Source organism: Cydia amplana, chromosome 19, assembly GCF_948474715.1.
Source record: "Cydia amplana chromosome 19, ilCydAmpl1.1, whole genome shotgun sequence".
In the NCBI taxonomy this organism is placed as follows: domain Eukaryota; kingdom Metazoa; phylum Arthropoda; class Insecta; order Lepidoptera; family Tortricidae; genus Cydia; species Cydia amplana.
The window spans coordinates 12,082,976-12,227,154 of record NC_086087.1 but is presented as its reverse complement, the minus strand read 5'-3'; the positions used below and the strand labels follow the sequence as shown (position 1 = coordinate 12,227,154).

General features: G+C 40.9%; 6 protein-coding genes across 6 annotated transcripts; 3 read left to right on the top strand and 3 right to left on the bottom strand.

The window, feature by feature from the left end:
- The first annotated feature begins 30,936 nt into the window (after positions 1-30,936).
- Positions 30,937-69,709, top strand: LOC134656999 (max-binding protein MNT-like). The gene is made up of 12 exons (XM_063512565.1): positions 30,937-31,734; positions 44,273-44,498; positions 47,452-47,686; positions 50,218-50,353; positions 51,474-51,535; positions 52,253-52,366; positions 53,795-53,866; positions 54,937-55,020; positions 56,038-56,137; positions 58,953-59,027; positions 60,780-60,862; positions 69,531-69,709. The coding sequence occupies exons 1-12, from the start codon at positions 31,344-31,346 to the stop codon at positions 69,660-69,662; spliced, it is 1,710 nt and encodes a 569-aa protein (XP_063368635.1). The 5' UTR covers positions 30,937-31,343; the 3' UTR covers positions 69,663-69,709.
- Positions 69,710-80,853: 11,144 nt separating this feature from the next.
- LOC134656955 (zinc metalloproteinase nas-4-like) lies at positions 80,854-85,132 on the top strand. The gene is made up of 6 exons (XM_063512516.1): positions 80,854-81,024; positions 81,625-81,771; positions 82,288-82,443; positions 82,981-83,114; positions 83,466-83,551; positions 84,987-85,132. The coding sequence occupies exons 1-6, from the start codon at positions 80,892-80,894 to the stop codon at positions 85,036-85,038; spliced, it is 708 nt and encodes a 235-aa protein (XP_063368586.1). The 5' UTR covers positions 80,854-80,891; the 3' UTR covers positions 85,039-85,132.
- Positions 85,133-86,668: 1,536 nt separating this feature from the next.
- On the bottom strand, positions 86,669-88,406 carry LOC134656768 (uncharacterized). The gene is made up of 4 exons (XM_063512293.1): positions 88,184-88,406; positions 87,915-87,976; positions 87,418-87,568; positions 86,669-86,776 (listed from the first exon to the last, which is right to left on the bottom strand). The coding sequence occupies exons 1-4, from the start codon at positions 88,374-88,376 to the stop codon at positions 86,694-86,696; spliced, it is 489 nt and encodes a 162-aa protein (XP_063368363.1). The 5' UTR covers positions 88,377-88,406; the 3' UTR covers positions 86,669-86,693.
- Positions 88,407-93,145: 4,739 nt separating this feature from the next.
- On the bottom strand, positions 93,146-110,451 carry LOC134656837 (aldo-keto reductase AKR2E4-like). The gene is made up of 6 exons (XM_063512363.1): positions 110,346-110,451; positions 109,119-109,292; positions 108,583-108,699; positions 96,440-96,607; positions 94,613-94,816; positions 93,146-93,360 (listed from the first exon to the last, which is right to left on the bottom strand). The coding sequence occupies exons 1-6, from the start codon at positions 110,418-110,420 to the stop codon at positions 93,181-93,183; spliced, it is 918 nt and encodes a 305-aa protein (XP_063368433.1). The 5' UTR covers positions 110,421-110,451; the 3' UTR covers positions 93,146-93,180.
- A 14,646-nt stretch (positions 110,452-125,097) lies between these two features.
- Positions 125,098-137,122, bottom strand: LOC134657311 (gustatory receptor for sugar taste 43a-like). Its single transcript, XM_063512885.1, has 9 exons — positions 137,013-137,122; positions 135,190-135,272; positions 134,500-134,610; positions 130,713-130,860; positions 128,778-128,933; positions 127,673-127,819; positions 126,423-126,608; positions 125,777-125,886; positions 125,098-125,271 (listed from the first exon to the last, which is right to left on the bottom strand). Exons 1-9 carry the CDS (start codon positions 137,047-137,049, stop codon positions 125,098-125,100), a joined length of 1,152 nt encoding a protein of 383 aa, XP_063368955.1. The 5' UTR covers positions 137,050-137,122.
- A 3,129-nt stretch (positions 137,123-140,251) lies between these two features.
- LOC134656820 (cytochrome P450 6B2-like) lies at positions 140,252-143,331 on the top strand. The gene is made up of 2 exons (XM_063512345.1): positions 140,252-141,672; positions 143,136-143,331. Exons 1-2 carry the CDS (start codon positions 140,289-140,291, stop codon positions 143,321-143,323), a joined length of 1,572 nt encoding a protein of 523 aa, XP_063368415.1. The 5' UTR covers positions 140,252-140,288; the 3' UTR covers positions 143,324-143,331.
- Positions 143,332-144,179: the final 848 nt, after the last annotated feature.

Here is a 144,179-nt window from a genome sequence, read left to right as displayed (position 1 = left end):
GCCATCTGACCTTCCAACCCAGAGGGTAAACTAGGCCCGTATTGGGATTAGTCCGGTTTCCTCGCGATGTTTTCCTTCACCGAAAAGCGACTGGTAAATATCAAATTATATTTCGTACATAAGTTCCGAAAAACTCATTGGTACGAGCCGGGGTTCGAACCCGCGACCAGCGCTTTTACCATAAAAATAAGAATGCCTTACAATATATTTGGCCACTTTGACCGTCACTATCTATTGGATGCTGAAAATTGTTATTGATAACGTATGACAATCCAAAGCCATCTATTTCAGCTGTCAAAAATGCAACTACATTTTGCACTACGCGTAGTCACCTGCAATAATATGTTACTCTTCGAAGGCCGCAAAAATATGTGACACACTCTTATGACTCTACAAATATAATCTTGTCAGATATTTTTGCGGTCTTCGTTGTGTAACATATTGCAGGTGACTGTACTAATATTCCTGCGTCTAAGCTAGGGCTTCCAAATACCGGACTTCTCACAATACCGGTATTAATACCGAAACTGTCTTCATCAATACCGGGATCCCGGGATCCCGGTATTGGATATGAATCGCTTAAAAATATATAGTTTTATTAAAAAGGGGAATTAGAAACGCTAACTGGAATACCAGATATGTCCTAAAAGCTATTACAACAATAAACAATCAATGCCGCCATCTGCAATAATTTTATTTCACACTCCAGGTTGTCAATAATTTTATCCAATTTGTTGACTTTACCTCAACAGTCACATTTGTAGTCCAACTTAACCAACCAGATAACATTTTTTCAAATTTCCGTCAAAATTGGTTTGCCATTATTACAGTTATCCTTGCTCTTTCGTTTTATTTTTTGATAAAATTATAAGAACTAATTATGTTAATGTTAATGTCACTATCATCATATTCATCACTAACATAACTTCAGGATTCATCCACCACCAACCACAAAATATTTACCTGACGCATTAGGCAACGATCTTGTTTCAATAATAAAATGCGGGCTAAGTAAAGTCTGCAACGATTTTGATAGCATACGCAGTACGCAGTGCAAGTGTTATTTGTACGTCATAATTTTTATAGAAGTTTGACGTTTAATATAACACTTGCTATCAAAATCGTTGCAGACTTTTCTTGGTCTAACTCTAGATGCGTCTGACGTTTAGTAAGCTTTTTGATACAGCCGAATATAATGGATTTAAAGGGTTTATACTGCGCATTTCTCTCATTTTTTAAAATACCGGGATCCCGGTATTGCCTTTAAAAATACCGGTATTGAAAAATGCGTTTAAAAAGACGGGATCCCGAAATACCGGGATCCCGGTATTGGAAGCCCTAGTCTAAGCTAAGATGATCAAAGATTTTAAATAGTTTAGAACGTAGGTTAAACGTTGTTTCTCACTATATATAAGGTCCACAAATACATGTACCTACCTAGCTAGATATAATTTAGTATTATCGTCTAATCATATCTTTATGATTAGTCGTAAGTTTATTTAATGTTTGTGTGTAATTTTGTAATTGTTATAGACTAGTTAGTTCTTGCCGTTGGCATTGCGTTATATAATTTTAAACTAGGTATCTGAGATTACCTAAGTATAATTCTTAGCAAAAAAGACTATGGCAATACGCCAGTCTCGTTTTGAAAATCATTTATGTAATATTTGGCAACTAAAATTATACTAACAGACGAACTTTTTTCTGACTATTGGTGGGTCTTATGGCTTTGTAATAAGGTATACCAATTGTTAGTTAACTGTGTGGATGCTACAGTCGGCATCAATTACTTAGATAGTGACGGCCAATGTAAATTTTATATTAAAGGAAATAAGCGGCCAAGTGCGAGTCGGACTCGCGCACGGAGGGTTCCGCACCATCAACAAAAAATAGAGCAAAACAAGCGAAAAAACGGTCACCCATCCAAGTACTGACCCCGCCCGACGTTGCTTAACTTCGGTCAAAAATCACGTTTGTTGTATGGGGGCCCCACTTAAATCTTTATTTTATTCTGTTTTTAGTATTTGTTGTTATAGCGGCAACAGAAATACATCATCTGTGAAAATTTCAACTGTCTAGCTATCACGGTTCGTGAGATACAGCCTGGTGACAGACGGACGGACGGACGGACAGCGGAGTCTTAGTAATAGGGTCCCGTTTTTACCGTTTGGGTACGGAACCCTAAAAATGGAAAAAAGTTACGCTTCCGGCAGGACTTGAACCCGCATCCTCCACAATCCGTGTGTTGCTCTTAACCAATTGAGCTACGGAAGCCTACCAGGACATCACAAATCTTTCCATTCCTTCCTTTATGCAAACGGCCAATGTAATCAAATGTAGCCTCGCTCTGCATTTTCGATCGCATGTATAAAGGGGAGTGCTCTGAAGAATTGTTAATATTAATCCCTGCCGTTTCTTTTCGCCATAGATCTACGCAAGAATCATTAAGTATACTTCGTTTTTTTAAGCATTAGAAAAAAGGTAAACAATCTTGATGTGTCTTTTAATTGAAAAACACGTTTTAAAAATAAGTCACGGCAAATATGTAACAATTATTAATCTAATACGATCATTTATATTCTTCTGCTTTCGTAAGTAATAGTTACTGATTTAAAAAAAAAGCGTTTTTTAATTAAAAGACATGTCAAGATCGCTTATCTTCTTTCTAATGCTAAAAAAAATGAACTATAGTCATTACCATCTTCACCATTTAGATGGTTGGCAGTCCTCAACTGTGCGTTTCTCCAGAAACTTCCTGCCTCGCACAGCTAAACTGTGGAATGAACTGTCACCTGCGGTATAAACGATACAACCTTCAAACCTTCAAAAGCGTACTCCCATCTTAATGCCGACAACGCACTTGCAATTCCTCTGGTATTGCAGGTGTCCATAGGCGACGGTGATTGGTTACCATCGGACGGTCCGTCTGCCTCCTATATCATAAGAAAACTTTATTACCATAGGAATAGAGATGTTTTTCAGTATGTTACGATATATTTGGCCACTTTGGCCGTCACTATATATTTGACGCTGACTGTACGCACGAAAACATGACGAGAAAAAGAGTTCCTGGTGCCTTCTTATCTCCTGGTGCATCAATACTTGAAAAACTACATTACCATATCGATTATGATTTTCATATTTATTGTCCTCTCTGTATATAATTAAACCGATGAATACATGCTTAAATACATAGAAAAATACCCATAACTCTGGGACAAATTAATATTTGTGATATATTTATACATAAATAAATATCCCTACCGGGATTCGAACCCGGGACATCCAGCTTTGTTTTGAATATTTTCTGTTATGTACGTATGATTATTTCAGTCTTCATAAAATATTAAAACACAAAATTACTACCCAATTGTGAAGTTGTGCTGATATATCGATTTTTAAATGTTTATCTTTATTAAAAAAAAAATACATACTTCGTCGGGTAGTATACAATATTTTAACGGTGCAGTATGTCTTGTACAGTATCAATATATTGCGAGTAAAAGCAATATGTATTTCCATGAATGTAAAATAAACAAAAGACATATATGTTTTGTATTTATTTTAACGTATTTACGTTACACATGTCAACCCGTATTTACATACAAACACATAACACGTTAAACTGCTCAATATACGAGGGGTATTCAAAATATTCTCGGTATGAGAATGAAAACAAACAAGTACGAAAAGTTTGATATTTTTATTTTTCAATATACTCCCCCCCTATGTTCATACACTTAAAAGATCGATCAATTATTTTTTTTAATCCCTCGTAAAAATATTTTTTATCTTTCGTGTAAAAATGCTCCTCCACTACCGCCTTCAATGCTTCATCGTCAGAAAATTTATTTCCACGCAGATCCTTTTTAAGATTGGGGAGCAAAAAGAAGTCGCTGAGGGCTAAGTCCGGACTATACGGTGGGTGAGTAACAGTTTTAAACCCACATTCAACAATAGCTGCCTTGGCAATATGAGCAGTATGGACGGGGGCGTTGTCATGCAGAAGCAGAATACCTTTGGTTAACTTTCCTCGCCTCTTTTCTTTAATTACATCCTTTAATTGACGTAGAATGTTAGCGTAGTACTGTCCTGTGATATTTACACCTTTTTCTTTATAATCGATTAGTAATACTCCTTCACAATCCCAAAATATCGTGGCCATGACCTTGCCAGCTGAAGGGATGACCTTGAACTTCTTGGGATGAGCTGAACCCTTAATGTGCCACTGCATGGACTCTTGTTTACTCTCTGGGTCATAATGATGAACCCAGGTTTCATCTCCAGTAACTATTCTTTGCAGCACCTCATCAGGATTTTCACCGCACAGGTCAATAAAATCGGAACAACAAGCTACACGCATGTCTTTTTGAAGCCGAGTCAGCATTCGCGGAACCCATCTTGCACTTACTTTTGACATATTAAGATGGTCATGTATAATATCATGTACGGTACCAATAGAGAGATTGGTTACTTGTGCTATAGATTTTACCTTCACTCGACCATCTTCCAATATAAGTTTTTCCACTTTATCAATATTTTCTTGTGAAGTAGCTACTACAGGCCGGCCAGGTCTAGGGTCATCTTCAATACTCTCCCTTCCGCGTTTAAACTCGCTTGACCACTTTTGAATGGTAGATAAAGAAGGAGCAGACTCACGGTAAACACAATCCATTTCCTCTTTTATGGTTTTTTGATTTTTACCCTGTTTTGTCAAGAATTTTATCACGCATCGATGTTCTAATTTAGTTAACATTGTCAATTCGCACATGATGTTCATGTTTGTTCAGCAATTGCAGAAAAACAAAAGACCATCTCGGTTCGAATTATACTTTTTTTTAATGTCAATGAATAAACCTTAGCGGCCAGTAACGAAAGAAATTTTAGAAGAGGTCGTAAGATATCAATACCGAGAATATTTTGAACGCCCCTCGTATGTATAATATATTGTACTAACATTATATAAAAAAGGTTTTTGGCATATTTGTCAGCGTTTTCCACAAAGGACCATCTTACCAAGCACAATAATATAACGTGGTAGGGTGCATTGGTGTAATTCCGAAGGCGGCGGGGTAATTTCGAAACTGGCAAATATCTACTAAACTAGAAACACTTTCTACTGTAGCAACAGTACGCAAGATGCCATGTAAGCGTTGCAGCGGCGTAAGTGTTGCTGAAGTATGAAGTGTTTCTAGTTTAGTAGATATTTGCCAGTTTCGAAATTACCCCGCCTTCGCAATTATCCCAATGCACTATACACGAGTTCTTATAACTTATAACAAACTGCTCCTATTGTCGCCTGGCTGACTAGACAGAAATACTACAAGGAATAGTAAATTCACTCATGCACTTATATCGCCGTATATCGGTCAGCCTGTCTCACAGACATCTAGACTGAGCATAGTAACGCTATCCCCTCTGCCACTATATACGGTAGTTTTACTCCATCTTCGAGTCAGTGTCAGAATCCCCTGCCGTGATTGGTCCGTGTCTTTGAACGGACCAATCATGGCACGGGATTCGCTCACCTCCTCCCCCCGCACCCCCGTATTTTTGGCAGCATCGGTTTCATGAAATAGTTGCTCTAAACTCCGTCTAGAGGATTCCTAGTCTATGGCCTGTCTAGGTCAGCTGTCAAACTTTTTCAAAATATTCTGTCATTCAAGTAGGTACCTATAGGTAGTGAACTCTATGTTATAGTTAATTTAGTGTTATGTAAGTACACGATGGAACTGTGATCCTACGAGCGACGTAGGCAATAAGAGTAAGCAATATGATATTTACCTGCCATGTCACAGATGCTTATAAATTAATAAATTATCTACTATATTTTATGACGACCTTTTATTTTGGTGCCCTTTATGCCAACATGGAAACGGTGAAGTTTATATTGAAATCAGCTATTTGTTTATATTGGGTCTCTATTGTTTCCCAAATAGTTCCATAATGTATTGTTTGCCCGCATTTTCGTTAGTCATAATTCATTTGGTTCAGAAACGCGCCACTTTTCAGGATTGCCATAAAACAAACCTAACCTAACATAACTATAGGATAACCCACAGACAAGACATCCTCCAGACTGAGCATAGTAGCGCTACCCCCTCTGCCACAAATATACGGTAGTTTTACTCTATTTTCGAGTCAAAGTGTCTTTGTGTGACGTCCGTGTCTGAACGGACCAATCACGGCACGGGACTCGCTTACCTCGTCCCCCGCACCCCAGTATTTTCGGCTGCATCGGTTTCATGAAATAATTGCTCTAAACTCCGTCTAGAGGATTCCTAGTCTATGGGATAACCTAACGAAAATCCTGAAATGTTAACAGTTTCAGTTTTATGACTAATGATAATAATGACAGAAAAATACATTATGACTTAAATCTTTATGGGAAACAACGGGACCCCTGTTTATATTATACCATTTTTTTTTTTATACCTCTCGGACAATATGTTAGCGGAGTGGTGCTAGTGGGCGCTTTCAGACGAAAGGAGTGCCTGGCGTCCGTTGGCTCGCTGGGTGGACGATATTCGGAAAATTGCGGGTCACTTCTGGATGAGATTGGCTCAGGACTGGGATAAGTGGCGTAGTCGAAGAGAGACCTTTGCTCATCAGTGGGCGATAAAAGGCTGATATGATGATGATGATGATGATGATACCTCTCGCGTCTAATGATGGTCCCTATGACAGTTCATTTTTTAGGGTTCCGTAGCCAAATGGCAAAAAACGGAACCCTTATAGATTCGTCATGTCTGTCTGTCCGTCTGTCTGTCCGTCCGTATGTCACAGCCACTTTTCTCCGAAACTATAAGAACTATACTGTTGAAACTTGGTAAGTAGATGTTGTGATAGGCAGATGCGCGTATCTACACGTAGGTCTCCTAGTATACATATGTACACGTAAACCACGTAGTGGATACTTAGCGAATTAATAAACAGATAAAACACCTCTCCATCCGATAAGGGATTTCCTCTTCAAGACACGTAGTTTAATAATATATATAGTTGATCATTAGAATTACTGGGGGGATTGGTGGTGACTTGTATAGTGACAGGATATAAACTATAACACAGTAACCTGAGTTTGCTGTCTTCTCCCATCCCGGCACGCTGCCTATTTCATGGCGACCGTGGACATGGATTCTGCGGGAGGATACTGCGAGTATAAAATCATCATGGACGACGACAGTGAAGAGGACTTTGAGGACGAGTCGGCGGCGTCGAGCTTACCCAGTGATTTTTCTTATTAATTGGTAATCAGCAGTACCAAAATGGGAGGACAGAAAGTGCAGAAACCGAAGAATGAGGTCGTAATAGTGACCGCGGCCAGTATCAACATCGCTTCATTGGCTTCGGCGGGTTTGGATTGGTCGGAGGTCCGGGGTGTCGTCGGCTACGCGTCTGGGTACGCATTGCTGCCGGGTGCTGGGAGCGGAGCGTCGCGTCGCGTCGAGCGAGGTGGAAATTATTAAGGGTATTTTGAGTGTTTTTTATTTTTATTTTTTTATGTGTGTGAATTATTTTTCTACTTAGTTAACTTTAAGGATTTATTAGAAGTATTGCGTGTTTAAAAATAAAAATAAGTTATTGGCAGGAGATAAATGTATTTGTTAGTTAAAGATAATTGTAAAGAAGTTGCAGCTGTGGATTTTAAAAGTCGCGTTTAAAACGGTAGAAAGATTTGAGTAGGTTTTTTACGTGCACGTGATTTAGGTAAATGACATACGTATGTAATGAATTTGTTTTTTTTTTCGTGTCTAACGAAGATTAGGTAATTATTTGATCTTATAATACTAGTTATCACGTACATAGATATAACTTGTTTAGAAAGGAAGTTATCAAGTTTAGTTTTCTGTACGGATTGTGAATAAATAAATAATATATGTTAAAGGATTTAGGATTACTGGTTGAGGATTCTGACGGATTATACTTAAACAAATAAACTGGACATGACACTCTGATACTACGTCTTTGGAGCTTGACCAGCCTAGAGTAGTAGATATCATGAAAAGGAAACAGGAATATACGGGATTAATAGTTTGCTGAAGTAAATAATTTAGGGCACTGACGAGATTGATGGGAGATCCGAAGCGAACCGGTAAAAATGATACTAATGATGTTGTTTGTGTAAACTCTGCAATTTGCATAAACCAAGATTCTCTATTAACGAAGGCACGCTTAAGACGTAGCGTTACGAGACTTGGTTATACTGTGCAAAAGTTTAAAAAAAAAGTGATATTGATAATGTTGTTGTGTGAACTCTACAATTTATATGGATCAAGATTCTCCATGAACGAAGGCACGCTTAGACGTATCGTTACGAGACTTGATTATGGTATGGGAAGGTCCCAAAGTAGACATTAGGATTACTTATGGCTCTTTGTGGAAAAGTTTAAATATAGTAGAGTTGTTATATATTGAAATGAGCTCAAGTAAAAAGTATGTTACAATGTTAACTAATTAATGTCTTTCGCGCGGGACATGATGAATTACCTAGGTTATGTAGGAACTATTTAGTTTTTACTTATAAACGGACTTACCGATCGGGAAATGATTTAAAGGATTATGACTGTTACTAACTAGTGGATATGCTGGTAGAACTAGAATGATTAACGGTATCCAGAAGAGGTACGAGTATTGTTGGGAAAACTGGATTATGTAAAACGATGTAAAGATTGTCAGGAGCAGAAGTTTAGCAGTAGTGATTATGGTTAATAATAACATAATTATGGTTATAATTTATGACTACTTATCACAGCTACAGCATCTTTTGAGGAGGAATTTTTAGATTAGTTGGACTTGGATAAAACACGATATAAGTATATTATAACTTTGAAATGTGAAGTATTATACTTGTGAAATGCAATGGTGTGTTAAAAATAATTTAATTCTAAAAGGAAATTGTAAATCAAGCATTGTTAATCTTAAGATAGGAGATTTAGTGTTAATTAAGGACGAATGTACCTACACGAAAATAAAAAAAATTGTATAGAGTCATTTTCAGAGGGAGGGAACCCCTTACCTTTTCAGGGGAGGTGTGATAGGCAGATGCGCGTATCTACACGTAGGTCTCCTAGTATACATATGTACACGTAAACCACGTAGTGGATACTTAGCGAATTAATAAACAGATAAAACACCTCTCCATCCGATAAGGGATTTCCTCTTCAAGACACGTAGTTTAATAATATATATAGTTGATCATTAGAATTACTGGGGGGATTGGTGGTGACTTGTATAGTGACAGGATATAAACTATAACACAGTAACCTGAGTTTGCTGTCTTCTCCCATCCCGGCACGCTGCCTATTTCATGTATTCTGTGAACCGCATTAAGATTTTCACACAAAAATAGAAACAAAAACAATATTTTTTTGGGGTTCCCCATACTTCGAACTGAAACTCAAAAATTTTTTTTTTCATCAAACCCATACGTGTGGGGTCATCTATGGATAGGTCTTCAAAAATGATATTGAGGTTTCTAATATCATTTTTTTCTAAACTGAATAGTTTGCGCGAGAGACACTTCCAAAGTGGTAAAATGTGTGTCCCCCCCCCCTGTAACTTCTAAAATAAGAGAATGATAAAACTAAAAAAAATATATGATGTACATTACCATGTAAACTTCCACCGAAAATTGGTTTGAACGAGATCTAGTAAGTAGTTTTTTTTTTATAGGTACGTCATAAATCGCCTAAATACGGAACCCTTCATGGGCGAGTCCGACTCGCACTTGGCCGCTTTTTACAATTATATTTCTACAGTTCGCATGCAAAAGTACCTGTCACAGAGGCGAAGAGAAAAGTTCTACATACAGAGACAAATCAGTCAAATAAATAAATACTTATTATAGATAAGATTGACTAAGTTACACAGAGCTCAAGAAGGCTTGTGTTGTGGGTACTCGGGCAACGATATAATCGGTAAGTAACATACAAATACATAGAACACACCCAAGACTCGGGAACAAATATCTGTCACACAAATAAATGCCCTTACCGATCAATCAGTCAAAAAGTAGGTAGGTGCTTTTGACACGGAGATTGATCTGTTACTTTTGATTTTGACTGTACATTATTTTATTAGTTAGATTCTACTAGTAAACTATCGGTACCTACACAAACACAAGTACCCCGGTCCGGTCGCTATGAAGTCACGTATCGACGTGAAAATGATCGCATTTTGTTCCTGATCCAAACTTCATAAAAGGTCCGCCCACGCTTCCCCAAAATGAACCTTATCACTCTGCATTGAGTCTCAGTTTCCCGTGTCAGGTCAACGGCCTTGCGTAAATTCCGCACCAAAAAACTGGGGGAAAAGTATCCTATTTATACCTAACTTTCGACGGCGTAAGGCGTAATGGGCCTAATAGGCCCCGTCAGCAATTCGTCATCTTTCGTTAATTATATAATTATGTAGACTGTTTAGTTTACCTGGGATTCTAATACTAATAACTATTTAATTACTAGGTTGTGAAGGCGATTAAAAATAACTACGTTCTTATAATTATAGGTGTTTTCGTAAACTCTCGCTCACAAATTTCTTCGAAACAAAATTCAAGAGGTGAAAATTGTACGGTGCAACTTGTTAGACGGCGACGAGCGCGGAAGTGAAAGTCGGGCCGAGCCAACACGTGCTCGCCTGCAGCGCCTCCGCCAACGGCGCACAGCTCGCAGGGAACTCTGAAAACTTAGGCAAATGTGATTAATGTTACGGCCGTTCATAGTCTGAAATAAACGTAAAGTATTAGATAAACAAAGCCCTGTAGTGTAGTGCCGCGTCACCGGTCGCCGGCGGCGCGCGGAGCGGGAGCGGGGGCGCGCGTGCATTCGATCGCTGCAATGGCATCGATCCCGCGCGGGGTGGCGGGGCGTGGGGCCGCGCCGCTAGTGGCGGACTGCCCGGGTCACGTGACCTCGCGCCGCGCCGCCATTGGTCGGTAGTGGCGGCGGCCACGTGAGCGCCGCGCCGCGCGCGTGGCCAGTCGCGGCGTGACAGCGGGCGCGCCTGTACCGCGCGGCGCGTCGCCGTGCCGTGTGCGTCATGAGCCTGTTGGACACCCTGCTCGAGGCGGCGCGCTTCATCGAGCTGCAGGAGCGGCGCCTCCAGGCCGGTAAGTGGCCGCGGAGCCGGCCGGTGCGCGGCCACGGGTCCGCCGCCGGTGCAGCGAGCCGACGCCCGACGCTCTTGACCTTGAACGGCACGCAGCCGCGCCGCGCCGTCGTGCCCCGCGCCGGCCTCGCCCCACGTAAACAAAGGAAACCTGAAATTCGCCAATTATGAACGCTAAGCGGCGCACGTAACTCTTAATCAATCCGCCGCGCGCCGGTCGCTTTTATCTAATGCAATTTGCAACGTGCGATACGAAAGCGGCGGCCGACTCGCACCGCACCGTACATATCTATGATTCATAGATAGCCTCGCACTCGACGGGAACGTGTTGTTCACTGCGTCGTAACTCGTTACGCTAACACTACACGACATTCCGGCTGCTCCTTCCATGCATTAGTTTTGTGACAAATTAAACTTTTAATTTAAACTTTGTGTACAAGGAAATACGGGCTATATTACACCTTTAGTGTGATAAATATCTTCAACGCTTGCATATTTTCGACGTTGTTTACTAATTACCGAACGCATGTGCCCCTAGTATTCCTACCGACTCTAATAAGAAACATGAGCGCCTACGCAAATGGGTGGTCGTAAGACGCCAGTGCCACGTATAAAGTTTCCTCTATGCGTTGATCTAGTTAGCGACAGTGGCAAGTACCTCCGGGCCCCGGGGGGAGCGAGCCAGGCTGGCAGGGGGCGCCGCGGTCAGCTGATCGCGGCGCGTGTCGGGGGGGCACGCACCGAGGCACATCGCTTCAACATCCTTTCCAGATTTAAAATCAAACTAACACGCGTTGTTTTATACGCAACACGATGAACTCATTGTCTTATTGTGTGCACTATCACGCCTACGTGGCTTACCTTACCTACTTTGAAGTCGCAACACAACACGAGTCATACAGTGTGGTTGTTCTTGTAACTTGTTCTAAACCGCAAAATGTGCCTACGCTGTCGTTTCTAGATTCGCGAGACTCTTTTCGTTTCTGCAACCCGTGTCAGTGCAGAGCGAACAAGTTTCAAAACGCGCGGAGCGTAGAGTGAATTCTACGATATCAGAGGGCCTAATACCACGAACCACGAACGAAGTTTTGCCTCTGTCGCACTTGTAAATTCGTACGCTAGTGCGATAGAGCAGAGGGGCAAAAGTTCGTTCGTAGTTACTTCCTTACAATATCTTTCCTCATTTTACTCCCATATTAATCTAGCAGTCTATTTATAAATTTAGGTAATCTATTTGTTGACGTTAATGTACTGAGGAAAAAAGTGAATAATATTATGATTATTATGTAGGTAATACCTACTAGGTATGACATACACAGAAGTAAAATTACCTATTCACATTTTACTTCAATAATATCAGAGGCCTATACAATAGGGTTGTCAACTTGTCAGTTGCCATCTATGTAGGTATAGGGACGTCGTCCGGAACAATTGTTTTTTTTTGTAAGATAATATGACGAATACACATAACCGATTCCTTACAAAAATCCGGGGACATGTTTTATGATTTTCACACCAGGACAAGACTGGAAGCATTGTCGTACTGACATTTCGCTAACGTCTGCGTACCTTAGTTTCTATAGCTGAGTACATGTCGCTCGCACTAATATGCGAGTACGAGTGAAATACATAGAAAGTAAGTTGTACGCACACGCTAGCGAATATGTCAGTGTCAACTGGTGGAAGCCGTAACGCGTCATCGTAAAAACGAATGCCTATGTAGGTTCTTGGGATTAGGTTGCCGAGCTGACTATAAGGTCGCGTGGCGGGTCCCCCTTTTTAAGACGGCCAAGAGGTGGGTCCCGGATTTGGCAGTATTTTTTAGGTGGGTCAGAGAGCCCAGTCAACTTTGGGAACTACTGGTTCATATAGTCATCAGCAGGTGCTAAGCGGGCGAGCTGTTCATAAATTTCATAATTACCTTGACATGCTCTTATTCCCTTAACAATAAAATCGCGTCAAGATCATTTTGAACACCTCGCCCGCATAACAAATATTGCCGCTGACTGTACAATAGTGCAACATTGCATTGTCGCTGCATCGTTAAGCGGGTCGCGAAAGCGGAACAGTTCCATCGCACGTAGATACGTATTAGTAAGGATTAAATAGGCAGGCTGGGTTAAATTTCTTCACCTTCTGAAGGCCTCTTGGTTAAAAAGATTAATTGACTCGACTTTAGGGTTCTTAAGGGTCGGCAACGCTTAAGTGGCTCCTGTGATGTTGCTTATGTTCATGGGCGACGATGACCGCTTCCTCTCAGGCGGCCCGTCTGCTCGTTTGCTGACATTCACAAAAAAAACATGCCCCCGAATATTCACCTTTTGCAGACCTGGCCGGAAAGTCTTAGATTTTTTTTAACCATACTCTGTTTTTTCGTTAAAACCGTCTTTTAAAGTCTTGGAGGATATAATCAAACGGAGACGCCATGTCTGTAATTTTCTGTACAAAACAGTCTGCCGATTTTTGCGGGGGAGGGGAACGTCAAATGTATGCGTAACGTAAAAATAGCCATGTCAGATAAACGTCAGTCCATACATTGTGTATGACCGTTGGCCGCCTATTTTCGACAGAGGGGAAAGCCTGTTAATGGCTACTCCGTTTAGTTGTATCCTCCAAGTTTAAAGTCGATAAAGATGCCTATGGTGGTCTTCACACTGGATGCTAATTCGCACGTCGCTCCAGTGTGCGAAGGGGACATCGTTATACGCACACAACGCTGTCACGCTCATACACCGGATCGACGTGCGAATCACCGCGTATGTCACCCGCGTCCATTGACGTATATCTCAGGACTGGCCTTACGGTCAATAAGAATGGGGCATGAATGGGGCCACCGCCGGTGTGACACCGCTACAACGCGATTGGTTGATGAGTTCGCATCACGCGCGCTATTGATCGCAACTATTTGCGTTAGACTGCACGTTTGCCTCGAATTCGTGAGTGACACCGCTGAACTAGTACCATGTTTAGTGCCCATAAGGCCCGTCCTGAAATATAAGTCAATGCCCGCGTCATAAAAACGAACCGATTGACACCTCCTTCGTCAAAATGTCCCTCCTTCGTAAAAAAAAGGAATTTAACAATGTCTAAAAGTAAAACCAGTAGGAGAACACTGGCTCTGCGCTTCTCGAACCGAAGACAGGGACGCAGCAATACGTAGAAAAGAGAGGTACGAGACATCTTTAGCCTGTCATCAGTTACTGAATTAAGTAAAGTGTGTGAAGCGCTTTAACCCGTGATCCGTGGCCCACTATACTCACCGCAATACCAATTGGCGACTGAGGTCATAATGCTATCTCCTTTACCTTGTTAAGACCAACCAAGAGTGAAAGAGACGGCATTATGACCTCAGTCGCCAGCAATTACTATAGTGGTCGCTGAAAGCAACTGAAGTAGTCGACTCAAGGGTCGATGTCGATACCCTCTGTTGACTTTATTTGCCATATTTACTTCCAAACAATGGATAGCCCTTGAAAAAGTTATTTTGCCGAGTGGTCCCATGTCAATGAAAGGAAGGAACGAAGTATCCAGTGGCGTAGTTAGGCGTGGGCGAATGGGGCCTTCGCGAGGGGGGCCTCGCAAAGCCAACCCTTATGGTACAAGTGGCGCTGGTATATTTGAATGCAGAAAACCGAACTGACCACGCACGTATCCACTTGAACCTTTGCCGATACACACGCGCTACTCTTATCGTGTTTGCTCACTTATCAGCACCAGTTCTGCGTACATATATGTGGTTGTGGAACTACTCTAACCATAGGTGCACCTTATCGCGTCGCAGTAAGGTGCACATTGACTAACAGCGATGCTACGCACGTATACGTACCTAAGCTGTTTGGCGACTTTGTATGCGCTGGAAAGTTCGATTAATCGCAGGTTTTATGAGGTCTGATAGAGACTATAATAGCAACACTATCATTAGCTGACGGTTAAAATTTAAAATGAAGAAAGTTGTCGGGTCTATTCTGGAATAATTTTGAAGTATCTACGGGTAAGATTAGATCGAAAATATTGATTTTTCTTAGCATATTCGAACCGTGCAGATTCCATAATGAGAGTTGGTAGATACCAAGTGTACTACCAACTAAGGGTACGTATAACGGAAAAAGTACTTGTAGGAAAGATTTTTCACGTAGTTTCCCGGAACAAATAAAGAAAGTAAATAAATTGATGTGTAGATCAAATATTAATTCCCGGGTCCCCTCCGAAAACTGGCGTTATAATGTGTAAAGAACATGAAAATTCATTATTGATTCACACTGTCTATTTGAAGAAGCCTATGTAAATAGGATATAAACAAGCCTCCGCAATTTTCTCAACTGTACATCTTGGGTTTCAAGACTTTCTAGACAATTGTGCAAGTTGGAATGGGCATTATATAAAAGCAACCGGTCAAAACAGTTTAGCACTTTTCTCTGGAATAAAATATTAATATTAAGCAAACTGAAAAACCGGCTTCATTTGCTTAATTTTGCTACAATTGCGAAATGTGAATTCGCTAAACTGCAAGCATTTCAGGCAATTGAGTAACGCAAAATAAATATTTTTGGGATGCGTGCCTTTGGAGTAGATTGGTAAATATTACTCAATTGATTCCTAAGACTAATTTAAATATCCAGTCTGTCTCTTTTCTCTATTACTTAATCTCTTTCCAAAACCGTTTGTTGAGATAGTTTGCTGCACAACACAAAGTGCAAAGTAAGTCCACATGACTGTATTTGTCGCCAGCTATGAAACCATTACCAAATTGCCAAAAAACATAATCACAAATACCTTGTGATGTTCATAAAGCTGGAAACAAATTATCGGACGCGGCTGACGCGCGCGACATAAAAGTGTGCACAGTCAGGAACATCCAGCGCGCCAGATTCTGTCGGATGTCCGAAGGCTCAAGGTTACGTCCACGGCTTACCTCCGATAGTTTGCACAGTTCAGTGTATATTCATTATCTAGATACCTATAAGTCGCGGCTGTGAGCCGCGTCCGTCAGCCGCGTCCGATAATTTGTTTCCAGCTTAAAACTTGTAACTGTTAGTACGTATAATTTTTAAGGGCCTCTCAGTGCATCCGACATAAACAATCGCAGTAAGGTCGGGTGGCTACCGCCGTCGTACCCAGCGCGCGCAGTGAAAGGATCGCGTGACCTCGCCGGTGAGGACGCACGCTGTTGTATCTCGGATTGCGAGCAAATTGATTTGAAAGCCGAGTAATGTGATTATTTGAAAACGGATTTACATGTGCTGTAGCTTTATGTGATTGCTCTTCTTCGTAAAGCAATCAAATTACTTTTTTGTAATGACGTAAATTTGGTACCATTGTATAAAACCTGCTGCACGTCCAGCATAACTTATCGCGACAGGCGCCAGAAGAGACAGATCGGTGCGACTTGATGCCTTGTCGTTGTCACGTTGGTAGCTATTGGCAGCACAACTCATGTGCGAGAAAAACGACAAACTCGCAATCATATGAGTAAATACTAAATAGTGTAGATTCTATTATGCTAACGCCTTCGCAGTTTCCTTACATTCGGAATTCTTGGTCTAGGGATGTAAAACACAAAGATTTTAAAGCTCTATGCGGACTTGTAAAGTCTACACTCCATATTCACAATATACTCGCTAGATTCGCGATTTTGCCATGAATGTGCCGTTATGCAACAGCAACAGGGGGAACTTTCAATGCGGTACTGTCACCAGAGAAAAGTAATGCACGCATACGCCACTAATTTTCTGACTATACATACTAGTAATACAATATGTAAAGATATACAACAGAACTAAGAGCGCGCTAGAAGAAGTGGAATCGTTAAATTTAAATACCTACACAATACAGAAGTTGGTAGCCATCCAGATTATTGAAATTCAGTTGATAAATAAAACATTTTGCCTAAGTTTTGTCTTGCTTAACAGAAACTTGAATAGGGTTACCAGATATCAATGAAATGATAAAAACATTTATTCTCGAACGAAATCCTTGATGCATATTTTATATGCGACTTTATTTTCAATAAAGTTTTTAAATATAGATAAATCATTAAGCTACAACTTCCCATGTGAGCTAAAAGTCTAAAACTAACATATGAAAAATATATAGTTTTCATGTTATGATCAGAATTTCCTAAGATTTTCATATTCTTGGCAGTCTTGTAGAATATTTTATTCAATTTTGGTATTCTTATTAGCGAAAGAAAAAGATGATGATGATTTAAGAATAAGAATAATAATTATTTACATACACGCATACACTAACAATTAACATAATGAACAATAATGTGACAAAAGGGATGAATTCAGCATTTGTCGTTTTACAGACTAGCTGTCACAGCGCTGGTTTTCAGCTTTACATGTCGCTCGCTGTCATTTAGTGATAGCAAAGTTTGGTCTGTATGATCATTTGATCAAGATTCCATGTCAGGAAAATCCTGACTCCTTCGCTTTTGGCAACCCTAAGGATAGGTCGCTGGGTGAAACTGCGATAAATGATAAATATAAATAAGATGTTTGTCGTCCGACGGTGACTTTGGCGACGGTACCGTTCGGGACCGTTACTCGCCTCGGGTACGATTTTTAATGACTGGAAATTTATGGCGACGCATTTGCTCCAATCAGTTACTAGTTTCTGAGTTCTGATTGAGTGGAAGGAGGTTCTGAGATCTGAACATAATGTATTCACATGTTTGTCACTTCCCTTTGATGTCATTATAAGCGGATTCTACTGTAGCTGTTATCAATCTCATAAATTCTGGCCATGGATTATGTATTAGTTTTGTGTCATTCAATTCCATGTTTGCCTCTGTCCGCTGTGTCAAGTTCATTGACCTTTTTTATACGTATCAATCACAATATATTAACATTATTTTATGTTAATACCATTCAGTTTCCTTTGATTCAGGGGAAATTTTAAATGTTATGTCACATTTTTCGAACACGTGTGCGTTGGTTGTCTTATTAAAATTTATATGAAACTCTGTTGTCTGTTTTACTGTGTAGTAATGATGAGCTTCACACATTTCTCATTATAAAAGTAAAAGGGCGTAAGTGCTTGTTAATTCTACTCGGTTTACGTCTTTTTTGTCTTTCGTAATTGTTATCGATGTAGGGTCTGGTTCAGTATTCCCATCGTCCAACGAGCTCAGGTTCTACATATGCTCTTCCTAACCAATCTTTACAGCTCCATATCATTGGTACGGATACAAGGTCACAGTTGTAAGGTTTTTTCAGCTTCGCCTGCGTTCTGCGAGCGTTTGAAACCTCTGGTTGCCAGACAGCCGTATCTGCACGTCCGGTATGAGGGCTCCTAAATGCACGCACATGATAAAAACATTCACTTTGTACGATTGTGGACATTGTCTGTTTATAAGGAACTACTCTAGCAATTGTCAAGGATTTCTGATTGGAACTCGTTAATAGCGCTTCCATACAAAGTTTACCCAAAACACAGATTTTTACATTTGAAACATTAATAATTATCATGAAGGCACTGGTAGTGGTAGACGTGTTGAAGTTCCACCACGCACGAATTGTTTCGTTTGACATTTGAAAGGTGCTTGGAAAAGGGAAATCGTTCACGTTCTTCAAGCCTCACAAGTCACAATCTATATATAGTAGTAGTAGTAGTATGCAGGCCTTTAGATATTTAGATACAAATCCTGAACGGTCATCATCTCCTTGGGCATATAAAGCAGACTACAGGGTTTACCATTGTGCAGTCCTACCCAATTTATATAAACCATAAACATGCCAAATACCTGATTTAATTAAGTGTCTGCCTCAAAATGGAAGCGAAGCAACCTGCTAAACCGGCAGGCGTGGTTACGCGGGGTACATGAACAGCAAAAGGTGCGGAGTTTCCCGTGCGGGGGAGGGGCGGCGGCCCGGGCTGCACGCTGCACCGCGCCAAGGTCAGCCGGCGCACGCATGCGCGCGCCCCTCCCGCGGAACCTACCGCCTGCCACTTATGTGTTCCTTTTACTTGCACTTCCAATCTTTCTCCCCCGCATTTCGCGCTTCGAATTGAATTCATGTCATTTTCTTTAAGCTTAGTAAAGTTCCTAGTTTACTCAGTCCTTAAAACCGTATGTTTCTGCAATCTGTTCAGGTTATTCTTAGCGTTTAGCGTCAATAAGCTCGTGGAGCTATAGATAGGTAACATGCGTAGGACGGTAATGTGGCGTCGTATAAACACTAACTGATACCTTTCTTTGAGTACGGTACGGACGGCACGTGCGATGTTAATGCCCCAGGGAACTATTATGTCGCTAAAATAATGCCGCCCACAGCTATAAACGAGGTACCTAGGTACTTGTGTAAGTATGCCAACTTCATGAGAATTACTGAGAAATTATAAGTTGTTCCATCTTGCAATTAAAATTTTAATTGTGGAGTTACTCTTGTAGTACCTACCTCCTGGACCAGGTATCAAATCCAATTTATTTATTTATTTATTATAGGTAGGTACATATGTGTTTGTATAATATAGAATAGTCTGTACTCTGTACTGTAATCTTACTCTGTGTAAATAAAAATCTGCTTCTGAAATAGATGGGTTGTTATATGCTATATCAAACAAGTGTTTGCGTATCTCTTTCTGTCGTGCCATTTTGCTCCGGACGCTATGGAAAAGAGGCGCTTCGCGAGCCTAAGCGATGCGGCGGGCAGTGTACCGCACGGCCACGTTTCATTAGAAAGCTAATCAGCATTGTGCATAAGGAGCGGCTGCGGCTCCTACGCCGGTTTCGGCTGCATGTTCCATTCACCTTATTCGCCGTCGAGGTTCACTGACTCCGACGACCGACTTACTGGACTCGACACGTCATCCGCGTGCTAATGCCGGCTGCCGCCGTTTCATCACAGTCGCGAGCCTCTTTAAATTCTGTAGGTGTCCGCGGTCGCGGCGACCTCGTTTCGCGGCACCCGCGCCTCGCCCGCGCCGTGCAGCGTTATGTAAAGTGCAGAGCGATGCAGCGAGCGTTGCGACCGCGTGCGCCCCCCGCGCCTCGCGATTCTGCCTCGCGGTTTCACTCGCGACGGCGCGGAGCGCGGGGCCCGGAGGTCGTCCTCCCTCCCTCCGAGACGGAGATGGCCGGCGGAACGCGGCGAGCGATCAGTCGTCGACCGAATCGCGTCGGCGCCGCTTGCCTAGCACCCGCCGGTCTCCACATCCAGTCCGCCACGGCGTGCAGAGACCCGCGTATCGCGCCTCTAGTTTATTTGTGGTAATTTTTGCGGATGCGTTTGCGACGGTCAGGATCGTCGAGCTAACGACGGCGGTCGAAAATAGCGTGCGTTATCATCGCGGCCTCGGGCGGCGAGACGAGATAGTGCGAGGTCGGCGGCACCTGTGTCGCGCCTCGCCCCACGTGCCGGCGCTGGTGGTGCAGCCCGCAGGACCCCGCTAGCGCCGGCTCTGCCAACCGCTGGCCGGTCGAACCAGCCCACTATGACCTCCACTTAAACTTGTGTTTCTAGTACCCGCCCTTGAGCGACCCCATTGTTTTCCGGGCAGTCCAATTCCTTGAACACTAATTAGTTTTACTAATACTAATTAGTATTAAGAATAGAGTAAATACGATTACAAGATAGTTCCTACTACCTGCCTCTTTGAGTATGTATTTTGCAAACTAAGGTAAAAAGTCAAGGAACCTTAACACCAATCGAAATCGCTTCGTAGACAGAAACACTCCCGATCGCTAATGGCTATTTTTTGATCACTTGATTGAACATCTATCTAGATTATGACTGACGATGTATTGCGCAGTTGGTAACTCAGTTGCTTGGGAAAAAATGTTATTGAATTACAGATTTACTGTAGAGCTTCTAGAACTTTCTTAGGCCTTTAAATTATTCGTAATATTCTTCTTCCTCATCGATATTTAGCGTAATATCTGTGATGTCTATAATGATGTTAATGATACTTATTAAAAGTCTTTGTTTCGTTATCTTCCTCGTGTGATCGATAGGCATTGCCGGCCGAGATCCGTGTTTTTCATTCGTTCGTTTGTTCTCTATCGATAATGCTTGGGAAACGTCTGCTGACTTCACCGAGGAGTTATCGCCTCCTCCACGTACTTACGTGAGTAATGAAATCCTTAGTTTGTGTCCGATCCGCGGTCCCTTGGACATTGTTGTGCCGGTCGATAAGTGCGAAGCAGATCTGTATTATTTGTACAATTCCTCTGCTATCCGCTATTCACATAACTTGATATGCGGCATCTTCTAGATTGTTCTTTAGATTCTCGTCCGCTCCTACACTTTCAGTTATTGATTACTTTGGCTTTCTACCTTTTGCGCCTTTCATTAAGTTTTATTCATTACTGACCTTAGACATTGCTTCAATGTAGTTGGTTAAACAATCGATGTTAACACAAAAACATCAATTAATGACTACGGCCACAAGCTAACTGTAAACAAAGTGATAGGACTGATAGGTATGTTGAAATTGTAAAGAGTACATTGTTTAATCTAGATATTCGCGACTTGTTTACATAAATTTGTACTAACACGAACTGTTGTAAGGAAAAATAGATCCTATTTACGTCACGAATTTAGCATTTCTGTAAATACATACAATTTAATTTAAAATTGAATTGGTTCTTTATATTGTATATTATTTTCAATATTATACATACTTCAGTATTGACATATTCCAATAAAATAAGTGTAAAAGTATAAAATCTGCACTTTACAAGTATATAGGTACTTACGCATAACATATACCTATGTCATAAAAAACTATTGAATTCCAACACGCAATTTTTACTGCAATCGAAAACCTGTATCACTGAACTCCGAGCACACTAAAAGAGGCAGTCAGCAACCTGAAAACACTGCTAGGTTTCATGGAGGAGCTGGGGTGGTTAGAGTAGCGCCACCTCGTTTCACGCAAAATAGGCACAATGGTTGTCGATTTGCGGAAAATGCCCACAAACACTAACTAACTAACTAAACCTGTATCACTTCAGTTTAGCAAAGTTTAAAAAAATACTCTCATCCGGTCTATGACCATTATCTTTATGTTAATTTTGGATAAAAGGATCATAATCCTGAAATATTTCAATAAAATTTGTATTTCATACCACCTCCTTGAAAACTACTTTATTCCGCGGTTTATAGCCGGTTGAAAAAGCGTTTACAAGGAACGGGTTATCTAAGCACTATCTAATGTTTTTAGGGTTCCGTACCTGAAATAAGCGGCAGATTCCTGCAGCCGACCTACCTCCACACGTATTGGCTCGCCTTTCCTGTGGGTTAAGACGGTGAAGCCGAGAGGGTAATGCAGGTGCTGGGCATCCCTGCGTTTCCTTAATTCCGTCCCAGGCGGTGTTAAGTCTGGAGAGGTCATTGTCTCTCCGATTTGCACCATAAATCGTCTGCAATAGACGCAAAGGCCAATGGACCTCAAAAGGAAAAAAAACGGAACCCTTATAAGATCACTCGTGCGTCTGTCTGTCCGTCTGTTGCAGCCTATTTTCTCGGAAACTACTGGACCAATTAAGTTGAATTTGGTACACATATGTAAATTAGTGACCCAAAGACGGACATGTTAAGGTACCTAAATAAATGAATTTTAAACACTGGGGCCACTTTTGGGAAGTAAATAAGAAAGTTTTTCAAATTACTTATATCATGTTACATATCTATGAAAGAGCTCATTTTGAGAATTACAATTTTTTTTTTATAATTTTAAAATATATCCTTTATCTCCGAAACTACTGGGTCTAAAATTTTGAAAAAAAAAACAAATTAGTTCTTTACCGATAGATGACAGGAAAACCTAATAGAAGTGTGCAGAAAAGCGTGAGTCGGACTTAGTGTATAGAACCCTTGGAACGCGAGTCAGACTCGCACTTGGCCGATTTTTATTAGAAAATTCTCCTAATCTTAGATACAGAAAATGTGACGCTCAATTCAGACTATTATTTTGACAAACAGTTGAAAATTTTGTCCAATATTTTTTTTTGCAATAGTAAATTTGCTCCCGGTACTGAGTTTGTATGGCGAGAACCGGGAATTCCCGGGAAATCCCGGTTCTCGCCATACAGACTCAGTACCGGGAGCAAACCCTTAGCTCTAAGGATAGACTGACAGTGCCGCTCACAAGATTGTTCTAAGTTTTAGCAATTTACCGGGTTGTGATTTGCTGCTGAAATTGAATCAACATGTGTGAAAAAAACCGGTCAAATGAGATTCGGACTCGCGTTCCAAGGGTACCGTACATTTTTACCCAATTTTTAACAATGTATTTTTTTATGTGGAACGTGAATTAAATGTCTTTTAAAAAACCCGTTGATCAAAAAACCGGCAAAGTGCGAGTCGGACTCGCGCACGTAGGGGAACCCTCAACAAAAAATAGAACAAAACAACCAAAAAAACGGTTACCCATCCAAGTACTGACCCCGCCCGACGTTGCTTAACTTCGGTCAAAAATCACGTTTGTTGTATGGGAGCCCCACTTAAATCTTTATTTTGTTCTGTTTTTAGTATTTGTTGTTATAGCGGCAACAGAAATACATCATCTGTGAAAATTTCAACTGTCTAGCTATCACGGTTCGTGAGATACAGCCTGGTGACAGACGGACGGACGGACGGACGGACGGACGGACAGACAGACAGACAGACAGACAGACAGACAGACGGTCGGACGGACAGCGGAGTCTTAGTAATAGGGTCCCGTTTTTACCCTTTGGGTACGGAACCCTAAAAATTACGTAATTAAGTCCGACTCACGCTTGACTGCACATTTCTAATAGTTTTTCCTGTCATAAAGAAGGGGTGGGGGGATAGTCGGACAGACAGACAGACGCACGAGTGATCCTATAAGGGTTCCGTTTTTCCTTTTGAAGTACGGAACCCTAAAACCCCAAACACGGCCCAGATTTACACAATTGATACGGCACAAGTTCAAGTTCCATGATTGAGACAGTAATGTCACATTGCGCAACAGCTGTTGGCTAATTGCGATATATTGATTAATTACACAACAAATGAATCGCTGACGAGTCATTGGAGCTGATTAAGCATTGCTTTGCTGTAAACAGCCTTTTCTGCTCTTCCTCTTTAGTTTCAGAGGACCTACCTCGAACCACGTTCTCCGTGTTGACTCTCTTTCGCACTTGTAAATTCGTACGTAAGTGTGACAGGGAGGTTACACGCAGAACGTGGTCCCCTGGTCTCAAATCCTAGATATGTGATCTCCACTTGTGGAGTACAACGCGATCAATATATCTGACCAGCCAGGGAGCTCAGAATATCTCAACATGCATTTTAACGTCTTGATAAAAGCTTTGTTCAGAGATTTGTGAACACCTTGGCTGCTCCTGTATATCTGATGGCGACTGCAAAATTCCCGCTGTTTCTGACCGAATGAGTACTTTTAGTTCCAAAAGGTTTTGCTTGACTTGTCTTGTCTTACCTTTTAATATTCAGGGTTAGGGACCTTTTGATTGCTCTTCTACACAGTGTGATCAAGTGGGGTGTAATGACTTCTGAGGCCCGTTTCTTTCAAGCTTGTAGCTTGTAACACAAGTGGATGTCAGTTTTGACAGCTGCTGTTAGAAAGGGACTTCCACTTGTATTATGAGTTGCAGGCTTTTGAGAAACGGGCCACTGATATCTTTACACATTGATTGTCACGACAGCGTGTCTGAATTCCTTTGGTTCCTAGTAGCATTATTAATGTTCTCAGACTAACTTTGTCGTTTATAATGGTTTATGGCTGGAAAAGGAAATCATAAGTGGTGGGTGGTGGGAATCCGTTATTGTTATTGATCTGTCTGGCGAGTTCTACGTAGGTTTTAACGACATCATACCGATGGCCATTCAAAAGCATATTTGTATCTATATGTATAAAGTACTAGCTGTTGCCCGCGACTTCGTACGCGTGGATTTGTATATTGGTGGTTAAATATTCTACATTAGCTTAGAACATTATGCAGCAAAAGATCGCAGTAGGACGGTTAATCATTTGTTAATTATTAATATTACAACGCATGATACTTGTTTTTCACAACCTACGAAGCTTCAAGCCCCTAACTGAATAAAATTGTTCTCGATATAATCCCTCTCAACCAGAAGATTTTCATGTCCTCTATTTAATAAAACCTACTACTTAACTACCTATTTACGAAGTTTGAAGTTCCTAGCTTTAAATAAAATTTGAACCCTATACAAACTTTCAACCCCTTTTTAACCATTATAGGGGATGAATTTTTAAAAACGCTGAAATTACTTTTCTTGTATTTTAATAATATGCCCATATACAAAGTTTACAACGATTCAAGTCCCACACTCAAATGAATGTTTGACCTCCATACAAATCTTCAACCCCTTTTTCACCACCATGGGGATGAATTATCAAAAACTCTGAAATTAGTTTTCTTCTCTTTTGATGAAATACCTTTTTACGAAGTTTCAAGTTTATTTGCAACTTTACAAACTTTCAACCCCCTTTCGACCCTTTAAGAGATGAATTTTAAAAACGCTGAATTTACTTTTCTCGTATTTTAATAAAATGCCATTTTACAAAGATTCAAGCCCCGCACTCACAAAAATGTTTGATCTCCATACAAACTTTTTACCCTTTTTCACCACTTTGAGAGATGAATTTTCAAAAACGCTAAAATAAGTTGTCTTCTCTTTTAATAAAATACCTTTTTAAGAAGTCTCGAGTTCCTAGCTTAAAATAAAATGTGAACCCCATAAAAACTTTCAACCCCTTTTTAACCCTTTTAAGGGATGTACTTTTAAAAACGCTGAAATTACTTTTCTTGTATTCTAATAAATACCTCTGTACAAAAATTCAAGCCCCGCACTTACAAAAATATCTGATCTCCATACAAACTTTCAACCCCTTTTTCACCACCTTCAGATATGAATTTTCAAAAACGCTGAAATTAGTTTTTTTCAGTTTTAATTTAATACCTTTTTACGAAGTTTCAAGTTCCTAGCTTAAAATAAGATTTGAAACCCGTACAAACTTTCAACCCCTTTTTAACCCTGTAAGGGGATGAATTTTACAAAACGCTAAAACTACTTTTCCTGTCTTCTAATAATATCCCCAAATCCAAAGATTCAAGTCCCGCGCTCGAAAAAATGTTTGATATCAATACAAACTTTCAACCCCTTTTTCACCACCTTACAGGATGAATTTTCAAAAACGCTGAAATTAGTTTTCTTGTATTTTAATTTAATAACTTTTTACAAAGTTTCAAGTTCCTAGCTTAAAATAAAATTTGAACGCTATACGAACTTCAACCCCTTTTTAACCCTATTAGGGGATGAATTTTAAAAAACGCTGAAATTACTTTTCTTTTCTTCTAATAATATCCCCAAATCCAAAGATTCAAGTCCCGCGCTCGAAAAAATGTTTGATATCAATACAAACTTTCAACCCCTTTTTCACCACCTTACAGGATGAATTTTCAAAAACGCTGAAATTAGTTTTCTTGTATTTTAATTTAATACCTTTTTACGAAGTTTCAAGTTCCTAGCTTAAAATAAAATTTGAAACCCGTACAAATTTTCAACCCCTTTTTAACCCTGTTAGGGGATGAATTTTACAAAACGCTGAAATTACTTTTCCTGTCTTCTAATAATATCCCCAAATACAAAGACTCAAGTCCCGCGCTCGAAAAAATATTTGATATCCATACAAATTTTCAACCCCTTTTTCACCACCTTAGGGGATGAATTTTCAAAAACGCTGAAATTAATTTTCTGGTATTTTAATTTAATAACTTTTTACAAAGTTTCAAGTTCCTAGCTTAAAATAAAATTTGAACCCTGTACGAACTTTCAACCCATTTTTAACCCTATTAGGGGATGAATTTTACAAAACGCTGAAATTACTTTTCTTGTCTTCTAATAATATCCCCAAATACAAAGATTCAAGTCCCGCGCTCGAAAAAATATTTGATATCCATACAAACTTTCAACCCCTTTTTCACCACCTTAAGGGATGAATTTTCAAAAACGCTGAAATTAGTTTTCTTGCATATTGAAAATATATCTTTTTACGAAGTTTCAAGTTCTTAGCTTAAAATAAAATTTGAACCTTATACGAATTTTCAACCCTTTTTTAACCCTGTTAGGGGATGAATTTTACAAAACGCTGAAATTACTTTTCCTGTCTTCTAATAATATCGCCAAATGCAAAGATTCAAGTCCCGCGCTCGAAAAAATATTTGATCTCCATACAAACTTTCAACCCCTTTTTCACCACCTTGGGGGATGAATTTTCAAAAACGATGAAATTAGTTTTCTTGTATTTTAATTTAATACCTTTCTGCAAAGTTTCAAGTTCCTAGATCAAAATAAAATTTGCACCCCAAGACGAACTTTCATCCCCTTTTTAACCCCCTTAGGGGTTGAATTTCCAAAAACGTTGCAATTACTTTTTTTTGTAACCGGCTATTATGCCTTTCTAATAAGTTTCAAAGCATTTGTAATGTATTCAAACTTTCAACCCCTTTTTAACCCTGTTAGGGGATGAATTTTCAAAAACGCTGAAATTACTTTTCCAGTCTTATAATAATATCCCCATATGCAAAGTTTCAAGTCCCACACTCACAAAAATATTTGATCACCATACAAACTTTTAACCCCTTTTTCACCACCTTGGGGGATGAATTTTCAAAAACGCTGAAATTAGTTTTCTTGTTTTTTAATATAATACATTTTTACAAAGTTTCAAATTCTTAGCTTAAAATAAAACTTGTTCCCCATACAACCTTTCATCCCCTTTTTAACCCCCTTAGGGGTTGAATTTTTCAAAATCGCTTCTTATCTCTTGTACACTTTATAAATGCAACCTAGTGTGCAAATTTCAACTTTCTATCTTTTGTAGTTTCGGCTCTGCGTTGATGAATCAGTCAGTCAGTCAGTCAGTCAGTCAGTCAGTCAGTCAGGACACTTGCATTTATATATATAGATGTATGCAGCTAAAATAATTCGATTATATTAACGTCACGAACATGATAACGCTTTTGCTGTTAATAATAGTGTTAGTTCATCTCCTGAAGTTACTGAGAAATCGTATATTATACCTATTTATTTATTATTTATAATTAGGATTCTCGTAGTAAAAATAATTACACATTTTTACACCGCGCGTTTTCCCCTGCTTATAATATTAAATATTTGGCGCTTGAAGTTTTCAATAGTTATTTGTACAACAAGTGATCAAAGTTTGATATTTCTTCGAGTGCTTATTTTGAGTCCCGTGCAAGCGAAAGATTCTATAATACCTATTAGACAACTTGAAAAATGTAATCCTTGTTCATCAAATCATCACTTAATACCTGCACTCATGTTTTCTTAAGATATACAAACAATTAAGTTTAATTACCGCAATGGAACACAAAAACAAAACATAATAATAAATTCCATTAAAATAATATAGAAAAAACAAACATTAACTAACACTTCAATCGACAACTTTTTTTTGTAAAAAAAATCTTTGTAAGATACGGTCCGAATTGCGGATACGTACTATTTGTCAATTATGGTAGAAATTCTTAAAAGTAAAATAATTAATTTTGCGTGATGATCTGTGTATTTTTTGATTCGTTATTTTAATTGTACAATAAAATACCTAAAATATAGTATTTTATCAGTTTTTATCAAATCTTAAACTTTATTTTTATTTATTAATTATTAAGAATTCATACTCGTACGTGGTTTGGAACGATGCGGTCTGAAGTTTTTCGGGGGTCTATTATAAACCGTGAATATACTGTTGAATGTCGTTTTAACTTTTTTTTTGTCTGTTTCTTTTTGCTAACAGTGTGAAAGGGACAGAGATAATAGAACCCAAGTATTACGAACTTTTATTAGACCCCGCATGTTGAAATGACATTTGACTATAAAGGTCACTTGAATGTCATTTTGTCTCACTCAGTGAGCAAAATCGCATTTTGCTCACTGTTTTTAAGAATCAAAGTACCCTTGTTCGAGCTGCTGAGGTGAAAAAATATAATGCTTATCGTTTACGCGCAAAATGAAATCTTGTATTAAAGTGCAATCAGTAGTATTGTGTACATTCTAGCTAGTTAGTGCTTAGTAGTTACTGGCTATTACATAATATAAACATGGACACGTGTCGTGCGCTTATATAACACGCGTTGTATACATTCGTATGCTTCTAGTTTCTACTGCGTTAACTTGAACATTAAGTATACTATTTTAGCTTGTTCTAATGGTGTTTACTGTTTATGAACTCCTAGTGTCATGCAACATTTAATTTGCGGGATATTTGATTGATGATTAATTTGATGGCTTCATTTGTGTTGTTTAGTTAAATCATTTTATTTGATTTACTTAGTTGAATTCTTTATCAATGTTGTCACTGACTGCCGTATTCGAACTTCAAGATATTCACAAGAGACGACACGTACTAGATCCATTCTAGATACGTTATAGTTTAGATTTCAACTAGTTCTCTTTTGCAGCGCAATTCGGGCAACCAATGTCACTTTTACTATAGATCGTGTTAGATATCTATTAGATGTGAATTAGATCTCTAAGTAATATCTTGTGAAAATCGTTCAAGAGTATCTCCAGAATCGCGGAAATGTCAAATTTGACAGGTTAGATCTTAAACATATCGTTATCGTATCTTGGCGATGTCTAAAAGATATCTAATAGATGTCTATTACAAAATCCGAATCGGGCCCTAAGTTGATGTTGTTCCTCATGCTAATATTTGAAATGTAAAATGTTGTCGAGTTTATCTTTTCAGATCCTCTTTATTTGTTGTTTCATCTTCCATTCTAAAATCGTTCATAATGTCAACGTCGTTGTATAAATAAAGCGTTTGTTATTGAATTATATACAGCACGAGCCACACGCCACGTGTAACCAGCGCGAATGTTCTTGATCCAGTAATATCGCTAATATACGTTCGTAATTAATTAATCTCAGTTCATGCACCGCTTGGGAAGTATTGTCAGGCTTCATGGCGTTTATAGCATGACCTTTGTTAATTAACTGCGGTATTTAAATCAGTAAACTCATTTTGGGGGATATTTAGTTATTTGTGTTAATTATGTATTTATGTCATATCACATCACATCGTGTCTTTAGGATCTGAGTACTATTGATATTTTATAACACTTTTAACTCTCGCGTTTTGTACACATTTAATTACACAAAGGGGTCTACTGCGATATAATTTCATTGTTTTTACCTTAAATTCCGACGTTTCAGCTGAGTTGCAGTTGAGTTGCTATTGATATTTTGTTTAAGTTGTCTTTAGCTAGTTGAAGGCCTTTTTATGTTAACCATCCCATTATTTACGTCTCATCTCATCTTAATCTTGTTTTGCTCCAATACTAAAATTCTTTCTAGTCTAGCCTGTTATAATTATGTTATGTTGAAACAAATCATTCGGTGACTTGTTTACATTAGCATTTTAGATTATGTTTTTATCAGTAAAATTTTATTCGCAAACAGCGTCATGTGTTTAATCCACAATGTCTGCCAATTCAGTTGGCCGCGGAACCAGGGCCGCATGGTAGCCGCGGAGGTGTAGTTAACTGTGCGCGGCGCGGCGAGTGGTGGGGAGGGGGGGAGGGACAAGTGCACGTGCCGGCGGGGCATGCCATGCGTTCGACGCCCGCCGCCCGCCCTCACTTGTTGAGCGCACCGCTTCTAGGTCGCCCCACATCACCCATTCTTAACTAGTTTGCCTTCCTTGCTTACGCTCACATCTCACACTCCCTCTCTTTCTTGCGAATAATAACCCAGCACTGAGGACCTATCATAAGTATTGATTCTTGTCATATTCGTATTATTTTACTTACGATTTAACTCAAGACAGACTTTCTCTAGCTACTTTTTTGCTAGAACTTACAAAATGACTAATTGCGCAAGCATCTTTCTGCGTCATACTTAGCACTTCAGAAGTGAGCAAATGAAGCCATTCAGATTGTATGGGGTCAACATTATCCATTGTGTTGTTGTTTGAATTGTGGAGGCAAAAAACTTTTTATCCAAGCGTTATCGGACAAATAAATTGTTCATCAATTTTGCAAACGTATCCACAATAACGATATATCTTTACAGATAGCTATGCATTTGAAGAGACTTTAAACAATTCTTAGTAAACAGTGATACGGACATACAGACAATAGGCTTCTATTGAAATTATTAATATGAATGTTAGGACGAAAGTGTTATGACCATGGAGACTTTAGCGTGTACAGTCGCTAGTTAGTGTATGTGTCGTCCTACTGTAGAATGGGTATTCTTATGGAATCCTCCGAAGTGAATCTATGCACTGCCAGATACGCGAGCGGTACGGAAGTGTTCGGCGCAATGGCCACTCCGAGTAACTACTACAGCGACACCATCCACACCATTGCCATCAACACCAGGGAGACAGAATTCGGCAAGATCGTCGAGCCAATCCCGATAACCCTGAAAGCCTACCAGCATTTCCAAGCCCACGGACATGCTATACATGGTTACGGGTTTCCGCAGCAAATGTTGACGGCTCTAACTGTTCCCCGAATTCCTGATGATGAAAAACCTTCCACGTCATCGCAAACTACCCCCTCCAAAGAAAAAACGAAGGATCATCAGACCGTGCGACCGCCACCGAAAAAGAAATGGATAAAAGAGTATTTAGGTGAGTTATAGCGAGCTTCATTAAGTTAATAAGTCGGAATGGACGTATGTTACAGTTGACTAGCACGTGCAAGCCCACAGCGGCCTTGCGCTCGACCTCGTGTTGTTTTTGCACAACAAAATCCAAGACCACAACTAAACAATAAATGAATGCTTCAACAGTTTTGTGCGGGCGTCTGATTAGTCTACAGGATCTTCCATGAACAACAGTATCTAAAATCTTTTAAAGGGCGAATTTTCATAAATTATTTCTCGGCAGGTGACTCTATTTCTATTAACGGTTCAAAACGTTTGAATCCTTTCTTTATCCGTAAGTATTTTGATATACGTGTCTGATCTCTGAGAGTTCATCGTCTATCGAGTATTCAATACCCGTTATTGCTTTTTCATTTCAAACTTTATTTACCTTTTATTTTAGTATTAATATATACTACTATTAGTCACACTACTTGGTGAAAAATTCAATATTTCTAGTTGACTTACTGATTTAACCTGCGCGTTGTCAAGCCAAGTTCTATTTACGCCAACTCTCCAAACGGCACGATATGTTCCCTTGAGCTCTACATTGGGAGCAAGACAACAGAAACGAGGAGGATAAAAACAAGTCGTGCAAGCGTTACCTAGGTTCGTGCTGCGGTAAATTTACATCGCCTTCCAATTGCAGGCGAGTCCAACGTTCAAACAAACCAGTATAACTCCTCAACTACTGATAATATGTTCTCGGAGAGCACATTACTGGTTTGCTTGAACGTTGGACTTTTGAGACGAATAGAATTGTGCTCCTGGAAGTGCGGTGGTCGGACTCAAGGCGTTCCTCTTGCCAAGGTCGGCCCGGGCACGCCACGCTCATATGCTCACGTATACAACACAAGTTGAGTAAGATTTCGTACTAGGTCAATACCGTAGTGTCATTTCAAATTCTACTATATGTGACATGGGTGTTTTGTTGCACTTTCCTCAGCATTAAAGTACCGAGGTATCTTAAAATCGACATTTTTCTGTAATGGCGATGTGGAATTGCGAATACGTAGGTTTTCAATAACGATGATAAATTACTCTCAATAAAATTAGCTGATCGACGTAATTTGTAGAACCTGTTATAATTAAGCGGTATAGCTTCTAAATTAACTGATACCCTGGCTGCTTGCTGGCTTCCAATTAAAACGAAATCTATGCTGTTTAGGACTTCATTTCCAATTGGTTGTTAAATGCGAAACATTAATTACTTACTCTTTAAACATTTGTATCAGGTTTGTTTGAAATAAATTAAAGTTCAAGAACCTTGCCTTTTGAAATTTGCTTCCAAATCATAATTTCAATGGTTTCAATGCTTACACGACTTAAATTTTCTCTGATGTACTTACTTGCCAATCTTGGAAAGTGAAGTGAGACAACTGATGGCTTTAATTCAGCAGTAAAAAATGTCCTTAACTTTAATGATCTTAGTCTGCTGGTTTGGACATAATCGTAATCAAGTATCAAAAACGCTTGGATTGTAGTATAAGAGGCAGTCCAAGAAAAAGGACGGATTGTGTGAAAAGCGAGAAGCGATACGAAACACTTAGTGTCCCCATATCTTAGCGTAGTAGACTTGTAGAACTTGTTGATGGGACAGCTTATTGTCCCCAATATGGCGTCATAGCGTTGTTACCTATAGCGCTGCTTAGAGGTTTAAGACTAGATCAGTAACTCCTTTTTTTTTTTTTTTTTTTTTTATTTTTTTATTTGTTATTATTAATACATGAATACTTATAATCTAATACAGTTCCCTGCAAAACTGTTTGCACAGTTTGACTGCAGGCGCGAGTCTCTGTTGTAAGTACTTACATAATCAACGTAATTAACATATTAAAAATTAAAACTAACATCGTAGCTATAACTAACTTCACTTGAGTGACATTTGCAGGCACAGGCATACAATTGTCACCCAAGTGTTTTCAGTAAGTGCAGCATTAGTGCTTTTTTAAATTTAATTTTATTGGGCTCGAGCCTGATATTTTCAGGCAGACTATTTAAAAAATACGGCAACCTTTTTCTTAATGTTCTGTCTCCATAATAGTTAGTAACGCGGGGTATTTCATATTTTTGCACAGCCACTGATCTTGTATTATGTTTATGTTCTAATCGTGTCGAGATATGCACCCTATTGCCATGGTTGCTAACTGCTAAGAGATATTTGTGTTTTAAACTGACCGGGAGTATTTTACAAATTTTAAATAGTTTATTGTAATTACCTTTACAGCTGTTTCTAGTTTTATTATTGACAAGTAACTTTAAGAATCTAATTTGTAGCGCTTCTACTTTATCCATGTACGATTTAAAAGTGAGACCATAGCAATCAAGAGCATAACTTAACAAGGATTCAACTATGGCAAAGTATAAGCATTTTAATACATTAGTCGGTACTTTAAAGCTAAGGTGGTAAAATCTTCCTAATAAAATCCTAAGTTTGCTACAAATATAATTTATATGTTGTTGCCAAGAAAATGCGGAATCTATTTTGACACCTAAGTATGTAACACAATCAACTTTTTCTATTGGTATACAATGGCAATCGTGTAAGTTATTATGAAGGCAAGTGAAACTGTGGGTGTACATAGGGAGGGGCATTTCTGTTGTACTTAAATATGGCGATTGTATAATTAGGAGCTTAGTTTTATCTGAATTCAATATAATGCCATTGTCATGAGACCATATTTATATATACCTTATATACCTTACTTACCATATATACTTACTTACCATATATACCTTAGCATATGCCTGTGTCTTGTCAAAATTTTGCGTCACAGACCCACTGCTATTACATCCAGTTGTAGTAAGATTATTATTTTGTTGTTGGTTGGCTTCACGAGGGTTGAAAAACACTGCTCTAACGAGTTAACTCTGACCTCGAGTTACAACTACACGATCACGCATTCACCAGAACTTCCGTCTCGTTTGCACTGGAACAATTCCAATAACATTTAAGGAAGGAAGTCGATTCCAATAACATCTAAAGAAGGAGACAGGTCCTTTGTTCCTGGTCAGGCCTACCGCGAACCACGTTCTACGTGTTACTTCCCTGTCACACTTGCGTACGAATTTACAAGTGCGACAGAGAGGCAACACGTCGAACGTGGTTCGCGGTGGGCGCTCTGATATCAAGAATCGAAACTTCGTTATCCGCCTCTTTCACTCGAAAATGCAAAAGCGATAGAGACATGACGCAGATAACGATTCGATGTTTTCGGTACCTGTAGTTGGCTGGTGTGAGAGACGTGCTGCGCTGATCCTCAAATGGGGGATAAGCGAACAGGTATTTGTTTAATCTCTGACCGTTCATTGACTGACGATATATTTACGTGTGTGTAGTTTGCGTAACTGGCGGATGTCGCACACAAAGACAATGTCTTGTAATCCAATAATGGCCGCCCGTGCCGGCCGTTGCGTAACTCCGCAATTGTATAGTTTTTATGAGATTAGCTGTACGACGTACGTAGTACGTAGGTGTTTCGCGATGTTCGTGTCAAGGCCCTAACTTTCATCGTTGGTGCTGTACCGACGGTGATATACCTCCCTTATGTTTTTGAATCATCATTGGCTTTTCACGGTCCATAGATTAGGAATCCTCTAGACGGAGTTTAGACGGTTTCATTAAATAATTAATGAAACCGATGCTGCCAAAAATACGGGGGTGCGGGGGGACGAGGTGAGCAAATCCCGTGCCGTGATTGGTCCGTTCAAAGACACGGACCAATCACGGCACGGGATTGTGACACTTTGACTCGAAGATGGAGTAAAACTACCGTATATAGTGGCAGAGGGAGTAGCGTTACTATGCTCAGTCTAGAGGATGTCTTGTTTGTGTCACGGTCTGTTTGGACTTTTGGTGGCTGAATAGACCCGAGAGCAAAAGAGTCCAGCGAACGCCTAACAAGAAAAATTGTGTCAGGTCAGATGGTTTTGAACAGGGAAAATGGTACACACACATCTGCCCAGTTGAGTCTGCTGACAGTGATCGGATCAGATCATGGGATTCATGGGCGTACACACCACCTACAGTAGTTATACAAAACAAATGCTGTTTTGTTTATGTCTATTAGGTACTCGTATAGGTATGGTATGACAGTTTCATGCGAGCACACGTCATGTCCCCATGCTCTATTGGCAACGTCACTGAGCGCAAGTGAACCGTATGAAAACGGTACACGTGTATAGGGCACGGTGGTTGTATAAAAACTTGTACAAAAAAGTTTTTGCATGAAAAACTTACGTAGGTGAAGGTTGCGAAGTCTGTTCTGTTAGAGAACTGTTAATGTTTAAAATTACGAGACCAACCTCAAAACCAGCTGTTCTATAATAAAACAGTTTCTGCAAAAAACTACTGGTAATTAATTCAGAAGCAAAAATATAGGTGTCTAATTAAAATTAATACTTATATGTATTCACTATTCTGCCAATGGTTTTCAACATTTGACCCTCTGGAGGTCGTGGAGCCTACCATTGAGGGGATCGCGAAAATATTTATCCCATCAAAAACATTACATGTAAAAAGATGTAAGTCTCGCAACGCAGTTCTTCTACTACAAAAAAAGTTTTGAGATGTTATGTGAAACCAAGTCGGTTATTTTAGTCAGTGCCAGTACCAGCCCTAGTAGCACGGTCGCATTTTTATCATTTATCACCATGCCTGTCACGTTCTAACAAGTATGTAAGTGCGAAAGTGACGGGCATAGTGATAGTGGATAAAAATGGAACCGTGCTGAGCCCGCAGGGGGTGTTAAAAGCAAAACCGTATCAATGAGATATCTTTAATTTTTAAAACATCATCTTCCTCGCGTTGTCCCGGCATTTTGCCACGGCTCATGGGAGCCTGGGGTCCGCTTGGTAACTAATCCCAGTAGTTGGCGTGGGCACTAGTTTTTACGAAAGCGACTGCCATCTGACCTTCCAACCCAGAGGGTAAACTAGGCCCGTATGGGGATTAGTCCGGTTTCCTCACGATGTTTTCCTTCACCGAAAAGCGACTGGTAAATATCAAATGATATTTCGTACATAAGTTCCGAAAAACTCATTGCTACGAGCTGGGGTTCGAACCTGCGACCTCCGGATTGCAAGTCGCACGCTCTTACCGCTAGGCCACCAGCGCTTTAATTTTTAATACATATAATGACTTATTTATCTACTTAAATGTCACGTCACGTCAATGTTCCAGTAGACGGGCCATTTCTTGCGTTTTCCTTTATCTTATCAGCATGGCTCGTTTAAAGGCGACACTCGACGAATGCGTTTTGAACGTAGTTTAACAGGTTCGGAATATTAGGTAATTAACATTCCTATTAACACGCTATTTTCCAGCTAGGCTAGATACTAAAGTGTGATTTATTAGAGATATAAATGGCATTTCACTTGCATTTCACAGATTTCACGCGATGCCAAATTTTTTCTTAGATGGAGATAAATCGAATCTTGATTCTTGACGGATAGTGCATCTAAATCACAATAAAAAAGAGACAATAGACACTAAAAAAAAGTTAAGCAGTTTACATTATCATCATACATCGGGGTTTTCAGTGCGGGAATGGTTTACACTAGCCAAATAACAGGTAAAAACTGTAAAAAACGATTACTAATTTAAGATTTCAAACACATTTGGACCTTACTACCTACGTTTAATTCATAGTTTGGTAATTATTTTACAATAAACAAAGTTATAAATACACGAAATCATTCCCGCACCGAAAAGTCTGAAAACCCCGCTGTATGTTTTTTTTTTAATTAAAAATGGGCTTACTCATGGCCACAGACTAGCCGAGGCGAAGACGTGGCCTACGATGGAGCGAGCCTGCCCAGAAAATGCCTGTTCACCCTTGATTTGAAGGTTGCCGGGTTATATGAGCTCGGAAATATAGACGCCGGCAAGGAATTCCATTCCTTGGCTTGATTGATTATCATAGTCAGGTATATCATTATACCTGTACCTGACTAATTACCTCGCATTCGCTTTGAAATAGCTTGCAATATAATTCGCAAAATAATGTACCTATTTGGCCGGTTGAACGTGTTAAAAAACATAGATAAAACCCACCCCAGTTCCCAACAGGTAAAATTGACACAAACTACGTAGTTATGTAACGATTACACCTCGCTTAGAACATATAGAAGTATGAATGAAGTCCTACAAGCTACAAGTTACAATGAGCAAAGAAATGTACCTACTGTGTTTCACACTTTTTCATATTGCTTTATTTTTTTTACCGCTGAGGATTAGATACATGCGTTTCTGCATATTTAATTTTGCAAACTAGTTTCCAAAACATGCAAGTATTTTTTTTAATAACCTGTTGTTGGTGTCAGCAGTTGAAAAAAATATTGCGGCAGGAAATCAAACAGAGCTATTGAACTAAATATATTGGAATGGCGCAAAGTTAAGATTGATTTAATATAAATTATCTACATACTTAATTTAAAAGTTGTGTTTATAGACAAGTGGCATGATTAGTTATCGCGTCACACGTGGCATTGTTTATCTTGCGCTGACATAAAACTGATATTTGCTTATCTCAACTTGTAGGTTATTGACACTATCATTTATATAATTTATTTACTGCAATTTCAAGGATTTCTTAACAGAGCATAATAGGTACCTACATAGTTTACTTGTACATACTACATATAAGACTTTTTTTCATTACATTTGCTTTAAATTGCTCCAGCTGTTGTTGTAAGTTCGCTAAATTCCTCGTTCTCTTTTTGCACTAACACCTTTTTTGAAATATTTTTTACCCATTCTCTAGTCTTCATTTTTTTACGAAAGTCATGAAGAAAATATCACAAATTTTCACATTTCCATAATGTTTGCATAATTCAATGAAAATTATAAATAGTTCATTGAATCCCACACCAAGAAACTATGTTTGTAGTGCAGCTACTAGCACCGCAGAAGCGCTAGAGAGGTTACTACCACACGTTCGCTAGTTTCATTCGGGACGCCGCGTGACGCGCTGTCACGTGCCACGTACCCCGTGTACCCCACCCGTGTACCCCCGCGCTTATCATCCAGACAGGGAGGGGGGCACCAATATGCAATATTCGATTTGTACACGTAACCGTGTTTGTTAGATATGAAACTCGCCAAGTGCACTATGAGTAACAGCGTAGGTGCAATAGTTGCGATGTCACATTTTTAAACGATTTTCGAAAGGTTCTTTGTTTGGATTGTATTAATATTTTGATAGAAAACACGTGTTCGTTTTTGTTATTTATTTAATACTTATTGCACAGGGAAAGAGGTTGCTTAATCTTATGTTTATTTTGCCTTTATTGACTCAGAATTTAGAAATAAATTAACATTGATACTTTTATAACTAGCGGTCTATGTCAATACTATTTTAGTAATTCTAGTCTAGTGGTGGTTTAAAAAATGTCCTAGGTTAATTTCTCAGTGCTTACTAGTTTTCACCTTCTACATTCGTCATGAAGGATTAACAGACAGATTTACTTTCACAATAGTTAGAATATCTACTTTAAGCATCCCTGTAACATGAGATCAAGATCAGTCAAAATTTCACGATATTCTTCATAATAAACGTTGGCTGGATCAACTGATGTGATGCTCTTAAAATCGTCGCTTAAATCCCGTCAATAAATTGAAACTGCAGTCAAACAGGTATCAGCTATTTGCTCCATGTTTAGGCATGCCGACCGACTCGATCCACTAGTTACATTACAAAATAATTCACAAAATGAATTTACCCAGCTGAACGCGTTGCTAGTATAATCTGACCTTGAAGTTCGTAACAACTGTGTATAATCGTAGGTCAGGCTGAGAGGGTCTTCATATTGGATGCGGATATTGCGGATGCCGCTCCGGTGTGCGAGCAAGGCATCGCTATTTCACTTTACATCAAGTGTTTTTTTCTCACTATAACTAGTAACTACAGCTATTTCCTTCATTTTGGCTTAGGTATAGGACGTCGATATTTATGGGAGAGCCAAGTTTTTTTCGCGATTTCGGTTTTGGTCCTATAGTAAAAGTTACTTATAGACCTATATTCTCATCTCTTATAGTATGACTAACCGTTGGAAATACACTCCGTATATAGCTGTCTCGCTCACACACCGGAGCGGCGTGCGGTTCATTCCTAATAACCGTGTTTAACAGGTTCGCTTGTAGCGTTTTATCGACATGGATGCCTTCGCTCGACCGGTCCTTCGGTTGCACAAATCTTTTAATAATAATATTTCGCATGCAATCATTTTCTCACGGGATCGCAGGCTAACGATGATAATAAATTTTCTTTATGGCTTAGCTGGCTATAATAGTAAAATAAAAATTAAAAATATAAGTAAGTAACCTAAATAAATCGTCACCGCCGGGAGCATTTCCAGAAGCTGCTATCAAAAATTATTTCTTTTGTAAGTATCTCATTTTGATATCACTCGCATCTTGCACGAATCTACATACAAAGTGCGAGCGAGATGCACTACAAGTATGTAATGTCAAAATAAGATTAAGTAGATTTATATCGATGTATTTAGATTTTAAATGCGGATCCAAGAGCAAGTAGGCGCTGCTTTTTTGTATCGGATTGGACCCTTGGTTTACTTTTACATTGGTTATAGTGTTATAGCTCTTTCATTATTACATACCTAGTTAGATTCAAAGAAAGCATTTTACATAAAAGGACCCCCGTTTGAAGGTTTGAAATAATCAAGGCCGAAAAAATCCTTGACCCGAAAAGTTACGAGAAACCTCCGCTGAAACAGCCGGTAAGGGCCGCGGCCTTCGTTTAGGTACCATGATCTTAAAATCTTAAGGCAACCTTCATCTTATAAACATCAAAAGTGCAAATCACCCATATTCAAAATGAATGAAAGAATTACAGAAATAGACTTTAATATCGACCGGGATATTGGACCGTAATTACCTTTTTCGTGATTTTGTGAACATTGCATATAATTGCGTCGAAATATCGGGAGTTCGAAAACAATACAAAAGGTAATCATGGTCTGTATCACGGTCCATAAGTCTAGCTAGTGAAACTAACCGTGAATCATTCAAAACTGTTTATTAGGTAAAGAAATGTTAAGATATATTTAAACGACGGTCTTGTTTCGAATTCCAATTCCAGGAGCGAAGATGACAGAGAGGAGGGGGTCGCTTTATTCGTCGCGGTTGTCCTGTTCTCGAGAACGTTCTCCGTTCCCCATAGTAGCCGGAGAAGGTTCTCGAGAACGGCAAATCTATAGGTAGTGATGGGTAGGACATCAATTTAAAATGGGTTTGTATGAGTACCTCATTTTCTAAAATGAGGTGTTACAATATCTTACTTCAAATGAGGTGAGGTACTAGCATATTTTCAGCGTCGACTATTCTATTAATTCCAACGGCGATAAAAATATTTAATACATATTTATACATATTTATGTATTCAACACTTCCTTTATAAATAAATAAATAGTAACATTTAATTGGAGTGCAATTCTGGAGGTTAAGAATAGAACTTTTAGGAGAAAGATAATTTTAGAACCAAGTAAAATGAATAGAGGAGTGAAGTAAGACATTTTTGCGGTACGAAGTACTGCGACAAATTAACAAAATGAGTGGTACAAATGAGGTGCCTCACGAGTGAGCGACTCGACACTATCTATAGGTCGCTTTACTCGCTTTTAAATGGCAGACGTAAAATTGATGTGGGGTAGGTTAGTGTCGGTGCCTCGTAGCGATTTTTTTTTGAGGAACGAATCTGTTATGGTGTGTTTTTTTGATAACCGTTACAACTTTTACTTGTCTGGTCTAGATATTACGCATAACCTATAAAAACAAAGGTGAATATTGATTACAGCACAATGAATATGACTATATAAATCTATTTTTTTCTTTAGGTATCTTTTCAATTATTTATGGTTCTATATGTCTGTAGAAACAACCAAGACTGTATTCATACGGTCATGATCGTATTTTTGTTTTTGTTGTAAAAACAACAGCATGAGATTATATTTAACGTGCCTTATTCTTAGACAATCTCATATAAAGATAGGAACGAAAACGAATAGGTACTTATGTATCCAGGATAAGAATTGTTAATAAAATATCTTATTTTCCCTCCACCCACGCAAGCAATTTACTCGTAAAAGAATTGTAAGATGCCGAGAAAATTATATTACCAAAGTAAAAGATAGGTACTGATATACATATTTACGTACATTTAAAGACTTAACGTGCCCCATATTGGATAAATAATTTAAGTAAAAATATGTTCTCTTGGAATTAAAGTACATATATTTATTACTATGGATCCAAATGAGTAGGTATGTCGTTTACAAAAAAAAAAATGATTATTTCATACGTCTAATAAAATAATGTGTCTAAGGCACCTCCGATACTGCGTAGGTACTCCACATGGTAATATTGAAGAAATTAAATTAAAACTAACAAAAAAACAAAACACAGAACCTGCAATGTTACCTTACTACACATTTAAAGCGAGCCGTTGTATTTTAAGGTAGTATTAAGACGGTACAAGTGGTGCAACCTTCGTGCAGCTCCTTTTTCCGACTACGAGTAACCATAAGAGTTTTTCAGATTAGTTATCGGTATTGCTGGAGGTGTCCAACCCCATGCTACCCACGCGCCGTGACGCACATCCGCCCTCACCCTCGTTGCGTAATCTTTACGGCTTTGTTCCCCTGGTGTCTGGAGCCGACAGCCTACCACCGCGGCACTTACAAAAACTTACGTAAAGGACCGTAAGAAAATGTCGAGAACAAGTACTGGAAGAAGTAAATTCTAGAAGCCATCTTGTTTGCTTTATTACCTATTGAATAAATTGAATTTCTCAGCTTTATACTAAATATCTTTTGTATCCTTAAGTAAAAGTAGATTACGTTAAATTATCTAGATCTAGATTAACAAAAAAAACTACAGATTAAAGATTCGGGATTGCGGGATCTTGCTCAGCACAGAGAGGACTGGATCTAATGGAGAGGGGAGGCCTTTGCCCAGCAGTGGGACACACACATAAGCTATTAACTTTTTTTTAAATTGAGCATTTAAATAGCTTAACCTCACATGAAAAGGCTGCAATAGACCATCGAATTATCTCTATAGAAGGCACGAGTAGAATCACCGTGTATTTTAGTACCTATACAATTCGAGTCTATCAAAAGCCTCAAAAGGACACCCGTGTACCCTGTGCGTGTACCAATTACCTGAAGCCCTGAAGCCAATACTTTCGACCTCAAGTTTTGTACAAAGCTAGGCTCTGTTCAATTATCTGTTAAGGGTCATTCCTTCGTTAAATAAAGATGGTAGATATGGCTAGGGTATTCACTGTTCAGGTTGATATGTTGTTTTGAAGCTCTATAAAGTCTGTTCGTCAAAGTCGTAAGGTCAGAAACCTTGACTCCGTACTATTAATGCTTGAATAAAGCGGTCAATAACTTCTGTATTTGTTAAATATTCTACGGGCAATAAAATTTTAGATCTATAAACTGTTCAGTCCTTTTCGTCTATTGTTTTATTTATCAAAATACAAGCTGCATAATGTTACAATAAATAAAAGGTATCACTTTAATAACGAGTAGTTTTAAATGAAGAGTAATTCAATGGCTAAATAAGATATTTTTTCATTTTGCAGTTTACCTGTTACTTTTCAGAATATAACCCGATCAATGCCACCTGGTACGCGAAAATACGAGTACCTATCTATACTTTTTACGGTCACACGGAACACGTACTTACCTGGGGTTTTGTTTTTAAAGTAAACATAATATATTTATATGTTGGTACCTAAGTCGTGTTTTATAATAGCTTATCTAAAGTGGGGCGTTACGTACGTCATCCTCATACCTACTTAGTTCGTACCTAGGTACATTCGGTAACAGGTATATTCGGTTCTTAATCGATTTGTTTACGCAGTGAAGTAGCAGACTAGCAGCGTATCGACGGGTCGTTTACGCGCGGTCGCTTTTTTCTGGCTAGCAGCTGATTTTCGGCGCGCCTTGGCAACACGAACGTCAATCACAGGCACGCGCTCATAACCACATGTACTGACGTCAGCTCGTGCCGAACGACACGCCCCCTTATCTATCCCTTTCATTCAATACGCTATGCGCTATCTCCCATCCAGCTCGCCAATGCAGCGTGACTGATTTCACGCTTACACTACATTTTGTAATGAATAGCCTAGGGTTTAAAGCTCCATTTCGCTTATCGCGCCACGTAATGGTGTTGCGCTCGTACCGTTGTCCCGCTCTCGCCGATGCCGAGATGTCATTAGCTCGGTTGTTTTGAACGCTAACCTTGTTATGCTCGCCTGGTACTTTGCCGCCTCGCACTGCAGCCGTCGACGAGCGGCTGACACGGGTTTGACAACCTGCCGGCCGCAGTTGAGGGGGTCCAGCCAGACACAAAACAATTTCAAACTGACTTTTTGTAAAGTTTAGTCTTTGTTTTACGTGTAATTATTGTAATAAAAATATACATAGACTGGCTTATAAGTATGGGTACTTTTTAACATAAAAACTGATGTTGATGTCTCATTTGTTCACAGAGGAGGAGCCGAAGTCCCCGGTGTCGGTGCGAGTGGTGACAGGGTTGTCGGTGACGGCTCGTAGCAACGGCGTGGTGCGGCCGACGTCGCCGGTGCCGGTGACCCCCGCGCCCGCCGCCGCGCTCGTGTTCGAGCCGGCTCCCGCCCCCGCCCCCGCGCCGCCCGCGCCCCTCCTTGACTTCGTACAAGAACATTCCAGGCCGCGTACAACGAGCACCAGTCATGGGTATGTTCTCCTAGTACCGGCGCTGTCCAAAACAGCTGGGGGACTCGGCTAGGCGTGACGGCCGGTTCCGACAGTCTGAATGAGTTGGATAGGCCAACATTTTCTTGTTATGCTCGCTTTTTGTTGAGGATAGGAAAACTTTTGCTTCTTATCTTGCCGATTCACCTCTACAGGCCTCAAAAGTGGATTTTTGTTATATGTTTTCCAATAGTAACCCTTCGATCTCTTTATTTTCGTTGTATTTTTTCTTCAGTTAATGGATATTTCGTCAGTGGACAACCAAAACTCACTAATTACTAAAAAATAATTAAATAAAAATCAACCTTATTATAAGTACTTATACGGTTCACTATGGCTATGAACTTTATGTGGTATTTAGTGAGTTTTGTTTGTCACCTGACGATTTAGTTGTTTTAACATTGTTTAACATCAATAAAAATCATAATTACTGTTAAGTACTTACCGTAAAAGCACCCATAGACCAAAAGCTCCCAAATCCCAAAGATTTTCGTTCAGGGGCCTATTGCATAATAAAATACAAGCTAATACTATTAGTGATTTAGTACCAAAAATAATAGGAAGAATCTAAAAAAAAAAACAACTGTGTGGAATCACGAATGTAGTAAACTGCAGTTGTGTGGAATCCATGTTGTATGGGAATCACGAACAGGAAGAATTGCGTTTGTGTTATCGATCGCATAATCCGTATAAAAATACCTCAGCATTCCTAACACCTATCGCATTGCAACTAACAGGCGTATTCTGATTTTAATAACATGTTATGAATTAGATCTGGATTAGATAACGATCTGATCTGTCAGTGTCTAAAGTGACAGTTTTGGTTGAAGAAATGTCACTGTTGACACTGACAGATCAGATCCATATCTAATTCATTACCTCTTATTAAAATCAGAACATGCCTGTAGATTCCTAGAGTAGTTCTAGACAAGATCATTAACTGTAACTACCGTTGAAACTATTTTTATTATTTTTTCATTCCAACGCTGCCTTACATCACTTATGTAATGTGTCATAGTAAACAATTTACACGTTCATAGTACTATTAATATAAAATCTGGGATACTCGACTAAAATCAACACTCATGAATGCGATTTTCTTTACCCTGTTAATTATTACGTCTGCGTGTACCCGGTGTAAAATACATATAAGTAATTAGTTTCTTCGAGCTAATATAATCCATAATTCTGATTAGAAGATGGATAACATATGCTTCTATAGGAAATATATGTGGTAATATCTAATCTAATACCTTTAAACGAGCTATTCTTGTTCATTTATTTATTTATACATATATATATTTTGGGGATCTCGGAAACGGCTCTAATGATTTCGATGAAATTTACTATATGGGGGTTTTCGGGGGCGAAAAATCGAATCGAAGGTCTTAAATATCTCTAGGAAAACGCGCATTTATGAGTTTTTATATGTTTTCCGATCAAAGCTCGGTCTCCCAGATATTGTGGTATTATGTTGCAAACATATCTAGTCGACTAACATACATTCCTTATTTTCTTACTTATTTATTTATGATTTATTACAGATTATTATGATGAGATGAGGTATTCTCCTTTTATTTAAATCTTATAAAATAGAAGACAAACCATCATTTCACTATACTGCCTCAGATGGAAATGTCAATTGAAACTAGGTATTCAGAGCAATACAGCACATTACATTTCACATTACTATTAATCAGCCTTACATTGAATTTATGCAGTGAGAAATCTAGGACGTCCTTTAATTCAAAAATGCAATTGGGACGACGAATTGAAACAGTGACAATGATAATTTTTTGCAGTATGTACCATACCATGTGCTTTATTTTTCACCCGATTGCTGTCAAGGTTTGGTTAATGTTACGCGTAATGGTTACACGGGTACGGGTACACGGATGGACACGAGTATTAGATATCGCTCGGTGCGGTTTTCTACATAATTCAACGCTTTAGATAGTGATAGGAGATTGGAGGCCGATTCTATTTTAACAATTTAAATTTCATTGGGATACGACCTTGACTCGTGTCATCAGCCATCTCACGCGCATCAATAAGTGCGAGAGATACCTATTGAGACGATTCCTGATTTTTCGGGAGGACCTAATATCAAAATACGATCAAACCCATATCAAATTGTTGATTCAGAACCGGCTTCTAGTCCTTGCGTTCGCATGCATCATTCATCTGTATAATGTGACAATGTAATTTGAAATTTAATTACTCCATAGACACGGTTGCTGTTATCAGTTTCCTTGAGATTCATCTGGATTGTGATTGGTTATTCATATATCTACGTGAATAAAGTGACATTTTCGTTTCGCGAATACGCTTTGAATATTTGGCCAGATGGTTTTGGGTAAAAGGTTATGATGGATACTGTTGAATAAAAACGTTTAAATTAATTTGTATGAAAAACATTTATTAACTTCATAACAGTTATTAAAATTAAAGGCGAGCGGGGGAACCTTTATTTCCAAAACTTTAAAATGTTTATAGACATCGATAAAAAGGTACCTACCTACATTTTCTAACTAGTAAATACCTACATAGGGGCTGTTCATAAATTACGTCATCTATTTTTGACCCCGCGAACCCCCCCCCCCCTCCTAAATTCATCCAAAAATCATGTTTCGAATGACCCCGTTTCATCCTACGTCATGCTACCATCCGATGTCTTTTGAAATGGCGTAATTTATGAATAGCCCCATAGTAGCAGTATTTCATGTAGACAGTACTAGGTAATTTGAATATACTCGTATCACTTGTCCTCAAACTTTGAATCAAATAAAAATATGTACATAAAAACAAATCATATTCTAAATACCAACATAGGTATACTAGTGTAAAATTTGTAATAAAAATCTCTACGATCTTTTGGCGAAAACCATTCTGCTGCGACACCTGTTCTTTCTCAAACGATTCTCCTTGTCCCCAGGACCCCCCAGATCCCCTCCCCCCCGTCAGTGGGCAGCAACGGCAGCAGCAGCGGCAGTGGCAGCGGCAGCGCCCCCCGCGCCGGCACGAGAGAAGTCCACAACAAGCTGGAGAAGAACCGACGGGCGCACCTTAAGGAGTGCTTCGAGCTGCTCAAACGGCAGTTGCCTGCTACCCCTGATGACAAGAAGACGTCCAATTTGTCGATATTGGCGTCAGCGATTAGATATATCCAGGTTAGAACGATAAAACAACGATCAATTCTGATCTGGTTCGAAAGCTTACGGAACCTTCTACAAAATTCCAGGGCCTCATCATAAATTAAAAAAGTAAATTAATGATAACAGACTTTAAGGAGTGCTTCGAGCTGCTCAAACGGCAGTTGCCTGCTACCCCTGATGACAAGAAGACGTCTAATTTGTCGATATTGGCGTCAGCGATTAGATATATCCAGGTTAGAACAATAAAACAACGATCAATTCTGATCTGGTTCGAAAGCTTACGGAACGTTCTACAAAATTCCAGGGCCTCCCATCATAAATTAAAAAAGTAAATTAATGATAACAGACTTTAAGGAGTGCTTCGAGCTGCTCAAACGGCAGTTGCCTGCTACCCCTGATGACAAGAAGACGTCCAATTTGTCGATATTGGCGTCAGCGATTAGATATATCCAGGTTAGAACGATAAAACAACGATCAATTCTGATCTGGTTCGAAAGCTTACGGAACCTTCTACAAAATTCCAGGGCCTCCCATCATAAATTAAAAAAGTAAATGAATGGTAACAGACCTTCATCGACATACGACGCATGCGAACACGAACCGAAACGTGTGCGGGTTTCCCAGCATAGTTATATTATGAATTATCTCAGATGAATTTTTCGGGCTCGGGCCCTAATCTATTAAACAAAAGGTATTGTTTCCTTTATGCAGTGCTTACACCTGTTTACTGCTAATAGACCCTACATAAGTAACGTGAACAAACCCGTTTTACCATTCTATTAGCTCAAGATTCTAAATTAGATTCACTCGCTACGCTCGTGAATCTATTATAGAATCTTTCGCTTGCACGGGACTCAAAATAAGCACTCGAAGAAATATCAAACTTTGATCACTTGTTGTACAAATAACTATTGTTTAACAGATTAGTGCTCGAGCCCGAAAAATTCATCTCAGATAATTCATACTATACTCGCACTAATTTGACCATAGGTAGACCGTATGGCCTTACAAATAAGGTTTACGAATTGTTAGTAAGTTCAATGTCTAACCATTGACACGTGTAACTTTTTTAATCGTTGCCAAAAATCATCAGTTCAGATCATGTTTATCTGCCGATTGATCTATAGCGGTATTTAAAGAGAGTGATGGTACTCGTTCGAGCACCCATTGGCACGTAATTGCTCCTTCCTTCCTTGTTACACCTTGTCTCGGTCTCGTAAGATATACAATTGCTAAGGAAAGGGTTAAACCATGTTTAACATTTAGACCCGTCATTTCACTCTCTAGAATTATAAGCAGGGTTCAATAGTTCAATAATCCTAATCGCCCCGTCCCAAACTTACGCACATTCTGATTCTGGTAAGTGTGAACTGTGAAGTTCCGGCCGCAACCGGCTTACCCCCTCGCGTTTCTGCTCCCCTGGTCCCTACGGTCGCGATAACTCCCACTTTCGCCACAGAGCACCCCATATTGCCTTACATCTTTTGTAATTCAATTTTCGAATATGGCTTCCACCATTGTTGCCAACTTACAAAACTTTTCGCACATTTTGTTTCGACAAAAAAATGTTTCATTTCAAATGTTAAACAATGAGCCCCGTCCAACGATAGGCAAGTTTCAAACAAGCCATTGCCCAAGCTATTGTTCTAACTTTCTTTTTATTACTTAGTCCTAAATTCTTCGTGATATGAATCCTAGAAAGGCAATGCTTCATTTAAACAAAAAAACTTGTTCAAATAAGAAGCCCTAGACATTTTTTTCTTGATATTGTGGCAGGCCATGATCAATAGATTTGTGTTTGATTTGAATTGAAACCTGTGTTTAATGTTTATGCCATAGGTTAGGATTTGGGATTTTATTATCCGAGGATAAAATTATTGTAACATAGGGTAGGTGCGTTAGTTTTTGTCCAGCTCTAGTTTCGTCCACTTGATGAAAATTCAATATAAACCTACATTGCTGCACAAATTTGGACTTATTGCAATACTTAATATCGAAACAATATATCTATCTACATAAAAAATATGTTTCGCAAGTAGCAAATTAAATATCAGAAATATTATTTGCTAATATGTCAAGTGGACGAAAACATGAGCATGGACGGAAACTAGCGCAATGACCCTATTAAGGGTGGTGGTACACGCCAATCTGGCCAATCAAGTTGCTGATCATGATCAACATTTAATATGGCGGCGTCAATTTATAGGTACTGTACGCCAGTTTTCATCCAAACCGATCCAGCTGTTTTTGTGTGCGACTAGTTGACGACGCTAAAGTTGCCTTCTTGATGTCAAAAATTAAATGATACATTTTTAATATTATTTTAATACCACCTATTATATAGCAATCTCAACTACGATATTCTTATCTGTTTACTATGTTCGATGTTATTGAACGACGACGTTACGGTTGTAATAACAGCAACAGTAGCAACACTCTTAACTGACCGGTGACCTTTATATCCTTGCCATAAGGTTTACGAATAGTCATTTTACTTGTCTCAACAGCTCCCCGACAGTTCTGTAACCCTGGTACGTTGTTCGCAGGTCCTCCGCCGCAAAGAGCGCGAATGCGAGCACGAGATGGAGAGGCTGGCGCGCGAGAAGATCGCCGCGCAGCAGCGCCTCGCGGCGTTGAAGCGGGAGGTGTCCGTGCGCGCCACGGTGCGACCGAGGAGCACGGGTACGCTTTATGTTTATGCGAGCCTGGTAGCTAACGGACGAGATTATTTTCGGCAGTGTGCATCCGTTATTTTCCTGTTTCGAGTTTTTTCGATGATTCGATTTTTTTAGATTCGAGGTTTTTCAAGACGGGATAGGATAGCATAGTTTTTTGAAAATAAACTTTTCACACCACCTATTAGGAAAAGAGCTTTTTCCTCCCTGCTAGGAGGGATCAAAGTAATACTTTTCTGTTCTAGCATACTACATATTTTTACATGTTTTTGCACATTATTTGTTTAGCTTAAATAATCTATTTAAGCATCAGATTGTGTCAACACTAAGATTTTTTTATTTTCCTCATAGTTGATGTGAAAAGCAGTATGTGTCACACGGTATCAAAAATATTTCGTCTTGGGCGTTAACACTTGAATCCCTCATTACGCTCAGGATTTTACTTTAGAATCCCTCACTACGTTTGGAATTCTATTGTAGAATCCATTGCAGGATTCAATGTACGCCCTTGACGGAAATATATCATTTTGATCCATTGTAACACAAACTACTACCTATTGTAAGTTATAAATTACACAAAATAAAAGTAAATTCTTTATTGATAAACATAAAAATATAAAAAACAGAACTAATACCTACTAAATTAACTAAAGATATCTACCTATAATTAATTACACAAAATTAATTATTAATACTTCAAATTAAATAAAAACTAAACAGAGAAGGCAGTAAGTTAAACTGGCGTCATTGGTATTTATTATATTAACTGGGGCCCGTTTCTCAAAAGCTTGTAACTTGTAATACAAGCGGATGTCACTTTTGGACAGCTTTTGTTAGAAAGGGACTTCCACTTGTATTACAAGTTACAAGCTTTTGAGAAACGGGCCCCTGGTCCATTGTAACATTTCGATTAATTGCCACATTATTACCAGTGCACACGCTAGTAAATGAAAGTACCGTCAACCCCCGCACCCCGAATAGGGATGATTGGGGTGAATAGGGACAAAACTTAAAATATGATTTACTTGACCTATTCACCCCGGTTGACGGTACTCTATACTCAAACACTCCCACTTTGCACCGTAGCAGAGCTAATGTAGCTATTTTTTTTAAATTTTGTTTTACAGATAATGAAGAAATGGAAAGGGATGGTCGAGTCAATGGACAAGTAGTGGGAATCCCTATAAGTGTAAGTATAATTTTAAAATATTAACACTTGATTGTGGGCGTTTTTTTTGTTGTCGCCTACACTTTTTTTTTTCAAATTTGGGATTTTTTTATGTTATTTCTACTCAGAATCACGAGCTCTTTCTATCCTAATAGGAGAAAAAGTGTCCCAAATTTTCCATACATTTTTTGATCTTTCCATTTCGCGACCGCCATACAAAGTCTATGAAAAATGCTGACGGAATGGAAATAAAAACCTTAGGACACTTTTTTTCTCCTATTAGGATAGAAAGAGCTCGTGATTCTGAGTAGAAATAACATAAAAAATCCTAAATTTGAAAAAAAAAGTGTAGGGGACAAAAAAAAAACGCCCTTGTACACCCGGCGTAGGTACAGTCGAAAGTTTTAATTTATGATCCATTTTGTACCTTGTCAACCTATCACAGTGACAATAGTATGAGGTCTCTACTCTCTAGCGACTTTCATATTGATTGTCAATGTGCCAAGGTACGAAATGGGTCTTAAATTAATACTTTCGACCGTACATAGAAGAACTCTTCATTTCAAGAGTTCTGCCAATTAAATTAACCTTTTAAGTTAATTTATTTTTATACACACAAAATCCAGAATCCTGGTCACGGCACCACTTGTAATTTATTTTTTTAATTCAAGATTATAATATTTATGGCATCTCAAGTATAGAGATAATTGATTATTATGTTAACTTATAAAATTCCAGATTACCTCATCCCCCCCAACGGTGGCGCGGATCAAGACCTCGCCCCCCCGCACCCTGAACCTCAGCACGAAGCTCCGCACGCTTCCCATACAGATCACGCCCACCACCTCGCAGGTATGGGCGCCTGGTAACCGCTTAGAAATTAGAACTGACCTAATCGCGGATTAGCTAATCTTGGTGTAACCGAGCTTAGGTTATTTAGATTTTTTGGATTATTGGTGGCGTGTTGATTGTAACGGGAACTGATTTTATGTATAAAACAAATGTCTTAAAAGTTTTATGGGGTTTTCTAATTCGTAAATTTTACGCAGTATAGTTAGGCCAAATCCGCCCAATGGAGCTAACTAACTGGTTTATCGAGGAAAAAAACAACAAATAAGGTAAGCGTACTGGTGCTCGACGCGGTCCCAGTACGTCATCTTGAAACTTAAGTCATTGTCAATAGAGGTGACAGCAGGGTGCCATCTATTGGGCATTAGCATGTCGAGCACTAGTACGTTTACCTTACAGCGGTGTCTCAAAAGTAGTAGAAGTCTTTTTATCCTTTTATTTCATAACAAAGTCGTGTTTGAATGTGATTTTTTCATTCAGTCACGAAACGCTATCTGTCGTTCTATTATTCTTTCCCATTAGTGCGATAGAGACAGAAAGCGTTTAGTTGTCGTAGCGGAAACGACTGTCAGCTTGGCTAGGCCCTCTGGTCTCCCGGCAAACTGTTTAGGCACGTTGTATACACATATAGTCTAAGAGCTAGCTACTGAAATAGGTATGCAATTTATAGAGCAACGAAATCCCTCTGGTTAGTGTGCCATACTATCATTATTAATTAATCCGGGCGCCTGGCAGCAGTTCAGCGGTGGGTGTGAGAGTCAGGTGCAATTTGCTCGTGGTTTTCATGCAGGCGCTCAAGTGGTTTGTGTACTTTCATCACCTGGCACTACTTTTCCCCCAAATAAAACGCCTGGCATTGTTATATTTGAATTAAATACATAATTAGCTATTATATCACACCAAACTGAGAGCTCTATAAATTGCACACCTTCAATTGATTTTACAAACCCTTTGTTGCCCTACCACTGTCACACCCACCGCTGAACAGCTGTCAGGCACCCGGATTAATTAATAATGATAGTATGGCACACTAACTATAGGGATTTCGATGCTCTATAAATTGCATACCTATTTCCGTAGCTAGCTATCTCCGGCTAATGTAAGTGTAAGGCCTGAGTGGACGCACGAGTTGGGCGTGCAGCGGGGCGGGGCGTGCGGCGTGCATGTTAAACAAATGCAAGCGTATAGGAGCGGCCTTAGTGCACGCCGCTCAAATTACTTGTGAGCCCGACGCCACGCTGCACGCCCCGCCGAACGCTCCGCTTCGAGCGTCCACTCAGGCCATAAGCTTACACTAACTCTTTCACATTAGCGCGATAGAAAGCGTTTAGTTGTCGTAGCGCAAACGATAGTCAGCTTGGCTAGGCCCTCTGGTCTCCCGGCAAACTGTTCAGGCATGTTGTATACACATGTAAGTATGTATGTTTGCAGGTCGTGCGGACGTCGTACGCGCGGCACAACACGCTCACGCTCACTACGTTGGCGCCCGCGGAGTCTGCGCAGGTAATTACCATGAAATTATACAAATAATTATCAAAGCACCGATCCTGATTACTCAAGCTGTGTTTTATACGTATAAACGAACTGAATTATACTATTTAAAAATAATTATGACGTTATCTATGAAAAGGGACCTTATTGTCGATGGCGCTTACGCCATTATTAACGATGCCCCGATATAAATACAATGCCGCGCGACGCTGTGCGGCGTAAGCGCCATCGACAATAAGGTCCCTTCTCATAGATAATGCCCCAATTGTATGTTTAAAAGAGGCTCTTAACCTCGTAAGGCCCAATGTCCTACCTATAGTACTTAATCAGTTTGATGAAATTTAAATCATATTTAATTGGAACAGAGTTGCATTTGCTTTGTTTTGTTCAATTTTTATACAAAGCAAAATCAACTCTGTTTTGTACATTTAAATTGCAGTGGCAAATTTTTGTTTTTTCTATTGTATGGCTGGGCTTTAGAAACTTCTAGACAGGCATTTAAATTCATTGCTTAATAACAATACTTATGAAGCAACAATTTTACATTAGCTGTAGATCTCGCGAACCCCCATAGTTCCGCCATTAAAAAAGCAATCTAAAAAATGAATCTATAAAAAAACTTTATAATTTTTGAACCTGCCCATCAAATTTCACTAGAACATCCGGATATACTAAAGAATTTTTGTTTTTGCCCAAGCTGAAAGAAAGGCCTTCGCTTCGCTCGGTCGATAATCCAAGCTGTATTTTACATTCTTGCGGGCATTGACATAGATATCTAGGGACTGGCTTTACGGGCAATAATAACGAGGCATGACAGGGGCCAGTACAACGGTGTGAAATCGCTACAACGCGATTGGTTGATGAGTTCGCATCACGCGCGCGATTGGTTGACGAGTTCGCATTACGCGCGCTATTGGTCGCAACTAGTCGCGTTAGACTGCACGATTGGCTGGAATTCGTGGGTAGCACCGCTGAACTAGTACGATGTTTAGTGCCCCATTAGCCCGTCCTTAGATATTATACGTCAATGCTTGCGGGAATGTATTTAGCCTTAATCAAAACAGTGTATATTATATTTTCAGAACGGCCAGCTTGAGAACGGTGTCAGTAATACCTTAAGCACCACGCTGGTACACCCCGCGCAAATACACCTCCCTATCTCGCAAGTAAGTACCCTAAGCACAGAATAAATAATAGTACTAGGTACAGAAGATTCACTCTCTAACAAAACGCGTCTAAAACGACAGATATGACCGCTAGGTGGCGCAAGCGCGAGCAGGCGTCAGTCCCGTAGCGGTGCGCGGCAACTACTATGGCTAGACACATAAATTGGTGTGGGCCGCATGTACTTGTAGATACTTGTGGCGACGCGACGAAATCCCGGAGTGAGCCACGGCTGCCCTAAGTGACATTAAAAGTTCCGTCACACAGGCGCGTTTTCCGGGCGGGGCGTGAGCGGGGCGCACCGGTTTTTCATATAAAACGCTCACGCCCCGCCCGGAAAACGCGCCTGTGTGACGGAACCTTAAAAACGCCTGACAAAATTATAACAACGCCATTAAGGTTCCTGCGATCGGGAGCTACAATGTCACATACAAACACACCAAACAAAACATAACTAGTCGCTCTGTGAGCTGTAGACCTCGCGATAAGCTTCGTAAGCTTAAATAAGTGTACCGCGAACAAAGTTTTGTGCGGTACACTAATAAAAAATGAAAAAAAAAAACCTACTAAGTACTCATTTGAGTCATAATCACAGCGAAGACCTTTATGCCGATTTCCACCACTGAATATTTTCCAAAAAACGAAACGACAGGAAATTCTGTCTAACTATCGAACCTGCGTCAGTGAATATACGGGTCTACCTACGGCATCCACACAGAACGAGCTGCCTCGCGAAGAAATTTTTGTGCGAAGCAGATTGGCCTGTGTAGTTCGCCTGAAGCACAGTGAGTTACTTGCCGTGCATTCTTTGTGTGGGCCTAGCTAATGGTATTAAAATTGTGTCGCTGAACTTCAAACTCGGGTAAATCCATTCGACCCTCAGCAAATATCTACCCTATTACCTTTTCTTAATACCAAAATCGCATAATCTGATGGATTTACCCGAATTTGAAGTTAAGCTACTATCTAAAATGTGTGAATTTGGAACAGAACAGTTGTTTAAACACGATCGTTTCCAGGTGGTGGGCAGCGGCGGGCTGGTGGTGGGCGGCGCGGCGCTGCAGCTGCTGTCGGCGGGCGGCGGGCTGCGCGTGCTGCAGCCGCACCACCACACCAACGGTCAGTCATGCGCTCCTGGTACCAGTCGCCAGCGGAGCGACCGAGGCACAAAATAGATACAGTACAGAAATCAATCTACATACAAAGTGCGCTCGAGCAACGCACACATAGACACTGCTCACGGACACGATATCTCGGACCGGTTGGGACCAGTGCGAGCGCGAGTGCCATCCGCTTGAGACACGCGCCTGTGAACTTTTTTGTGCAATAATGGAGAAACAAAAAAAAGTTATTATAACTGTTCAGTGGACGGTTGTTTGAATTCAACATAAAACGATGAATTGTCGTTTTTTAAGCTACCAGTGGTTTCAGAGAGGTAAGTAAGTATAGTTTGTAGCTTTCTAATAGACCCCGAAGGCTAATCCTATTGTCTATTGTTAAGAAAAACCGCTCGTGCCACGTGCCACAACCACCTGCATAAAAAATCGGTACTTCGGTTACTGAGTGCCGGCGAGTCGAACGCTACAGAACCAGTCTAAAATGTGTCATCGAGATGCGTAACAAAGGCGCGTTATCGGAGAGCGCACCTACACTGGTTTTTTGAGCGTTGGACTAGCCCGCGCTCAGGTGCCAAATAGAATAATTAGGACCCTTTTTTGCAGGTAAGTAGCACGTGCGGTTTTACTGAACAATAGACAATAGGATAAGCCTTCGAGGTCTACTAGAAAGCTACAAACTATATCTGCTTGTATTTCGATGGTTCGTTTTAACGTTAAACAGAACAGTTAGGTAGGTACCTATGCACCCCGCCCCGGCCACTACTAGATACGAGTGCCACTATCACGTTACTACGATAGTTTTTTGTGCATAAATCATAGTTGACAACCCTAGAGCGACCGCCGAGCGTAGGTATGAAAAGTGAAGTACATACATGTGATTGACCTCTGTACTGTATCTATTTTGTGCCGAGGCGTTCACACATGTGACGTTATCTATGAAAAAGGACCTTATTGTCGATGGCGCTTACGCTATTATTAACGATGCTCAGATATATAGTGTGTTAAAGGACTGTCTTATTTCAAACATAGACAGAGAGAGTCATACTATCTTTGTCTAACACTGGTACTAGCACCCAAAAGAAAAGGATGGGTATAGTTTTTTTGTTCCTATTTACTGACAAATTGGTTAGACCATCTATAAATATAATAAGACCTTTTTAGCGATAAGACCGCCTGTTGTTTACCTCTGTTTGTATTTCTGTTTTATTTGTATTGTCTTCTTTTATTGAGGTGTGCAATAAAAAGTATTTGTATTGTATTGTACAATTCCGCCCGACGCTGTGCGGCGTAAGCGCCATCGACAATAAGGTCCCTTTTCATAGATAATGCCCCAAATATCTGAACACGTCTCTATAGGGAGTATTACTGCAATGTATTGCCGCCAGAGTACAGCACTAGCGCCTTTCGTAAACCATAGAGTAACTTATACATACTGTGCCTTCATAGAAGGTAGGATCCTAGAGAAGTGGTATACGCGTGCCTCCGTGAGGGACAAAACATACGCAATGCGACCAGGCGGGTGTCACTCCGCAGTTTAGGTACATTTGGCCGGCGCGCCCATCGGACAGGCGTATGGCAGTGGGCTGCCGCTCGGCGCGCACGATAGTCGTGTCACGCGGCGCTCGCGCAAAATTGAAAATACACAATGGCTTCGAAACTTACTTCCGTGAGAATCAGACATACTAAAATGTATGTTTACATAATCAACGTTTGTAATTCCTACATATTTATCTTAAAAATAATAAATCAGTGGGTATAGGTATAAAAACTTTTCAAGTGATAACCCCGTGCCGACACTCACAGCTCGGTCATAAAACTGCGGCGCGCAAAGGAGATTCACGGTTCGTGCGCTGTTATAAGTTTCAATTTTGCTTGCAGGCGGCGATATAGGTGTAATTTTATACCTAAATTTGACTTTTGTGAAGGAGTGAATTTTCTGTACGGTAGTACTATTAGTTATTCTGTGATGCGACACTATGATTGGTCGAATTTATTTGTTGTCCACCATAATCCATACTAATTTACGGTGGGGAATAATACAAATGTGAGATTGTGACAAGGACAAACAATAATAGCGCTTTCGCCGCTATTCTTACTGAAAGATACATAAGACTATCCCGTTCGGTCATTTCCCCCCACCCCTCATGCCCGATCCAGTTAAAATACTAGATTCATGTGTGCCTTAAACTATGCTTAAACTGTTTTTTGACAAGTTTTCACAGACAATAAAATATGACATTGATACATCAAGGCGGTTTGTTTACAAAGGTCATACTTACCGAGAAACGCGAAATCGAAACTCTGCTATCTGCTTCTTTATCGCTCGAATAAGCATGAGTGATAGAGAGGTTAGATCATAAAAACTTCGACTCTCTCTTTTGCGGTAGACCATTACATTGTGACTGATTGTGGAAGTGGCGCCCCCTGCGCAGAGTTCTGCGTAATATTCCCTATTGTCAAGGCGTTAGAGTGCGTGTTCAGATATTTTTAGCACCTCGGCCGCTCCGATATATTTGATGGCGACTGTACGAGTACCACATACTTATCAGATCTGTGTGACAATTTTGCCTCACGCGATAGGCGGTTATCACACTGGATGCGATACGCACGTTGCTCCGATGTGCAAGCGGGATGTCGCTATAATACGCGCATCGCGTTGTCTTGCTCAAACATCAGAGCGACGTGCGAATCACATCCACTGGTTATAACCGCCATAACTAAACGCGTATATCTACCAGATCTCGGTAGCGAGCGTATAACCGTCCATTTAGATTTTATTATTAGCAAAATCAATTTTAATTTTATTTTAATTGCAGGAGTGACAACAGGGGATAGTAATCATAGAATACAAAGAGAAAATGGCATTGTTTCACCTCCTCCTGCCTCCTCGGGTGAGTGTTAACTATGGACAATAGTAGAATATATAGTTGGTCAAATCAATTTGTCAAAACAAAAAAAAATCTCATGCTTTTCTTTTGGGTGCTAGTACTAGTGTAAGACACAGATAGTATGATTCTCTCTGTCTATGTTTGAAATGAGACAGTCCTTTGACAAACTGTAGTAAGGGAACAAAATGATATATTTCATTGAGTGAGTGAGACTCCAGGGCGAAGCGAAATAATATCAAGCCTAATGGGATTTTCTAAAGTTTCAAAACATTTTCTTACAATTGTGGCTTTTCCAGTGCCCTTATTTGGGTTGGCCTTTAAGAATATCTTTCCGCGACCGAATCTGGACATATTTTTTGAAGTGAAAACTTCTTTAGCGGCGCTGTGCACTTTTTGTGATGGGGAAAAAATGTTAAACTGGCGAGAGCGTAAGACGTAAGATGTCATTGAGTTTTCACTTCTGTCGGCACTCCCGGAGTGCAACCCGTTGTTTTTTTTTTGTTGCTGACGGTTTTTTTCCTAAAATGTGTGAAGCGTTGTTAATTGAAAAGAAAATGTCTTCTCGGACTGTTTTCGCGTAGCAGCACGGTTAATAGTGTCTTCTTACTGACTTATAAATAGTTATAAAAAACAGCTTGTTTACATCTAGGTACAGTCGCCATCAGATATATCGGCCAAGGTAACAAATATCTGAGCACGCCTCTATTGTCAAGGCGTGAGAGTGCTTGTTCAGATATTGTGAACACCTTAGCCGCTCCGATATATCTGATAACGGCTGTACAAGTACGTATAGATGACCTTGTATGTGTAAGTGTAAGGCCTGAGTGGACGCTCGAGTTGTGCGTGCAGCGGGGCGGGGCGTGCGGCGTGCATGTTAAACAAATGCAAGCGTATAGGAGCGGCCTTAGTGCACGCTGCTCGCATCACGCGTGAGCCCACAGCCACGCTGCACGCCCCGCCGAACGCTCCGCTCCGAGCGTCCACTCAGGCCTTTACACTAAGGCCCTGAGTGGACGTTCGAGTTGGGCGTGCAGCGGGGCGGGGCGTGCGGCGTGCATGTTAAACAAATGCAAGCGTATAGGAGCGGCCTTAGTGCACGCTGCTCGCATCACGCGTGAGCCCACAGCCACGCTGCACGCCCCGCCGAACGCTCCGCTCCGAGCGTCCACTCAGGCCTTTACACTAAGGCCCTGAGTAGACGTTCGAGTTGTGCGTGCAGCGGGGCGGGGCGTGCGGCGTGCATGTTAAACAAATGCAAGCGTATACGAGCGGCCTTAGTGCACGCTGCTCACATCACGCGTGAGCCCGACGCCACGCTGCACGCCCCGCCGAACGCTCCGCTCCGAGCGTCCACTCAGGCCTTTACACTAAGGCCCTGAGTGGACGTTCGAGTTGGGCGTGCAGCGGGGCGGGGCGTGCGGCGTGCATGTTAAACAAATGCAAGCGTATAGGAGCGGCCTTAGTGCACGCTGCTCGCATCACGCGTGAGCCCACAGCCACGCTGCACGCCCCGCCGAACGCTCCGCTCCGAGCGTCCACTCAGGCCTTTACACTAAGGCCCTGAGTAGACGTTCGAGTTGTGCGTGCAGCGGGGCGGGGCGTGCGGCGTGCATGTTAAACAAATGCAAGCGTATAGGAGCGGCCTTAGTGCACGCTGCTCACATCACGCGTGAGCCCGACGCCACGCTGCACGCCCCGCCGAACGCTCCGCTCCGAGCGTCCACTCAGGCCTTTACACTATGTGTTGCGTTTCAGAAGGCGTGGTGGTGAGCGGGCTGACGCCGCTCGTGGTGTCGCAGGCCGGCCATCTGCTGCAGACACACACGCTCGCGCACAAGGTATTGTTTCACATCTGTCCTGAGAGCCTAGTACCGCGAAAACAGAAATTCGCTAATTGCGGGGATCTTTCTCTTTTACTCCAATAAAGACGTCATTAGAGTGTCAGAGAAAGATGCCCGCAACTTGCGAACTTCCATTTTCGCGGTTATAGCCTTGTTCAAGACTTTTGAGCCCCATTTTTAACTTCTTATGAAACCCATTTTGTCTGTGTTTTTATCCTCTATCTGCAAACTTGAAAAATGCCTTCGTCTCATTGTAAATTGAATGGTTTTTAGACAAAACAAAATTTCACTTATATTTGTACAGTCAGCAGCAGAAGTTGCTAAGCGGGCGAGGTGTTCAAATTTACCTTGACACGCTCTTATTCTCTTAACAATAAAGTCGCGTCAATCATTTTGAACACCTCGCCCGCTTAGCAACTATTGCTGTTGACTGTACGTGTTTCGTTTGTTTTAGCATTAGAAAAAAGGTAAACAATCTTGATGAGTCTTTTAATTGTTTTAAAAATAAGTCACGGCAAATATGTAACAATTATGAATCTAATACGATCATTTATATTCTTCTGCTTTCATAAGTATAAGTTACTGATTTTTAAAAAGCGTTTTTCAATTAAAAGATATGTCAAGATCGCTTACCTTCTTTCTAATGCTAAAAAAAACGAACTATAGCACCCCAGAGGTGCAAAGGACCTTCACAAGCTCGCGCCACGCCTTCCTATCTTCAGCGACCCTTCTGGCTCTCGCCATAGAGAAAAAAATACATAGAGTGCTCACTCCATACATCAGTTTTAGTACCAAAAAAACTATTAGCATCGAGTAGCGGAACTATCAGTACTATGCTGTTGAAATAAGACTTTCCGGTCGGTGCTACATCTATTGTCAAGTAGCAGTACTGATAGTTCCGCTACTCGATGCTAGATGTAGACACTGAAATTAATAGTCTGAACTGATGTATGGAGTGAGCACTCTTGTCTTACTTATTTCTCTATGCTCTCGCTCATAGCTCATTCGCGACGTTGTGGACGGTTTGGGATTCAAGTAACTTTTTAGCACAACGTGGCGCAACTATAGTTCGTGCATTCCTATTTGCATTATTTGACACATTATGACTGACGTTTATAGAGATGTAACTAACCCAAATCGATTGTCACAGCAAGCGATTACGATTGGATGGCACCTAAACTGAGGTATCGAATTGTGACTTTTAATGAATTTATATTTGTGATTTAAATTAAGCTAGAATTTTATGGTTAATAAATAATAATCAGAAAATATAATAAATTTAATAATGCTTTGTTGCGACCTAAAACGAAAAGTTTATATCGATTTACTTAGACGACTGTTCATAACGGACGACGATTCATAACGGTGTTGTCCTGCCAACCCTAAATAAAAAAAAAGATGTTGGGTAAATTGACTAGCATAGACCGTGGGGACTGACCTGGAATCTGGTATGCTGTTTCCTTAGGGGCCCCTGGTCTGGTTCCTTCGATGATGAAATGTAGAAATCTCATAGGCTGGCGTCGGCAGACGACTTCTATTTGTGCTGGACACTTGTAGGTTTGATTTTGGGTTTAAAAGCTCAAGCTTTCGACGGAGCGAGCAGATCCGGCGCGTTTCGATTTTGAGATCGTTGAGAAGAGTATGGCAACACTCAAGCTTTCAGTGTTGCGCGCTTTTAGAAAAGCGTTCCGTTTTAGGCTTATCCCGTTTGGAATATGCTAGTCGATTAAGTATTAATCGATTTGAAAATAATGAACGAAAATACGTAGTATTTGTGCGTACATATACAAAAGTACCGAACATGCCGCCGGCCATAAAATAATGCTTATTTTATCTAAAAACTATCATACAGAATGCTATACTAACTTAGGACTAAAACATGTAGGTAGTGCTATACCTAAGAGGTGCCTATTCAACAGGCAGTGGGCAGACCTTAACTACAGGTCGCTTAGTGAGAGTATTACCGATGCGTACAGTTACGACTCTGGTAATACCGTCGGCGCCGGGATGCAGTTGATGCACGCGCGCGAGACGCCATTGCAGTGGTGGCAGTGTGTTGTCTAACAACACTACTACAGAGCCCTCCCGAAGGGGTGTGTTAGTATTGTCGTGGAACCATTTACCTCTTGGTTGTAGCTGGTGTAAATATTCTACGCTCCAGCGTTTCCAAAAATGTTGAACAGCTTGTTGAATAACCTGCCATCTAGCGAGGCGGTTTGGATTGTCGTTAGACAAGTCAAATTCAGGTAAAGACGTTAATGGTTCCCCGATGAGGAAATGTCCAGGAGTAAGGGGTAATGGATCAGTAGGATCATTACTAAGTAGACAGAGAGGTCTTGAATTACAGACCGCTTCAATTTGACATATCAAAGTGTTAAATTCGTCCTGAGTTAGTTTTAGTGTACCTATGACACGATGTAAGTGTCGTTTCAGACTACCTACGGCTCGTTCGACGAGACCGGCAAAATGCGAAGCATATGGAGGATTAAACTGCCAGGTGATTTGCATGTTTGTCAGCTGGTTGTTTATAGCAGTCTGATTTGACTCGTTTCGCAGAAACGTGTAAAGTTCGGAAAGATACCTGTCACAACCTACGAAATTCCGTCCGCAGTCAGAACGGATTGTTTTGCAATACCCGCGTCGGGATATGAACCTACGCAATGCGTTAAGAAAAGATTCGGTTGAAAGATCGGGAACTAATTCCAAATGGATTGCTTTCGTTGATTGGCAAACGAACACGCATACGTATGATTTATAAACTTTCGCGTTACGAAGTTTACTTGTTTTGAGAAAGAAGTGTCCCGCAAAGTCAACGGAAGTATTTAAGAAGGGACGAAGTGATCGAACCCTAGTAGTAGGTAATTGAGCCATTGATGGCTGTGGTGCGACAGGTCGTGCACGAACACAAGATACGCAGCGTCGTGTGCGCATACGCACAGCATCGCGAGCACACAGGATCCAGTAGGTCTGTGCGAGGGCAAACTGCAAAGTTTGAGGTCCCACATGTAAATGTGTTTTATGATAGTAATCAATGAGAAGATTCGTGAAATGGTGTTTCTTGGGTAACAGAATTTGATGCTTGGCATCATACGGTACGTTGGCCCGATTTATTCTGCCGCCGACCCTGAGGAGTCCGGCATCGTCCAAGAAAGGTTTCAGTTTCTGAAGATGTTTTGTACATCTATCGTCGTCCTTGAGACGCGAGATGTCTTCAGAAAAGCATTCACTTTGGACAAGTGATATAATTCGACTGAGAGCTTGTTTTGTCTCAGCAACTGTGACATGTTTAGTCGTAGGACTATTGGCTTTACGACATTTGTTTATGAATCGTAACATATACGAAATGACGCGTAGCATCCTTGGAAGCGATGAGAATCGCTCAATGAACTCTAAGCTTTTAGGTTCATTGGTTTGTGTGAGAAGAACATGCTTGCGACGTTCTTCGTCGGTGTGACATACGACGTTAGTCTTAGGCCACTCTGACTCATCTTTACTGAGCCAAGCAGGTCCCTTGAACCACAGTTGATGGTTCAACTGTGATGGGAGAACACCACGAGACGCGGGGTCTGCGGGGTTATCTGCGGATTGAACGTGATGCCACTGCGAGGCAGGCACGTTGCTTGTTGTCTCCGCTATGCGGTTAGACACATATGTCCGCCACTTGTCTGGAGACGAACGTAACCAGGCAAGAGTTATAGTGGAATCGGACCAAGCGTAGACTTGGTCGAAAGACAATCTACTGCTGTAAGCAGTGAGGACCTTTTTTATCAATTTTGACAGAAGATGAGCACCGCATAGCTCCAATCGAGGGATAGTAAGCCGTTTCAAAGGCGCAACTTTTGTTTTCCCTATGAGAAGGTGAGTGCTAATGGCACCGTTCGAGTCAACGACACGAATGTAGACGCAGGCGGCGTACGCCTTTTCAGATGCGTCTGAAAAACCATGAAGTGACACTTCATGTGTGCTAGGAAGCACATGACGAGGTAACGCAATATCTTGTAGCAACGGCAGTTCGTCGATGAACCGAAACCACAAGTCACAGATACCCTGTGGAGGGGCAGCATCCCAACCTGAGCCTGATACCCATAAAAGTTGGATTAAATGCTTCACGAATACAGTCACTGGACTTAGAAATCCGAGGGGATCGTAAATCTTAGCGATTTCTGCTAACATTATACGTTTTGTACATTTGCGTGAGTTAGCTACTCCATCCGTTTGATAGGAAAAAACGTCAGATTTAGGGTTCCACTTGAGCCCTAAGACCTTGACGGAAGTGTCAGTGTCAAGTGCTGACAGAATAAGAGCGTCATCATGACTGGAAGCATCATCGTTTAAATGCGATAAAAACTCGGAACTATTACTGGTCCATTTGCGAAGTTCAAAGGTTCCTGCCTTGCAAATGGAAGTTAGCTGATGCTGAAGAGTGATAGCATCTTCAACCGTATCAACTCCAGTAACGACATCATCAACGAATACTTCGTTAAGAAGTACTTGCGAGGCAAGTGGGAAGTTAGCAGCTTCATCAATTGCTAATTGACGAAGTGTTCGCAACGCGAGAAAAGGCGCGGAAGCGACGCCGAATGTGACAGAGCACATACGATATTCCCTTACGGGATCATGGGGAGAGAATCTCCAAAGAATCCGATGGAAGTCACGGTGTTCTTTACAAAGACCGATGTAGCGATACATCATTTTGAGATCAGCCGTAAAGACGATTTTATGAAGTCTGTACTTCAGTAAAATTTCAGAAATGTCTTGGTGCAATTTCTGACCAGTGAGAAGATTATCGTTAAGAGAACGACCAGATGTAGTCTTGCATGAAGCGTCATACACAATACGATGCTTCGTAGTAATCGTAGTGGATGTGGAACTCTTCACCACAATGTGGTGGGGTAGATAGTAGGGGGGAGTGCCAGGACTCGCTGAGTCAGTGACCGGCTCCATATGTCCCAAGTCTAAGTATTCTTGGATACCTTTGTTATAGTTCTCACGTAAGGCAGGGTCGCGAGACAGGCGTGCCTCTAGTTTAGTTAAACGCGAGAGAGCTATAGCACGAGAATCGCCCAAGGGCGGAGCGTTCTCCTTGAAGGGCAGAGAAACTGTATATTTCCCATTTGCATCTCGTGTGTGAGTATCGACGAAGATCGACTCACAGCGTAATTCATCTTTTGTAAGATGTGGATGTTCTGGTAGGGATTCCAACTCCCAGAACCTTTGAAGTTTCATGTCTAGTTGGCAAGTGTTCAAGTTGACACTTAGTCGTTTCATACTTTCATATGAAATTCTACCACCTATCAAATAACCAAAAATGCTATTGATGGCCACGGGTGTGCCCGGTGGGCCCTTGATATTATCCAGTAGCAGTATGCTATCCAGATAATCAGATCCCAGTAGCAGTTCAACAGGCCGTGTTGAGCGCAGCTCTGGGTCCGCTAGATCAAGATTTTGAAGGTGTTGAAACTTCCGAATATTCCCAATTGATTGGGGAATATAATTAATGTAGCTTGTCAAGTCAGACAAGATATAAGCTTCGATGTGAAGCTTCGGCTCGGGTTTGTTGTGAGGTGTGACCTCGCACAACACGTAACCACGTGGTTGGACTTCGCCACCAATGCCGGTGAGAGTGGTGCCCGACGGCGCGGAGTACCGCGGCAGGCCGAGACGTTGGACGCACGACTCAGAAATGAGCGTGGTCTGCGCACCTTGATCCACAAGGGTGCGAACGGACCGCGGCGTGTAAGGCCCTTGGTTCCAGGGTCGTAAGTTTACAAGCGCAGTCGTAAGTAAGACCGTACAGTTCTTACTAGAAGGATGCCCCGTAGCTCCATGTAATGGAGTGGGCGTGAAGGTTTCCGCTACTGAGCGCAACTCAGGGGAAGAAGAAGACTCCGTAGTCAGTAAGACGTTTGGAGGCGGCGCATCTTCATGTAATGAAGAATGATGCCTTTGAGTGCAGACGCGGCAAGCATGGCGCGACTTGCAGTCTTTAGATTCGTGACCACTAAATAAACAATTGGTACAAAGTTTATTTTGTTCCACGAAATGTTTTCGTTCCTTTAAAGTGAGCGTATTAAACTTCTCACATTTATATAAAGGATGTGAATTGTCCTTACAATACGCGCATTTAAATTTATTTAAATAATCCACCGCAGTTGTAGCATGTACACTCATAGTACGCGAGTTACGCGCAAACGAAGAGTTATTATTGCGCGGTGCATTATATTGCACGTCGGAGTGCGCGCGAGTAAGCGACATCGCACGCTTTCCCGCCAAAGCATGGCGCGATGACGTCACCGCAGCTGACCGGGCCGAGCCGGCCGCTCCGCCAGCAGCAGCGAGCGCGGGCGCCGCGCGCTGCGCAGGCCCCGCGGATGTACTTGAAGTACGTGCGGACGCGGTCATCACTTCAGATGCCGCTAGTTCCTTATCGAGGAAATCGAGTAATTCGGTCACGTCAGGAATTTCACATGAAGTTTTTAATGATAATTCAAAACGCCTACGAATATGAGGTGTAATTTTGCGTAGCAAAATATTTAAAAGTACGAAACTCCAGTCGTCAACTGGTAAACCTAATGATTTTAAAGCAGTAATATTCTCGTGATAACAATTCATCAAGTTACGTAAACTTGATTCAACATTTTTCTCGTTAACTGACTCACAGTCAAAAATGTTGTCAAAGTGTTTTGTTGAAATAATTCGTTTGTTTTCATAACGCGAAATTAATACCTGTAAGGCATTTTCGTAATTAGAATCCGTAACAGGAATCGATTTGATAAGATTATACGGTTCATCTTTTAAAAACAATAACAAATACCGGAAGCGTTCGACATTTGTTAAAGTGACGTTGTCATGTACAAGTGATTTAAATAAATCATAGAAAGCATTCCATTCAGTTAGAACACCTGTGAATGTTTGTAGCGATAAGCGCGGTAAACGAATATGCGTTTGATTTGATTGCTGAGCGCAGCAATTTGCATGTGACACCCCATTAAGTCCGCCGCAGGCAGACGTAAATGACGCAATACTTTGTTTACGCTCCTCCTTAAGCGTATCCAAGGCAACTTGGACCTTAAAGTACAAAGAATCGAATTGGTTTCTCACAGCTAAATTATCATCGCGGTTGAATGACTCATTCTTTGCCGATAACTTTTCAATTTTCGCTTGAACTTGGAAAAATGATTTTTTGATTGAGGCTAATTCTTTAACTCGAACTCGAAATTCGGCTACATTATTCGAACAGTCTACAATTTTTTGAATATTATTAATCGCTAAATCACGTTCGAATGTCAATGGTTCAATCTCCTTAGCGGTCATTTTGTAAGAAATTGAGTTATTTTACTGTGTAAAATAATAACGTTATCACGAGATAAGAGATGATTGAACTTGTTAATCTGTATAGTAGGTATATACGTTATGTAATAAGATCTCTAAAAATGGCTAGGTACTAGCAAATAGTTAGTGTCTTAATAAAATAGGTATATAATTTGTCGCAAATTAAAAGTAAGTTGTCATTTAACATGCAATGTCAAATACAAAGATAATATTTCCCGTCGGTAGAACCCGAGCTAAAGAAATTTGAACTCTGTGCCGTACGCAATACGAGCGACAGTTTACTCGATACTGTAATTATGACAGCAAGCGATAACTTGGTTTTCCGGTATGTAATACCTGAACCTTAAAAATACACTTAAGTACGTAAATACTAAATGTAATGTAATGTACGTTGTACGAAATAAAGAAATTGGTTGCGACAAACTATATTTAGACCTAGGTATTAGTACTAGGCAATGACTCCACGCGCGCCGCTGTAGGTATCTACCGCCCGGTTCTCGGAAATTATAGACGAATGTAATTTCGCAAAAAATGCTCAAAACCATATAAAACTATATATAATTAGAATGATCTCGTTGAGATCTAACTGTACGTATCAGTATTTTTGAGAAATACTGCACGACGTTGTCGGAAACTCGATATTTATAATTGTAAGCGGAGGTAGGTTCTCGCTAACTTACGATCAAAGGAATAGGAATTTACTTGAAATTACTTTGGTACAGCACAAATAATACGCATATAAACCGATACCAGATAGTAATATCCGGTTCGAACACAATTATGTTGGGTAAATTGACTAGCATAGACCGTGGGGACTGACCTGGAATCTGGTATGCTGTTTCCTTAGGGGCCCCTGGTCTGGTTCCTTCGATGATGAAATGTAGAAATCTCATAGGCTGGCGTCGGCAGACGACTTCTATTTGTGCTGGACACTTGTAGGTTTGATTTTGGGTTTAAAAGCTCAAGCTTTCGACGGAGCGAGCAGATCCGGCGCGTTTCGATTTTGAGATCGTTGAGAAGAGTATGGCAACACTCAAGCTTTCAGTGTTGCGCGCTTTTAGAAAAGCGTTCCGTTTTAGGCTTATCCCGTTTGGAATATGCTAGTCGATTAAGTATTAATCGATTTGAAAATAATGAACGAAAATACGTAGTATTTGTGCGTACATATACAAAAGTACCGAACAAAAGACGTAGAACGTAAACGTTCGCAGTGCAATTGTCTTCCTTTGTGATTTCGATGTGCAAGACATTTTATGTTGTATTGCTGTTGTGACATGTGTCAAATAATGCAAATAGGAATGCACGAGCTATAACAGACAAATTTCCCTTACAGATGGTAGAAACGCAAGTGGTGAGCGGCAGCGGCGGGCCGCTAACGGTCAGCGCGTCGTACCTCAGCGCCGCCACCATTGTGAAGCCCGTTGTGGTGCTACCCCCCCACACCTCTTCCCCCCCCCACACGTGAGGGGACCCGCGGAGACTTGGGACCCGCATCAACACTTCCAGACCCCCCGCAGTAGGGATGGGCGAAATGTGTCAGTAGAAAGAAAAGACTGATATATATCTTTCTGTCACTGGGATATGTATCACTCTTTTATATCTTTATATCCGTATGTATCAGTTGTCCCGCTCGCAACTGTATCGGCACGGCACTTGCTGACTTTGCGTCATCTTATGAGTGAGTGAGAGAGAGAGAGTAGTAGTAGTAGCGAGCGAGAAAGACTACTTAATGTATATACTTCTCGCGGAATATTTAGCGCAAGACGCGTCCGAACTCGCCCGAACGACCACTGTCGCTTCTTCGTGTTACTTCGGTTGACGCGCGACCGAGACATCGCTTATCGCTTTAGCAAATTGTTGCCGAGGGAGTGAGAGCTGTACGGATATACTGATACATTCGGATTCGTAAAGACAAGAAGAGTGATTCATGAAAAGAGAAAGATATATATCTTTTTTATCTATCACTCCTGAGTTACCCATCTCTACCCCGCAGTCTTGAGCGTAGCGTCTAGTCAGCGGAAAATGGCGCCCAGGCGGGCCAAAGTGACAATCGCTATCGCTTCGCCATCGAATCGCTTTGTGTCTCTAGTGTGACAGTGACAGTTGCGTTTCGGAGCGGAGCGTTAGCGATTGTCATGTTGTCTACGGGGCCTGTTGCGTTAGCGTCGAGCCATAGAGTTGACTGGACGCAGACGCTATAGTTCGTTGTGTTTAGCATTAGAAAGAAGGTAAGCGATCTTGACAAGTCTTTTAATTGAAAAACGCTTTTTAAAAATCAGTAACTTACACTTATGAAAGCAGAAGAATATAAATGACCGTATTAGATTCATAATTGTTACATATTTGCCGTGACTTATTTTTAAAACATGTTTTTCAATTAAAAGACACATCAAGATTTACCTTTTTTCTAATGCTAAAAAAAACTATAGTGTGGGGGGTCTCTTGGATGCGCCGTTTGTCAAACACTGCCATTGTACGAGCAATAATAGCCCAAGTCTCTTGAGCGCAGCTACCTCAATAACGCGCCTTCGTTGCTTCCACCATTCCTTGGCGAGGTGAGCTTATCTCTTATTCTGACTGTCGATTTGCATGGGAAAATAGGGACGGCGTACGGTGCGGAAAAAAATAAAACTTTTCATGGGATCTTTATATTATTTGACAGCTGTTAACTGTCAGATAACTAATTTTTCCCATGTTCGCCGCAGTCATGAACGGAGCGAATAAAAACGGTATCTTAACCCTTTTCTTGGCAATTTAAAAATCGTGAGCTCGAGCCTCAGTTGCGCCTAATAGAGCAAAAAAAAAACTACAAAAAATACGAAACCAATTTTGTCAGTAGAAAAAATATAACTAATTTGATTTCACGTTCTTTCTACTAAGGAATTAGTTTACCAGACTATTGGTCTTATCCATAAACGCACAAGCCTCAATTAGTTATTAATGGTTTGTCTTAATCTGTCATTGTGACAATGTTTGTAAGATAGGGATGAAACATTAGATTAACTTATTGAGGCTTGTAAACTTTTATGAATAAGAGCCCGTACCATGAGTCACTGACAGTGTCAAAACTGACGTATACGCTATCAGGAACGTAATTTACTTTCTATACATCTCGTTCGCACAAATATGCGTGTACGAGCGAGATGTATAGAAAGTAAATTACGTCCTCGATGGCGTTTATGTCAGTGCCGAACTGATTCAATTCAATTCAATTCAATACTTTATTTCCAAGAATATGGTACATACAAAGTTGGTTAGTAATAGGTGTTAGGTCAGCATATTCTGCCGGCATGCATCGGCGTAGAAATATTTACATAACTATGTACATGTGGAGTCAAATTAAATATTAAAATTATGATGGTAGCCGTACTGGGGGTATCCCTTGTTTGATACGTTGCCAAGAAAAGGTATGACGTCAGAACAATAGAAGTGGCCTCACCTAGCGAGCGGACTAGCGCGTGTCTTATGTTAAGACGGCGTGTGAATGTAAAAATGTATTTATGCAATACTAACCGTAGTGACTCAAACACGGTGATAGCAAAGTGACAAATTGTGATTCTTGGACTTTAAACACGATTTCGACCGGCCAAACCGTTCGGTGAAATTCACGTATTTTTCTACACACAAAATATTCCACTGTAATTGCGTAAATGTAGCAGTTACGATGTATGATATAATTTAATTTTTATTTATAGAAACAGTTATCATAGGGAGCAATTAAAATTGAATTTCGTTTATTTATTTGGCTATTTGGCCCAAGTAATACTGTCCACGCAAAAAAATGTATTTATTTAGTTTTAACCGGCATCCGTTTTTAAGCGGTGGGGACTGTATACAAGTAAATATTTCCAGTTTCTGTGAACGTAGGTTTAGGCTAAAGTGTACTTGTTATGTATAGACTAACAAGATGAAGTTTATTTTTTCTATATATATCTGTGATGTGTGCAGTTAGCTACTTATAGAACTGGAACTCTGTACAAAGACGTCTATAGGTGTTGTCAATTTCTAACATTGTGTGTAAAGTCAATAAATAATGTATAATTGTTTCGATTAGCTATACAAATTATGTGGCTTATGACTGTCGCGTATCATTTAATAAATTTAATTGAAGGTCTTGTGATATGAGCTGGCAATGAGTACCAGGAGACCAGAGGCTGACAACAGTTATATTTATCACCTAACATAAGCATTACACACGCTACTGCATTTCGACATCTAAATATTTAATTAAACTTCCAGCGTCAAAAGTAGCGATTGAGCTAGGCGTGAATATTATCTACCCTGCTCTAATAGCTTTACAAAAAGAGATATGTATCTACATGTAGGGTGTAGTAGAGTGTGAAAGATACCTTTAAACGCGAACTGTAGATATATAGCTGGTCAACCAAATCTTGTCAGTAAAAAAAGGCGCGAAATTCAAATTTTCTATGGTACGATATCCCTTCGAGCCAACATTTTTCAAATTTGCCGCCTTTTTCTACTGTCAAGATCTGGTTGACCAAGTATATATATCTATTTGTGAATGTAATAATAGGTCGGCAGATACTTTTGGCACGTTCTATACGCTACTTTTGACTGTAAACCGTATGCAAACATCACGCGGTTGCCTATAACTATAGCGTTGATCTCAATATTGCCTCGCTCAACCATTTTGCCCTTGCTGCCGTGTCGTGTGTAAACCGCTTTATTAACCTGTCCTGTCCCACGAGCATTGACTTAAAATAGTTGCTTTAATAATGTACGTATGGCCCTATCCTTTTTTGACCCATGAGAGACTTGGGAGAGGACAAGTTAACGGCCAATGGGGTTGGCAACTGTCAAAGGTTTGCATAGATGGCGCCATCAAAGCTTTTTCTATGAGATTTGGCTTAAAGGGCTGGTATCCAAGGCATTATAAAAACAAAAATTTGACACAATTCTAGGGACTGACAGGGCAAGCTATGATGGCGCCATCTGCTAAATACTTCGACCGGTCAACCTCATTAACGGAATTGTATTAAAATGACGTAATACATACGATGGTCTTCGGCGCTGGCACGGGCCGCGCGGCCGTCCTTACCGAGTGCCTACATTTACCCGGTTTAAAGGGAATTATTATTGTAATCGAGACCAGCCAAGCTATACCGATCTCCATGCTAAGGTTTCCGAGTGAAACGAAACCCTTAAGCTTTGGATTCCTCCAAAAACGGTGCCGTCATATAGCGGCCGCAAAAGACGGCCGTCTTTACGGTGGCGACATGTGGAAAGTACCACGGCGTCATAACACATCGTCATCCACCAAGGTCAAAGCGGCAAATTTGAAAAATGTAGGCGCGATGGGATAACGTCCCATAGAAGATTTGAATTTCGCGCCTTTTCCTACTGACGAGATTTGCTTGATCATCTATAATTTACTTGGAGGATGAAATATCATCAGAAGAGGAAAATAATCGTAGTGCGGAATCATTTATTCAAATCTCGTGTCGTTTATTCAAAATGGCGTCACCGCTATCGAATAAAACGTTCACGAAACTATCGACACCGTCATGACCACAGACCTAGAATCCGCTCGGTCATGACGGCCGTCATCTTACGTTACGTTGACAATCAACGTAACGTAACGCTGTCTAGGAAACCGCGCCATCTTGTTTACATAGACAACGTTCTAGTCAACGCTATATAGCGGCCGTAATATGACGGCACCGTTTTCGGAGGAATCCAAAGCTTTATTGTCAACTCAAAGCCTCTATACACCTTGCGACCATAGAAGGTAGGATCCTATAGAAGTGGTATACGCGTGCCTCCGTGAGGGACAAAACATACGCAATGCGACACTATGATTGGTCGAATTTATTTGTTGCCCACCATAATCCATACGGTGGGGAATAAAAAAAAAAGTGAGACTGTGACAAGGACAAACTAATAGCGCTTTCGCTGCTACTCCTACTGAAAGATACATAAGACTATCCTGTTCGGTCATTTCCCCCCACCCCTCATGCCCGATCCAGTTAAAATACTAGATTCATGCTTGCGACAAATTGCCTGCGAGATACAGTCAGCAGCAGAAGTTGCTAAGGCGAGGTGTTCAAAATTTCCTTGACACGCTCCTATTCTCTTAACGATAAAGCAACTATTGCTGCTGACTGTACATACGCGAACCCCTTTAGTCCGTAGCGGCAACATACTTGCCATCATAATTAAAACAAAAACGCATCTGTACTATAAGAATTACGGTTCGGAATGACTAGAAAGGAATACATGGTCTAGCTTGGCTGAGACGACCTAACTTAAGTAGGTACTTAGTACTAAGACTAAGGTATACTGTAGCTCTCTTCTGCAGTCGTTAAGTTTGCTAGCTGAGCGTTGATCTTGTTGAATTTAGCATTCGTTTCGGCATTGGTACCGTTTTAGTAGGTTCTCTATTGTTGCCCATAAAGTTTTATGTCATAATGTATTGTTTGTCCGCATTTTCTTTAGTCATAAATTAGTTTTTCTCATAAACGCGTAAGTTTTCAGGATTACTATAAAACAAAACCTAACCTATCTATAGGATAACCTTACGAAAATCCTGTAAAGTTAACGGTTTCAGATTTATGACTAATGATAATATGACAATCATTACATTAGGACTTTCAATAATTATGTCAAACGAAGGGATCCGGTTTTAGTACCTATATTGTATATGCGTGGCGTTACACTGGGTATGACCACAAACTTATAGCGTTATTTATAAACCCGCTACAAGTTAATTAGCTAATAATCGTTTGTCCTAATCTGTCATTTCGACTTACGTATTTGTAAGAAAGGGATAGAACATAAATTAACTAATTGGGGCTTGCAATGAATGACGCTTAGAGTGGCTAAGCGTTCTCTTTGTTGATTGTACCGACTTTGATGTGACAAAGTGTGGCTGTTTAACAATAAACGTAATTTTCGTAGAATTGTTGACATTTATGGTGACACTTCCACACTTTTTGCTGACCCAGATCAGTGCAAAGTTAGCGTGGTCAGACTCTAGCTTATAAAACTCGAGCCATTTTTGAAAAAAGCGGTTACTAACTTTTTTTTTGCTGTCGAATGATATTTTTTTTACTAGAACGACAAGATTTTCGAATAGGAGAAAAATGGTCTCAAAATGGTCGTTAGCCAGTGTGGTAGCCATATAGCGACATACTCCAATACCGAGACTGATGATGTAGCTATTAACCGGCCACGGCTGTCCCTTTCTGTCCCTCGTCGATCAGCTACAAACGAAAGGGACGGCAAGCGTGCGATCTACAAAGCAATATGTGCCAACTGCCTATGATCGCCGTAACCTTTCGACTTGGTTACGGGATGTACCTACGTGGACATTTTCAGAAAAAAGTGTAACATTTTTATTTCGAAAAACTATCCGTTTTTGGGTTATTTCTACTCAGAAACACGAAGACTAAGTACTTATCGACTTAAAAAGGATAAAAGCATCCGAAAAAAAATATCAGTTTTGTGACGTATTCTCACATACCTACATTTTCTATGGACCGTCACAAAACTGACACCTAAAAATTGTATGAAAATGTGGGGACACTATTATTGTTCTTCTTTTTTTTTGAGTCCAAGTAACCAAAAAGTTGATAGGTTTAAAAAAACGTACACTTTTTCCTGAAAACCCCAATGTAAAGAATTTTTTAACGAGCTTTAAGAATTCGTGTAATTAATCCATAGGTAGTGCAATACTAGGATTCTAAAATCAAATTGAGAATTGTTTGACAGACCAAATATTTTTATTACCAAAAAAACTGGGAACGTAAAATGACGCTGGTTGCCATTTCAATTTGTAAACTTTTAAAATGTTGTGTCTATTTGCAAGAAAAGGAACCGCGTAAAGTTTACGATTAAAAAATATAATGATAAATTACGCAGAAACGTGAGTGCTGGCGGGAAAACAGTGTCCTTTTCTTGTGGAATGCCACATTTTATTATAATATACTATTTTGTCATCTGCCTTCTTGTATATGTATTTATTTGGTCGTGACAAGATAAACTTCACAATTGTTTTGTACTATTTATTCTAAAGGAAACTTAAGTGTTTATTCTGTTCTGTAATTTTGTTTTAGTTTTTGTCACTTTGCCTAAATACTAAGTGGATTAAGGAAATGTAAAAATAATATAATAAAGAGAGAAATTTATTTTAATTGTAATAATATTGCGAAGCAAAAATGCTCATGTATATAAAGATGATGTAGTGTATAAAGTTCTAATATGTTAGAAATACAATACAAACATCAGAATTTTGGACTTTGATTTCTTATTCCTAAATGTGGCTTTCCAGCAGAGAAGGGTCCTTATTATGCTCCATATGCATAAGAATACTTTTCTGATATAAAGGTCCTTAATGCATATGAATCCACGAATCGAAGGACCCTTCTCTATGGAAAGCCACAAAGGCAGTCAATAATTGAGATAAGGCACCTTTATTGAAGCTATATTTTATTAAAACGTCCCTCACTCACGCATTTATAAGTCGATGATTGCTCGACATGTTTCGCTCCATACCGAAGTGTTTCAACGGGAGTACGCTTTGGCGGAACGACGCAAACTCATAATAATATTATAAAATAAAATACTGAAGGCAGAATGATAAAAGAAAACCCCTAGCTCAGTCCTCGCCTACATACCAATCTATATTTATATTCTAGATTCTTATAAGAAAAGTATTGAATATACTAGTGACACATAAAGGATGGAAAAACGAAATGGTATAGCTGTAGGTACAGTCGCCATCAGATATATCGGAGCGGCTAAGGCTCTCACAGATATCTGAAGACGCCTGTATTGTCAGGGCGTTAGAGTGCGTGTTCAGATTTTGTGAACACCTTGGCCGCTCCGATATATCTGATAGCGACTGTACCTACATCTGCCTATTTCGATCAGGCCTGAGGGGCTCCCGCGAAAAACGAAATTCGCAAATTGCGGGGATCTTTCTCTTTTACTCCATAGAAGGCATAATTATAACCCTGGTCTTTAAAACCGACCTTCGATGGCTTCGACCCTATAATTGCGATTAGGCATCATTGCAGTCTTAATTCATTAGCAGGGCATTTTCAAGAGCGCGATTTAACCTTTTAACCGCCAGCAATTTTTGAGCGAGCGTGCTCGTGTCGCCACCGACAGTAATTGTACCACGCAGAGTAAGGTTGGCATAGTTACGGGAGTTATAAATGTGCTGTAAAAACCAAATCAGATCATTGTCTTATTTATCAAGACTGGCGAAATGAACTGGATATATAATGTCTTATATATCAGACTCTGACGGTTAAAGGGTTAAGTCGTGTTTTACGTCTAACCGTCACATTCCTGACAAAATGTATGGGATTTGACATAGACCGTCAGTTTTGTGACGATTGCTAACCGACCGTTAGTTCAAGTGCAAAAGCCTAGCAACAGAGTTGATATTCCCTTTTATAGCTCTATTTAGGGTCTAGCTTATTTAATTAGCGTTATTTCGTAGTTAATTTATGAATAGGGGTCCCCTATTCTTGGTGTTATCTATAAGACGCCGTAAATTGTGGCTAGAGTTAGTTCACCCGCCTCTATGTAGGTACTATTAATTAGCGAATTTTAATTGCGATTTTAGTCGTAGGTTCTAAATTTTTGGTCGTTTTGTCTGGGTTCCACACGGAACATAGAATGAGCGCGCCGTGCATGGTTCCATATCAAAATTTTAGGTATTGTTGTCATATGTCAAAATAGTAGGTAATTATGAGAATACCGTCCGTTCTCCAAAATGAGAGTTCCCTGTGAAGTTTTGCTGAAATTTTCGGGAACTTTCGAACTTTTTGAAATCATTCCGTAACTTTCACGTCTGTAAAGTCAATGAAAGTTCAATTTAGGTACCTACGCCATAACGTGCGTGTTACTTTTAATGCCTTCACCACGAACTTCTCAGAGGGCCACTTGCACCACTTGCACCATTCCACTAACCTGGGATTAAGCGGTTAAACCGTTAACCCAGTGTCAAATTTTTACTAAAGTCTATTTTTTTATTCGGTAGACTGAAATGACAGTTCATAGTATGAACATAAAATGTCATTTCATACTATGAAATGTTATTTTAGCCTACCGAATAAAAAAATAGACTAGCAACCATGGCAACTCCAGGTTTAACAGGTTAACCTGGGTTAGTGGAATGGTGCAAGAGGCCCTAAGGAATCACTCCTTTCGTCTAATCTACCTAAGTTGATTCTGTAATTTTCCGGCAAAAGTAAATAAACTGTCTTAGTTAATCATTTATTTAACAACTCAAATAAACAGTAATATGATTAACTAATGTAAATAAATGGAATGCGATGAAAACGGAACTGATTCTCAAATAATAAGGTCATCAGGTGTTTTCGTTGCAGTCAAATAAAATAAAACTAAACAAACATTTTGCCTACCTTGCCCGTCTTATCACAACACATTTTGTTTCTACATATTATTACATTTTCCAGTATAACTAGGCCCCGAAAAATTAATATGGCCCATTATAAATGGATGGTGTTTAGCAAAAATGTGTCAACCCACATTCATTTTGCAATAAAATGTCAACTTTAAGCGTAATTTTTTTGAGTTGACATCTTATTGCGTAATTAATGTGGGTTGACACATTATTGCTAAACACCATCCAAATACAAGCAATGTGAGGTAAAATTTAAACTGGTCCTTTGTTGTCAAGAATACGTCAGGATTTTTCCGGGAGATAGTTATATCTTCCGATCTAAAATCATCATATATTACTAGGTCACGATACGGAAATAACTACCTTCTCATATCAATGTCTCATATACTACATAAAGTTGAATTTTGAGTATGATGGCGATAAAGATAAGAGGTTGGGAAAGCGAACAGTGATTGTAATAACATGACCGTGGCAATGTACGATAAAGCGTTCTTTTCCGAATATGATGTAAGGTTTGTAATTAAGTATCTGATTAGTGATTATGACTTTTCCACCCGCCCTTCTAAAGTATCTTAGTCATCAACAGAGGGCCTACCCTACCGCAAACACCAAAGTTCGCAAATTGCGGTAATTATTTTTTGTATGTCAACCCTACATCCGTTTAGCAACTTCTGCTGCTGACTGTACAGTCATCTTGGGTCAGTTGGTTTGGGTCACACACAGAAACGCATAAATGATCTCTTCTACATCCGAAAGTTAAGAGTAGGTACTGAACTTTGATCAGACAACAAAAGATCATAACGCATAAGTTCCTTGCTTGTTCCGGATAAGCTTCGGTAGCTCAGTTGGTCAGCGAGCCGGGATCCAAGAGCCGCGAATCTGTCTTTAAAATAATACCTATATTGATTTAATTTAGAATTCGGTTGCTTTCATATAATTACCATATTTTACCTACTTACTGAAGCTAAGGGTTCAGGCGGAGCATGTCACTGTTCTGAATATATTACACGCTGCTCCATATAAAAATGTCAGAATTCGCGATCTCTTATCAGCGAGGATTACAAACAATATTCAGCTGTCCCATTCAGGAAACATAAACCAAAAACACAGCGAAGGTTCCTCTTATCGATGCGCGTACAATGTACATTTTTCGGCGGTACATCCTGTACCGGGAAGTATAGCTATCTGTTTACCCTATGACAGGTCGGAGGCATATAAATACGCACTCGCGGTATTTTAGCGCACACTTTCTTGTGACTTCTGTGAGCCTGGTACTTTTACTGAATTTATTTTAATAATTTCGCTATAATGTCTAAAGTAACTTTACTTTTATTCTTCATTGTGATTTCGGGGTGTAAAGCGTTGCCTCTAGAAGATGATGACGTAGTTATAGAAGCAGCGAATAGTATAGACATAGATGATAATGATGGTGCTGATGATGTAAAGATCAATTTGTCACATCTCGGACCCCAACTATACGGTTCTCCAAACAGCGAAAGCGGTAAGTTTTTTGGGGTTCCATTGTACTTTCTTTTTCTGGATTCTTTTCATGGGTGAAATTGAATGGCTAAACGGTTTTTAGTTTTACTTTACTAGGATTCGTGTTCCGAAGGCTCCGTAGTCCTTAATTTTGTTTATTAGGCTATTAAAAAGCATTTTATTTATTTGGACATTGCATCCCCATACTTAGGCATACTTTATGACAAATAAGTCTAAAATAACTCTGTATTAAAGTACAAGTAAAAATAAATAGAAATGCCAAAGGATGTCCTCACGAACCGGTATCATTCGTCATAAACTTTACATTTTGTGGTGTTAGCACCAACCCTATAAACTCGCACGCGGTAAACGATCAGAAATATCTGGATCCCGCTGACATTAGCGAACTTCCTCGCCGTTATGTACTGATAGCAGTGACACAATACGATACTTTATAAACACGTTTACTTTACGAGTGCGCATGCTGCTGGCATGCTCAGCATAATTAAACTTAACACACCTTAAGTTACTTAAGACTGATGCCACACCACTTGTGTTGAGGAACAACTGCGTACACGCACTGCACTTAAATTGTCTTTCGGTTTGTAAGAGCTGTAAGCGAAGCCGTGCTAAACAAGCGGTGTGCACCGGCCTTTTGGTGATACAATATTTTGTTACCCTAATTCCGTGTAACCTCTAGCTTGTCTCTCGTCGAAATAAGCGTAGATGTAGGCATGATGCCATAAACCTTGATCAACTACAAGTTAACCCAATGTTACAGGTGACGCAGTAGCGAAATGGAACGAGTCTTCACTCATGAACCCTGAGGAAATGGGGGAGTACGCAGAAGGAGACATACTTATCCCCAAGTTAGGCAGGAATGGGATTAGAGATGAAGTATCACGCTGGCCTAAAGGAATTATACCTTATGTCATCGAGGGACGATACAGTAAGTATCTAGTGCTTAGTAAGTTATGTGCTTCTGTCACGCAAATCCTTCAAGGAAATTAAAGTTCCAGAAGTTTTCCTACTTCTAGTAGGTACTTCTGTAAATCCTGAGCAAATGCAAGATTACACAGAGGGACTCTTCCATCAGTTCGGTAGGAACGGGATGAGGAATGAAGCCTCACGCTGACCTATTTAATGGCATCATACCCTATGTCATCTAGGGACGTTATGGTACATAACATACCCTCACCTGGTTCGCTCACACAAATCCCTTACTTAAAGGCACGTGGAGTTCCGGAGGAAATGGGTGTCTAGAATATCTAATTGGCAGAGGGAGATAAATACTCGAGTATAATACAGGAGTATTAACACTCCTGCCTGTGTTCAACTGTTCATCTCGTCTCTTACAATTACGTAAAACCTACATATATTCTGTTACAGTAAGCAGCAACAGTTATATTACTACTACTATTTTGTTTGTATAACAAAATGGTCCTTCTTGATTCCGGTTACATACTGGTATGCAGCAACTCCTTGGCTGTATTAACAATAAAATTAAAAAAAAAACAAACACATTGGAAGTAAAATGGGATTGTTCCAGATCAAGAACAACGCGACACCATCATGAAGGCGATAGCTGACTACCACCGCTTGACGTGCCTCCGCTTCGTCCCGTACAACGGCCAGAAAGACTACATCACCATACAGAGCGGCAATACCGGGTGCTGGTCCAGCGTTGGACGGATTGGTAAGATGTTCTGGTTAATTGGCTTCTATTCCTGTTTGGTCGCTCCCTCACTGATGAGGACCGTGACTTTTGATGATGTCAGCCAGTTGTCGCTGTCTGTTACACTCAGTTGCCTGATGCACTTCCTAACCTAACTGCATGTTCTAGTCTAGCTATCGGCAACTTTGTCCTCGAGGTACAAGATGGTCAAACTAAAATTAAACCTGATTTAAACTTTTACGATTTTTACACATTATTAAATGGTAGGTACATCGGGACTTAATCGCGTATTTAAATACGCGATTACTTAAGTCCCTTTGCACAATTTAATAAAATTAAAACTGACCAAATAATAATTGTTAACAAAGAAAATCATAAAATATTCAAGTTACTTAGGTATTTTTTATACTCTAACTGAAAGCGCCTAAAAGCTACAGCAAAGCCCAAAGAAGCCTCCACTTCATTCATTAAAAAAAGTGGGAAAGCGGACAGTTCTTTTCCAACAGCCTTTTGACTTTCCTTTCCACTGTCTTCCAGGTGGGCGTCAAGAAGTGAACCTGCAGAACCCGGGCTGCGTATCCAAAAAGGGCACGGTATTGCACGAGCTTCTCCATGCTGTGGGATTCATGCACGAGCAGAGCCGACCAGAGCGCGATGACTACGTGGGCGTGCGGTACCAGAACATCAAGTCAGGTATACCTTTAGGAAACCCAGGTGTCCTTAAATACGGCACGAATTGCAGCATCTTCCAGAACATCAAGTCAGATAAGCTCATATCTTTGTTTTTATAGAAAGTCAAGACAGCCTAGTACAATGGTCTTCACCGTGAGCCCTATGGCCGGCCCGCGAAAAGGAAGAAGAGGCCTGAAGTGGGGTTCTGGTAAAAAAGTGTAGTGACCCCTTGTCTATAACATAGATAGGGTATCTGTATTAATACAGACAAACAGCAATAAGTATATGTAGGCACCTTGACTAAACTGACTACAATTTATCGATAAAACTGAATATTTTCCTTTCTTGACTTGATTTGAGAAGGCACTTATATGTACGAGTATAAAAGGAAGCTTCTACATATTAGGAAGAAGTTCTGCCATACGTCCCACACCGATAAGAAAAGAGGGTATGTTTACCTATAGAACATAAAAACTTCTGAAGGGTTTCGATACGGGCCTCTTCCTCAGCTCATCAAATCCAAACGCATGTCTATTCCTATTTCCTAATTCATTTCAGGCTCAGAGAATAACTTCAAGAAGTCGGACGCCAAGCAAACGAACGACTTCGGCGTGAGTTACGACTACAACAGCGTCATGCACTACTCCGAGTACGCCTTCTCCAGGAACGGACAGAAAACTATCGAACCTAAGGTACTAACAACACTCTAAAAATTAGCTATAAGGTCTACGGCTCGGCCACGTCATTGTACGACTGGCGGCGGCGGCAGCGGCAACCAGACACAGCGATCGGACCTTTCGTTCCCACTTATGGTTGTCGCTGCCGCCACCGCCGGCATTAATTTCAGTGTCTACATCTAGCATCGAGTAGCGGAACTATCAGTACTGACTACATCTATTGTCAAGTAGCAGTACTGATAGTTCCGCTACTCGATGCTAGATGCTAATAGTCTTTTTGGTATCAAAACTGATGTATGGAGTGAGCACTCTTGTCTTACTATATTTTTCTATGGTTCATCTAAGGTACCTATGTGTGTTCCTCAGGTTGGCGGCGTGACCCTGGGCCAGAGAGAAGGTTTGAGTCGCGGCGACGTGAAGAAGGTTAATACCATGTACAACTGCCAGAAAGAGTGAGTTATTCAATGTTTATCGTACCTTGCGTGCTTATTTTGACCCATTCTTTTTTGCTGAAAAACAGACTGTCAAAATAGTATTTTATGCAACCGTTGTTTAAGAGAGGTCAAAAAAGGCGAGTGGCGTGAGAAACAATTTGAGGCGAAGCCGAAAATTGTTAATAAAGACGCCACGAGTATTTTTTGACTCAGTTAAACAACGTTGCATACAATACTTTTTCTACGACCAAGCACTTACTTTTGAATAAAATTGTTAATTTTACAAATATTTTTAATTCAAGAAGTAGCAAAAATGGAGGGTACGGGCGGGAAAAGAATGAATTAATGAATGAAATTTAAAAAAAAAACATGTCTATGGTTCACTTATTTGTTAGAGATGACATTTAAAATAAGGTTGGCAACACTGTATTTCATTCAATATTTTTTAAGTGGTCATTACACGTAGTATCGTAAAATCGCCAAAAAGGTACTGCGTGTATGCACAAATTCTTTTTTGAGGAATAGACTAAAGACTTGTCTTGACAACTATAAGGTAGGGTTTTAAAGGTGTGTGCACGACCCTTTAAATGACAAATAAAAGTACGGGAGTAGAAAAAAATCCTTTATATACATTTTATAATTGTACGTGTACCTAATGCTTAAATTTTTGAAGTGAAAACTTCTTTAGCGGCGCTGTGCACTTTTTGTGATGGGGAAAAAATGTTAAACTCGCGAGAGCGTAAGACGTAAGATGTCATTAAGTTTTCACTTCTTTTCATAGAAAAAAAAAAACAATAAATTTTGAAGGTTCCCCTTACTTAGAACTGAAAGTCAAAAAAATTTTTTTTCATCAAACCCATACATGTGGGGTATCTATGGATAGGTCTTCAAAAATGATATTGAGGTTTCTATAATATAATTTTTTTCTAAACTGAATAGTTTGCACGAGAGACACTTCCAAAGTGGTAAAATGTGTCCCCCCCCCCCTGTAACTTCTAAAATAAGAGAATGATAAAACTTAAAAAAATATATGATGTACATTACCATGCAAACTTCCACCGAAAATTGGTTTGGACGAGATCTAGTAAGTAGTTTTTTTTTAATACGTTAAAATCCCCTAAATACGGAACCCTTCATGGGCGAGTCCGACTCGCACTTGGCCGCTTTTTTTCTTAGTAGGTATACCTAGTATATCTACATAAGTACGTTACACGTCAATAACGTTAAGGTGATGTCAGGTATCCTGAAAAGGTGCCCAAGCTTTGCCATATCAACTCACAATTTTTTAGTTTCGAGGATATTGGTACTAACCGAAATTCATCAACCTTAATTATAACAAATTTACTAGGTACATTGAAAATCAATTTTACCTAATATCCGGTAGCTCTCCTTGAATGGCAGTAATTTTTTTAATCAATTCGATGTTTCTAATGGCATTATAATGGGATTTCAGGGAGCCCCAGAGCGGCTGGCTGGGAGCGGTGTGGCAAGGAGTCTTCGGGTAGATTAATCTATTATCAAAATTATTCGGTGCTTGCATTAATATGACAAACTAATAGAGATAAACTATTGACAAACACATACTGATGTGCCGCCGAAAAGTTTCCTAATTTGCGAAATTACCACATTTAACATTTTTGGAAAGATGCAATTTTTTGTATATGGACATCGACATTTTACCATTTCCAAAATGAAAGTTTAGGTCAACTTGTTCATTATACGGCTCCATTCGACTGTTTTAATGACAGTTCGCAACATGGTGGTCATAAGAGTCTTAAAACGAATGTCACGAAATAATAATTAACATCAATTTTGAATATTTACCGTCCAACTAAGTTTGTCTTTTGCAAGCCCCTTTGGAATCCCCTCGATTTATAAGGTCCACTTGCACCATCCTACTAACCCGGGGTTAAGCGGTTAAACCGTTAACCCAGTGTTAAATTGTACTGGTAACCATGGTAACTCCTGGTTTAGCTGGTTAACCCCGGGTGGAACGGTGCATGTGGTCCTAAGTTTTATTATCCTCAACGGCTGCAGGCTAGGTGTAGGTACGTGGTTTTAGTTAAGAACAGTATTTTGTGTCCAAAGATCTGTTATTTTAAGTGTGTGCTAGTCCTTGTATTTTGTACTTGTGTTATTTATAATGAATAAAATGAATTAAAAGTGGTTTACAGTGTTTTACTTACCCACAAACCTACGTTACGTAATATTTATTGGAGTTTTAAGATGTTATTATGCCTTTGAAATTTTAGAATTGGTCATAACCAGTATATATAGTAGGTAGTAAACGTAGTAGTTGGTTATCGGAAGGAATGACACGTTTTCACATATTTCTAAATATTTTCTTTTCCTCATAATACCTACACTTCGTATTGACTCTTGCTTATCTAAATGAAGCACAAACCGCATTGTGTTGGCCGGCCTCGAACCCACGACCTTAGTCTTGCGTGCAGTTCTGTTAAATTGGCCCCTTGAATCGCAACAAATATTCAAAATTTGAGATCAAAGAAAGCTGACCAAGTTTTTAAGGTTTCCGCTTAACCAATAGCAATAGGGTATCGGACTTTTAGTTTTTTGCACTGTTGTCCTTTCTGTAATAAATAAATTAATATAAAATAAAAAAATAGTTAAAAAGTTTTCAGGCACTTACAAACATTACCAAAACTATGATGACTACGAAAAAAAGAAACCGAACGGACGTTGGGGACATTTTATATACTGATGTGCAGCCAGAGAGTTTCTAAACTAGCGAAATTTCTCATCTATGTAAGGTAAACGTACGAGTGCTCGACATGCTATTGCCCAATAGATGACACCCTGCTGTCACCTCTATTGACAATGACTTAAGTTTCAAGATGACATGTACTGGGACCGCGTCGAGCACCAGTACGTTTACCTTATTTGCATGTGAATCGAAATTTTTCATTTCCCGAATAAAATTTTCCTTTGTGCTTGTGAAATGTTTCTGACCTTTGTATGTCTTTTTGGAAACTTTGCTTAGCTCGCACATCTGTAATTTAGTAGGTATTAAAAAACGAGTGAATAGGATAACAAAAATAGTTTAATCCTATAAAATTGCTTCTCTACATGTATATAATCACTAAAATAAAAAAAAAAACCTTTTGATTTGAATACTCGAAGGTCGCCCGTTGGTACTATTCTAGGATTTCTCAGACATCTTAATTTCTATCTCCATGAGGCACTTGATGAATTGGTACGATCTCTCACACTTACAGGTTTCCTCTGAAAAATAATATTCTAAGCTCAGTATTTTATTTCAGAAATTAAAGACTAGGATAACAGAATCCCCAGAAAGTTACGTCAGGGACACACAAAGGCCATTTCTCTGACCTGACCTGACTCATCAATGCCCACATAGGACACAAATAACGACTATAGCCATCGTAATCACTATAGGCTCGCAAAATCATCAAGAACTTACGTCGGTCAGCACAAGTGACAGCCACCTCCTTGATGTTGCTCAGCACTCATACTGCCCATTAGGGCATGCCATGCAATGCAATGCATGGTTTAGCCCATGAGAGCATCAGCTTCAGCTCGCTCTGGGTCGAACTGGCCGTCAGCTAACTAGCAGTACCATTAGGAACTTACGTCTGTCAGCACAAGTGACAGCCACCTCTTTGACGTTGCTGAGCGCTCTCACTTCCCTAATCCCCATGAGAGCAGCTTCAGCGCGCTCTGGTTCGAACTGTCCGTCAGCTAACTAGCAGCACCATTAGGAACTTACGTCGGTCAGCACATGTAACAGCCACCTCCTTGACGTTGCTGAGCGCTCTCACTCCCCTAATCCCCATGAGAGCCGCTTCAGCGCGCTCTGGGTCGAACTGTCCGTCAGCTGACTAGCAGCACCATTAGGAACTTACGTCGGTCAGCACAAGTGACAGCCACCTCCTTGACGTTGCTCAGCGCTCGTACTCCCCTAATCCCCATAAGAGCAGCTTCAGCGCGCTCAGGGTCGAACTGCCCGTCAGCTGATGCCACGTCCACCATCTCAAGCACGCAACGCACGTAACACTAGAACAATATGTGAAATAAATCGCAATGAGTAGGTACCTAAGATTAATTTTTACTCGTATAGAGGTGAAAATTTATTTAAATTTAGGGTGCAAGGTGACATATTCGCCAATTTTTTTTTAAATTTTAATTTAGTATTTCCTTGTATGTACGGACGACAGTGCATCTTAGTTTCCCATCTGTCTTTAAATGAACTTGTAAAACAGAGATCACTAGGTCATATTGTTGACAGAAAAAGTATTAAAGTTCGGCTAATGAATGGCTGGCGATTATGCACTTTGTAGAAAGCCTTTGACGAATTACTTCAGGTTTTCAAAACATTTTTGAGAAAAAAAATTAAAGTTACCTTCGGTGTCCTATCGGTTTCATCAGGAAAACTGCCGCTTTCATTTAGAGCCAGTAAATATGCTGAAAAAAATACATTGAATAGGTAGGTAACGTAAAGTGGGCTGTCATCCAAAAGTTTTTTTCAAAACTACTTGTGTTTTTCTACAACCATGTTTAATAAAGGGAATATTTTCGAAAATAATCGCTCCGACAGGAAAAAAAATGCCCCCCCTCCGCTAACGTTTAACCATGGGTACAAAAATGTGTTATATTCTACAACCATCTTACACATATCAATCCTGAAGGTCTCATTGCAGTCGCTCAACGCTCCCATGATGTCCATACCGCTCATATCATCCTGGCCTGCGTCAGATTCTTCTGCCTTTGCCTTTACATCTTTGCTCTCTTTGTCCACACACTGTACGAGAGACAGAGACAGCAACAACACTACGGTTGTCACGAGTATCTGCGACTTTGACATTGTGACTTCGGCGAAGCCTGCTGGTTTGAGTACTGTGGGTTTTTATATAGGTAAGTGAAGGCATCGTACCGCAGGGGTTGTAAACATTTCTGTTCATGTTGTTTCCATGATTTTCGCTTGTTCTCGATGACATTAAGCATGAGGAAATGAAATTGGTCAAATTACCTACAAAATGTATTGGTTTCATTCTGAAGGATGACTCACGCTAGACCCGGCCGGAGCTTCCGGCGCTTTGTTTTCTATGGCAAGCACCGCGTGATTACCGATTAGCCGTTATAGAAAATGAGATGTCGGACGAATTGGCCCGGGCACGACCCGGACTAGCGTGTCATCCTTTATACAATATCACGAAGTTTGTGCTGTGTTTGCTGGACTATTTAGTGATTGTCTCGTGAGAGCGATATTTAAATAAAATATTTTAGCTCTTTTATTTAGCAGTAGAGGGGATTGAATTAGCAAATAAGGCTTGAAAGTTTTTAGAGCGCAAGGTAGCGTAGTAATATAAGGCTAGTCAAAAAGTCCCACTTTGCCGCTTGCCATATAAGGACACTTCACTATTCGTATAAAAATACGAGTATTAGGTTGCCAATGCCTGTCAATTAGAAAATTATTGTCATTGAAGCGCACTCATGCTATCAATTATGACTCTTTAACTGCACTGATGATTCTCATGAACTAACATACCTACAAATATAAATGGAAGCAAACAAATAATCTAGCTTAAATCTCACGATCCCGCTGCCAAAAAACCAAAGAGAATAGAGCGATAGAATTCATAGAATAGAGAGAAGTTTTGTATGTAAATCTTCTATTCGCTCTTATTTATTTAATTGCTTAGCAATTTCTATCAACGGGAACTATGAACAGACATATCTAGTTTCATGTAACTGGCGAAGCGCCTCGTGGAGGCGACATGTGACAGGAGCAGGCGTGTCTCACTCCGCGATTTCATCGCTTTGCTACAGGTAGCTAAAAGTACATACCTCCGTTCGGCCCCAATTTTGGGGAAAGCCATAAGCCGCGGGTGGCGCTGTCGCCATCTAGCGGCCATATCTGTGCTGATCGTAACAGACGCGTTTTGTTAGAGAGTGAGTCTTCTGTACTTAGTACTATTATTTATTCTGTGACAGGAGCTAGGGCTCTTGCCTCGCGCAACGCGTTGGCATTGCCGTCCAGCGCGGCAATGCCGTCAGCCTTTTACGCACCTTACCACAAGGCACCGAGTTGGAGCCAGTTTTTTATTTATTTTTCTAGTTTTTTAGTTTTAATCTTTCCCCTTTTTTAGTTTTATGTAATTTTGTGTTATATTTTAATTTAAATAAAGCACGCATTGTAAGTTACGTATGTCGTTTTAAAATGAGAGCGTAACTTCGATTGAACGAGAGCGTAACTCGTAAATGATTACTATTTTCTAAATAGGAGGAGTTGGCGCGGACAAAGTCGCGGGCAGGCGTTGTTCATTCATAATTCTCTATTAACTAATACCCATGGTCATGACAATGATATGAACCATTACAGCTAACTACTATACACTGGAGCGATGGTATATTGTGTTCTGCTCATAATTGGCCATTAAGCGTGTGATGATCGTAATTGAGATTTAAAAGGGTTCATTTTCGTAATAGCAGACGTTATGTTACATGCTAGGCAGCCTAGTCAAGGTGACAATCGCATGGGCTTCGCCATCGAATCGCTTTGTTTCTCTATCACTCTTCCATAATGCTTCCATATTATAGTGTGACAGTGACAGTTGCGTTTCGTTCGCTATGGACAGTGAACGTTTCCGTACGACATTCAGGATTAAAATAGTAGTTTATGCAACAGTGATATAATAAGGGTTCTTAAAATTCAAGGGTCGAAGTTACAAAACGAGACGTAGTCGAGTTTTGTAAAAAAAGACCCGAGAATTTTAAGAACCAATTATGAGCTGTTGCATACATTACTTTTTCTATGACAGCTGCAGCAAAAAAAAAAAAAAAAAAGAGTTATTATTAAAAAAAAACAGTTATTATTAAAAAAAAGAGTTATTATTTAAAAAAAAATGAGTTATTATTTAAAAAAAAAGAGTTATTATTGTAAATGAAAACATACCTCTTTCAATCAAGATGATCGGAACTTGTATCTTTAAAAAAAATAAAGCAGTTGTATTATACTCATAAGATGACTGCTAGCAGTCATCTTATGAGCCTATAGACAAATCATTCAAATGACATTGCTTTAGATATCACTGTCAGTCATTTAATTGACACATTTAAGTGCTGGAGTAGAAAAAAAAACTTATTAGTAACGGCACCAATCGAGCGACATTTAAAATAAAATATGGAGTATTTTTGATATTTCACCGATACCTAAAGGGCGTTACTTGGGGGCACGGTAGTGCCCTCGCCAAGTCGAGTCTCTTACATGCCAGGTTACATGAGTTTGTTTTTTATTAACTTCAGATGCTAAGTAGGTGTATTAACTACGAATTTAGTCATCATCATACAGTTTCAAAAGCTTTCCCACAAACTTTAGAGTACGACTAACAAGATTTTTTTAATATAGGTATGAGATAGGTATTTAAGTAAAAAAAATTCTTTGTGTTTAAATTCCTTTTTTTTACTAGAAAATTATAAAAATAACATACATATAGTGTTACAATAAGATAAATAATGGCACCATAAGTAAAATTAAACATAAACAGTTATATACAATATGTGTAGTTATACATATTTGCAAAGCACTTGCGGTGATAAAAGTTTTATTATTATTTATATATTTATTTATCAAGCAACATGGCTCATACAAGCTGTGAAACATAAAAAAAGTACAATTACTAAAATTTAATTGACTAGGTATAGATCTACCTGTATGAGTACCTACTACCTACATAAAGCTGGTCAAGCAAATATTGTCAGTAAAAAAAGACGCGAAATTCAAATTTTCTATGGGACGATATCCCTTCGCGCCTACATTTTTCAAATTTGCCGCCTTTTTCTACTGACAAGATCTTCTTGACCAGCTATATATAATTGACAAATTCTAGTGTACGGACAAGTGGTGGCATTTTGAACAGAGCGGGAAATGGAGTCGCCTAGGTGCATTTTATGATTAAATGAATAACGATTAAATGATTTTTCGAAAACATATTTATTACATTTTTTTATTCTTATTCAAGTAGTGCCAAAGTTTATTTATTTATTTATTCAAGTATCTGCTGCGATATTTACCTAATTGCAAATGGCGACTGGGATATAGGATTCAAAATCTTCCTCATCGTGCTGACTTAAATTGGTGTCCATGTTGTAAAATGAATGAATTATGGCAACTTGCAACAACAAATATAGCAAGTTGACTAAATTGACAACATCAAAATATTTTGTCGTATCTACAGTTTATAAAGTTTTTGGCCAGTAATTAATTAAGGTTGTTGAATATGGTTAAAAAGTACATTGATTGAATGTGAGAGAGCAAGAGAAATAGATTTTATAAGTAAAGTAAATATCATATAAAATTTAAATTTATTCATTCAATGATAAAAAGTTAGTAGATAATAACGACTCCATTTCCCGTTCTGTTTAAAATGCCACCACTTGTCCGTACACTACAAATTACTAATTTGTGATGTTTCTTAAACATTCTATGCTAAATTGTATAGTTAAAACTAACTAAATTCTTTGCAATAGTGTTCTTAGAGAACAATCTACAACTACATTCTACATATGTACACTGCATAGTTCCGTCCTGGCCACGACATTGCGCGACTGGCTCCGGCTAAGGCGACAACCATAGGTTGGAGCGAGACACAGCGATCGTTCCTTTCGTTCCCACCTATGGTTTTCGCCTGATTTGTTAGATGTATTTTCCGATATATTTTTTTTCTTGTATAATAAATTCCGATCGTCTTTTTTCCCTGTATAAAAATTTCCGCACGCCTTTTTTCCCTATAGATATATTTCCTGGTATATTTTTTTTCTTGTATATATAAATCTGAACGCCTTCTTTCCGTATAGACATATTTTCCGATAGATTTATTTTCTTATACACAAATATCTGAACGCCTTCTTTCCCTGTATTTTTGTTGTTTAACGAAAAATTTCATGGTCATTCATTTTACTAGGGGCAAAACTTCTTATTTGCTTGGACCCTGTTTGCGGGACATGAGCGGTGTACATCAAAATGATGATGATTCCGTTTCTGGTTCCGATAAACTAAATTTAAAACATCTGGTTCCGCTTTCGGTTCCGATAAAACCACATCCGTTACATCCCTACTTTAAATATATGAGATATTTAAATTCCTTTGTTTACTATAAAAATATAAACATAGGTAACATAGACACATAAAGATGGCATCGTGTGTAAAATTATACGTAAATAGTTCTATATAAGTATACAATTACAATATTTGCAAAGCACTTGCGGTCATAAAATATTTTAAGTAGGTCCACGTACCGCACGTAGTTCTTTCTAATGCTCGCAACTATTTTACCAGTCACCTGAGATAAAAGTAGTTATAGTAAAAGGGTCTCTATTGTTTCCCAAATAGTTTTAAGTCATAATACTCATAATGTATTGTTTGCTCGCATTTTCGTTAGTCATCATTGATTTGGTTCAGAAACGCGTCACTTTTCAGGATTGCCATAAAACAAACCTAACATAACCCTAGTAACCTGATGAAAATCCTGAAAAGTTAACGGTTTCAGTTTTATGACTAATGATAATATGACAAACAATACATTATGACTTAAAACTTTATGGGAAACAAAGGGACCCCATCACCCCATGGTAAAACTATAGTAGATTTGAACTGTAGTTACTATAAATTAGAAAGGGTAATTCTTGAGCTTAGCGAATCCCGTGGCAGGCACGCATCGGTGGTTGATATTGTAAGAGTCGACCACATCCATGTCGGCGGGGCTCAACTCAAAGTCGAAGATGTCCAGGTTTTCGGCTAGGCGAGACTGCGTGAAAGATTTCGGGATCACCGGGATGCTGCGTTGGATCTAGAAATAATATAAGATGCTATACTCCGGGAAGTAGTGTCACCCAATGTATGGGAGGTGCAAATTTTAGTATCGGATGAATTCACTTGGCACAGAATATACGTAAAACTAGGTTTACTAATGAATGGGCCAAAAACGTTTCCCAAAATATCACATCCCAAACTATGTTGCGGTGTACGCTACTGGGACTACTACTACTAAGTATAAGGCCTGAGTGGACGCTCGAGTTGGTCGTGCAGCGGGGCGGGGCGTGCGGAATGTAAGCGTATAGGAGCGGCCTTAGTGCACGCTGCTCAAATTACTCCTGATCCCGACGCCACTCTGCACGCCCAGCCGAACGCTCCGCTTCGAGCGTCCACTCAGGCCTTACACTAAGTCAACTCACCAGATATCTGAGCACGACCTGTGCCCTGGTCCTCCCATGTTGCTCGGCGACCCGTCCAAGCGCCGCGTCCGTCTTTATGACACCCTTGTCCGCAAACTCTGGCCGAGCCTCCGACAGCAGTCCTAGCGCGGTGTACGCTACTGGGACTACTAAATACTACTAAGTCAACTCACCAGATACCTAAGCACGACCTGCGCCCTGGTCTTCCCATGTTGCTCGGCGACCCGTCCAAGCGCCGCGTCCGTCTTTATGACACCCTTGTCCGCAAACTCTGGCCGAGCTTCTGACAGCAGTCCCAGCGCGGTGTACGCTACTGGGACTACTAAATACTACTAAGTCAACTCACCAGATATCTGAGCACGACCTGTGCCCTGGTCCTCCCATGTTGCTCGGCGACCCGTCCAAGCGCCGCATCTGTCTTTATGACACCCTTGTCCGCAAACTCTGGCCGAGCTTCTGACAGCAGTCCCAGCGCGGTGTACGCTACTGGGACTACTAAATACTACTAAGTCAACTCACCAGATATCTGAGCACGACCTGTGCCCTGGTCCTCCCATGTTGCTCGGCGACCCGTCCAAGCGCCGCATCTGTCTTTATGACACCCTTGTCCGCAAACTCTGGCCGAGCCTCCGACAGCAGTCCCAGCGCGGTGTACGCTACTGGGACTACTACATACTACTACTACTAAGTCAACTCACCAGATACCTAAGCACGACCTGCGCCCTGGTCTTCCCATGTTGCTCGGCGACCCGTCCAAGCGCCGCGTCCGTCTTTATGACACCCTTGTCCGCAAACTCTGGCCGAGCCTCCGACATCAGTTCCAGCGCGGTGTACGCAACTGGGACTACTACTACTAAGTCAACTCACCAGATACCTAAGCACGACCTGCGCCCTGGTCTTCCCATGTTGCTCGGCGACCCGTCCAAGCGCCGCATCCGTCTTTATGACACCCTTGTCCGCAAACTCTGGCCGAGCCTCCGACAGCAGTCCCAGCGCGGTGTACGCAACTGGGACTACGCCGTTGGCTTTGCAGAAGTTGACCAGCTCGTGATTAGTCAGCGTCGGGTTTACCTGAAATGTAGTTTATAGGGTTACATTTTAGATCTTAAACTCGATCTGTTGTGTTATGAAGTGTTAAATTTTAAACATTGATATTCCCATGACCCTCTAACTTGCGCTATGCTAACACACCACCATTGCACTCCAACCACATTTTTTTAACTTATTTACCATTTTGTCGCCCCCCTTGCCATCCGGCGCCTTCGGCCGCTCCACTCGCTCTACCCTAGATCCGGCCCTGAGTCTCCAAGCTACCTCTAACCTGTCTGACGTTAGGTTACCTCTATCTGGTTAACCAGCGGCTTGATCTGCGCAACCCGTATCACTCGCTGCAGCTGGTCGGCGTTGAAGTTAGACACGCCGATGCCGCTAGGCTAACACACACCACTCCAAGCTACCTCTAACCTGTCTGACGTTAGGTTACCTCTATCTGGTTAACCAGCGGCTTGATCTGCGCAACCCGTATCACTCGCTGCAGCTGGTCGGCGTTGAAGTTAGACACGCCGATGGCGCTAGGCTAACACACACCACTCCAAGCTACCTCTAACCTGTCTGACGTTAGGTTACCTCTATCTGGTTAACCAGCGGCTTGATCTGCGCAACCCGTATCACTCGCTGCAGCTGGTCGGCGTTGAAGTTAGACACGCCGATGCCGCTAGGCTAACACACACCACTCCAAGCTACCTCTAACCTGTCTGACGTTAGGTTACCTCTATCTGGTTAACCAGCGGCTTGATCTGCGCAACCCGTATCACTCGCTGCAGCTGGTCGGCGTTGAAGTTAGACACGCCGATGGCGCTAGGCTAACACACACCACTCCAAGCTACCTCTAACCTGTCTGACGTTAGGTTACCTCTATCTGGTTAACCAGCGGCTTGATCTGCGCAACCCGTATCACTCGCTGCAGCTGGTCGGCGTTGAAGTTAGACACGCCGATGCCGCTAGGCTAACACACACCACTCCAAGCTACCTCTAACCTGTCTGACGTTAGGTTACCTCTATCTGGTTAACCAGCGGCTTGATCTGCGCAACCCGTATCACTCGCTGCAGCTGGTCGGCGTTGAAGTTAGACACGCCGATGCCGCTAGGCTAACACACACCACTCCAAGCTACCTCTAACCTGTCTGACGTTAGGTTACCTCTATCTGGTTAACCAGCGGCTTGCTCTGCGCAACCCGTATCAGTCGCTGCAGCTGGTCGGCGTTGAAGTTAGACACGCCGATGCCGATGCCGCTAGGCTAACACACACCACTCCAAGCTACCTCTAACCTGTCTGACGTTAGGTTACCTCTATCTGGTTAACCAGCGGCTTGCTCTGCGCAACCCGTATCACTCGCTGCAGCTGGTCGGCGTTGAAGTTAGACACGCCGATGGCGCTAGGCTAACACACACCACTCCAAGCTACCTCTAACCTGTCTGACGTTAGGCACAGAATAAATAATAGTACTAGGTACAGAAGACTCACTCTCTAACATAACGCGTCTGTTACGAACAGCACAGATATGGCCGCTAGGTGGCGACAGCGCCACGCGCGGCTTATGGCTTTCCCCAAAATTGGGGTCGAACGGATGTACTTTTAGCTACTTGTAGCAAAGCGACGAAATCGCGGAGTGAGCCACGCCTGCGCTAGGTTACCTCAATCTGGTTAACCAGCGGCTTGGTCTGCGCAACCCGTATCAGTCGCTGCAGCTGGTCGGCGTTGAAGTTAGACACGCCGATGCCGCGCGCTAACCCCCGACGCGCGGCTTCTTCCATCCCGCGCCAGGTTTCCAGGTAGTCGATGCCCATGTCTTCTCCAGAAGCCTGGAGATACAATATCACTACATGGTATAAAACAAAGTCGCTTCCCGCTGTCTGTCTGTATGTTTGCTTAGATCTTTAAAACTACGCAACGGATTTTGATGCGGTTTTTTTTAAATAGTGATTCAAGAGGAAGGTTTATGTATAATTTGTTAACCCGTGCGAAGCCGGGGGGGGGGGGGGGCTAGTTTTAATATATAGCTAAAATTTACTAGCTTCTGTTTGCGTAGAAAAAAAATTACGGACGCACGTAGAACTGCGTACATTGACCTGTCTGTTCCTATCTCTATCGCACGCGCGCAATTGTATTGCTGGCCTGCCCATGATGCCGGCGGTAAATGACACTGTACGAGCAGTAATATAATCATGCGCGTGCAATTGCAATACAGAAAGGAACAGGCGGGTCACTGTACGGAATTCTTCGTGTTTAGCATCCTTACTTTACAACTAAGTATTTGTATTTATTTATTTATTTTATTTATTTATTTATTTATGTTAAGGAGAACCAACAGCTACAAACTTTAAATAGATAGTAAGATTAAAAACAGGAAGCCAATTACAGGAACTCACAGGTAGTTACAAAGTATTAAATTTAAAACTAATGCTAGCACCTACGCACACACACATGCGTACAAAAAGAGAAGGAAAAAAAGAGAAAAAAAACATAATTGAAAATGGCAATAGAAGCCTTACAATAGATCCTAAGTTTAATAAGTTTAATACCTACTTAGTACATTAGCGCCTGGAATGTCAGAGGTCTCAAAATTCGAGCGATGAAAACAAAATAAAGTAAAATTATCATAACGGTATACAGTTAAATAATACATAATTATGTAATGTCGCTATCAAGGCGCCAATACACTTAGTTGAATAAATTAATTTTAATGCATTTTGCTCGCCTAATTAGAAAAAAAAAACAAAAAGTATACATGAATTAAATACATTGGTAGGAAGGTCGCTCACATAAAACACCGCTCAACCAAACTATGCCTTACATTGGGAACTTTACAATTGAATATATCGATATCAAGTTCCTTCGACAGCTCATTGAGCCTTCGACTCGCACGAACTAGGAAGCTATTCTGTCTATACTTGGAGGATGCAGTCTTAACAGATAATGGGGGATAGTACCTTTTAGAACGATAGGGAGTATTGAAAGAAAGTTTACCAAGTAGCTCGGAACAGTCAATTACGCCACTGGTGATGTTCAGGAGAAAAGTAATGTCAGATATATCACGTCTTTTTCGCAAAGGGACTAGATGGTGTTTCTTACAAATACTTAAATAATTGGATGAACTATAGGGATATTTCAGTTTATAGCATAAATATTTTATAAACTTTTTCTGAACACGTTCAATTCGGTCAATGTAAGTATTATAGCAAGGGTTCCAGACCTGTGACGCGTACTCCAGTTTACTCCTGACATATGCGCAATATAGCACTTTAAGGGTTTTAGCTTGGGTGAAGTATACAGAATTTCGCATTATAAAACCTAGCGCTTTTAGTGCTCCACTAATAATATTATCTATATGCTTGTCAAATATAAGTTTAGAATCGTGAATAACACCCAAGTCCTTCATATACGTTATTTTCTCGAGCGGGTAGCCCTTTATTATATATGATGTGGGAGTTACATTGCGTTGACGGGAAAATGTTAACGAAAAGCACTTGGAGGGATTAAGCTCTAACTTATTTATTCCACAGTACTCATCAAGACGTTCTAGATCGGATTGCAATAACATTGAGTCATAATTGGATTTTATATTTTTAATGATTTTCATGTCATCCGCAAAACAAAGAAGTTTAGAGTGCAAAAAACACTTGCCTATATCGTTAACAAAAATGTTGAATAATAACGGACCGAGCAGGGACCCTTGAGGGACGCCGCTTGGGACTGACACCCATCCAGATATATAGTTATTGACTACGACAGCCTGAGACCTATTATTGATATACGAGGAGAACCACCTCAGTAAATCCCCATGTATTCCCATGTCATATAACTTGGATATCAGTAACCTATGATCAATCCTATCGAAACACTTGCTGTAGTCAGTATATATGACGTCTACCTGAAGGCCACCATCCAATGCTTCAGTGACATAATCATTCAGTAAAACAAGATTGGATACAGTTGACCTTCGTTGCAAAAAACCGTGCTGATAATCATTAAAAGAATGTTTAAAAGTATCGTATACTTGTTTAAATACAATTTTTTCAAGTACTTTAGAAATTATACACAATTTCGATATCGGTCTATAATTAGTTATTTCCGTTTTCGGACCCTTTTTATGCACGGGGGTGATAAAAGCCGACTTCCATATTGAGGGTATTGAGCACTCGGCGAATGAACGCTGAAAGAGTAAAACAATGGGACACACCAAGCTCTTAGCACAGTTAATTAGGAACTGGGCAGGTAGCTCATCAGGTCCCGCTGACTTTGAGGGATCTAATTTCAGTAATATATTAGTGACAACGTCAGGATTAATTTCAATGCTATTTAAGCTAGCCTCTGAGTCATACCTAGTAGGATAGGGTGAGTCGATATTTACGCTTGAGGCTGCGAAGGTGGTAGAAAAATAATCTGAGAAAGCATTACAAATATCTAAACCTGAATTAAATATTCTGTTACCATAGTTAAGGCTGCTGGGTAAACCCTGAGAGGATGCACGAGACTTCACAAACGACCAAAATTGTTTTGGGTTAGTGGTAATATTTTTTTCCATCTGGTGCATATACGAAGTAAAACATGTATCTTCTAATTTGCGTACTTTTTCTCTAAGAAAGTTATATGAAACTAAATCTGATAAATTCTTGTATATTTTATATTTCTTCAAATATTTGTATTTTTCCTTGATTGCTTTTTTCAATGAGAGGGAATACCATACCGGATAATTATCCTTTTTAATTGTTTTACTGGGTATAAATTTATTCCTAAGTTTTTTAAAAGTTACGTAAAAGAAATCCAAAGCTTGATCTAAAGTACGGTCAGAAAACTCATTCTCCCAATTAACAGTCGCTAGCTCATTATTAATAGACGTGTAGTCACCTTTGTTGTAAAAATATTTAACCCGAGGGGCTGTATGAAGCGGGACGACAGTGGTAAGCTTAATTCGAATAGTTAAGGGCTCATGATATGGGTCGATAGGAACTAGGGGTGCAGCACAACCGCTAACGCGTAAAAAATCATTAGATAATACTAAGTCCAGTAATTTACCGAACCGGTTTAAAATACCGTTATATTGATTCAGATTTAGAGTATGAATTTCGTCAATTAAGCTACATTCGTCGTTACTAGCATAGGAAGATGGAACCATCACCGAGTCACGGCTAATCCACCTGATACCGCTCATATTAAAATCGCCTATTATTACAAATTTATCATCTGGACGATTTAGAATTAACTCACTTAATTTAATTAAGAAATTAGTTAGTTGTTGTGAGAATGAGTTACCATTATTTTGATTACACAAATACAGTACGCACAAATGTACTTTTACTAACCTATTGAAGTTGTCCTTGAGCGACAGCGTAACCCACAAGTCCTCAGCAGACGACTGGAACGTCGGCTGCGGGGTCACAGGTAGTTCGCGACGGGTGGCGATGAGCACACCGCCCCCGCGGCTTTGACCGGCCAGGGCGAGATCCCGGTCCCGCCGCCAGACGACGAACCGGTCGTCGAACAATTCGGAGTCCAACACACCGTCCACTAGCCACGTCTCCGTTAAAACGATGATATCAAAAGAAGCCGTACTATTAAGATTGCGGTAAAATGTTAAAGTTTTAGACCGCAACCCCCTAACGTTCTGATAATAAATGCAAGGGTGGTTATCCATTTATTTGCTGAATATGGGTTTATAAGGTGTACAATAGGGTATTTGACTGTATTTAAAATAAATTATTTTACACCCTGTATGAAATAAAGCACCAGAAGATTAATAGAGAAACGAATACAGCAGTTATTTTTAAACACATTTTCTATTTTAAAACCCGTATAAAATTACAAAGAGTAGGTTATTTGATTATGACGTCACATGCTAGTGTTTCATATATTTTCCATAGTAGCAAAATCGATTTGACAGTTCGAAAAAAACTAATTTGACTAGTACCTAGTCAAATACCCTATAACATACATACATATTTTAGTTCAACCATACCCTGCTTAGTGTAGCATGCAAAATTTCGTTTACAGTACATATGGGGCTACTTTTCCGCACTAGTGCGTAAAATAGCACTTTTCGTGCGTATGTCGAAACTTTAAAGTGCCATATGTACTGTAAAACGTTGTTCGATACACGTGCGAATAGGTAATTCGCAACTCGTGTCGATTTAAAACACTCCCTTCGGTCGTGTTTTAATTTATCGCCACTCGTTTCGAATTTCCTCTTTTTCGCACTTGTATCGAAATAGTTATTTTAGTTAGACCGAAGGGAGTGCTTAAATAGACACGAGTTGCGAATTACCTATTCGCACGTGTATCGAACAACGTTTTACAGTACATATGGCCCTTTAAACTTTTGACATCGCACGAAAAGTGCTATTTTACGCATTAGTGCGTGAAAATAGGGCCATTGTACTGTAAAAATCCGAGGTAAAAATATTAAAATAACATTACAGATTAATTATTAACATGACACATACAATAATATAGCATAGTATGTTATGTTATTGTATGTGTGTTATTTATAGTTGAGTTGATGACCGAGTTGACATGCGGTTTTCATTTCTAACTTTAGGATGATTTAGAAAAAAATGTATTAGGGTAATTAGGTTATTATACAAAACAGTTCAATGACAATATTAAGAATAATGATATAATAAACACTAGGTATAATTAAACATGATGACAGGGAATTTATTTAAGCAAATGATAAAAATAGCCTGAATACCTACCTACGTTAGATTACATTATAAGTACCTACATTTCATTAATATTAGTATTAGGTATCCGCTGTCGCTTGAGCGAATGAAATAATATAATAATTACATTGATACTAGCAATTGCCCGCGACTTCGTTTGAGCACGTTTGAGGGAATAAAAACTATTCTATAACTTAAACTATCTCCAAACCCAATGGGGTTGGCAACTGTCAAAGGTTTGCATAGATGGCGCCATCATAGCTTGCCCCTATTTCTATGAGCATCCCGGGCATTAAAAAAAAAACAAAAATTTGACACAATTCTAGGGATTGACAGGGCAAGCTATGATGGCGCCATCTGCTAAATACATCGACCGGCCAACCCCATAGCGTCTTAAGTCGGTTTAGCGGTTACTAAATAAAGCTAGTCACAGACGGAGCCATAATATATCGGCCGGTATCGGCAGATACCTAACGACAGATATCTGCGAGTATCGCTAAGCACCACACACGCAACGATACCAAAATATATATCGCTCTCTGTTTAGCACCTAACTGCCTCTCTATCGCTCGAATAGAGGCAGATACTTAACGAAATTTCAATTTTTGATTTGGCGAGTGGCCCACAGGTCCGTGGTATTATTTTGTTTTTTTTTTTTTCAGCGCTATTGGGAACTGGCCAATATATTGATCGATACCAACGCACGACTATTAACCTTTTCGATGCCGTGTCAAACACAAAAGCTGTCACGCTGACGCCGCGTCACCGAAGTGTCTAAACTAAAACTGAACTTTATGTATATGCACGTAGGTCTATGTTGCTCTGTGGTCTGTGAGCGATTAATCGGTCTTTGGCGTTGAACCTATGGTGCGGATATATCGGTCATTGGCGTCCAAAAGGTTAACGTGTGGCCGTTCGAGAGTGAGCAAAGTCGCATTTTGATCATTTTGTCTCACTCAGTGAGCAAAATGCGATTTTGCTCACTGTTTTTAAGTAGCAAAGTACCCTTGTTCGAGCTGCTGAGGTAAAAAGTTATGTACCTAACTATCTACATATGTACTCGACTGTACCTACTGATAGTAAATGAATAATTACTTTATAAGTATCGTGTAACAAATGTAACAATACTTTTTGTACGTAATATATGTCTAATGTCAAAATAAAAATAGGACAAAGGTATGAAAGGTACATAGTTATTCATAGACCAGATAAAAATAAATCTAATATTAAAAACTAAGGTTAAAAATAAACTAAGTACTTATAATAGCTATTTTATTATTTATTAATAATTGTATCCGCTATCGCTTGGATGAATGAAATAATTTTACAATTATATTGATATTTACGTGATATGAGAACTTAATAGTAGTTTATTAGTTCGCATACATTGACAAATTGTGGTTAGGTTAGCGTTTGCATAAAAAAATACTTATTGCAAAAATAAGCACGTTTTGATAATATTTTGAGTAACTAAGGCTAAAAATCGAAATGTGTAGGATCGCTTTTTTTGTTATAATGGTTACCATGAGCGTTAATTATGTTTGGGTAAATACTTACCAAATAAATAATTTAAAAATAAGCCTATATTACACACATATATATATATAAGCCTAGGTCTGCCCCCAGCAGTGGATAGGCTGAACTATAATTAATATTCTTGTTGGATTTCACGGGCCTATAATCCCGGTCTTTTGATAGTCTTGCGTGGGGATATAGACGTATATCCCCTTGGAGAGATTTTATGTCATATAGAACGCCTGCTGGAACCCATTCACAGGCGCAACAATAGACACCAATGAACCGGTTTCTGCAGGCATTGGGACTATTGTAGAAAAAGTGAACAGTATACCGGTCTATGGATTGAAGTTTGGGTGGGCAATGAGACTGGGTTATTGCCAAGACGTCCGGACACCTGCCATAACAATGTTTTCACAAGTTAATTATTATTTTAGATTTTTTTTTTTAGAATTTGCAAGTAATTTTTGAACGCGCTGAAGTGGGCTACTTCAATGAAAGATACATCACCGGCGTGAAAGTAAACGTGAGAAGATATGTCCGCCGCGGGAACTACTACTTAAACGTCGTGGGGACTAATCAACAAACTTGGGGAAATAATGTATCGGTAAATATTGTTTGTTACTTACCAATAATCACTACACAGTATATAAAACTAAGTCGCTTCCCGCTGTTTGTCCCTATGTATGCTTAGATCATTAAAACTACGTAACGGAATTTGATGCGGTTTTTTTAATAGATAGAGTGATTCAAGAGGAAGGTTTATGTATATACTATTTTAATATTAATATAGGCCGGTAGCTTGAACATGTCATGCTCGCGTAAAAGTCTTTGCTTACGGTGGCGTCGTTGATAGGGTCGCTACTTTCCCGAATGAAGGTTGAGGGAGGCGATGGCTGAGATACGCGTGCTGTTTGTGGAGACGGGTCTGTTTAAGCTAACACGAATATATTTAGTAACTTTATTTTTGAATTTAATTGCAGTGAGACGCCTCATTCGGTTCTCGTATGTTTCTTTTCTGTTAATGAATGTGTTAATTATACAGGATTCTGACTCTTGAAGACCCTATATACATCTCTAAGGATAATTTGATAAACTATGTTATCTTATAGTTCTGACACTTAGAGACATTTACATCTCTAAATAAGTTTAGATTTTATTTTTTTCCATGTATCTGTTTTTTTTTAAATACCTAATATTATTATAGTTTTTTTAATGTAATTCGACATTAAGAGACCTTATGCATCTCTAAGTAATTGTAATACGTTAGTTTGATTTGCTAGTTGCATTTAGTTGTATTTTATAATTGTTGATGTATTATTATAATTTTTTTACTTGTATGTAAATTCAATGTTGACGTGTAACGCTACGTCTTACGTAGGCGAACAACGCGCGAACGCGGCGCGGCCGCCGCGCCGCTTCGCGTCTAAATCGCTCACGTACAAGTAGGACATACCTAATACCTATACGTATCAACGGTTTGTTTCATCCTCGCCGCGCCGCGCCGCCGCCGCGCCGCCGCCGCACCGCGCCGCGCCGCGCCGCGTTCGCGCGTTGTTCGCCTACGTAAGCCGTAGCGTAAAAGTGCCATTGTGGCCTATTTGCTGAATAAATGTTGAAGTTGATGGTCTGATCTGGGTGCCCGCAGTTACAGGCATATAAAAAAAAAACAATTTAATGCGTGTTATGCCGTTCTGATTAGTAATAAATTAAATGTTGATTGAATAGACTAGCGACCCGCCCCAGCTTCTCACGGGTAGTTCAACGAATTTACACAAATCCTTTACAAATTATACACCAAAATCTTCCTCGACAATCACTCTATTAATAGGTGAAAACCGCATGAAAATCCGTACAGTAGTTTTTAAGTTTATCGCGTACATACAGACAGACAGACGCGGCAGGGGACTTTGTTTTATAATATGTATTGATGGTTTTGCCGTGGCGCCAGGGACGCGGCGCTTCGTTTCTTAGTCTGGCGGCCAAAATCAAGCGCGTAGCCAGCCAGTGAACTAGGGGGTGGCGAGTTCATAGGCCTGGGGGGGCAGAGGCCACAGAGGGGCGTGCATTGTATGTAAAATTTGAGCTCAATGGGGGGGGGGGGGCAGCTGCCTACGCCCATGGCCTAAATAGGGATGATGACACATGTTGAATTTTATAACAAAATCTAGTAAAATAGATAGCAAACGAGCAATTTATCACAATAATGTGGATATTAAAATAAAATATTGAATAATTACAAAATTATAAGACCTGAAAGTTTCAAAATTTAAGTTTTTTTTTAACTTCCAAAAACGATAAAGTAAGGGTACCATTCGATTACTTACATTTCATCCAAAAAAATATTGTATAGCAACTATATACATAAACGCAATATTTCACCGACAAAAACGCAATTTTCTTGTTTTGTCCATACTACAAGGTGGGCGATGACGTCACGGCCTCTGGCCGTTTTGTATAGGGCGTTTCGCGAGTGAAGTGCGACTGTCGGCCTTTGACTACAATTTCTGACTTTTGTGTTACTTTAATGCAATGGGTCCCATATAGACATTTGATCCTAAAAACAAACCCGATCGATTGATACCATAAAAAAAAATTGTCATGTAGCCCATTAATAAGAGGTTTACGATTTTTCAACAGTGTAGAAATTGTTATTATTTGATTGTTCCATTCCAGTTTAGTTTCGTGTTTTACGAATACCTACACAACGAGTACAAGCGCAGTTTCGTCGAGTTCACGTTCAAAATGTGCGATATCATGAACAAGGAGCAATACATCGGCAGAGCGCTTCTCGCCGCGGGGCTGGAGTGCCCTGCACCAGCTGTAAGTTGCTCCAGAAAATCTGTGATGTAAGAGCCCATCAACGTGCTCACGTAACGTTAAAATAACTATTCTACTACAACAACTTTAATAAGCAAGCTAGAGTGTCAAGAAGGTGTCAAGTTTTCATTTGTCAACTACATATTTCTCTAAGGGGGTCATTAACAAATTTCGGAGTCTTCTTTATCCATTAACCTTTTGGACGCCAATTACCGATATATACGCACCGCAGGTCCAACGCCAAAGACGGATTAATCGGTCATAGACCACAGAGCAACATAGACCTATAGGTGCATATTATGCATAAAGTTCAATTTCAGTTTTGACACTTCGGTGACGTGGCGTCTAAGTGACAGCTTTTGTGTTTGACACGGCCAGGCGTGTCTCACTCCGCGATTTCGTCGCTTTGCTACAGGTAGCTAAAAGTACATCCGTTCGGCCCCACTTTTGGGGAAAGCCATAAGCCGTAACAGACGCATTTTGTTAGAGAGTGAGTCTTCTGTACTTAGTACTATTATTTATTCTGTGACACGGCGTCGAAAAGGTTAAATTTAGACATAGATATTTAAATAAGGGGGCCGCTATGTTCTGTATTTTGTATTAAGCTTCAAAGTCTGCGATATTTTGAACAATATGTTCATAAATATTTGTGGAAAAAATATATCATCCATGTAGGACTTAGGAGCCAATCACCCTTCCAACAGTTCCAACTGAGCTATCAAAGTAAACATCTAGAGTTAGTAATAAATAAATATTATAGGACATTCTTACACAGATTGACTAAGTACCATTTTACTCAGACAACGATATAATTATATAATATACTTACAAATACATAAATACATAGAAAACACCCAAGACTCGAGAACAAATATCCCTCATTAGATGAGATGAGAGATGTGCACAGGCTCATCATACAAATAAATGCCCTTACCGGGATTCGAACCCAGGACCGCGGCTTCACAGGCAGCGTCCCTACCCACTAGGCCACCTGTCGTCAGTAATGTATCATTTTTACGTTTTTCAGCGCTTTTGGGCCCTGTACAACATATCCATACCAGCGCATGACTACCCCAACGTGTGGCCTTTCGAAAAATGCAGGCTGGACGTCAAGGCCGAAACACTTCCTAAGAAGGAGCACCTCCTCGATTTGCGTGTCTACTTACTTATGAAGCAGGGCAAGGGGATATGAGCAATTAGGTATATAACTAATATAGATAGGTTATACTCATATATAAGGAGCACACAAATACTTTCCTATTTCATTATCCACGAATGAATAAATTATTTGATTTGATTTGATTTGATTTTGATTTTTTGATTTGAATCCTTTTTGTTAATAAGTTTTCGCATAGGTACATGTATATCATTCGTCTTTGTTAGGTACACTCGTTGTTGAACATAAGCATAAGAATAGAATAGAATAGAAAAACGTTTATTGCAAAAACCATCTACATACAGCACCACACATGGCATGTTGCCGCTATAACAACAAATACTAAAAACAGAATAAAATAAAGATTTAAGTGAGGCTCCCATACAACAAACGTGATTTTTGACCGAAGTTAAGCAACGTCGGGCGGGGTCAGTACTTGGATGGGTGACCGTTTTTTGCTTGTTTTGCTCTATTTTTTGTTGATGTTGCGGAACCCTCCGTGCGCGAGTCCGACTCGCACTTGGCCGGTTTTTTAGCATTAGAAAAGACTACGCGATCTTGACGTGTCTTTAAATTGAATAACGCTTTTTAAAAATCAGTAACTTATGAAAGCAAAAGAATGAAAATAATCGTATATGATTCATTCATGATTCATGACTTATTTTTCAAAAGTGTTTCTCAATAAAAAGACACGTCAAGATTGTTTACCTTTTTTCTAATGCTAAAAAACGAACTATAGGCGCGAGCGCGACTACATAGCAAACGCATAAGTAATATGTACAATTTCAGCTCTACAATTTTGGAATGCCTAGTTATAACTTATAGGTAATATTCGTTTATGTTGCACATCTTTTGTTTGCCATATATTAGGGAGAGAGCGAAATTAAAATTCACGGAGTCATCAGTTTTATATGTGATTTGTTATTCTTGCATTATTTGCAAAATACACTGTAGGTACCTGAATAGTTTAAAAACCTTTTCTTACTGTGTTTTTGCAAATAAATAGGTATATCTGATTGATTTAGTGACAAAAACGACACTAAAAAAATAATAATTAAGTGATAATTTTATTTTTCAAACATAATTTATTACCTACCTACATTTTTTTTACCTAATCTACGAATATTTTTTCTTGAGTAAATTGGAAGATATAGTACGTAACTACGTATACCATAAACCATAACACTTTCAGCATAGATATCTAGTCGAAATCCAAACATACATTTTTAGACATAGGCACCTATGCATGATACTCGTACGTTATACGTACAGATTCCTATTATTTTAATAAAATATCGAATCTATAGTACCTACCAGTGGCGGCGTGTCCATAATAGCCGATTCCCACCGGCTTGCCTGTTTTTGGACGTTTGAGCAGAGTTGTAAAGGAAATATGTAAGCCAAATTAACCCCCGCTTGCCTATGGATATGTTTGACGCGCCTCCACTGGTACCTACACATTTGATATTTGATATTTATTGAAATCAAATTTTACAGCATTACAGCTAACACCAATGCACTGTAAAATTAAGTAGTAAAATTAAGTAAGTAATAATAAAGCGATTAATAAACTAAATAACATAATAAATTTGTTCGAGAAACATAACTCAGCATGTAGTTTACTTACATTAACAGAGACAGGCCAATGCACAAGATATAGGTCCACATAGTCCAGTTTCAGCTTTGCTAAGGACTTCTCCAGTGCCGGGATAACATCAGCCTCGGCATGGCAGTCATTCCACAACTGTAAAGCAAAGCAGTTAATTAACTAATATCTGGGACACCGAGCTTTGCTCGGAAAACATACGAACACTCAAAATTGCGCGTTTTCCCAGATATATGACCTAGCTAGGTTTATTTTTCGCCTCGGAAAACCCCCATATAGTAAATATCATCGAAGCAGATTTCATTAGAGCCGTTTCCGAGATCCCCGAAATACATATACAAGAATTGCTCAAATAAAGGTTTTAGATATAGAAGGAAAACAGAATGTCATACTGAAAATAAAATAATAGAGATAGAATCATACATCTAGTGTTGCTTATAAATGCAACCCTTAATAGGTATGAATAAAAAGCTAAGAAGCCAATTTTTTTAAATATACCCGTGCAAATCATACCTTCGCTTCCACAACCCCAGAAAAAGACTCCGACTGTTACTAACCTTGGTAGTAACAAACAGGTCTTGCCGAGTAACCAGTCCCTTGCTGATGGCATTCGCTATTCCCTGCCCAACCTCCTCCTCGTTGTGGTAGCTGGAGGCCGTGTCGATGTGTCGGTACCCTGCCTCGATAGCCCACTCCACTGCTAGCCGGTACTGGCCTGGCTCTGCTTTACGCTGAAATCAATAAACACTATAATATAATAAGTAGGTCATATACTAAAACCCTCCAACAAAAGAAACTAAAATCCGTCAAAAGGACAGAGTACAGTGGAGAAGGTTGGAGGAGGCCTATGCCAAAAGGCACACTGAACTGCGGGACATATTGTAGTAAAAAGAAAAAAGATAATAATATCAACTTAAGAACCATTGTACCCAAGGACCGGAAATAAAAGGCTACCTATATAGATATAGATAGATAAATAGATACTAAAGCAGTGTTTTTCAAACTTTTCATGACGCGACCCTCTTATTATGAACAAAATGTTTTGCTTATGTATTGTTTCAAGGTGACCTCCCAGGGAGTCGCAACCCACAATTTGAAAAGCACTGTACTAAAGAAAAAGAGACTAAGCCCCCCAGTGGCAGAGGCCGAATTTGAACTGGCATCTACATGGCATGCCATGGACCACTAGGCCACCCCATCATGACGGTCAGAGTATAGCAAAAGGGGCCCGATTTTAGGACTGAGGAACTAGAGCGATCTGAAGTTGCGAGTTCGGACCTTACCTACGTTTTTTGTTGATAGTAATTTCCGTGACAGGCTTCTATTCTGGGTTTTTTGGTGATAGGTAGTCATTCCTATTCTGGGTAGTTATGCCCTTCGGGCAGGATGACATACTAACCTAACCCAAATTAAACCTGTGGCTCCTTAGTAATCCCATGGCCGAACTCGCAGCTTCAGATCACTCTAGTTCCTAAACGGTCAAGTTTATAAAATAACTTCAATCAATAAAAGATGCTTATTTTAATGTTTTCTTTAAAGTTAAAAAAAAAAAACTAACAAAAATGCAAAAAAAAGTCCTAAAATCGGACCCCTTTTGCTATACCCCAACCGGGATTTTTGCACAAGGAAAATTATAAGAATATCTTATACATGCTGTTAATACAAGGAAACCAGTCTCTTAATTAAATCGTAGAAACAGTAGAACAATCTACATGCAGGTTACTGTATAAGAAATAATATTTAAATAAAAATTACAAGTTTTAAACAATTCAAACTGAACTTACCGCGTAAGTGCCAAGTCCGACAATCGGCATCGTCTGTCCATTTCCTAATTGAATTTTCGGCACTTCCACAACCATGGTGTAAATCGGCTGACTCAATTAACACAAAATCGATTTATCATTAACAAGGTTAAAACGTGATACAGATAAGTTTTTATTGCTTGCAATATATAAAATAAATTTATGATTTTAGCTTCGTATAAAAAAAAACACAGAATGGATACTTGCTACATTTGCGACTTGAAACTCTTGAAAGTGGTTTAACTAATTTTGTCGAAGAAATTAATGCAAAGCAAAGTTTGTTGTGGAAACAGGAAAACTGAGGAAAACTTTGAAATTTCCATTTCTTTTTTCGGTATCATATGTCAAATTTTATATTTGAGACAAAGACAAAACCGCGGAGTAATGTCGTTGCAAAACATTCACTACTGGGCTATAACCGCGAAAATCGAAGTTCGCAAATTGCAGCATCTTTCTCTGTCACTCTTACTGCGCCTTTATTGGAGTAAAAGAGAAAGATCTCCGCAATTTGCGGTAGCCCCTCTGGACTAGAAAATGTCAATTATCATGGCCTACCGCGAACCACGTTCGACGTGTTACCTCCCTGTCACACTTACGTACGAATTTACAAATGCGACAGAGAGGCAACAGATCGAACGTGGTTCGCGGTAGGCGCTGTGTGAGATGTCAAAATTGTCATGCAAATGCAAAATTGTTATCGATTCACTTTGTTTCGTCAACTTTCGTCTTCGTACTTATTCAGAATCTTGGCAAACATAAACAAAACCCTCAGAGAACCTCAACTTGGTGTTATAAGAATCCTCGCTATTGTATAATCCTCGGAAGACCGTATTTAAAGTACCTATTTCGGACTGTAAATCAGTTTTGAATGTTATCGATCGCCATAGTCCTCCGGTACCTATATACAAAAACCTAGTACTGTCATCTCCGTACTGCATTCATAAGGAAGGAAATCCCCAGTATGTCACTAGACACAGTACTCGTTAAAAAGGAGCCTGGGTGGGACGGGGACCAGGCTCGACTGAACCCGAACAAGAAGGTGAAGAACGAGACACAGACACAACTAGAAAGTAAGGAACAAGGTGCGTATTGTGGTACTTACTTATTAGTTATTATCAATACTTGTTTAACTAGCACGTAGAGGCCCATTTAGCACTTAAAAGAAATATAAGGGGTGCACCGAGCGGATGGTGCTCTTGCCAGGGTGTAAGGACTATTGAGAGTTGATGGAATCTAAAATGAACTAGGTTGCTGGGTGAATTAACTTAATTATTATTAGAAGGATGGAGGAAGGAAGGATTATTCAAAGGACTCAAGTGTTAACCAACACTAGGCTACCACCTTATTTTTATTGTAGTGTTCTTGCACTATAAGAAGAGAAGCGCTGGTGGCCTAGCGGTAAGAGCGTGCGGCTTTCAATCCGGAGGTCGCGGGATCAAACCCTGGCTCGTACCAATGAGTTTTTCGGATCTTATGTAGAAATATTTGATATTTACCAGTTGCTTTTCGGTGAAGGAAATCATCGTGAGGACCCGGACTAATCCCAATAAGGTCTAATAGTTTCCCCTCTGGGTTGGAAGGTCAGATGGCAGTCGCTTTCGTAAAAACTAGTGCCTACGTCAAATCATGGGATTAGTTGTCAAGCAGACCCCGGCTCCCATGAGTGTGGCAAAATGCCGGGATAACGCGAGGAAGAAGAAAGTGTTATTGCACTATAACTTAAGGGGCCCACTGATTACCAGTCCGCTGCATGATATCGGCCTGTCAGTTGTTCGGAACTGTCAACTTTTTGTTCTAACTGACAGGCCAATATCGTCCGGCAGGCTGTTAATCAGTGGGCCTCTTTAGTTTTCTAGTAATGCCATTCTTATCAATGATTTAAACTTACAGTTATTTCAATTACATCTTCCTGTTCTTTACAGTGAAATATGAGATAGAAGAAGTATTTGTAAAGCAGGAGTCTGTTTGGGAAAACACAAAGGTTTTTCACTATGACCACCAACCACCAACCAACCAACCACCAACTATCAACCACCAACCAGTCTCAAAGGTGTGCGAGGTTGCGGTGAAGACAGAGCTGGTGTGTGAAGAACAGCATTCTGAAGAAGAAGGACTTCCCCGTGGTGAGTAATAAGACTAATAAGGCAAAAGACTGGTTTTTTGTCATAATGATTGTAAAACGGCAAGTGCTTGCTTGTAATGGGCAAACTTCACATATTGCATATTTCACAAACACAAATCACTAGTATTTTAATCGTCAACTTCAGAACACTTGATTTCAAAACCAAATTTAATTGGTGTTTTCTTCATAGCTGTTCAAATCTGTGTCCGTGTCCAATAAGTTATCAACTTATCATACAGTACTATAGTTCGTTTTTTTTAGCATTAGAAATAAGGTAAACAATCTTGACGTGTCTTTTTATTGAAAAACACGTTTTAAAAATAAATAATGGCAAATATGTAACAATTATGAATCTAATACGATCATTTATATTCTTCTGCTTTCATAAGTAATAGTTACTGATTTTTAAAAAGCGTTTTTCAATTAAAAGACATGTCAAGATCGCTTTCCTTCTTTATACTAATATTTTATGAAAGATATTCTCATAAACAATATCCTCACCTTCATTTCCAGGTTCAAACGTTTTTAGAATCCGTCACGCGCGACGCTCACTGCCTCTATCGGCATTTCGTTCTAAATATGCATGATAATAATAGTTGTTATCATCAAAGGATACTAAAGAAATACTTAATACACCTAAATACGTAACAAGTAACTACCATCATCACCATGACAATCATGACTTAATTTAAGTTTTACCTTTTACCTACCTACTCCTAGTTCCTAAAATCTCTGTACAGATAGACTTATGAAATCAATTTTTATTAGACGCATTTTGGTTTCAGCAGTCGCACTGGAGAGGGAAAAAACAAGTGTCACCAAGCAGTTTATCGACCCATCCTCATCTACTACAGGTCATGAGGAACCCAAGAAGTTGCCACAAATAAAAAATGCACCACAACCAAAAAAACCTTATTCCTGCAATATATGTCATAGAGAATTTACACTATTAGGTACTTTGAGGACACATCAACGAACACATACTGGAGAGAAACCGTACGCCTGCATGGTATGCAAAAAGCAGTTTACACAAATGACTTCCATGAAACGACATGAACTCATCCATAGCGGAGACAAGCCACACATTTGTGAAATATGCAACAGGCAGTTCACGCAAAAGAGCCATTTTAATCGTCATAAACGTATCCATACTGGGGAAAAACCATATTCTTGTGGTATTTGTCATAAAAGATTTACAGAATCTGGCACTTTGAATAAACATAAATTAACTCACACCGGAGAGAAGCCGCATTCATGTAAAATATGTAATAAGATATTCACGCAATTGGCAAATTTAAAGATGCATGAAAAAACACATACAGATAGTAAAGATTATTCGTGCGAGATATGTCATAGAAAGTTTAGGGTGATAAATCATTTACGGGTCCATATGGTAATCCATACAGGAAAAAAAGAATACTCATGTGATATCTGTGAAAAGAAATTTGCTAGGCCGACAAATTTAAAGGAACATCAAAAACTTCACACTAAGGTAGATCTGTACAAATGTGATATATGTGGTAAAAACTATTCGCACATGGGCACGTTGAATAGACATAAAAAAATTCACCAAGGTGAGAAACCATTCTCGTGCGATATATGTAGCAGGCGGTACACTGAAAAAACTACATTATTGAAACATAAGTTAAATACCCACCTCTAGCCAGGTGGTATGCATTAAAAATAACGGCGGAGTGTCTCAATAATTCTTTACCCAATAATTTTACAGATAAATTTTTGATCACGTGTAAATCAGTTGAAATAAATTCATATTTATTAAAATTAAATTTGTTTTATTTAAATGTAAATTGTAATCATTCTAATACTTTCTCTTTTCACTAACCTGTGGCACAGAATAAATAATAGGTAACGGTTAGTACAGAAATGACACTTCCTACAAAGTACAAACCCGACATTTGACGGCGATTCAAGGACGAATCATGTTGTCCTTTTCTAATGTATGGCACTATCCCTTTCGGTTCGGCTATTTAGGGTTGTCTAGTTTGCACGCTGCCAGCTTCACGCAACGCCACAGACTACAAAAGTAGACTATCTTAAGATTCTTAAGTCATTCAATTATCTGTTGTGTCGCAAAGGAACGTCCAGTTGTGCCAACCCTAATAATTGCTCGTTGCAACGCTGAGCCGAACGGAGCCGAGAGCGCCCCAAAGGTCCAGTGTCACCCCTACTGCCTACTGCCTAGAGTAGAAATGATCAAGGCCTTAGCCCCCATTCGCACGGCAGCTTTTTCAACGCGCGTTAAAAAGCTTTTGAATGACAAATGGATACATGTGTATTTATTCACACGACAGCGGTGGCGCTTTTTATCAAGCGTTGTTGGATTTTCGACTTTAAGCCTTGGTCGTTAAATCGAATTTAGAGTGCGGACAGATTCAAGCGCTTTTTTAACGCGCGTTGAAAAAGCTGCCGTGCGAATGGGGGCTTACAGGAAATTACAGTGACAGACAAACAATTGTATTTCATTACATTTTCATATACTTAAATGTTTGTAAGTACAGCTTTATTTATACTTATTAATTAATAAATCGATTGTCACCGATGCGATTCACACGCCACATCGAGGTGTGAGCGAGACAGCAAGTATATCGATGTCCCGCTCGCACACTGGAGCGGCGTGCTACCGTTTCCTTGTTTCGTTCATTTACCTCTTCAATTATATAGAGTTAGACCAAGCTAACTAAGACCTAAGCTTCAATTAGAGTTAGCAGCGATTATGATAGCCCGAGTGTGCAAGTGTTATATAAAACGTCAAACTTCTATGACACATTAAAATAACACTTGCACAGTCTGGGTATCAAAATCGCTGCGAACCTAGCTTGGTCTAACTCTACATTATTCTCAGAATAAACTCAACGAAATAGGTACTTACTAAAGATTGTAGAAAAAATATTCTTATAGTTTTGAAAATATGTACCTACTACAGACACTACAGTACTACACTATTGTAGCTGCAAAAGTACATACCCACTTTATAAATGGAATTCATTCATAAAGTGGTTATGCACCTTTGCAGCTTGCTGTACTTGGAAACAAAGTCCGATTAAAGGGCGTTTTTTTTTTGTTGTCCCCTACACTTTTTTTCAAATTTGGGATTTTTTATGTTATTTCTACTCAGAATCACGAGCTCTTTCTATCCTAATAGGAGAAAAAAAACGCCCTAAACCGACTTCAATAAATATGTATGTATGTATGTAAACACTTTAATATACATTTACAAGACGGGTTAAGATACAATTTAAAGAAAGTATACCTATATGTACAATGTACAAAGGCGAACTTATCCCTATAAGGGATCTCTTCCAGTCAACCTTTGAGCAATTGAGAGTAGACAAATGAAAATGACAGAATGAATGAATGATATGCTTCGTGGACTTGTGTTTTTGCATTTTCTCCGAGTCCTCAAAGATTGAAAAATGCTTGAAAATATTTTGAGAATAGTTGTCAAGGTAATCATACAAAAATACAATTATTAATATATTTAAATAGGTACTCATAAATACATTTAATGCTGATTAAATATGTTCTTAATTTAATTGACACAACATTTCATTTCATACATTGTTAGCTTTATTAATTATTATAGTAACTTCATAGTTAACGCATTCAGTGTTAGCGCAAGCTACGCGCTACGTGCGTAGTTGAAAACATGGGGAAAACCCGTATGTAGCGAAAAGCGCCTACGAGCAGAGAACCTGCCTAGCGGTTCGCTGGCAACGAGTGTACGTATTAACCTTTTGGACGCCAATGACCGATATATACGCAACGCAGGTCCAACGCCAAAGACGTATTAATCGGTCATAGACCACAGAGCAACATAGACCTAGGTGCATATGCATAAAGTTCAATTTCAGTTTTGACACTTCGATGACGTGGCGTCTGAGAGACAGCTTTTGTGTTTGACACGGCGTCGAAAAGGTTAAGGAATAGGTACCTTTATATAAAGACGCGCATAGTAGTGCAAACTATATTGTAGTCAGAAATTTGACAGCTGAAATAGATGGCGCGGATTGTCTATTTTAGTGCTTAACAATTTTTTACTTACCGCTTTACTGAAATTATATTATATAATTTATTGTATAATACCTATAACATTTTATGTATTTTCTTACTTAACTACTCTTATTTTATGTTTTGAAATAATGACTGTAAATATAGGAACTTCAACGAAAAAGTCGATTTATTTTATGACTATAGGTAAGTACATACCTATTAGCTTAGCTAGATACTCTAATAATAAGCTTTTATTATGTACAGTAGGGGAAACTGGGGAGGGTTGATCACCCCTTTTGTTTTTAGCATACATTTTCTTAACTATTTGTAGTATTGAAAAACTTTATAGACCATACGATTCAGAATTTATCTCTTCATTAATAGTTTGAATTAGAACAGATTTGTGCAATAAATTATACCATTATTTAATGAAAACCCATACTGTTGACTTTTACCATGTGTCCCCTATGTAAGGGAGACTTGTTTACTCCTGGTCGGGAGCCTTGATCCTAGGGGGATCAAGTGACCCTAGTTCTTGGGACACATGGTAAACAGATTTTTACCATGTCTCCCCATACCAGATTCTCATTGATTATATAACTCGGATCGCTATTAGCAATGCATCTATAATTTGTAAAATACACAGCAAACATATATATATTGCATCTTCCATGCTTTGAAGTTGTATTTCCGGTAATCAGATGTCTAAGCCGAAGGGATCAAGTCTTCCAGATTTGGGGACACTTGGTAAAAAGATTTTAAGCGGCAATGTCATATTTCGAGGGTAGTATCTACATTAATTTATTCACTTTATCTACAGAAAATTAATATATGAAGATATCAAACACATATTAATCCATAATCTTATACTTTTAAAAAACAATGTAATCGTATTATCCATAAAACAACATAAAATAGGGAATCAATTTTTGAACCAAAAAAAAAAGTTAAAAAATTTTAAAGTCAGATACAGCAATTTTAAATTTTTTACCCATCTCTGGTCGTTATTGTTTACTATAATAAATAAGTTTAGAAATTTACTGCTCACGTTTCGAGGACGGTGTTTGAGCTGCATAATCCTAAAATCCTTTCTATGGACCGTCGGTACTATAGTACATAAGGTCGGAAAGCCATTGAAATAGCATTTCATCCATAAAAACAAATATCGCCGGTTGAAAACCAAATATCGTTATAAGTGTTGTTTGTCGACCGAGTAACATCCCCTGTGTGTAAAACGTTTAACTTGATAAACAAGACCAAGTGCGGGTAGTTCGTAAAATGTTGATGTCAACTTTAGTTAGTCTTTTCAAAGGCCACGGGGATAATTCCGTTTTCGGAGTTCGGAGTCGGTTGTATAATTAAAAACTGAATTATACGCCATTAAATCCCGTTTTAGTAAAAAATAATGAGTCAAAAACCTTGAAAGTTTAAATCAGTTCTCTGGTCGTACTTTTGCGGCATGATTTACTAAAGAAAAGAAAATATTTATGATAGCTCTATGAATCATTTTGTAAGTAAATTTATTACAATGTATACTTGATCGCTTTGGGGGTGACATGATCCCGGAATCATATCTCCCCTGAAGAAAAAGACAAAGTCTCCCCATACATAGTAAGATTATAAAACGTGCCGTACTCGAAACGTGTGTTCGCGTATATCAATGTAATCCAAGTTAATTATCACTTCAATAAACAACAAATAAAATAAGCACACTCACTAACATCATTTCCATCTCATACTATAAAATAAATCCAGTTAAAGCTTACCGAAAATTGAATATAGTACGCAGAAAATCTTTCACCGTCCGCCATTTTTGAACCACTGACTTTTCCGATACAGTGCCATGACAGAACGTGAAGTTAGGAACGAATGAATGAGTGTTACCAGTGCAAAAAAATGTATCTCGTTTGGTTTGATTAAAAATGAAGTTTACCAAGTGTCCCCTAGGGATCGACCCTCCCCACCCTCACCTATACTATTATATTATGTATTTTAACAGGATATTACTTATGTATACGTTTGACTAGATGTTTACCTACTCGTATACATATATGTCTTCCCCATCACGGAGCAATGGCTAGATGTACCTACATATATTATTAACTATCATGTAAGTGTGTAATAATAACATATACATTCCATGTCTTTCTTTTAGATTTACCTTTTGCGCGAAAATTGTAGCGCTTTTTTTAAGATTATAATGTGTAGTAACTTTATTTAACTCAACTAGTAACTTCATTGATTCAAAACCTGATAGAAAAAATTCACGAACATAAGTATTATGTCTAAAACGCGCCATTAGAAATTTGGTGTATTGCCACTTGTCCCCAGCACACATGACCGCCGCCCTTCATAAAGAACAGGAATGGCCGGTTAATATGAAAAACCCGACGGGGACAAATGGGAACACACCAATAATTTTGTAACTAGGTATGTTTGCCCAAAAGCTATTGACATGAAAAATGCTTCGAGAAATGCGTAATCTATAACTTTGAGCGATCTCATCGATTATGTATACTTTTTTTTAGTTAAAAATAAGTACCTAATATTAACAATTCAATAACAATGAATACATATTTATCCGCGATCCCGGGCACTCACGACACGGCACGGACAAGTTTAAGTACGCTAGCAGTTACACATAAACGTCGTGTGTTGTATACGTGGCCTCTTCTCACGGTGCGATAACTATACCTACGGGTCAGTTCATTTTAACTGTCATATCTTTGGAACTGTATTAAAATTACTAAATACGTAGTCACTGCGCCGATTACCTGTAACAAAATCATCTTTAGAGAATCAAAATATTTTAGGACAAAAGGATCAAATATTAAAAATAATTTACCGTAGAGATTTTTTTTATTTAAATTCTATTCAGTATAAACAAGCTAGCGACGGTCTTCCGGATGCGTATGTACAAGACCGACACGAATTGAAAATGGGAAAGAGGAAGAAAATGAGTCTTATAGAAGCGGGTGGTCCAACATATTGCCAGCGACGCCTTGAATATCTTGCCATCAACAACGCAGAACAGACGGTCTTCGCATCTACATACGTACCTACAAGGAGTCCCCACTGAGAAGGAAGGAATGGGTACAAGAGTCTTACAGAAGCGACCAGCGGGCGGTCCAGCGTGGCCATCCCCAGCGGGGAGTAGGTGACGGAGCGCAGCAGGAGCTGCCGGGAGAACAGCTCCAGGCGCGAGGGAAGTGCGCCGCCCGACGGTTATCTACAAGAGTCTTACAGAAGCGACCAGCGGGCGGTCCAGCGTGGCCATCCCCAGCGGGGAGTAGGTGACGGAGCGCAGCAGGAGCTGCCGGGAGAACAGCTCCAGGCGCGAGGGAAGTGCGCCGCCCGACGGTTATCTACAAGAGTCTTACAGAAGCGACCAGCGGGCGGTCCAGCGTGGCCATCCCCAGCGGGGAGTAGGTGACGGAGCGCAGCAGAAGCTGCCGGGAGAACAGCTCCAGGCGCGAGGGAAGTGCGCCGCCAGACGGTTATCTACAAGAGTCTTACAGAAGCGACCAGCGGGCGGTCCAGCGTGGCCATCCCCAGCGGGGAGTAGGTGACGGAGCGCAGCAGGAGCTGCCGGGAGAACAGCTCCAGGCGCGAGGGAAGTGCGCCGCCCGACGGTTATCTAGAGTCTTACAGAAGCGACCAGCGGGCGGTCCAGCGTGGCCATCCCCAGCGGGGAGTAGGTGACGGAGCGCAGCAGGAGCTGCCGGGAGAACAGCTCCAGGCGCGAGGGAAGTGCGTCGACAGACGGTTATCTACAAGAGTCTTACAGAAGCGACCAGCGGGCGGTCCAGCGTGGCCATCCCCAGCGGGGAGTAGGTGACGGAGCGCAGCAGGAGCTGCCGGGAGAACAGCTCCAGGCGCGAGGGAAGTGCGTCGACAGACGGTTATCTACAAGAGTCTTACAGAAGCGACCAGCGGGCGGTCCAGCGTGGCCATCCCCAGCGGGGAGTAGGTGACGGAGCGCAGCAGGAGCTGCCGGGAGAACAGCTCCAGGCGCGAGGGAAGTGCGTCGACAGACGGTTATCTACAAGAGTCTTACAGAAGCGACCAGCGGGCGGTCCAGCGTGGCCATCCCCAGCGGGGAGTAGGTGACGGAGCGCAGCAGGAGCTGCCGGGAGAACAGCTCCAGGCGCGAGGGAAGTGCGTCGACAGACGGTTATCTACAAGAGTCTTACAGAAGCGACCAGCGGGCGGTCCAGCGTGGCCATCCCCAGCGGGGAGTAGGTGACGGAGCGCAGCAGGAGCTGCCGGGAGAACAGCTCCAGGCGCGAGGGAAGTACGCCGTCCGACGGTTATCTAGAGTCTTACAGAAGCGACCAGCGGGCGGTCCAGCGTGGCCATCCCCAGCGGGGAGTAGGTGACGGAGCGCAGCAGGAGCTGCCGGGAGAACAGCTCCAGGCGCGAGGGAAGTGCGCCGCCCGACGGTTATCTAGAGTCTTACAGAAGCGACCAGCGGGCGGTCCAGCGTGGCCATCCCCAGCGGGGAGTAGGTGACGGAGCGCAGCAGGAGCTGCCGGGAGAACAGCTCCAGGCGCGAGGGAAGTGCGCCGCCCGACGGTTATCTAGAGTCTTACAGAAGCGACCAGCGGGCGGTCCAGCGTGGCCATCCCCAGCGGGGAGTAGGTGACGGAGCGCAGCAGGAGCTGCCGGAAGAACAGCTCCAGGCGCGAGGGAAGTGTGCCGCCCGACGTTATCTACAAGAGTCTTACAGAAGCGACCAGCGGGCGGTCCAGCGTGGCCATCCCCAGCGGGGAGTAGGTGACGGAGCGCAGCAGGAGCTGCCGGGAGAACAGCTCCAGGCGCGAGGGAAGTGTGCCGCCCGACGTTATCTACAAGAGTTACAGAAGCGACCAGCGGGCGGTCCAGCGTGGCCATCCCCAGCGGGGAGTAGGTGACGGAGCGCAGCAGGAGCTGCCGGGAGAACAGCTCCAGGCGTGAGGGAAGTGCGTCGACAGACGGTTATCTACAAGAGTCTTACAGAAGCGACCAGCGGGCGGTCCAGCGTGGCCATCCCCAGCGGGGAGTAGGTGACGGAGCGCAGCAGGAGCTGCCGGGAGAACAGCTCCAGGCGCGAGGGAAGTGCGCCGCCCGACGGTTATCTAGAGTCTTACAGAAGCGACCAGCGGGCGGTCCAGCGTGGCCATCCCCAGCGGGGAGTAGGTGACGGAGCGCAGCAGGAGCTGCCGGGAGAACAGCTCCAGGCGCGAGGGAAGTGCGCCGCCCGACGGTTATCTAGAGTCTTACAGAAGCGACCAGCGGGCGGTCCAGCGTGGCCATCCCCAGCGGGGAGTAGGTGACGGAGCGCAGCAGGAGCTGCCGGAAGAACAGCTCCAGGCGCGAGGGAAGTGTGCCGCCCGACGTTATCTACAAGAGTCTTACAGAAGCGACCAGCGGGCGGTCCAGCGTGGCCATCCCCAGCGGGGAGTAGGTGACGGAGCGCAGCAGGAGCTGCCGGGAGAACAGCTCCAGGCGCGAGGGAAGTGCGCCGCCCGACGGTTATCTAGAGTCTTACAGAAGCGACCAGCGGGCGGTCCAGCGTGGCCATCCCCAGCGGGGAGTAGGTGACGGAGCGCAGCAGGAGCTGCCGGGAGAACAGCTCCAGGCGCGAGGGAAGTGCGCCGCCCGACGGTTATCTAGAGTCTTACAGAAGCGACCAGCGGGCGGTCCAGCGTGGCCATCCCCAGCGGGGAGTAGGTGACGGAGCGCAGCAGGAGCTGCCGGGAGAACAGCTCCAGGCGCGAGGGAAGTGTGCCGCCCGACGTTATCTACAAGAGTTACAGAAGCGACCAGCGGGCGGTCCAGCGTGGCCATCCCCAGCGGGGAGTAGGTGACGGAGCGCAGCAGGAGCTGCCGGGAGAACAGCTCCAGGCGTGAGGGAAGTGCGTCGACAGACGGTTATCTACAAGAGTCTTACAGAAGCGACCAGCGGGCGGTCCAGCGTGGCCATCCCCAGCGGGGAGTAGGTGACGGAGCGCAGCAGGAGCTGCCGGGAGAACAGCTCCAGGCGCGAGGGAAGTGCGCCGCCCGACGGTTATCTAGAGTCTTACAGAAGCGACCAGCGGGCGGTCCAGCGTGGCCATCCCCAGCGGGGAGTAGGTGACGGAGCGCAGCAGGAGCTGCCGGGAGAACAGCTCCAGGCGCGAGGGAAGTGTGCCGCCCGACGTTATCTACAAGAGTTACAGAAGCGACCAGCGGGCGGTCCAGCGTGGCCATCCCCAGCGGGGAGTAGGTGACGGAGCGCAGCAGGAGCTGCCGGGAGAACAGCTCCAGGCGTGAGGGAAGTGCGTCGACAGACGGTTATCTACAAGAGTCTTACAGAAGCGACCAGCGGGCGGTCCAGCGTGGCCATCCCCAGCGGGGAGTAGGTGACGGAGCGCAGCAGGAGCTGCCGGGAGAACAGCTCCAGGCGCGAGGGAAGTGCGCCGCCCGACGGTTATCTAGAGTCTTACAGAAGCGACCAGCGGGCGGTCCAGCGTGGCCATCCCCAGCGGGGAGTAGGTGACGGAGCGCAGCAGGAGCTGCCGGGAGAACAGCTCCAGGCGCGAGGGAAGTGCGCCGCCCGACGGTTATCTAGAGTCTTACAGAAGCGACCAGCGGGCGGTCCAGCGTGGCCATCCCCAGCGGGGAGTAGGTGACGGAGCGCAGCAGGAGCTGCCGGGAGAACAGCTCCAGGCGCGAGGGAAGTGCGTCGACAGACGGTTATCTACAAGAGTCTTACAGAAGCGACCAGCGGGCGGTCCAGCGTGGCCATCCCCAGCGGGGAGTAGGTGACGGAGCGCAGCAGGAGCTGCCGGGAGAACAGCTCCAGGCGCGAGGGAAGTGCGTCGACAGACGGTTATCTACAAGAGTCTTACAGAAGCGACCAGCGGGCGGTCCAGCGTGGCCATCCCCAGCGGGGAGTAGGTGACGGAGCGCAGCAGGAGCTGCCGGGAGAACAGCTCCAGGCGCGAGGGAAGTGCGTCGACAGACGGTTATCTACAAGAGTCTTACAGAAGCGACCAGCGGGCGGTCCAGCGTGGCCATCCCCAGCGGGGAGTAGGTGACGGAGCGCAGCAGGAGCTGCCGGGAGAACAGCTCCAGGCGCGAGGGAAGTGCGTCGACAGACGGTTATCTACAAGAGTCTTACAGAAGCGACCAGCGGGCGGTCCAGCGTGGCCATCCCCAGCGGGGAGTAGGTGACGGAGCGCAGCAGGAGCTGCCGGGAGAACAGCTCCAGGCGCGAGGGAAGTGCGCCGCCCGACGGTTATCTAGAGTCTTACAGAAGCGACCAGCGGGCGGTCCAGCGTGGCCATCCCCAGCGGGGAGTAGGTGACGGAGCGCAGCAGGAGCTGCCGGGAGAACAGCTCCAGGCGCGAGGGAAGTGCGTCGACAGACGGTTATCTACAAGAGTCTTACAGAAGCGACCAGCGGGCGGTCCAGCGTGGCCATCCCCAGCGGGGAGTAGGTGACGGAGCGCAGCAGGAGCTGCCGGGAGAACAGCTCCAGGCGCGAGGGAAGTGCGCCGCCCGACGGTTATCTAGAGTCTTACAGAAGCGACCAGCGGGCGGTCCAGCGTGGCCATCCCCAGCGGGGAGTAGGTGACGGAGCGCAGCAGGAGCTGCCGGGAGAACAGCTCCAGGCGCGAGGGAAGTGCGCCGCCCGACGGTTATCTAGAGTCTTACAGAAGCGACCAGCGGGCGGTCCAGCGTGGCCATCCCCAGCGGGGAGTAGGTGACGGAGCGCAGCAGGAGCTGCCGGGAGAACAGCTCCAGGCGCGAGGGAAGTGCGCCGCCCGACGGTTATCTAGAGTCTTACAGAAGCGACCAGCGGGCGGTCCAGCGTGGCCATCCCCAGCGGGGAGTAGGTGACGGAGCGCAGCAGGAGCTGCCGGGAGAACAGCTCCAGGCGCGAGGGAAGTGCGCCGCCCGACGGTTATCTAGAGTCTTACAGAAGCGACCAGCGGGCGGTCCAGCGTGGCCATCCCCAGCGGGGAGTAGGTGACGGAGCGCAGCAGGAGCTGCCGGGAGAACAGCTCCAGGCGCGAGGGAAGTGCGCCGCCCGACGGTTATCTAGAGTCTTACAGAAGCGACCAGCGGGCGGTCCAGCGTGGCCATCCCCAGCGGGGAGTAGGTGACGGAGCGCAGCAGGAGCTGCCGGGAGAACAGCTCCAGGCGCGAGGGAAGTGCGCCGCCCGACGGTTATCTAGAGTCTTACAGAAGCGACCAGCGGGCGGTCCAGCGTGGCCATCCCCAGCGGGGAGTAGGTGACGGAGCGCAGCAGGAGCTGCCGGGAGAACAGCTCCAGGCGCGAGGGAAGTGCGCCGCCCGACGGTTATCTAGAGTCTTACAGAAGCGACCAGCGGGCGGTCCAGCGTGGCCATCCCCAGCGGGGAGTAGGTGACGGAGCGCAGCAGGAGCTGCCGGGAGAACAGCTCCAGGCGCGAGGGAAGTGCGTCGACAGACGGTTATCTACAAGAGTCTTACAGAAGCGACCAGCGGGCGGTCCAGCGTGGCCATCCCCAGCGGGGAGTAGGTGACGGAGCGCAGCAGGAGCTGCCGGGAGAACAGCTCCAGGCGCGAGGGAAGTGCGCCGCCCGACGGTTATCTAGAGTCTTACAGAAGCGACCAGCGGGCGGTCCAGCGTGGCCATCCCCAGCGGGGAGTAGGTGACGGAGCGCAGCAGGAGCTGCCGGGAGAACAGCTCCAGGCGCGAGGGAAGTGCGCCGCCCGACGGCGCGTACGTCATCAGCTGGCAGACCAGCTGTTCAGTCCTTTTGCCCTGAAATAGAAGTTGGAAATTAAAACTTCTGCAACTCCATAGTGACCTTAAGAGGTCAGGAAGTTAAACTAACACGTTTTCTGTCCATGTTCTCCTACTGGCCACAATAAGTTTAATATTTATGCATACTTAGATTCGTGAAAGAGAAGAGAGAGAGTCTACCTACAAAATATTGAAATGACAAAGAATACCTAAATTATCTCTGCTCTATTAGTGACATTGTAGTATGCGATTAGTTTATCTTTGACTTAAATTTTACATATGATTGAACGGATAAAACTATTAATAGTTGGCACAGTCGGTAGGATTCAAAATTGTAATGACCGCTGTTTTATTCCAATATTTACAATATTAACCGGTAATCTGTTAAAGCTCCGCGCCCGCTTTTGTAAATTTCCGGCTTTAATATGAATGCCCTGGCGAGGTTTTCCAGTATGGGTTTATCCTAAGCATCGGTAGCCATGTATCATTAAGTAGATGAGCGAAGGTATAATTAGGTACCTACCTCTGTAATGGTGTAGTGACATGGCTCGACCACGACGAACATGCGCAGCATGTGCGTGACGCACCACAGAAACTGGAGCACCAAGAAGTGGATTCGATTCGTAGATACAACTGCAGAAAGAGGAAAATAAACAATCCTACATTTTGAAAGAATTTTTGTATTGTTATATTTCTAAGAAATTTTGTGCAAATTCTCTGTCTGCCTAGAGAACTTTTAAAATGTACGTAAAGTTCGTAGATAACGAAAGGGGCCGATGGCAAAGCTGCAGATGGACTCGTAAATAGATTAATGAGACTCCGATAATTTGTCAATGACAGTCTCTGAGAGAAATAGTTAGGAAATGAAATCTTGACACTCCAGCTCGCCAGAAATACTATTACGTATTCATTCTGTGTACAACATGGTCTTGCACAAAAGCATACACTATTGTGTTCTCACTAGAGTCCGCAGATAGGTCATAACGGCAAAACATCTCAAGATTTCCGAGAGATCTCTCCGAGGTCCTGCTCAACATTATCATCGGTGGGCTGGTTGCAGTAGCTTACCCCTACCCCCTTCACGCCAAGTAGCCGCCATTCTTTGCGTTGTGGAGACTTGCCCGTGCTACAACACAACACAAACGGCTCGTAAGACTGAACGGACTCACTGATCTCCATGATGAGGAAGTACGGCGTGACAATAAGATGCAGCAGCGTAGACAGCAGTATGACTATGAGCGGGAGCCCATAACTCCTGTCGATCCTCTGCACCACTTCACACAAGGAGCCGTGGAGGGCTGCGAGTCTACGGATGGCCTCGCAGGGGGGCACGATTAGGCGGGGCTCGCCGTTTACTGGAAATAAGAAAAATATTAATGGGGTTGTATCTGTTGTTGAAGGAAATATGATGGAGTGAAAAGTACCTACAACTGTCAGAATTTTAAAATATCAGCGGAAATCCATTTGTTTTACGAGTACAGGGACCATAATGACAAGATGACAATCGTTTAACGGTAAAATCGTTAAAACCCGCACACTCACCATATTAGCTTCCGTCGCATGTTTCGCGCAGCGCGCCATAGGTATCTTTATTGTTACTTTCTAATGTCCGCTTGACGCCCCTTTCTAAGCCCTCGGTGCCAAGCCAAGTACAAAATAAACACATCTAGCATGTTCTCAGTTCTTGGCAGTGAACGTGTTAAGTTGGAGCCGAAAACTACGCACCGTTCTTCCTAATGATGACGGGGTGGTCGCCGGGGCCGGGCAGCGAGCAGCAGCAGTCGACCAGCAAGCTGACGTTGCTGGCGGAGCGGTCGGCCAGAGCCACGCGGATCGCGAACATGTTGACACAGCCGGACACGCACCGTTCTTCCTAATGATGACGGGGTAGTCGCCCGGACCGGCCAGCGAGTCGACCAGCAAGCTGACGTTGCTGGCGGAGCGGCGCGCGTCGGCCAGAGCCACGCGGATCGCGAACATGTTGACACAGCCGGACTACGCACCGTTCTTCCTAATGATGACGGGGTGGTCGCCGGGGCCGGGCAGCGAGCAGCAGCAGTCGACCAGCAAGCTGACGTTGCTGGCGGAGCGGTCGGCCAGAGCCACGCGGATCGCGAACATGTTGACACAGCCGGACACGCACCGTTCTTCCTAATGATGACGGGGTAGTCGCCCGGACCGGCCAGCGAGTCGACCAGCAAGCTGACGTTGCTGGCGGAGCGGCGCGCGTCGGCCAGAGCCACGCGGATCGCGAACATGTTGACACAGCCGGACTACGCACCGTTCTTCCTAATGATGACGGGGTGGTCGCCCGGGCCGGGCAGCGAGTCGACCAGCAAGCTGACGTTGCTGGCGGAGCGGCGCGCGTCGGACAGAGCCACGCGGATCGCGAACATGTTGACACAGCCGGACTACGCACCGTTCTTCCTAATGATGACGGGGTGGTCGCCCGGGCCGGGCAGCGAGTCGACCAGCAAGCTGACGTTGCTGGCGGAGCGGCGCGCGTCGGCCGGAGCGACGCGGATCGCGAACATGTTGACTGGTGTTGGTTGTTCCAACTTTTCCACTGGAAACAAAAGGGAATAACTTTAAAACGAATAATTGTATTCATGACATCTAGCTGTCACTGTACCCAAGCTGTTTGAAAAATACTATAATTGAACTCATTTAACTGTTTACAACACGTGAAAGAAGGTTGTTTACACCCAAGAGCAGTTATTAGAGTGCCCCTTTTTAATTGCTGTTTAGCGTAATCAAGATAACCAATGATACCATAATAACATGCAGCAACAATGTTGCTGATTATTGCACGTTAAATTGCACGTGCATACTGTCATAAGTACCTACTGCAATCATTATAATAATTAGTAATTACAAATATTATAGGTACTTAATTCGTTAATTAGCTGACACAAGCAATATGCGTTTATGTTACAGTAAACCAAAGCGTTACTGCTAAACACTAAAAGTGGACATTTACCACATTACAGCGTTATACGTATTTAAATTTTCTGCTGTCTTGCGACAAATAGCATATACTTTTTTCTATTCCGACCCTCAGAAAGGTGTCATGTAAAAGGTTAAACGTAAATACTTACGCGGTATGGCGACGTGTCGCGCCGTAAGCGCGATGGCGTCGTTGACTGCGCGGAACCGCGAGCGCACAGAGAGCGCTGTGAACGCGAACTGTAGCTCCAGAACCATCACCACGTACCAGAGCAGGTAGAAGGCGATGTAATACGTCACAAGTCAAGGAATTCCCGTTTACCGTGTAGCGACGTGTCATGTAAAAGGCTAAACGTAATACTAACGCGGTATGGCGACGTGTCGCGCCGTAAGCGCGATGGCGTCGTTGACTGCGCGGAACCGCGAGCGCACGGAGAGCGCGGTGAACGCGAACTGTAGCTCCAGAACCATCACCACGTACCATAGCAGGTAGAAGGCGATGTAATACGTCACAAGTCAAGGAGTTCCCATTTACCGTGTAGCGACGTGTCATGTAAAAGGCTAAACGTAATACTAACGCGGTATGGCGACGTGTCGCGCCGTAAGCGCTATGGCGTCGTTGACTGCGCGGAACCGCGAGCGCACGGAGAGCGCGGTGAACGCGAACTGTAGCTCCAGAACCATCACCACGTACCATAGCAGGTAGAAGGCGATGTAGTTCGTCACTATGTCCCCTAAAAAAAAGGAATTAACCTTTTTAAATTAGTTAATACACCAATATCCTATCCCCTGCGGTATTTCCGTACAGTTACGACGTTCAACCTTTCAATAAAAGAAAGCGTACCTACTATATAGGCCGGCAACGTACTCAGTACTCACCCCTCTGGTGTTGCGGGTGTCCATGGGGGCCATGGGGCATGGGCGACGATAATCGCTTAACATCAGACGATTAGTCTGCTCATTTGCCTCCTATGTCATAAAAAATGCACTACCTACGTATAATTTTAACAACCACACTCGTTTGAAATAACTACGTTGGTAGCTCATATGTGCTACGACGGTGCAAGATTAGGTACATGCATATCACCCAACCTTTTAAAGTCGTCAGGGTCAAAACCAAAACATTTATCCATAATATATGGTTTGAAAAACACCATTGAAAACTTTATAAAGCGTTTGTATTTGTACGATAAGTGGTATTTCAAGAAGATAATTATAGATGCAGGATTGACGGTATGCATCACCATATTATTATCATGGTATTATCACATTATGTACATTGTATACGTGTTTATCTACTGAAACCATAAATTCAATAACTGGTCGTTATTTATAATGGCCGCTAGCTGAGACTCAGCTCGGGGTATCTTAAAATCACAGACATGTATACAATGGACTACTTAAAGCACTAACTTCCCACGCCAATGATCATGTTTATTGGAGACATTATGAATAGGTATTTATTGTATTTTTGGACAACTTTCTCAGAGCTACGAGGGCAAATCTCACTTAGTGTATTGAATATCTATCTTCAAAAACAATCAATCAATTCAAAAATTGCGACTTCGTTTTAGAACATAGCTAGCTTTCCGTTCTCCTAACTAAAAAACGTTTAGAATATACTTACGTCTTGAGTATTTTCGCCGCCGCACCGCCGCAAAACAGCAACAGCAACCTCTCCCACGTAGCTTGAATAATGGCATGTTTGCTTTACAAATAAACATGCGGCTTCTATTAAGATGTCTGAGGTCGTGACCTTTCTAGTGTCTGTGCGGAAAGAGAAGAGTCGTGGAATGTATTGGGCCCCGTACATTCCACGACTCTTCTCTTTCCGCACAGACTCTACAACCGCTGGATATATCGCAGAGATGGTTCCAATATCCGGTAATTATTCGGTATGCCTTGGGTTTTTGGTGCGGGAATTATTTACACTAGCAAAAAATTGTCCCTTTAGTCCCCTATGCTTGTATGATACTTATACATACTAATAGCCCCCGTTGGACCTGTTCTGACAGAATGGTAACTACGAAACTCTACACTGAGCATGGCCCGACATTCTCATGGCCAATTTTTATTGATTCATTTTCGCTTCCGATTCTCACGGCCCTATTCCATTTCTCAGCCTGTAGATGTATCTTTGACGTCGATACAGTGGGATAGGAATGACCAGAATAAAGCTTTATGTAAACAATGTCGGGTTATTCTTAGACGCAGTCACTGATTGATTAAACTCTAATGGGTTTTGTTGAAAGTTAGGTGAAAACAACATTGTAAAAAACATCAATGGAATTCCTGTAAACATGGCTTAATACAACAAACAATGTGAAATCCGCAATTTTCCGCATTTTTTACCTAATAGCGCCTAATTTTCGCATTTTGGAAGTTTCTGGGGTACATGTGCAATAGATGTCAGATTTATTACGAGTAGAAACATTTGAATCTCACGGGATGTAGTACCTACAATAGATTCACATCTTCCAAAAAAATCAGGCTAGTAGCTAAATGTAACTTACATTCTCTGTTAATCTTCTTGGCCTGCAGCACATAAAAGCAGAAGTCGTCTGCGATAAGCACAGTGAAGAAGATGAGGATCGCCAGCAGAACCGCGCAGAGTTTGCGCTCATTGGCGAGGGAATACTGGGCTCCTATGCTGTTGTCCACCTGAAATCAACAAGTAACTGTCCAAAAATGTTTTTACAGTACATATGGTGCTACTTTCCCGAACTAGTGCGGGAAATAGCACTTTCCGTGCGTATGTCGAAAGTTTAAAGGGCCATATGTACGGTAAAACGTTGTACGATACACGTGCGAATAGGTTATTCGCAACTCGTGTAGATTTAAAACACTCCCTTCGGTCGTTTTTAGGGTTCCGTAGCCAAATGGCAAAAAACGGAACCCTTATAGATTCGTCATGTCTGTCTGTCTGTCTGTCTGTCCGTCTGTCCGTCTGTCTGTCCGTCCGTATGTCACAGCCACTTTTCTCCGAAACTATAAGAACTATACTGTTGAAACTTGGTAAGTAGATGTATTCTGTGAACCGCATTAAGATTTTCACACAAAAATAGAAAAAAAAAAAAAAATTTTTGGGGTTCCCCATACTTCGAACTGAAACTCAAAAATTTTTTTTTCATCAAACCCATACGTGTGGGGTATCTATGGGGTATCTATGGATAGGTCTTCAAGAATGATATTGAGGTTTCTAATATCATTTTTTTCTAAACTGAATAGTTTGCGCGAGAGACACTTCCAAAGTGGTAAAATGTGTCCCCCCCCCCCCTGTAACTTCTAAAATAAGAGAATGATAAAACTAAAAAAAATATATGATGTACATTACCATGTAAACTTCCACCGAAAATTGGTTTGAATGAGATCTAGTAAGTAGTTTTTTTTATTTATTCAGAGACCATACTTTTATATCCGCAACGCAGGCTTCGTCAGGTAAACACAAACTTACAATCAGCTACAGGCATCGTCACAAAAAACTACAGCGATAAAATCCGCAACAGGCTTCGTCAACTCACTCTAAAAATACACATTAATAACAACAAAAAAAAAAAGAAAAAAAAAAAAAAAAAAAACCTACAAATAAAATACACCCTCCAACTCACCGCCAGCAGGCAGTGTACCCAGCAGGCTGGCCGCATTTCCCCGTTGAATAGCTATACTAATTCTCTGGGCAAAATACTGGGCTGGCTGGTGTTTTTTTATACGTCATAAATCGCCTAAATACGGAACCCTTCATGGGCGAGTCCGACTCGCACTTGGCCGCTTTTTTTAATTTATCGCCACCCGTTTCGAATTTCGACTTTTCCGCACTTGTATCGTAAATAACTATTACAGTACATAAGGTGCTACTTTCCCGAACTAATGCGGGAAAGAGCACTATCCGTGCGTACTTATGTCGAAAGTTTAAAGTGCCATATTCAGGGATGTTACGGAGCTCCGTTTCCGCTTCCGTTAAGGCGGAACTTCCGTTTGATATTCTGGTTCCGTTTCTGTTCCGGTTCCGTTACTTTTGAAACGGAAGTATTTCGGATGTCAATGCTTAGCGCGGCGGCGGGACATGAGCGGCGTACATCAAAAACAAACAGGTTTATACCAGTCATTCGCTCATCGCCGCGCTTGCCACGACGTGCTGCACTAATTTGTTTGTATTATTCGTGTTATTGAAATTAAAACTACCTATTCGTATGTGTTGTGTAATGTGTACCTAGGGACAGTACAGTACAGACTACTAGACTGTGTGTGGTGAATGTTAGTGAGTAAAAAACGAACAATGAAATCAAAATCAAGTTCGATTTTGAATTTTGTTTTTAATAGACCTACCCTTAACATCTCGTCCACCTAATCACTCAGGCACTGGTCCCATCAAGAACGATGAACGAGAAGCGATTAGAGCTAGAAACTAGAAACGAGTTGGTGAGCAGCGAGAAGCGAGTGTAGTTCTGATAGATATGTCGCTCGGCTATAAAGCGAGTGTTCGAATGTGACGGGCGATTACTCGCCCTATGAGAGTTTGACGTTTTAAATCACCGTATTTAAGGTTAATAAGGTCTACTGTCCTTAAAATTTTGTATGAAATTACAAGCAAATATCAGCCTTCGAGAATTAAGTATTGTAACCTTAATCACAGAATAAAAGTACAGTGGAACCTCGATAGCACGAATCTCAAGGGAAACGCCAAAAACTTCGTGGTAACGTTAACGAGGTTTCGTCTTATAGAGGGAATCGATTTAGAGAGGTTCTTGTTGTAGAGCTCAAATTTTATTTTCCGAGTTATAGAGGTAAAAAATGTAGTGAATAGTCGTGAAGGGAATCGCTGGTTACTTCATCTTAGCAGGCGTGTCTCACTCCGCGATTTCGTCGCTTTGCTACAGGTAGCTAAAAGTACATCCGTTCTGGCCCCAATTTTGGGGAAAGCCATAAGCCGCGCGTGGCGCTGTCGCCAACTAGCGGCCATATCTGTGCTGATCGTAACAGACGCGTTTTGTTAGAGTGAGTCTTCTGTACTTAGTATTATTTTTTATTCTATGATCTTAGTGAGGTCAAAGCTTTTCCCTTGTCTCTGGTGAGGTTAAATATTTCGAGTTATGGAGGATTTTGGCTTTGAAGGTAAGGGAATGGCATTTCATTTCATTTCGTGTTAACGAGGATTTCGCCTTATTTAGATCGACGCAACTAGGAACCAAAAAAACTTTTGTTGCTCTGAAATCCACGCTTCATGTAATGTAGAACGATCGCTAGTTGCATGGTCTCTCCGACCGCCAAGCGAGTACCGCTGAGCGATTTTATCGTTGATAGTTTTTATCGCTGCGAGTAAAGAGTGTAAAGAGAGTCCTCGCCGGCAGTGTGAACAGCCAGCGATCAACTATTAATATAGGTACCTCTCTCTTTTACCGACACGGAATCTCTATCTTTTGTTTGTTTCTTGAGCGAAAAAATAGTCGATAGCTTATCGCTTACTCGCCCTTAGTGGACTAGTGCCTCAGGTTCCGATTCAGGGGGCCTACCGCTAAAACCGAAATTCGCAAATTGCGGGGATCTTTCTCTTTTACTCTCATTAAGACGTAATTAAAGTGACAGAGAAAAATGCCCGCAATAGACGGACTTCGATTTTGCGGTTATAGCTCTGGTTCCGGTTCCGTTTTCGGTTCCGTTTCCGGTTCCGTTTCCGATTCCGTTAAGCTAAATTGAAAACATCTGTTTCCGTTTTCGGTTCCGATAAAACCACATCCGTTACATCCCTGTGCCATATGTACTGTAAAACGTTGTACGATACACGTGCGATATTGTGCCACACACTTTTATTGCTGACTTTTGTTTGCATCTCTATCAAGGACTTCTTGAGACCTCTCTAATGAGCCTAAACTCGATGTCTGTGTTTTTCCATCGAGTAGTTCCGTTTCCTACCTCCCGACTGCATCAGAACAGTTCCATGTTACTCCAATGTTGCTCCAATAAATTACAGGAATATACAAAGTGTTAAATCCAAATGAGGCTGTGGAGGAATGCCCGTTAAGATATAACACACAAAGTTTTAAGAATATCAAAAACTTTATTTAATACTAGCGGTAGCGACCCGCCCCGGCTTTGCACAGGGTAACAAATTATATACAAACCTTCCTCAAGAATCACTCTATCGATAGGTGAAAACCGCATGAAATCCGTTCAGTAGTTTTTGAGTTTATCGCGAACATACAAACAGACAGACGCGACGGAGGACTTTGTTTTATAAGGTATAGTGGTTCATATTTTCTGGCAGAGGTACCAGGGCATCAGAAATAGCTTAGAGTAACTCACCGACGCGACGTTGTCCATAAACTTGAGCATCTCCCGCATCCTCCTCGGGGCGCCGTACACGCCGGCGCCCGCGGTGATTACTACCACCAACACATCGCATGTCGATACGACCTGCGGCAGAAATGTAGCTTCTAAAGGTCACAAGACTGCAGCTGACTTAAAGATGACTCACGCTAGACCGGGCCGGGCTCAGACAGAGGCGTCCGACATGTTTTCTATGACGGCTGACGGATGACGGCTGATCGGTGATCACGTGGTGCTATTCATAGAAACGAAGCGCCGGAAGCTCCGGCCCGGCCCCGGCCAGGTCTAGCGTGAGTCATCCTTTACTGCTGCCGCAGTTTTGCAGCGGCGGGATATAGCAGATATCACTTTCAATTTGTTTGACTTGGGAAAACGCGGCCGGTATGGTGACACTATTTCTTGGGTAATACTGAAAGTTTACATAATGAAGCACATAGAGGTCATGCAGTTTAAGAAAATTTTAGTTTCGATTTCTATGGCACTTGAAATAAATGCCGATGAGTGACGTTCTTGGGATTAGTTGCCAAGCGGACCTCAGGCTCCCATGAGCCGTGGCAAATTGCCGGGATAACGCGAGGAAGAAGAAAAATGTTTTATACTGAATGAACATATCATTCTAAATTTTCACCTAGGTATATATGACTAATATGACCTTATATGACTGACCTGCGACATCCGTGACGACATCCGCACAGACAGCTCGACACCGATGTTAATTTCCGTCGCGAGCCCGAAGATTGTACAAATTACTGGAATTTCATACTAAATTACACATTGATAATAGGTATACATTTTTAAACGACCAAAATACATACACCTAATGAGTTAAATTGTATCTAAAATTAGCTTAATTAATAAAAGAAACAGATACTGTATACTCATATGTACCTACGTCAAATGTAATTACAATAACATGCTTAAAATTGCGTAAAATGAAATGAAAGGAATCTTAAAATAAACAGAGAAATCATTGTGCTTGTAATTATACCTTTCTTCTCTAATTATCGTTTCTGTTAGATACACCCACGGCGTATGAAATTATAATCTACGGAATTTAAGGAATTAATTTTGATATCTCTCATAATAATTTAAAATAGGTATTATATGAGGTATAACATAATTTATATATAATTATAACATAATTTAAAATAGGTAGGATATTTTATTTGTAAGCTTTAGTTATCATTTAATTTGTATCCTTTATTGTAATTTAAAATACCTATAGTTTTTATTTTTTCTGCATATAATCTAGGGGAAAATAGTAGATCAAGACATGAGACTAGCCGAAGGTGGTATACTTAAATTAGCAAATCGTTCATTACTATTAAAACAACGCGTCAAAAATGTTACATATTCAAAACCTTTTTAGTATTTATATTTAGTGATGGGTAGGACATCAATTTAAAATGAGTTTGTATGAGTACCTCATTTTCTAAAATGAGGTGTTACAATGTCTTACTTCAAATGAGGTGAGGTACTAGCATATTTTCAGCGTCAACTATTTCATTAATTCCAACAGCGACAATTTTTTAAAGATGTATGAAAGCTTGCAGCGCTTACGCTTGTTGTCTTTTGTGTTTAATTGTTAACGTATTTTCGGCGGCGACGCGAAGCGATATTGAAGTACGTCGCGTGTCGGTCTCACTCCCTCTTTGGGTATTTCTAATTCATTGTTACATTTTGAAAAGATTTTTGAGGGGTTCATGTCACAGAGAAGCGGTGAGTGGTACAAACTCAACGCATTTCTCGGTGGACCTTTTGTCGTTGCAATAAGGTTTGTAGTTCGGCAGTTGACAGTGTGGATCATTACTCGTTTCTTCATTTGAGACATTTTCGCCTAGCGCCTCGCGCGATCCAGGGACTCTGTTGCGAGTTGTGAGGACTGTATGAGTTTTGTGGGTCGCGAGACTCGCGAGTGAATTTGAACGGATAAGAGTTTTTTTGAAATTTGAAGTGTGTGAATGATTTGTGTGGCAAGAGGTGTTTGTGATGCGCGCGAGTAAATGAGTAAAATGAATAGAGGAGTGAAGTAAGACATTTTTGCGGTACGAAGTACTGCGACAAATTAACAAAATGAGTGGTACAAATGAGGTGCCTCACGAGTGAGCGACTCAACACTATTTATATTCACATTCTACTTTCTTTCAAGTTCATCGGAGCGTTTTTATCTTTGGTTTTTATCGTAGCCGAAGCTCAAGTGAAGGGTACACGGAAAGAACATGTCTAGGTAGTCACTTTAGCAACATTTTGACTAATGGCAGTTTTAAAATTTGGAACAATGTCAAAATTTATGGTAATTCCGTGACGGACTTTTTTAAGAAAAAAAAAAGTTGCGTTACATATTATACAGTGGTAGCATGCAATAGCAAAAGATGTAACTAATAGTTCATTCGAGTTTCACATTTTGAGATGAAAATCTCATTTTCCGAATAAAGTGACTAGACATGTTCTTTCCGTGTACCCTTCAAGTTTTCTGAAGCACAGCTTACCTAATATTGTGACTAATATGTAACTATATATACACATAGCGCTAGATATAGTAACTGTGAAACCGTTGGACTGCGTCTCGAACTTCAGCGGCGCTAGACCAAAGAAACTGGATATCTGAAACAAACATCCACATATAAAATATATAATGTTGGTCACTTTTCATAAAAAAAAATTATTAAAAATTGTGTAATGTACGGAACCCTTGGAACGCGAGTCCGACTCGCACTTGGCCGGTTTTTTCACAAATAGGACTTATGTTGGTTAACTTTTCAATCAAAGAATCTAATAGTTCTTACATTCTACCATTGAGGTATTATTACTGTAGAGAAGACGACATCACTGCCACTGCTTGGTCCTTTGCTGACTGAATATCTCTTAGCCTAAGAATGAGGGCGTGTGCCCTTCCCACCACGCAGTGTGTCGACAGCTCTGGCTTGGTGCTGTCCCGGCGGTGCTGCCACTGCTCCATCCTTTGTTGACTGAACTGTCTTAACCTAAGAATGAGGGCGTGTGCCCCTCCGACCACGCAGTGTGTCGACAGCTCTGGCTTGGTGCTGTCCTGGCGTTGCTGCCAACTCCCCATCCTTTGCTGACTGAACATCTCTTACCCTAAGAATGAAGGCGTGTGCCCCTCCAACCACGCGATGTGTCAACAGCTCTCTCTGGCTTGGTGCTGTCCCGGCGTTGCTGCCACCGCCCCATCCTTTGCTGACTGAACATCTCTTACCCTAAGAATGAAGGCGTGTGCCCCTCCAACCACGCGATGTGTCAACAGCTCTCTCTGGCTTGGTGCTGTCCCGGCGTTGCTGCCACCGCCCCATCCTTTGCTGACTGAACATCTCTTACCCTAAGAATGAAGGCGTGTGCCCCTCCAACCACGCAGTGTGTCGACACCTCTGGCTTGGTGTTCTCTCCTGGCGTTGCTGCCACCGGCCCATCCTTTGCTGACGGTTCTACACCTAAAACAAAAGTTTTCATCTGATAAAATAAATCATACCATAGCAATATAATTTTAGTAAGGGCCAAGGGATCTGACGAGAAAAAGTTTGAACAGAAATATATTTTCAAAGTAGGTAATTGAGATAAAAAGGTAAAAACCGGCGCGACGGCAATTTCTTTTGTTTCTATCTATTCCTGAAATTTCCTCCTCTTAATAAGTATCAATAAATTGTAAAATACGGGCGCTATATAATGTTAAATCGTGCGTGATAAGATCTGAGAGTATTTGATGAATTACTTACTGTATTGAGTATTGACGAATAATATAAGCATAATATATTATACTTAATATAAGGATATTATAAGTAGTCCCTCGGGCCTCGTGCGGATACCTAGTAACTAGATGTGTTTGTAATATGTTAACCACGTAAAAAATACAGGTTCTCTGGGTATATAGAGTTTTATGAAAATTTAGTTTTTTACTAACGTTCCGTTTTGGCTGTATAATACCTACATCTTGAAGTAACTATTACATAGATGCGGGCGGGTCGTATCTCGTCGCATAATAATTGATTGTCATAATGTAATGTTACGCATAAAACTCTTTTCGCATAATTTTTCTCCAGCTGAAACAGAAAGTATTTTCGAAAATATTTTGCATAGGTTGTGTAGAACAGGGTAGGTTTGGTTAGGTTTATTTTATAATTTTTCAGAAATGTTAATAGTTTCAGCACAATAACAATTATGCGAAATGAGTTTTCCTAATAGTCAAATCAGCGGGCTCAGCACGGTTCCATTTTTATCGATTATCACTATGCCCGTCACTTTCGCACTTAAGTACATACTTGTTAGAACGTGACAGGCATGGTGGTAAACGATAAAAATGCGACCGTGCTACTAGGGCTGTTTCTTTTTTAGAACTGTCAAAACGATTTGCTAAAATTGAATTTATATGAAACTTTACACAGTGACGTCACGGTCAACTCACCCACTTTTTATATTACAATCCGATTTATTAAATAAAACTTGTGTTTAAAAATAACTGCTAGGTATCTATTATCTATGTTTTTCTAGTAATTAGGTATTTGATGCTTTGTTTCATGCATGATGTGAAATGATTTTTAATATTTGATATAGGTACCGTATTTACAGTTAAATACCCTATTTCTCAACTATATGCCATCTTATAAAGACAAGGCGTCTTTGACCATTACAAACATTGTATGTTATCAGTATTTATGCCTGACTAAGGCAGATTTATGATTAGTAACTAATTGTCTATAGCACATTAGTATACTTAGTTCTTGATGAATAAACATGTTGCAATTTATTGAAAATTAGTGTTGGCAAAACTATGTAACATTATGAAGGGTACACGGAAGAACGTGTCTAGTAACACTTTAGTAACATTTTGAGTAGGTAATCAGTCGCGGTTTTATAATTTGGAACAATATCAAAATGAATGGTAATTCCGTGACCTGGACTTTTTGTGTTACATATATTATACAGTGTTAGCAAAAGATATATAGCTGGTCAACCAAATCTTGTCAGTAAAAAAAAGCGCGAAATTCAAATTTTCTATGGGACGATATCCCTTCGCGCCTACATTTTTCAAATTTGCCGCCTTTTTCTACTGTCATGATCTGGTTGACCAAGTATAACTAATAGTTCTACATTTTGAGATGAAAATCTCATTTTCTGAAAAAAGTGTCTAGACATGTTCTCTCCGTGTAGCGTGTACCCTTCATATTTATAGAAACCGTAACTTCTTAATTCAGCTTGATAAATAAGTAGACAAAAATGAAATTCAAAGTAAAATAAAAAATATATTAAAGAGTGGTGCCTTAAATAGAAAAATATTAGGTATAAATTAAAATTATTATGCATAAATGTAACGGTAAATATTTGATACTTGAACGGTCATAAACAGGCACTTAATCGGAAATGACGTCATTTCCTGAAACGGCAGTAGTTTCACGAACCCATAAATGCGGGAGACATTAAGTTTTATCTTTTGTGTAAGTTTTATGAAAAGTTCTGGGATAACGTGGATATTCAGCTCTACTAAGTCTTATAAATACTTAGCTATATGTACCTATGTATCATTATTGCAAAGAAAAAAAGGTTAGTCAGATGCCAAAGAAAATATAAAGCCCTCATATCATAACTACGCAACATGCTAAGAATCATCAAAAATAAGTACTGCTTGTTATGCTCGTTTTGAATACGAGTAACATATATTTATGCCAAATGTTGGTCGCCCTAATAGCTCTACATCCGTATATAAAAGACTCGCATATCAAAGCACAACATTTAAGTCTGCCATCTCCGACGATATGATCGTTTTAGTCCTCATATCGGCCACTGTCGTGGCCCTCTCAATACTATACTTCATAGCCAATAGAAAATTAAATTACTGGGACAAAAGAGGAGTACCTTTTGAAAAACCGTTACCTTTGTTCGGAAATTTTGCGGGATACATTTTATTAAAAGCGTACTGGGGCAAATCGGTTCAAAAATTATGCAAAAGGTTTCAAAAAGAACCGTATTTCGGAGTTTACTATGGTACGGAGCCCGCCTTAGTAGTACAAGATCCCGAGCTGATCAAGCTCATAACAACTAAAGATTTCTACTACTTCAGCAGCCGAGAGATATCCAACTACACACATTTAGAGATCATGACCCAAAACTTGTTCTTCACTCAAGGCAACCGATGGAAGGTGCTTCGACAGAATCTGACGCCGCTCTTCTCGTCCTCCAAGATGAAGAACATGTTTCACTTAGTTGAAAACTGTTCGAAGATGTTCGAAACTCTGCTCGACGAAGAAACCAAAAAGTCTCCAGACCTTGATGTCAGAGCGACATCAGTGCGGTTCGCTATGGACAGTATCACTTCCTGCGCCTTTGGAGTCAACAGCAATGTTATGGGAAAAGATTGTGATAACAATCCTTTCAAGGTCATGGGTGACCTGCTCTTCGAATTATCAAACTACCGAGGATTCAAGATTGTAGCACGCGCTATTTGGCCTTATGTGTTTTATGGCTTAGGTTTCAAGACATTCCCTAAAGAACTTGACACATTCTTCAACAAGCTACTGTCTGATGTATTCAAAGATCGAAACTACAAGCCTTCCGCAAGGAACGACTTCGTTGATCTCATGCTAAACTTAAAAGAAAATAAGTTTTTGTCTGGAGATAGTATGAGTAATGTAAAGTCGGAGTCAGAAAAAAAAGAGCGGATAAACTTGGAGGTGACCGACGAGTTACTGATTGCTCAATGCATAGTATTTTTCGCCGCTGGTTTCGAAACTAGCGCGTCTGTCATGTGCTTTACATTGTACGAATTGGCTAAAAATCCTGAAAAACAACTAAGACTGTTCGATGAGGTGGATGCATATTTGAAGAAATCTGGGGGTAAAGTTACTTATGAGTGCCTGACCGAGTTGCCTTATTTAGAAGCGTGTGTGAACGAAGCGATGAGGCTGTACCCGGTACTAGGAGTGCTGGCTCGCGAGGTGGTGGAACCCTACACCCTGCCTTCAGGCCTGGTGCTGGAAAAGGGGATGCGCATCCACCTGCCGGTGTACCACTTGCACCATAACGCAGACCTGTTCCCGGACCCTGAGAAATACCGACCAGAAAGGTTCATGGGTGAAGAGAAGAAGAATATTGTGCCCTATTCGTACATGCCTTTTGGAGAGGGACCTAGAATCTGTATTGGTAAGTTTACTTTTTTTGTTAATTGTAAGTATATAAGTGTATTTTATGATCATTAGTCGTTATAATGTGTTAAGAAGCCTTCAATAGTATTGAGTTCGGACGTGAACAGGTTATAGATTTTTACCTTCACTTTTCACAATATCCGCTTAACATATTTTTCTAACCTGTGTCCTACATCGTCTTCCACTTTGTTATAAATCTAAGTCGGAACTGAGCAAATAAAAAAATAGTTTTATTATTTTGTGAGAGAATTATTCCTATAAGTATGGCACTTGGAGCAATTCATATACTGGGTGCTTCCTGTAACAGGAGCAATAAATTAAACTGTAGGCTGTACTCCTCAAAATGACCAACATTTGTTCAGCAACTTTTGAAAATAACTCATGTTTAGATTTTTATTACTTACACTTTAAAGTTTATTCTAAAACGCAATGTATTGCAAATTTTGTTTTGTTTAAAGCGTGACAAGCAACGTCAAACACACTGATATCAGCGTATATTGAAGGCAATATTTATTTTGTATGAAAAAGAGGAAGTCTAAAGAATTCATAATTTTTAAAAGTTGCTGTACAAATGTTGGTCAGTTTGAGGAGTACAGCCTTTAGTTTAATTTATTGCTCCTGTTACAGGAAGCACCCTGTATGTACCTACATATATTACCTATCTTATAAGTGAATAATGACCAACAAAAAGCTACCTACCTACAAAGTATAAAAATGATCAAACATTCACCAAAAATACGATTTATTATTTAACTTTTCCCTTTTTAATTCGCTTGAAAATTTTAACAGGAACAATCTTAAAATTAGATAAAGCCATAATCTACGACAGATTTGTAATGTATATAAAGAGATTCTTGGATCCTAAACAAATTTAAACAGATTTAAGAGCAGCAAAGTTAAATATTTATCACAATGAAGTAGCAAATGTGCCAAAGGGGATTATCAAAATATACAAAATTCCCATGAAATGTTCTCGATATTTTTCTAAACGTTTATTACAAAAATAATCATCATTATTGGCGATAAACTATAATTAACTACAACTACATCATTAGGCTCATCTTTGTATTCTGTATGATGTCTTGTTCTCTTGCTCAACGACCCCAAAAGGGCGTTTTCTAAAATAAATATGTATTGAAAACCCGATTCTCACGGATCCTGGTGTTTTTGGGTTCTTTCAACTCAGAATCACTAGTATATTCAATCCTGACGATAAAAAAAAATGTACCAAAAATTTGTATGAAAATTGTACATACCACTAGGAAAATTTTTCTCATAATAAAACGTGACGTAATGTAAAAAATAACCGTGATATTTGGAAACTTACCACTGGAATAGTAATGTACCTCTCTATAGCTCGAATATGCAAGAGTGATTGAGAGAAAGACAAAGCAATTTCGATATTTTTTGGCATAGGGACAAGCTCGGAAAGCCGAAATCACAAAAGAGTTTTTTTTTCAGGAATGCGTTTTGCCCGTATGCAAATGATAGCCGGCATGGTGACCCTGCTGAAGAAGTATAGCCTGAGCTTGGCGCCAGGAATGCCGCGCGAGGTGGACTTCGAACCTAGAACCTTCGTCACGCAGGCGAAGGAACCCATCAGGCTCACGCTCACTCCACGCCCCGGCCCGGAAAGGATGTTTGCGTAATCCCTAATAATTAAATCTATATATAACCTTTAAATTTTGATTATGATTAATAAAACTTTTACGTTATGAACACAAAACATAATTTAGTCAGGCGTAACGCGAATTAATTTTGTTACATTTAGGTACCGTAAAATGGGGTGAGTAGGGTCAAAACTGACATGCAAACTTCGATAACATTTTATTTTTACATATGCGAACTGAATGGTGTATATAATAAGTGTTCCGGACGTTTGTATTTTAGTTTTTATTTTAATTTGGTTAGTTCCATTTCATAACTTTGATAATAAACCGGAAATCCCACCTCACCCCGTAGTCTCTCGTATTTGGGGTGAGTTGGGTTTTCATACAAAGGTGATTTAGGAATTTTATTTTTTATTGAATAGGATTTTTATTATGAGTATTACTATATAATAGCTCCATTTCAAATTGGAATACATTATTTTTGTAGCAGTAGCCTTAAAATCCCATCTCACTCCCCTTTCATCCCATCTCTCCCCATTCATAACCCAACTCTCCCCGCGAACCCTACTCACCCCATTTTACGGTACACAATAACTAATAATGTGTGCTGGGTTTTCATTTACGTTTCGTCGGGTAAGTACAACAATCTCTTGTACATATAGTGCAGCGAAACGTCGGAAATAAAGAAGGACATACAGCACAAAATAAAAATAAACTGCAACTCAATAAAAACAAATTAACATTAGCGTAGGAATATACCCAATGGCGATTTCGTCCATATTTTCTAGTAAAACAGGTTTTTAAGTACCTACATTGGTTGAAAATCTATTTGTGACATCAGCCGGGCTAGCACATGATTGGCGCGACAGTATCTCGCGGCGAGATAGACTACCCG

Bases quoted from the DNA above. Each gene is read 5' to 3' on its own strand.
- LOC134656999 (XM_063512565.1), top strand. From the start codon at position 31,344: ATGGGTATTCTTATGGAATCCTCCGAAGTGAATCTATGCACTGCCAGA. The intron at 44,499-47,451 runs GTATGTTCTCCT...CCTTGTCCCCAG, and splicing joins ACAACGAGCACCAGTCATGG to GACCCCCCAGATCCCCTCCC. The intron at 52,367-53,794 runs GTATGGGCGCCT...GTATGTTTGCAG, and splicing joins TCACGCCCACCACCTCGCAG to GTCGTGCGGACGTCGTACGC.
- LOC134656955 (XM_063512516.1), top strand. From the start codon at position 80,892: ATGAACCCTGAGGAAATGGGGGAGTACGCAGAAGGAGACATACTTATC. The intron at 81,025-81,624 runs GTAAGTATCTAG...GGATTGTTCCAG, and splicing joins TGTCATCGAGGGACGATACA to ATCAAGAACAACGCGACACC. The intron at 82,444-82,980 runs GTATACCTTTAG...AATTCATTTCAG, and splicing joins GTACCAGAACATCAAGTCAG to GCTCAGAGAATAACTTCAAG.
- LOC134656768 (XM_063512293.1), bottom strand. From the start codon at position 88,376: ATGTCAAAGTCGCAGATACTCGTGACAACCGTAGTGTTGTTGCTGTCT. The intron at 87,977-88,183 runs GTAAGATGGTTG...TATTTTTTTCAG, and splicing joins GACCTTCAGGATTGATATGT to CATATTTACTGGCTCTAAAT. The intron at 86,777-87,417 runs GTAAGTTCCTAA...ATTATTTTTCAG, and splicing joins TGTCACTTGTGCTGACCGAC to AGGAAACCTGTAAGTGTGAG.
- LOC134656837 (XM_063512363.1), bottom strand. From the start codon at position 110,420: ATGGTTGTGGAAGTGCCGAAAATTCAATTAGGAAATGGACAGACGATG. The intron at 109,293-110,345 runs GTAAGTTCAGTT...TATTGATTTCAG, and splicing joins TCGGACTTGGCACTTACGCG to CGTAAAGCAGAGCCAGGCCA. The intron at 96,608-108,582 runs GTAAGTAAACTA...TTGTATCTCCAG, and splicing joins ATTGGCCTGTCTCTGTTAAT to GCTTCTGGAGAAGACATGGG.
- LOC134657311 (XM_063512885.1), bottom strand. From the start codon at position 137,049: ATGTGTATATATAGTTACATATTAGTCACAATATTAG. The intron at 135,273-137,012 runs GTAAGCTGTGCT...ATGAAATTCCAG, and splicing joins CATATTAGTCACAATATTAG to TAATTTGTACAATCTTCGGG. The intron at 125,887-126,422 runs GTGAGTCCGTTC...CTCTTTCTGCAG, and splicing joins CTTCCTCATCATGGAGATCA to TTGTATCTACGAATCGAATC.
- LOC134656820 (XM_063512345.1), top strand. From the start codon at position 140,289: ATGATCGTTTTAGTCCTCATATCGGCCACTGTCGTGGCCCTCTCAATA. The intron at 141,673-143,135 runs GTAAGTTTACTT...TTTTTTTTTCAG, and splicing joins GGGACCTAGAATCTGTATTG to GAATGCGTTTTGCCCGTATG.